General features: G+C 35.9%; 7 protein-coding genes across 8 annotated transcripts; 1 reads left to right on the top strand and 6 right to left on the bottom strand.

Annotated features, from left to right (window-relative positions):
* Positions 1–13,824: 13,824 nt before the first annotated feature.
* On the bottom strand, positions 13,825–38,487 carry LOC121731174 (protein PF14_0175-like). The gene is given in 19 exon segments (XM_042120529.1): positions 13,825–14,170; positions 14,282–14,301; positions 14,704–14,820; positions 15,515–16,418; positions 17,036–17,208; positions 17,900–18,049; positions 20,228–20,307; positions 20,363–21,129; positions 21,230–21,402; positions 21,624–21,761; positions 23,571–23,631; positions 24,848–25,014; positions 25,424–25,663; positions 36,179–36,353; positions 37,100–37,266; positions 37,510–37,725; positions 38,074–38,130; positions 38,132–38,189; positions 38,456–38,487. Coding segments are annotated over 19 exon segments (4,041 nt in total).
* A 7,735-nt stretch (positions 38,488–46,222) lies between these two features.
* LOC121731173 (cuticle protein LPCP-23-like) lies at positions 46,223–50,980 on the bottom strand. Its single transcript, XM_042120528.1, has 4 exons — positions 50,969–50,980; positions 49,801–50,718; positions 49,286–49,452; positions 46,223–46,289 (listed from the first exon to the last, which is right to left on the bottom strand). Exons 1-4 carry the CDS (start codon positions 50,978–50,980, stop codon positions 46,223–46,225), a joined length of 1,164 nt encoding a protein of 387 aa, XP_041976462.1.
* Positions 50,981–52,597: 1,617 nt separating this feature from the next.
* On the top strand, positions 52,598–53,634 carry LOC121731172 (cuticle protein 8-like). Its single transcript, XM_042120527.1, has 3 exons — positions 52,598–52,609; positions 52,939–53,127; positions 53,464–53,634. The coding sequence occupies exons 1-3, from the start codon at positions 52,598–52,600 to the stop codon at positions 53,632–53,634; spliced, it is 372 nt and encodes a 123-aa protein (XP_041976461.1).
* A 1,493-nt stretch (positions 53,635–55,127) lies between these two features.
* Positions 55,128–61,873, bottom strand: LOC121731171 (cuticle protein 18.6-like). Its single transcript, XM_042120526.1, has 6 exons — positions 61,862–61,873; positions 61,126–61,508; positions 60,964–61,033; positions 56,450–56,665; positions 55,561–55,727; positions 55,128–55,218 (listed from the first exon to the last, which is right to left on the bottom strand). Exons 1-6 carry the CDS (start codon positions 61,871–61,873, stop codon positions 55,149–55,151), a joined length of 918 nt encoding a protein of 305 aa, XP_041976460.1. The 3' UTR covers positions 55,128–55,148.
* Positions 61,874–64,412: 2,539 nt separating this feature from the next.
* LOC121731421 (cuticle protein 8-like) lies at positions 64,413–74,871 on the bottom strand. 2 transcript variants are annotated; one of them, XM_042120833.1, is made up of 3 exons: positions 74,802–74,871; positions 64,614–65,032; positions 64,413–64,524 (listed from the first exon to the last, which is right to left on the bottom strand). In XM_042120833.1, the coding sequence occupies exons 1-3, from the start codon at positions 74,811–74,813 to the stop codon at positions 64,452–64,454; spliced, it is 504 nt and encodes a 167-aa protein (XP_041976767.1). In that variant the 5' UTR covers positions 74,814–74,871; the 3' UTR covers positions 64,413–64,451. The 2 variants fall into 2 exon arrangements, with proteins under 2 accessions (XP_041976767.1, XP_041976768.1); XM_042120834.1 differs by lacking the exon at positions 74,802–74,871 and adding an exon at positions 65,308–65,327.
* On the bottom strand, positions 68,075–113,183 carry LOC121731423. Its single transcript, XM_042120839.1, has 12 exons — positions 113,151–113,183; positions 109,633–109,833; positions 109,516–109,599; positions 108,224–108,390; positions 105,002–105,155; positions 103,832–103,834; positions 97,908–98,051; positions 74,280–74,443; positions 74,139–74,187; positions 72,268–72,282; positions 68,251–68,669; positions 68,075–68,160 (listed from the first exon to the last, which is right to left on the bottom strand). The coding sequence occupies exons 1-12, from the start codon at positions 113,160–113,162 to the stop codon at positions 68,088–68,090; spliced, it is 1,485 nt and encodes a 494-aa protein (XP_041976773.1). The 5' UTR covers positions 113,163–113,183; the 3' UTR covers positions 68,075–68,087.
* A 4,092-nt stretch (positions 113,184–117,275) lies between these two features.
* On the bottom strand, positions 117,276–119,076 carry LOC121731417 (cuticle protein 19-like). The gene is made up of 4 exons (XM_042120830.1): positions 119,055–119,076; positions 118,288–118,596; positions 117,828–117,994; positions 117,276–117,364 (listed from the first exon to the last, which is right to left on the bottom strand). Exons 1-4 carry the CDS (start codon positions 119,064–119,066, stop codon positions 117,316–117,318), a joined length of 537 nt encoding a protein of 178 aa, XP_041976764.1. The 5' UTR covers positions 119,067–119,076; the 3' UTR covers positions 117,276–117,315.
* Between the last annotated feature and the right edge of the window lie 5,289 nt (positions 119,077–124,365).

Below are 124,365 nucleotides of genomic sequence, written 5' to 3'. Positions count from 1 at the left end.
ACCGCCTTAGGCCCACTTGCGCCAAAACTTTGAGTTAAATAAATAACCCGGGGCTTACTAACTCAGTGTTAACGTTTTTAATTTTTAACTCATACTACATATTGCACCAGAATAATTTATCCCAGAGTCAACTAACCCGGGCTTATGTCATGTTCATTCTTTTTACACCCAGCCAAATATGATAGAGCGAATGCTGAATAATTTAAGTGTACTGCTCTCTCTCGCTCCACAGTACTTTAAATAAGGCTATCTCCCTATGTCAGATTTGAAATGACACGTGGTTCTATGTCGCATTGTGTTGTGAATTGTGATATTTTGTGCAAATAAATTAAGCGGAAAATGATAAAAATTGGGAAGAAACACTTGTGTCCAATGTTTATCTAGTCTACCTATATATGAAGGAGTTCACTAAAGACGCACTTATCCAATGATATTATTATGAAACTTTGGTAGGGACTTACTTTTTATGCTCATTTGAATATTGCAATTATTTTCAATTTTATTTAATAAAAAGAGACAGTTTCTTTTTCTAGGCGAAATCTTCGATGGAAATCTTTGTCTCTTTGTGAGTAAATACGGGACCCTAAACAGATCGGTTCGTTCTACAATCCTTCTGTAATACGAGTCCGAACTAATGTATTCGATAATTTCTTCATCATCATCAGAATATAACAACCACTGATCATTTATCATGGTTAAACACAAAATAAAACCGGTACCTATGACTGAACACAACAAACTACATAAGTCATAACCGAAAAATCTCAGTTTTGATATTACTTACCCAGGGTTAGTTGATTTAACCCTCCGACATCGGTGGGTTAAAAATTTAAAAAATTAACTCGAGGTTAACTCCTAACTCTTGGTGGTGCAAGATATGATGTCAATTTAAATTCGAAGTATAATTTAAGTCAGAGTTAAGCGTGTTAACCCAGTCTGGCGCAAGTGGGCCTAAGTTAATCTTTTTAATCTTTGATTTGATCGTTGATTGAGGGCTTTAATAGGTTAATTTGCGCCAATCAAATGTTTATCATAAATCATGTGTTAATACCCTATGTCACTCATAAAAAAACTCGTACAAGTGGCCCTCAAACAATCAGTTGTTAAGAAGCTCTAGACTTCGTGCCGTTAATTGAATAGCGTTTAATGAAACGAGGCACATGATAGCCTGCATATATCACTCGGCTGTCAGTGGATTATGAAAACGTTATGCAGTCACAGTATGTGCCTGTATTGGGCAATTTCAGCCGCGGCCCGCGCCACGACATCCCACACTTCATCTTACCTGTCAATGGACTGATTATGTCTTTATACGATGAATGTGGTGATTTAGTTTGTTTGGGAAATATCCAACCTCTCGCTCTTCCTTTTTAAAACAATTAAAACATAATGCAGAGAGAATCTATATTATTAATGATGAAAACACAAATTTTACGAGATTGGGATTCTATCACATTCTACCAGAAATAATTTAAACAGTTTTTACTATGTAATTAACTGAAATCAATAATTGGTAGAGATTGGCAACGCTATTAAAAATTGTTATTTGTTTTCCAAGATCTGGAAAGAAAACTCATAGAGCATTGATAACATTTTGTAGAGCACATGTAAAGTAAGTTTACAAATCCAAAACACTAAAGGCCTGTTTCACCACTTTCTGATAAAGTGCCTAATAGGCTATTCACAACTTTTTTGACAGATTCTCCTTACTTGATCTGTCAAGTTAATTGGTGGATATCAAGATAATTGGTGGAAGTGGTGAAATAGGCCCTAAGTCTGTCTTTTATTGAACACTAATAAAACAATATTTGCGTGCACTTTTTCCACTATATTAAGAAATTATTAACAAAATTATTAACAAAATTAATATAGTGGAAAAAGTGTACGCAAATATTGTTTTATTAGTGTTCAACATGCATTTCCACCAAGAACCAACGGTACAACCAATTACATATACTGTCTTTTATTATCACTATCCAAAGGACTCGCATACAATAAGTTGTAATATATTGCTTCAGTTGCTCAGCACAAAAATACAGTAAAAAGATTAATGGGTTTAATTAATAACTGATGCAATTATTTATTGATGGTTGAAGTGTTTCAAGGTGTACCTATTGATTTATTACAATTAGGTGATTGTATATTTTATATAAGTGAGTAAACTTATTAGGCTAAGTTACTGCTATACTCAGAAACGACATTTAATTGCTTAATTGACATAGTCAAATTCTTCATTTAATAATTTCAATTATGTACTTAATTAATATTAGTCTCTGAGTTTGACAGTTTGAAAATTTGCAAAAAGGACCACAGCTGCAGTATTAAGTAAGTATAGAGTAATATTGATCGATATTAACGCTAACAATAGGTTTGAGATGTTTATTAATATAATTACAATGTTATACAAAGAGCTAATAACTTAATAGAAGCAGCTGGCTTGGGCGTGATATGGGCTGATTTTAACGCTGATAATAACATACAATCTAGCTTGATATAAGGTTGAGGGTTTTCATAGGCCTCAACAAAATCTGGGGGGTGAGCAAAGATCTTTTCTTTATCGCTTCGTCATAGAATCGCTAATCAAAATGTATGGAATTGACTTATAACGAGTCGAACTCGAACGTCACTGTCATATTGACGAACGCTTAATATGTCAATTCCATACATTTTGATCGGCAATTCTATAACGAAGCGATAACGAAAAAGTCTTGGCTACATGGCCTAGTCTATTTCATGATATGTTCGTTTAAAAAAAAAAAAACATTAAGGCATGGTGGTTAATGCTGCCTCACCACATTGGCCTGTGTAGTGTGTACTAGACAAGCGTATGTATGTGTATCTTATATAGATTTTGCTGTGAAAGTAGCAGCGCTGGAAAATATTTTTTTGTGTGATTTACATGGCCGTCTCAGCGTAATGACGCTGAGACGGCCATGTATGTTTTGTATGGTTAATTAGGCCATACAAAAGTAAGCCTTACTACTTTCACATTGAACTCTATATGACTCTAAATAACCAATGGTCGACATCGATTGATCATGCTTTAGACTTTATCATATGGTGGCAATCATATTCATCCAGAAGAAGACGACACTGCGCCTGAGGGTCGAGCGTCTGCAGTCTCGCCACAAGGTTAACTTAATTAGCTAGTCTTTGTGGTGAGAGTACTGACGATCTTCTGTCGACTTTCGAAGCGCCGGAGTTCTGGCTGATGGATGTAGTCTATGGAGGTTCCGGGGGAGACTCCGGAACGAAGCGAGTCACGTTGCCGGCAAAACGTGACAGTGTTATTTTTTAAGTATATATAAAATATGTATATTAGTTTTAAGGTATTTATTATATAATTGATACGTATGTTAGATTTAAGGTATTTGTTATATGGGCCTCTGATGCCCGAATTAAATGATTTCATATTTATTCATAGTAGTCTAAAGTCTAAAGATCATTTAAAGAGTTGAGAGAGCATACAATTGTACCCATATGATCTCATGTGAAATGAAACCTCCATATTTAGCAATCTCTACTATATAATTAAGTACAAGTTATGTTCGGAATATTGCAAACAAGATTTTGCATATATCTAACATATGAAGTAACGTAAGTTACGTTAATCCAATGATATACTTGTAATAATTTACTTATTTTAAAGGAGGTTACGGGTGGCGCCGTATTGCTAAGCTCTACTATTTACTAGTTTACTAGTTTGAAATTACGTAAGTATGTAGTTGTATACAAAATTCTAATTGCTCTAGATGTACTGATGTTATAAGTGTTAAGAACTTAAGATGTTATCATTAATCAAATACGACTCAAGTGTCAGTCTAAATTGCGTAAATGGTAAATGGTTTTGTTGACCTCTGCGATTTGTTAAATAATGTTATAATTAGATTGAACTGATAGTTTGAAAATGACCGTAATATTAAAACCGTTGACGCCTTCAGGAGGAAAATAGCATCAATTGCCGTTGCAAATATAACAAGCAGAAATTATAGTATTACTTTAGTTGAAAACATAGATGATGGTGTAGGGCTTCAGTAAAATAATCCCAATTCCCATCGGCAGGATCCATTTTGAATCGAAGCATCATGCTTAATGTTAGATTCAAATAGCGGAAACTGGTTACAGATTAAAAATATTATAAATAAAAATATTAATTAATAAAGTTAATAAATATAGTCGACTGCAATCAATTAAAAGTAAATCAATCAATGTCGGACATTATGTCACCGATGTAGCACGCTTTGTCGCCAGTAATTAATGAAATGTTATACAATTTATATTGTTATTATACCTGAGATAAAATAACATTTACACAGAACCTTTCATCTTTTTACATAGTTCACGTAATTTATGTACGTATAATATTTTTCACTGTTTATTGGAAAAATTAAACGTTTCAATAATTTGTGATTGAAGATGATGCAACTGAATAACTAACTCTTCACACTATTACTATGCAATAATTGAGCTTATGCTAACTTGATATGAAAGACTACAAACTATGAAATACTACCAACTAGCAAAGCTTACTTACTTAATTTATTTTTCTTTTTTTTTCCATATCATTTACCGTTTCCATATAAATGCATATGTATTGTATCTGTTGTCTGTTCCAGATATTTTAGTATAATAAGCTTTTGAGCTTTCATATGACGGATATAATAATCCAACTGTGACTTTAAGGTGAACGTAGACATAGCTGCAATGCACGCGCCGCATTTTCTGCACTACTTTGCTGTGTGTCAATTTCTTTTGTACAGTTTTACAGCAGTAATTTACAGCCTGGCCGTTATTAAGTTGATGCTTATTGCAAAGAACTTCATCCTTCAATCAGGATTCTTGGTAATGCTATTCTTTTATAATTTATATTGTTGTTGCGATCACCCTGTGCTCTTATGGGGCTTGAAGGATTAATTAAATATTATGTAATGTTCATAATATGTGTTTGGAAATTATACGTTTTATCATGATAGGATTCATAAGACTGGCACGGGCTTCTGCGGCTTAAGCATGAAGTGGGTATAAAAATGTAGTATGTATCATATATATGCATATTGCATAAGTACGTATGGATCCAAATTCTGCGATTGCGGCGCGTGCATCCAGATCTGCATTCACCTTTAGCCGCGGTTGTCAACGGAGGTATAATTAATCACTCTTGATGCCGTGATATTGTTCAGTGCTCTATTAAACTTACGTAACACCGTGAGATTGGCCATTAAGGCCACAAGGCCGAAAGAAGGAAAGGGCCAAAAACAATGATGCACTCAATGTATTTTATAATGCCTTTGTTAGCTATCTCTGTAAAGTGAAATGTAATCGTTTCGCAAGGTATGCATTATGCACTTCAGGGCTGTAACATTTCGAAATCAGTTTATTACTAGGTGCTGTCCGCAAGTTTTTGCGCTATTCGTTTATCAGGTTTCGCCGTTAAATTATTGTCCTTTCTCGGGATATAAAGTACCAACACTATAGTACACAAAATGCGACGCCACAGTATTGCAATATTATGGAATATTGTAATACTCTGGCGGCGCGTATGGTGCGGATGAATGAAAACTATTGTCCTTCCTGAGGATATAAAGTACCAACTACCAACACCCTTATTGGTTAAGCGATTTGAGCGTAAAGAGGTTACAGACAGCTAGACACACTTATAAGTACGGAAATATGAATAATATAGTTCTGTAATAGAATTTTTAAATATATATTATAGTTTTTCTATTCTTTACCCCCTAACATTGTAGTAGAATCATACAATTGAGGCAAAATAATTTGTTGTCCAACTTTATTTAAATGTCAAACTCACATTCAATATATTGTGTTAAAAGGCGAGTATTTCTCTACTGTAATAACAAAATGTGACTCCGGCAAAGTTTAAAGCTACGATAACGTTATTAATGGCAACTTAGTGTGGTAAATAAAGGCTAGCTCTGACGCTCTTACTATCACAATGTAAATATGTATAGTAGCGTTACTCAGCTGTGTTCTTGAAATCGAATTCACGCACTCATTTCGCACTCACAGACAAATTATGATCAGTGACGGATTAAGACTACTTGGCGCCCTAAGCAGTCTATGCCAGTGTCCCCACGCCCCCCCTCCCCCCTCCTATTCGTAGGTATGTCAACTAGAATCGGTCTTTAAGCTTTTACAACCTAAAAATATGAGAAATTTTTTTGGTGTGGTATTTGGTGACGTAAGAGTGAGACGTGATGCCCTAAGGTCCATCCTCAGACGTGATGCCCTAGGCAATTGCTTACGTTGATTAAGGGTTAATCCGTCACTGATTATTAATTAAGCTTCAATTTAATAGAGTTTGACAGATAATGTATGAAGCGTATGTCAAAATTTTTAATTAATTAATGTTCGACTCGATTTTAAGTAATCAACGTGCGGCAGTTAGAGACAATTGTTTCAGCGCTCGCAACGTGCAAAAGGATTCAGTATTTTGTTCTTTTTCATAAAGGTACAGCACATACCAGTTATACTAAGTTAGTAAGAAAACAGAGGTTGCGCGCGGCTCCGCCCGCGTATACCAATATTCAGCAGCAATCGTACATTTTTCCGCGATATAAAGTATTCTATGTCCTTTCCCGTAGTGTACCCTATGTAATAAAATTGGACATAATATACCCCAATTTTATCAAAATCGGCCTTGCAGTATTGAAGCTTATTGGATGTAAGCAAACGAGCAATTATCCTCTGGCAGTATAGATTGTATGAGCTGTATGCTGTATGCTTATGTGTATGAGTTGGATTAAGGTCTAGTATAAAGATGACCAACTGTATGTTATTTATGTTATGTAACTACTCCAGTCCGACTTATATGCAGCACCTTTATTGCAACAACATAAGGTGTACTCTCATTGAAACTTAGAGGCAAAATAACTGTGAATATACCATATGTTTCATACTCTTGTATGCTAAAGTGAAACATTCATTTTCTTGTCTTCAGCCTATTATTTTAAACGAGCTATACCGTCTTGTTTGAGGTTTTGCAATTATCTCTCTCGTTTCGTGTACGTCAAAAATGTATTACATGCGTTTGATACCTTATAATGATGGAGTCGACAGCATAATTTCAAAACAGAAAGCAAACTCGTTGTTGATATAAGCTTTCAGTCAAAGAACTTGCGATTTCAATAGATTCCTATAATTCAATCCAAAATACATATTATATAGGCCAGTAAATATGAAATAAAGTAGGTAATAGGTATATGTAGTTCATTGACTATCTTCCTTTACAAATCAGCTGTCATACAAAAGCGTGCGCTTACCACAGCGCTTTTGTATAAAACCGCTTTGCAATCGCATGCAGCATATAAATTTTGTACTTTCCTTTTGGTATTTTATTTAGTAACTCGCTTTAAAGACAAACCAATAATGCCATAATCGGTCATATTAATATAATATCAATTAATACTTAAATGATAATTAACCTTGTACGTAATTTAATTTTGACTTGGCAACATCAGCACTTTCACACTATTTTTAGTTTAAAATATATAAGGCTTTTACTTAAGAAAGGTCGTACAGCTCTCGAAAATAAGGCCGGCAACTATGGAGGCGCCAAAATTTGACCTCAAGGTACTTGTTGACTGTTGTAGTTGAGACCAAGATGTTATGACATGTGTGTTATAGTAACATCAGACAAATTGATTCATAAGGAGATGGCGGGCCAACGTAATTTTGTCGAACTATATCGTTTACTGCCACTATTTATGGTCAGTTTGTAAATTGTATTGTAAGTACTAAATGGTTCATATATATGTGTAGTTCAATATAAAAATAGATTTAGTCATACTATAAATAATTGCTTAATCCGGAGGCTATATTTACAATCCTAAAATCATACCATATGAAGTAGATATTTACCTACACTCTACTAAACAACATATAACGAGAAGGAAAATTAAGTTTTTACATTATTCAAACGACATATTTTAAAACTCACGTTGAACTAATGATTATTTGCCACGAAGATTTAGCTTAGTTGTTCTATGAAATATTTATGTATTCTGAGTTATTAATAAACAAGTGTTCATTTAAGGATAGGGTCGGTATTAGCGTAACTTTAATCTAGATATGTTTTGCATAACATAATCGGTATATCGAATATGTTAAGCGACCCGCTGGCCTAGTCTTATGTGTATCTAAGGCAAGTGTAAACGGGCCACCGTGTATAGCTGGCACTCATTTCTGCTATTGGTGGTTTAGTGGCTTAGAGCGTGGTTCCTGAGTCGGAGGTGGTGGGTTCGATTCCCGTGTTGGAAAACATTTTATTTCTAAGTTTGGTTACGTCAATGCAGGCTGATCACCTAATTGTCTGAAAAGTAAGATGAATCATGCGTCGGATGTGCATGTAAATAGTCGGCGCCAGTCGTGTCGGTCGTCCCTCCCACTAGTTTATGAGAATAGAGAAATAGAGAGTGCTTTTTATTTTGAGTCATTTCTGTTAGAAATCTTCTAGAAACAGCGTAGATTGCGCTTTACGTCGTAAACTACGATCGCAACTCTACCCAAAAACTCCAACAACATGTCGCGCGTCTGCGCCAACCCAAAATCATTTTGCAATCTCATCGGGCCATATCTAAGGTTATTGTTCAGATGTTATCGGCTAAGTCGCAGGTGATGGGAGGCGTATACTTTAAAGTATAATATACCGGTATACATAGTATGTATATTGTATAGTATACCGGATCTACATATCGCCTACGACATACAGATCAGTGGTATGGTATAAATTATGCGAAGGTTGCTGTTGTTTTCTATTGTTCTAAGCTTCCAATGTCAGTCTGCCAATATGAAGAATACATTTAATGTTACATGAAATTATAAAGTATTGCATTCGTACCATGAACGTATATTATTATTATAAGAATCAGAATATTTTTATTTTACAATGGCAGTCATTTTTGAATAAATATTTGAAAAATTATGTTGAACAATGAATTACTTACGAATACTTAATTCGCTTATAAATAATATGCTGCAAATTGTTCTTGTGACGAGTGTGCAGATTTAAATATTATGTAAAACAGTAGCAACTTTGAAATTTTGGGGTCATTTTTTCTGTAAAAACTTGTTTGTGAGTTTAAAGGCGATATTAATATTACCTATTACTCGTTATTTTGATAAAATGTAGTTACATTATTTTTTAACAAAAAATTAAAACCGACTTCCAAGGTAGAAACAAAAGTAATATTCTTAAAAATAATCTAAAAATAATCAAATACTTCTTATTCCTTAGAAGCATGAAGATTGAGTACAGAAATAGTTGAGGTTTAGGCGAAGTCTGAAGACGGCACTATAATAAGGAATAAGAATTATTTGATTAATTTTAGATTATTTTTAAGAATATTACTTTTGTTTCTTCCTTGGAAGTCGGTTTTAATTTTTTGTTAAAAAATAATAATTTTACCCTTTTTAGTTACCTATGAGACCACAAGGCTATATTACTTATAGCTTGTTGTCTTAGAGTTGTACATATTATTACTAGCGGTTACGGCTGCAAAAAGCCTACCCAGGAAAGACTCGGTCAGTTCACAGACACCACCACTGACATCGACGACGTGGACGTAGTCATTATCCGAAGGGATGCATATAGTGCACACTGCACAGAATATTGTCTTCCTCCCGCACGCGCGCCCCCGCTTGGTGACGCCCACTATCGTTATAATATGTATTTTCATTTCGCCATAATTTTAAAACTAAACGTCCAATTTTAATCATTCAAAGACCAAATTTATCTACATAAACTCTGCTTAGTGATGAAATAATTTATTTTCATAAGGATTAATAGCATAAGTAAAACAAACGCGTTTAAATGTAGTTAAAAAAAATCAAGATTTGTAAATAAAAAAATGGTAATTGTACCTTACTCGACATAGATAAGTATATTGTGTCGCGGACTTTTTTGTAGATATTTATAAGATCTACAATTACTCAGAACATTTTATGGTTCTATATTTTATAGTTTCGGCAGCGTACGCAAAATAAGTAACTTTTATGGTTGATTTTACACCTGGCGTCCGAAAAACCCAAATATCTTACGAAACCCAATTTTTTTCAAAATAAAATTTAGCCTATGTTCAGCAGAAATAATGTAGAATTCATTGGCTTTTGCTTGGAGTAGTATAAATAAACCAAAAATCCTCGAACTTGTATCTATAAGGATTCAAAAGTTCTGTTGGGTACCTTCGGAACCAGGGTACATCCTGGTACAAAAGCTTACTTTTTGGTAGTATATGCCTGAAACACTTCAGAAAAAATTGAAATCACTATATGTTTTGATACAAGTTTCAAGGAGTCCCCTCGATTCCTCATGGATCCCATCGTCAGATCACCATTTTTGAGAACATGGTACTAACCTCGGATTCAACCCTGTACAACAACAAAATAATCATGAAGATCGGTCCACGAACGGCGAAGTTATGATTGAACATACAAAAAAAAATATATAAACAGACGAAAGAAAAATATATAAACATATAACCTCCTCCTTTTTAGAAGTCGGTTAAAAAGGTGACAAAACTGTTACTTTTAGACTTTAGTTAACTCTTATGCTATTTATTTATATAGCCGAATTCTTTGCTCTAGTTTATCAACGAATGAAGAACAACGTAAACACTTTTAACCCACAATTCTTAGCCTGCAGCTAAATGTTACTACTAAACTAGATCTAACAATTTACGTAATATACAGGCTGCCCTGTATTTTGGCACGTAACCGTAAATATTATGAACTGGGAGAATGTACCATCAGAGAAATTTATTAATAGTACTTGGCAAGTACAATCAGTGAAATGGGGATTGTCCATTTTTTTTAATTTTGTTCATTACAAAAATATTTCGAGGAATAAGGTCAGTGATCGTTTTTCTGTATATAAACGAAAAAAATACCCATTAGTTACTTATATTTTTGAACAAATATGTTTAACCTTTGTTTGACCTTCAATGGCGTTAAATTAGCAATAAATTCGACCAACATTACGTTTCGAACTTTTGGTAAGATTCTTGTATCAGCTTTCACATAATGAGAACTTGCATTTGACGAACCAGCCATTATAAATAAGATTGAAAGGAAAAAACATACTGCAGAGGTCAATTACTGGCCGCCGATGATGACGTCAGAGCGAAACTTTAAAAATTTATTGAGAAAAAACTAGCCAATGAATTTCAAAATTATTTAATTTATATTCTTAAAATACCCTATTTTAACGAAAAAAATAAATAAAAAGTACATGTGATTTTTTTTGGACAATGCCCATTGTTTATTGGTCGCTAACCACGTCATGCCATATTATATCACCGAGACGCCATGGTGACGTGGCCAGCGACGTTACTATTGCTACGTCTGGCGTCCCTGCGTCGCCGCGAAGCGGTGTTTTTCTTCTATCAAAATTTAAGAAAATACAATGCGAAAATGTTCAATTATATTATGAGGATATCACTAAAATCAGCGACTGGTTGTAGACAGAGTGAGTGACGGAGCATACAGGTCACAGCACACATATCAACTCGGAAAGGGACCGGCACCGTATCCCCTCGAGCCGTTCAATATTGTTTGTATGAAACTCCCTACTGCAACGCACACTAAGCGAAACCGTAACGGAACAGGCTCCGAACCGGGATGCGACGCTTGGTCAACTAGCAGTCCCACCGCTTACGGCTCGTCGTCCCCGTGCTTACGTCTCTCCGTACTCAAGCTTACATTACTTCGTCCACCCTTGCCCCTTTCTCCTTTCCCGAGCCGTAAGCGAGGCGTCGCCTAGCCGTAGCCGACTGCCGAGTTGACGTGCAGGCGCTACCTACTGATACATTTTGGTTACGTGCATACATTAGGTTGACGCCTGGTTGACGGCGAGGCGAAAGGCGATACGGTGACGATCCCTTTCCGAGTTGATATGTGTGCTGTGAGGCCTGTGACCTTACAAAGACGTGCAAACAACTGGCAACGTTGCCAGTCGCCGCAAGCGGAGTGGTCGACTCTGGCTACGCTGGCTACTTGGCATCGTCGCCAGTCGGTCACCAAGTGAGTTAGTAATCATATATCTCAATAGAACTAGTCGCTGGCCACGTCGTGATGGCGTCTCGGTGGGGTATGGCCCTAAGGCTATCAATGCCATCTATTTAATATAGTTTTGCATGTGGACGAGATGAAAACAAACGCTGTGCTGTATTTAGTTTTCTTTGACTGCCTGCTTTACATCTAAGCCCCATGACATTGTCATCGACGCGACAAAATATCCTTGCAAAAAACAAAAAAGGGTTGCCTTTAAAGATGAAGAAGAAGACGGTGCGTATTGTATTACCTAAGGCCCTTTTCACATGCATACGGTTGCGGCACGGCAGCCGTGCCGTACAAAGTAGAAATGTATGAGCCACTAAGACAGATTTCACATGGCACGGCGACCGTGCCGTGACCGTGTGTCACCCGTGTTTACCCACTGCAAACGCGGAACCAGCGCCACGGTAGTCGTCTTTGCAGTCATGTATGGACAAGTATAGAACTGTTCACATGACACGAGTGCAACACGGCATGGTATTCCATTCAATCGCTCATCACAGGTGCCCGGACGATTTCCGCAGCATGAATACTGCCACCGCCACCCGCCGCGTGCGTAAGGCCCTTTTCACATGCATACGGTTGTCGTCTAAACGGCCCGGCACCGTGCCGTGCTAAGCCTTTCACATGTATACGGTTTTCGCACGGTCACCCGGCAACGCGGCGGGTGGCGGTGGCAGTATTCATGCTGCGGAAAACGTCCGGGCCTGTGATGTTACATGATCAATGAATCGAGGATTCATATGAAATGCTAAAAATTTTATGAAATTCTGTGCACCATAATTTTAATTTTACCTTAGTAATTAGTATATGGCAGTAAAACCATCAACGATAGGGTCAGTGAAGAAATCCATGGTCATCAATGGGCTGCAGCATTGATGGTTTGATTCATTGGTCCCCTGTCAGATTGCCAATCCGCGTGCTCCGCGTGGCAATTATGAGCAATTGCCTCTTATGAAACGCACCAGAAAAAGATGGCACCTAGTTCCCGGTAGCGGTACTATTCCTGGCCACGGTAGCGGCCATGGTAACGGCACTGCGAGGGGTGCTAAGAATCTCCGGGCTACGGATCGCTACCACCAACTGGACCTGGCGACGTACAACGGACGACGATCTCCGCTTAGTTGCAGGCCCATGTTGGATGCGAGTAGCAGGAGATCGGTCATCTCGGCGTTCATTGAGAGAGGCCTATGTCCAGCAGTGGACGACTATAGGCTGATATGATGATGATTAGTATATTATATGACAGGCTATTTATAAAAGTATCGTGACGAAAACCACACCTGGTAACGCCTATACAGTATACACCTTGAAATAGGCGCCTATTATGGATAATGTCCGGTGTGTTCAGCGCATCAGTTTCTCTTTTTAAGTAATTAAGTACAAGCGTTACGTTTCGATTGATCGGCTAATTGCTTTGTTTACGGCTGTTTACTATTCACTGCTTAAATAGTAAATGATTTCAGTGCTATGTTATTTAACTGAATAAACTTTATTTTTTAAATTCTTCTCGTATGAGAGAGTATACTTTTCTATATGCTGGATAAGCTTAAGAGTTTTCTTAAGCTTATCCATCATCAAAATTACAGGATGTCAGTAAAATGATTAAACATATATCTATCTAGTTTTTATGTGTTGTTAAAGATGATATAAAAAGCATTAAACAAATGCAACTGCTCAAAAATTTTATTTAATAAGACGAAGATCTTACAGAAGAAAATAATTATAGAAGGGAAAGTGGCATTCACAAATCATTTATCCACGGTGACCTTGTGTATACTGTTGCTGTTCATACTCGTAAGGTCCTTCCACTCTCTCGTAAAGTCCTGGAGTCGTGTCTAGGTGTTGCTCATATCCATTTTTGTGCTTACGATGATTTTCCAGCAAGATTTTGTTCAAATCTGCTTCACGTTTAAGCCTCAAATACTCTAGCAAACTGTCGTAGTCATTATGGGGTATTGGCACGCCGTTTCTTCTGGGCAAAATGAGGATTTGCCCACCGTCGCCCCTGGTGAATCTTCTACCACCGGTTTTCAGATATCGGTAGTCCAGAATTATGTTGGGCTCGTAGTAGTCAGGGCTGTATACATCTTGTACGATACTGTAAAACATATTTAAAGTTAAAAAGTTAATGTTGACGTTCTCATTAATAATAATGTTTGTCGTGCATTATGAATTAATTCATGTTAACGTTCTTTTGTTACAATCTTACCGACTCTCTTCAGATTCAACCTGAAACAAAGTAAAATATGGTCATTAAAATACTTTTATGCCCAATGCATGTGTACACTAATATACTACTTTATGAGCTTTAGATACTTAGTATGTAAGTTCATCTAATTGTTACACTATAAGGGTGTCATTTTCTGTTAGAAAAAACCCTTTAAAAATAAAGATAAAAAAAAACTTTGCTTTTGGTCGCTTTTCTAGACCTTAAGAGTACATCTAACACTATCACAATGGAGAAAGATCTACAAAATATTTCATTATAATCGGTTCATTTATAAACCAAGTACTAATGCCTTTTTCACACTTTTGATTGGCTGACAAAACACTTTACATACTACTTTAACAATTTGCGATTGAAAAGATAAACTTCTGTCAAAAATCTTAGAAACTGAGTATAAAACTTACATCTTCATGTCCACGCCGATCCTGAGCGTCTTCATACTCGTGTACCGAGCTTGAATCAGCGTCGGGCTCTTTGTTTGCACACACACACACTAACAAAAGTGACGCAAGCAATGTTTTCTAAAATAAAAATAAAAAACCGTAAAAAAAATAATAAGTTTAGATGCAGAAAATTTTCTGCATCAAACGTTATAAAACACTGTGGGGTGGAAGGTATTTGGTAAAATTGTTTTTAAATAAAAAAAAAAACCTAACAGGAATTAATTATATAAATTAATTGATAATGATTTAATCATCAATAAATGTTAATAATCTAAATTAAATAAAATACTTACATGCATGTTAAAGTCTCAGTGATTTTGAGTTAAATGTCTGATAAAGAACTATTTAATATCGGAATATAGTTTCCTGAAATTCGCATGTTGATAATAGTAGGATGTTAATAATAATACGTAATACGGTAATCGAAATAAGTATGAGGTTATAATATTCTTATAACTTGTACGATAACTATTTTTCAGTTGAAAAGAACTACTAAAAAGTTATATTAAGATATTTGGTAGTCAGAAAGGTCAACAAAAATAAACGTTTTTTAAATCACTTAAAAAAAGGAATAAGAAATAAGTGAACGCGTTATCTATTTCATATTTTGCCGTTTTATTCATGTTTTACTAATTATTGTCTCTTAGAAAACACTAATTTCGTTTGTAGTGAAATTATGACTAGATAAATAAAACTAACAAACACTTGATTAATATACTTAGTCATAATTTCAATCTTTCGATTTATGTGCTACATATTTTGGGTGGTAAACGATTATATGATGTTCGTACTTTTCTTCTTCCTTCTCATCATTTTTGAATTCAATATGTACATTACTTGAACTGCTCTTATGATTTTTAGGCTGCTTCCTTCCATTTTTAGAACCATTTTGTGGTGCTGCCCTTCTTTTATCACTTCCATTTTTTTGACTTTTGTGACCATTTTTATGGCAGTGTTTACTATGATTTTCGTTTTCGCCACTTTCATTGTTTTCTTCATTTTTAGCTTCCTCATCATTATTCGCTTCTTCGTTTTGCTCGTTTTCCTCATTTCCCTCATTTCCCTCTTCATCTTGATTATTTTCCACTTTATTCGTACCGTCATTATTTTGACCGTTATGTTTAGGTTTTTTATGCCACTCATTGTGTTTATTGTTTCCGTTTTGTTCAGAAATTCGGTTTATTTCTCTGTCTGCATTATTTGTTTCATCATTATTTTTCTGATCATTGTTATTTGTTGCCTTGTCATTATTTTGCTCTTCTGAATTGTTATTATCAATTTCTTCATTTTTATTTTTATTTTGTGTATGTTTTAACCAATTTTTGTGTTGGTCGCCTTGACTTTTTTCATTTCCGTTGCCGTTTCCATTGCCATTCCCCTTGCCATTGCCGTTACTTTTGCCGTTCCCATTGCCACTTCTTTTACCATTTCCGTTGCCATTACCGTTACCATTTCCGTGTTTATTAATTTTTCCATTGCCATTACCGTTGCTATTATTTGAATTATCGTCTTTCTGATTATTTTCACTTTCACCTTCATTTTCACCATTCGATTCTTGGTTTTCTTCAGATTTTTTCTTATAGTTTTCAATATGTTTGTGCCAACCATTTCCGTTGCCATTATTTTCTGCCTGTTGCTGATTGTTAGATCCAGTATAGCTGACGTGAGCTCTAAATCTGTAATTATAATATAATTTAGCTAAATACTAAATTGTAGCTGAAACACTAAAATTAAAATCACAATGTTTGATAGGCATAATATTGATGACTGAACATAAGCTGCCTTTATTTACTCGGGTGGATTCGGAAATATGTGGATGCTTTATAAAAACTAGTATTTATAGAGCAGAACAACAAATGCTAGGTCAACGACTTTAAGCATAATGGTTTAACATTATTATATTGTAGCAAGTAGCAACTATTCAAGTAATGTAATTCGTCTTAAACTATGCTAATCACTTGAATAGAAACATGAGTCGATGAAGTAGGTAAGTAACGTTTTACAGCATAAGAACAATGACTAATTTTTCCTTTATAATTTTAGCAAACCTATAACTTACTTACTTCATCATCTAACTTATAAACCTAGCTATGCAATATACATAGAATCCATTTTTTTCATTTCAAACAAAATTTCCCGGTCCTAAAGGCTCTAGTTTTCAAATTGTTATTTACCCACTTCACCCACTCATGAGTGGGTGAAGTGGGTAAATAACAATTTGCATCTTCAATGCGCACCTATCATTAATAATTTATATAGTGAGTATTTGTAAAATCAAATATTATATGCTTACCCCTTGTCCCCTTCGGATTTATATTTGACAGTACGTTTTTGTCCTAAAGGTTCGACGAGCCAATAGGTTCCCTTTACTTTATCCTTGTGACGAATTTCGTGCTGGCCTTTAAAATCCTTTGAATCAGGGTCCGATACTTTATACGAGAATTCATAAGAAGGATGCGCTGTAGCCTGAAAATAACATAGTTTTTTTGTTTATCTATATATATAAAACTCAAAGGACTGACTGACTGATTGACATAGTGATCTATCAACGCACAGCCCAAACCACTGGACGGATCGGGCTGAAATTTTGCATGCAGGTAGATGTTATAACGTAGGCAAAGGATTTTGATAAATTCCAACCCCAAGAGGTTCAAATAGGGGATGAAAGTTTGTATATAATAATACTTCTTAACGCGAGCGAAGCCGCGGGCAGAAGCTCGTGGATTTATATGATTATAAGTTATCTCAATCATTAAGAAAATCATCACGTTGATCAGCCTTAACTAAGTAATGGAATTACAGCAACGCCTGTTTAAACTTATTATCAATGTTCTGCTTGTCGCAAATAAATTGTGTATGCTATTCAATTTAAATAACTGCAGTCTTTAACTGCATAAACGTTTGCTTGTTTAGTTTAAAAAATCATTATATATATTTGATTAAATGCATTACTAATAGCAATTAGTAATGTTATTAACTTATTGCTTAAGTTAATAACATTACTAATTGTTGTGAGACTACATAATACCATTACTAACCATAAGCAAACATTGAATTGTCCTATTAAATAAACACTTTATTTTACTTAAGTTAATGAGAGAACATTACAGGCCTTTCAAAATCTAAAAGGTTCTACAAATAAAGTAATCAAACATACGTATTCTTCATGATACTCTTGCTTCTTCTGTCCATCGGCCGAGTTTTGGTCATCGTTTTCTATGATGTGGTGGATAGTAACTTTTTGTTCCGATATTGCTCCTGACGGATGACCGTGTACAGAAAATGTCACCCAAACCAGCAATACAATCTGTTGTATGAAAGTTGAAACGTAATAAGCACAATAAATAAAATAGCAACAACATGTTTGTTGTAAAAGGAAATGTTGCTACACCATATTAAATATTTTAAGGTGGATAATGTATACCACTTAACACTCATTTGTAAAACTCTTGACAATATTTTGTTAATTTTGAAAAGTATTAACATATCTTAACTAAGTATTAAATAAAACCGAATGACTAATTAACCGAAGTCTGTGTTTTTATCAACAAGGTGTTATTAAACAACATTAAGACACTGGTACTGATAAGGTATATATTATAATATTATTATTTTGTTTTTTTTCCCTTCATAGAAATTTACCTCCCAAATCATCGTTCACGTTTACACCAACAAAACAACACTACTATCAACTGATAGTACACTATCACTAGTATTTATACTGAAATGTAATAACTTTTTACTATTCACTGAAGCAATTACGTTGTTACAGGAGGGTGTGGCTAGTTCATGCTTTGATTGATAAATAAGTGAATGCTATATGACTTTACCCGACTGTACTTGTTTCCATATATGTAGTTAAATCCGGACTACAAACCAAGAAACAAATATAAGTGCCTGCTGACATTTTCACGTACATAAAAATATTTACCTCATCGCCTATACAATTGCTATTTATTATTTTCAAATGAGGCTGTCGCGGGTAGCCTTTTATAATTTCGTTTGATAAGAATGTAAGTACGATATATCATCAGACATCATAATACTAAGATTTCAAACTATATGTGTTACTTGAAAGTCTTGATCATCAAAAGAAACTTTTAAGTTTTTACGTCTTTTTTTAAATAAAGTTGGTATAAATATTTTAAAATGGTAATATAATATTTAATACATACCAACAGAATTCATTATGTTCATGTGTATATGGACTCGTGCACATAATAATTAATCCCTACACATTCACGCATTTCAAGAGCGTAGTAAGCGTAAAATGATTCCTTGTCTCAGCAACAACTACGTAATACTAAAAGTTTATAATACATACATGATTGTTGTAAATGTGACTGACTCGTTGTTAACTTGTAACATACTATTAAATGTTTAGAAAATATAGGTGTTGTGTGAATGTATCACACAACACCTAAACCACTGAACCAATTGAAAAAATTTGGGTCCATATGGGTCTAAAACGAGACTCAAAGTATCTCCTCAAGAGGACAATTATATAAATAAAGTGTACAGTGCTTGCGTCACAAATGAATTTCTTCAGAAATGAAGTTCTACAAAGAATCTAGAACAGTAATAAATTAATCATTATTACAGTTTATTATAATAATTAACTGAACTACTTTTGAGGCTTGAGGAACTCTACATTGCAAGTGCAAGTGAACTAAAACGCACTTGGCTGGTTTTTGTAAGGATTCAAGTGTGTTTCAATCATGTTTCGATAGATGTGTATAATTATTGCGTAGTAACAGATGCACTTGTATCTTAAAAGTATCTTTTAACATTTTTTATCATTTCAATTTGTGCCTTCTAATTATACTGAAAAAAGTTTAAATATAAATAATGCACAAGCTCTATAAAATGGTTCATTACTCATTAGGTAGCGTGTTGTTGTTTGTACCGTGATTCTGTTATCGGCTGTTGAAGAATTACTGGCATCGTAACATCGCACTGATGTAATAAATTAATACTAGAAGAAGTCAGACAAGAAAAGGAAATATTACGGAACAAAGGTAGGAAACTATGATAGTTAACTAATAGCACGTAAGATGTTTTAATTATCCGAACTTGCATTTAGGGTTCTGTTTTGCATTATTATAAGACACCTGTAAAAGTAAATTGGGAACATAAAAGCAAAAGAGCTAATTTTAAGATTTTAAAACTTTGTATTTCATTTATCATATCACATTTGGTTTACAAAGTTGTATTGCAGCCTCTAAAACAATATTAAAAATAATAATGATTTTTCACGATATCATATAAGCATGTTTAAAATAATAAAAATATTGTTAATCACTTTGCCGTTATCATTAGTAAACATTAACACAACTTACGAATAACTTAGTGTCTTTTGTATATTATTACATCACAAGTGCTGGTTAATGACGTTTTCCATATTTGTGTTTTGGATGGTGAACTTTAACGTGGTATTCGTATCGTTTGAAACTTTTTTTCTTGTTGCCTCCATTACCCCCATTACCTTGTCCTCCGTTACCATTTTCCTCTCCATTATTTCTTTCGTTTCCACCTTGACCGTTTTGCTCATGACCACGACCGGCTCTATTAATTTGGTGTTTATGTTTGATATGGTAATTGATGATCGTTTTCCTTATACCTTTTTTTGAATAATTCATCATCCGACGTCTATCTTCACCACTGTTATCCTCTTCTTCATTTTCATTACCCTCCTCATTATTTTCCCCTTCTTCGCCATTTTCACCTTCGTTGTTTTCGTTGCTGCCTGCACCCTCATTTTCGTTATTCTCCTCTTGTTCCCTATTATTTTCATTGCCACGTCTTCCTTGGTCTTCTTGACTACTACGCCAAGGCCCCCAGTTTTTCCACCAGGCAACAGGGCTTTTGTTTCCTCGTCGACCTTCATTTCTTTGTGCTTCACCACTTCCATTTTGATTTCCGCCATTTCCTCCCCCATTTTGCGATTGACCTCCTCTACCTTCTTTTCCCTTGTTGCCACCTTTTTTGTATTCCCAGCTCCATTTTTGATATTTCTTATTTTTTCCACGCTGTCTACCACCACTACTCTCATCTTCATTGTTTCCTTCACCATTGCCTCCTTCCTCATTATTTTCTTGATCTTCGTTGCCTTGTCCTGCTTCATTATTTTCTTCACCTTCATTTCCTTCTTCGTTTTCTCCTTCATTTTGTTCTTGACCCTCATCTTCGTTGCCGCCTTCATTTTCGCCTTCATTACCGCCTTCGTTTCCTCCCTCTTCACCACCTCCATTTCCACCTTCATTACCGCCCTCGTTTATTCCTTCTTCACGGTCGTTATTTCCATCGTTACCTTCACCACTTTGGTTATTTTCTTGACCTCCTTCTTGATTTTCATTTGGTTCTTTATATCCTACGTGGGCTTTGAATCTGAAATATGAAATAAATATTTATTTATTATCATTAAAGTATATATTCAAGATCAAATAAAAAAATAACGTCACATCTTCATAACATGTTGTGAACTTACCCGCTATCTTTATCAACGTGGTATTTAACGATGCGCTTGCGACCATTTGGTTCTGTTAACCAATAAACTCCTTTGAGTTCATCACCTTCTCGTTTTTCATACTGGCCTTTGAAGTCGTGAGTGTGAGGATCGGAGACTTTGTATGCGAACTCATATGAGGGATACGCCCATGCCTGAAAACATGTAAGTAAGCTTCATCACAATTTATAGAACTCAACAATTTTATTTTTCCAAAATCTAAATATTTTGATTTAAAATAATGTAAATAAATTGTTATATACTCAAAAGCTTTTTTAAAATTAAACTCTTTTGTTGAAAGTTTAATGACAATTCACTTTTCGCTTTAGCTTGTAGCTATCCTTTATTACGAAACAAGTATATGATGAATACTTACGTATTTCTCTCCATGTTCATTCGACTGGCCTCCCTTTTCGCTCAAACCGACATGGTGTACAATCTTCACCCTTTGCTCAGAGTAGGGCGGATGTGCATGGGCTACTGTCCAAAGCACAACTCCAAACGTTGTTACAACCTGCACCATAACGTTATACTTAAATCACAATTGAGAAATATTGTACCTAACAATATTATTTTTTTTGCACAAAACTTGTTTTACAAACTAATCGTAAAAATGGCCCCGCTATTTAAATAGTAACTATTTAAATAGTTAGCTCTAAATGTAATAACTTGATATTTTTACTATAAAATATCATAAAAATATTTATGGAAACTTTTCTCACTAAAACAATAATAAAATATAATAAAACACACCAAAACAATTTTTCGTTGAATTAAAAAAACCTTAAAAATTAGTTACCTTCCAAGTCATCGCCTATGCCTTGATCGATAGGAGATGATAAGTTTACTGATAACACGATAATATGTAACATATTTATATACGATATTGAAATTCAATTTTAATTTTCTGTTTCCTGCATAAAATCAATAGGAGCAATTATTTGGTTTCACGATGTAATTCATATTGGGTGTGGCAGCACGAGAATTGGGAGCAGTACATCGCAACATCAATTCGATCTCATGATTGAGTACCACTTAATAGCTTTAAGTGAATATGTATAAACGTGTTCCATTTTTAAATATTCTACAATATCGAAGCGCATTTGTTTGGTGAGTGTTATTGTAATGTTTAGCCAAGTTGCCATAGGATTTGATATATGATATAATCCCACACCCATTTCGGTAACGGTGGCAAGTTTAATTTAAACTAGGCCAGTTATACAGGAGCATTTTTATAGTGCCCAAGTGTGTACGCAGTAAACAAGAGCACACTTTATTCTTTTAATCTCACAACCCAGTGGGACGAACAACCGACACGATTGGCGAGAGATAAGGAGCAGGACCGACTTTTTCATGCCCATCCAACACATGGATCTTATTTGTCAGACAATCAGGTGATCAGCCCGCATTGTCCTAACCAAACTTGTTATTAACAAGTTTTCAACACGGGAATCGCACCCATGACCTCCGTGTTAAGAGCCATGCTCTAAACCACTAGACCTCTTATAGATACATTATATCGAAGGCATGGCAAGCGATATATTGTCTCTTTTCGATGCCTCGTGTCGAATAATTATATATTTTTTGTCAAACTTTGCTGTCGTGACAATAATATGACTTAAGACATTGTTAATATAGCTCTAATAAGTTGGATTAATATGATAACTTAATCATATTATATAGTATAAGTTGCACATTAGTGATAACTGATAGTATTATAATCAAAATTAAAAAAATATAATCAAAATCAAAATAAACATATTTACGCTTATTATTCGAAGGTATTTTTACTCTCTTTTAATTAACGTCTACTTAAATTGATAAATGTTTAACACTTGCTAATTGTACAACATAATCACTTCCTATACTATATTTTAATTAATCATTTTACATTGTGTTTAATTAGCTAGTAAAACAAGACTAAATTGATATCGCCCTACCGTTTCCCTAATAAATGAAAGAATTTAAAATAGAAGCAGTAGTAATATAATATTTTTTGGTAATTTTGTTCGTAATGTCATATTACGCAAACATATTGTACAGTAAATTATATGGTTATGATAGCATAATATTTGATATGAATCCATCACATCATTAATTTTAGTAATTACCAATCAGCAAACCAGATCTAGCATCTAGTTCCGCTTAAAATACTTTAAATACTTTCTACCTTAGGTCACCTTTCAGGGTTACAAGATCGTAAGGATGAAAAGAAAACAAAATACATAAAGGATAGCGCTATCTTATTGAGAATACAATTTCAGTGTCAGTCTTTATAACATTGGTACAGTTGCAGCGGGGTGAATGACACGTGTCAAGTTCAGATGTGGTGGGACAGGTGGACGTGATGATGAGGCGACGAGTGGTGGACGATGGCATTGAATCTGAAACAAAGTCATTAAAAAAAAGTTATTTACAGTTTTGGCGATTTTTATTGCATGTCTGTATGATTTAAATCAATTAATATTACATGAATAATGTTTATCAAGTATGTTTTAAGGCCTTAAACAAATTGATATAAAATGATGTTTTATTAATGATTACATCTGCTTGATGCAAAGGGCTTAATTCTCTTGACTTAAATTTTTTGTTGGTTTATTGATTAGCTTATTATCTTATAATGAGGGACTTTAGGCATAAGATTGGATTCCTATTATGCCGTGCTGCGACTGTCGCAATCTCTTCTATGACCGAACTGTGCAGTTCTATCTATACAAAACTCACCCCGAGTGGTCATCAGCCTTGGACTCCACCTTCCTCTTTCGGCCACCATCCACTACGTCGCCGTGTCGCACCTCGTACTGCGACTGTCGCAATCTCTTCTATGACCGAACTGTAGTTCTATCATAACACTTACCCCGAGTGGTCATCAGCCTTGGACTCCACCTTCCTCTTTCGGCCACCATCCACTACGTCGCCGTGTCGTACCTCGTACTGCGACTGTCGCAATCTCTTCTATGACCGAACTGTAGTTCTATCATAACACTTACCCCGAGTGGTCATCAGCCTTGGACTCCACCTTCCTCTTTCGGCCACCATCCACTACGTCGCCGTGTCGCACCTCGTACTGCGACTGTCGCAATCTCTTCTATGACCGAACTGTAGTTCTATCATAACACTTACCCCGAGTGGTCATCAGCCTTGTACTCCACCTTCCTCTGCCGGCCGTCGGACTCTATCAGCTCGTAGCCGCCGTGCACCACGTCACCGTGTCGCACCTCGTGCTGCGACAGTCGCAATCTCTTCTATGACCGAACTGTGCAGTTCTACTGTAACACTTACCCTGAGCGGTCATCAGCCTTGTACTCTACCTTCCTCTGCCGGCCGTCGGACTCTATCAGCTCGTACCCGCCGTGCACCATGTCACCGTGTCGCACCTCGTGCTGCGACAGTCGCAGTCTCTTCTATGACCGAACTGTGCAGTTCTGCTGTAACACTTACCCCGAGTGGTCATCGGCCTTGTACTCCATTTTCCTCTGCCGGCCGTGGGGCTCTATCAGCTCGTAGCCGCCGTGCACCACGTCACTGTGTCGCACCTCGTGCTGCGACAGTCGCAGTCTCTTCTATGACCGAACTGTGCAGTTCTACTGTAACACTTACCCCGAGTGGTCATCGGCCTTGTACTCCACTTTCCTCTGCCGGCCGTCGGGCTCTATCAGCTCGTAGCCACCATGCACCACGTCGCCGTGTCGCACCTCGTGCTGCGACTTCACGTCGCCCGTGTGATGGTCGTGGACAGAGTACGCGAATTTGTACTCGGGGAATGACTGGAAAATTATGAAAGATGAAGGTTTTTCTACCTATTTTATGTAGACGTATAGTGCTTTAAATGACTTGACTTTTAGACGCTACGTGTTTTATTCGGATTACTTAAACTCTAGCTGAGATATTACAATAATTGACTTTGACTTTACATTTAAAACAAGTTCGCCATTTGCCAATGACTCTGATAGTACCTTTCCAATATTTATGTTCATCTTATTTTCATACAATATGAAGTAAAATACTACGTTCTCCCACTTCTTATGCTTAAAACTCATCTAATTATTAAATTAACAAAAATAAACATTGTAAATTATATCATGTAAGTCCATAGATGATGTTTGGTAAATTTAAAAACTCCACCTTCAAGGATCACTAACTAGACAACACTATCGAAACAATCTTGACACTTACATAATGGTCATGATGCACTGGAATATGATGGGGTTCGTGTATGATCGGCTGATGATGAATCAGCGGCACGTGATGATGAATCGGCACGTGGTGATGAATCGGGACGTGATGAATCGGTATCGGGTGATGGGGTCCGTCGTGTTTGATCACCTCCTGGTGCGAGATAGCGGGGTGGTGGTGGTGATGATGAAACGGGAATAGCGCGTTACTGGCCGAAATTAACATAAATGCTACGATCAGCTGAAAAAAAATTTGCATATTAAAAATTCTGGTATCGATACGTATATAATTTAGGTTACTATTAATAATGTTACTACATAATAATGTTGCAACTATAACACAGAAATGTGGTTATCGCGTAAACATATCTTTGTGACAAAACTCTCCTACAGACATATTTTCATCTAAAGTGATTTCTCGGGTAAATTGTAAAAGATAAATAATAAACAAACAAATATACTTTCGCATTTATAATGTTATTATTAAATTGACGCAAAATCAAAAGCAAATTGGATTTCCAAAAGTCAAGACTTTACTTGACATTGGTAGCACTCGCGTTGATGTCTTTTGTATGGTGAAAAAAGTTTCATACTCTAGAAGTCTATAGCCCAATCCCCTACCCTATTCCATTCCCTACCCTCCCCTATTCCCTTCCCTTCCCACCCCTACCCACCCCTATTACCCTATCCCTCTTAAAAGGCCGGAAACGCACCTGCAGCTTTTCTGATGCTGCGAGTGTCCATGGGCGACGGAAGTTGCTTTCCATCAGGTGACCCGTTTGCCTGTTTGCCCCCTTATTTCATAAAAAAAGTCTGTATAAAAATCTCTCGCTATAAACTAAAAACTATAAAAAATATACAACTTTTTAACACTTTTACACATAAAAATGACTTACTCTATACATTTTGACTGATTTGAGAGACCCTATGAGTTATTGCTGAGTCCCTATAAGTAACTGCTGAGAGTCCTAAGTCTATAGCTTTATATATTGTGAATAATAATAGTGGGAACTATCGGAGCAAAAATCGAAGGAATTTCTCAGGGTTTGGTAACGTATCGTAATGGCGGTTGCATATGTCAGGTAATCGATTCGAACTAAATTTAACAAGATAAGATGAGTAGAGGCGTGATTCCGGTCTAAATATATTGCTTAAACGAGAAGTTTAGGATCATTAATTTTAGCCACAATATTTTAATGATACAAGGCATAACCATCACTTTTCTATGAACTCATAGAATGAGTTCATAGAAAATCTGTAGTTAACGAAAAACACAATCCTCTAATTGTTGACGACTTATAATAAGATTATATTAAGCCGTGTTCACACTGCACGATGCACATGATACGTGGGAGAGCCATGCTTCGGCACGAATGGGCCGGCTCGACCGGAGAAATACCACGTTCTCACAGAAAACCGGCGTGAAACAGCGCTTGTGCTGTGTTTCGCCGAGTGAGTGAGTTTACCGGAGGCCCAATCCCCTACCCTATTCCCTTCCCTACCCTCTCCAATTCCCTTCCCATCCCTACCCTTACCCTATTCCCTCTTAAAAGGCCGGCAACGCACCTGCAGCTCTTCTGATGCTGCGAGTGTCCATGGGCGACGGAAATTGCTTTCCATCAGGTGACCCGTTTGCTCGTTTGCCCCCTTATTTCATAAAAAAAAAATGCTTGAATTTTTGTCATAATACTCACTGGCATCACGAACATATAAATTATAACTTCAAAGAGATACCATAGTTATACTCGTAAAAGTCAAACTAAGCAAGATCTATTTATACGAAAATAACATTTAAATACATACATACATTAGATAGATTATCTTAAGTGCTATTTATTTAAAATATATCTCATGGATATAATCATGGTACAATACAAAAGCAACCGTTTATACGCCAGTCAAAACTTTGAAAACCTTACATTACATAAATCGTACTAATCTAAGGTAACATTTAGGTGATTTAGGCTACTATAAGTACAATTATTATAGTGTAAAACTGTAACGTGAGATACACGAATACTATAACAACTATGTAAGAAACACAACAATAAACATACGTTGGTTAACATAATGTTTCCATGTTTTGTTTATCATACCGTATGTGTAATGTCTACACGTACTTACTGCTTTATTATTGTTACCAATTCATACTATGTTTAGTATGCGACTTTAATTTTATAACATATTCATAACTAGCTTTTATCCACGTCTTCGTTTAACCTCGATAGAGAATTAATGAATAAATTTAGACATATTTTATCGATTCGTTTTTTTTTGTTAGCCTATGCTATCCTACTGCTGGGCAAAGGCCTCCGCCAAGGTCTTCCACTTTTCTCGCTCCAGCGCCACCGTTGGCCAGCCCGGCTGGTACGCCTCCAGCTCATCGCGCCATCTTTTGCTAGGCCGGCCACTGTTGCGTCTTTCGTCTCGATTCGTTTATAAAATGTTTATTAAAAAAAATTGATATTGTGTGTTTGTCAAACAAAATCAAGTGAGTATTTTACTATGTATAAAATATTCCAGTCAGTGTTTAGGATATCCAATTCCAGAAATGTACCATGCACATATGGCCCATCATATATGAATTACAATTTTTGCAATGCTGCAAAATTCTACGTTTTGGTTTTATATAACATAACAGCAAGATTTGAATGTTGGTAGCTTAAATATAATTATAACTATAGACTAGTTATTAGTAAGTAAGTGGGTAGTAATAAATCATTATCTTTTTTTAAAGAAACTTCCTTGGCTATGGATGTACAGGAGTCATTTCAGTCATCTAATGCCCATTTTCTGATTTTTTTGACAGGAGTTTATCTATCCCCTACAGTTTTTCATTGGCTAACGTCAAAAAGTTGACCAATGACCAATCAATGTGTGGTAGTGGAAAGATTAACTACTGTTAAAAATTTCACAAACCAGGCATAAATCGCTTCTGTTTATTTACAGGAGCTTTTTATGTGTATGTCGCAGCTGACTGGTTTAAATAGCCGTTTTATCAAACAGCTAGCCCTTTGACTGAAAAACGTCATTCAATCACACGTCTAGCTTTTATATTGAATATTTTAGTCGCTCAAAACGTTCAACACTACAGCTGATTCAAAAGCCGCCGTCTAATTGAAGTAGTTCAGCGCGCACCGCTGCGGCGCTAGGTGCGTTTTATTTACAATATGGCGTCAACTAGCAGGTGTTTGTTGGTGTTTGTGGTTGTTTTTCGGAAAGAAAGTAGTTAATAAAAGTTACAAGTGTTATTAAAGAGACAAAAATTGTGGAGGCACATACGAGTGAATTAAAATTTCAACAAATATTCGAGGAGAAATTACGGGATTATGAAATGGATGGACGCAGCCTCCCCCGAAAGTTGGGTTCGGGGGTACAGCCCCTCGTCAAAACAAAAACAAACACAATCCAGAAAGTCCAAAAGTTGGTTAGGTTAGGTTAGAACTTAGACATAACAACACAGAGGGAGCCGAGCGAGCGCAGCGAGCGTGCTACGGCAGCAGCCGACGACCGCCGCCAAATAAAAGGGGGGCTCGGGGGGCGCAGCCCCCCGCCAAAACAAAAACAAACCAGTTGGCTAAGCGTCGTCTAGCTGTAGTGTTGAACGTTGTAGTCAACAAGTCGGCTAAACGACGTATAGCCGTGTGATTGAATGGCGTTGTTCAGTCAAAGGGCTAGCTGTTGTATTGAACGGCTATTTAAACCAGTCGGCTGCGACTACTGATAACTCAATAATGTAATCCTTACTAATTTTATAAATGCGAAAGTTTTTTTTAATTTCCAAGTAGTTCCAAGTAGGAAGGATGTATGTAATAGTAAGCATATAGGATACTTTTTATCCCAAAAAAATACACGGTTTCGTTACGATATACGAATTTTGGCGCAACGGAGCGTGCGTCATCTAGTTTATTACAAAGGCAGTGACATAAACTATACAGGATGTTAAAAAACTAAGTGATAATACTTTAGGGTGTGTATGTGTCCTTTATATATGTATGTTCGCTGTGAAAGTAGCAGCGCTGGAAATCTATTTTTTTGTGATAGAGAATGATAATGTGATAGAGAAGAGTTCTATGAGCGAGCGCCCGAGCGTCATCAATTATCCTATACAAAAGTAAAAAAAGTTACTCTTTCAGCCTTTCTACTTTCATAGCGAACTTTATATAAGGACTTTATACAAGGGATACACACCCTAAAGTATTATCACTTAGTTATGTTAAACTCTGTACTAGTAACAATTTAATACCATACTAGTAGTGTAAGTTACAAGGCTATACCAGGTAAGGTATATCACAACTTTCACGTGTGAACAATGCTCTCACAACAACGCTCTGGTTTTTGCGGTCAATGTCTTAATTATTGGAGTAACAAATTGATTGATCGGAATGTTAAGGTGTTGCCTTTATGTAACGACATATTTAGCAACTGATAAAAAGTATGGTGAATTTGTTTGTCTGTATTGTGCACATTATTCTATAAGATATAGCGAGCAGGGGTTCCTAAGCTTATTTTGTCTACTGCCCACTTTGAGAAAAAATACGCCAAGCCACTACAAAACGCCACCTTTTTTTTTTGGGCCCCACACCTTCCTTCAGCGCCCACAAGGGGGGCGGAAAGGAGCTATGAGCCCGATTTTAATGCAAAATGAAACTGGATCATGTATAAAATAGACAAGTATTTGAGCTATAAATGAAGTTGCCAGTAACGTATTCTGATAAGTTTAAACGTATCATAAATTCTATATAGTATAATGTTTTAAAGTCATAAGTGAAAAGATTTTCTAATCTTATAATATTACGATAATATGTTGAGATAAAAATTATGAATCTTAAGCACGCTAAAGTGCACATAGATCGTTTTGATTTTTTATCGTACTTACTAATATAAACTTGTACTTTTGAACTTTATTGCAACGGTCATGTAAACTTTTAGCACACTAAAGGGCAAAATATACAGTGCCTTGTTAAATTTAAATAGAAATTATTTCTAGAGACAAAATCACTATATACCAACTTGTGTGTTGTAAAGTTAAAGGCGCTTTTATGCAGGTATAGTGCGAGTAATAGTATTTTTTATAACTTTATATATACGGTATTTTTGAAATAAGCAAAATCCCTATTATTTCTAATATACTATAACAAAAATATTGGTTGTGTTTTTGTGTAATCTTTAACTCCCACTTTGTTCCTTAATCTTATTAACTCTGATTTAAGTATTGTTAATGCTCAATAATTTATTTTTATCAGTAAAGATTTCTTTATTTATATCAAAACAAAAAAAAACAGCAAAACAAAATTTCGAAATTACTAGTATCAAGGACTCTATAATAACATACATAAAACATCAAACAGCCATGATCGAAAATAAATTGCGGTAGTCGACTCATAATAAGCACAATAAGTATTGTCTTAAAACTTTTCTATTATAGGTAACCTTCAAAATCGGTACCGGCTTATGAATAGACGGTGAGTAAAGTTAATTATAGACGCCAATCTCTCTGAGCTCCCACGCACGCTCGGGTTATAAAGGTATGATTACACGGTGGAAAATCTTTTTTTTTTATTCACTTCTTGTAATTTGTAAGTAGCTCAAATCAACAATATTAGCTTAGTTTTCTTAATGAAACGAATTACGAATATAACACTAGTCAACATCATTTTTGAGCCTCAATTGGATGTATTACACCTAATTAATTATAGAATCAGTGATTTTAACTCAAAAAGTTTGCTTTTATTTTACTGAGACCTTTTGAACTTTAAAATTTTGAAGAAAAGCTGAATTTTCTTCTTACAGTTACGTATGAAAATAATAAAATATATCATTAATATCGTTGCTTATATTCCCAAAATAAAATTTAAATAGTAAAAATGTATAATTTAGATTTAAAAATTAATATTTTTTTTATCTAGGTGAGCATATCCTAAATACAGTTTGCTGAGTGCTCCGGTCTAGATATGTGATGCTCCTATTTATTTTCTAGTATTGAATAGGAACTTTAGAATTATTTCATATGCTTGACAGAGTCTTTAATTTGCTAATCTTTTAACTCTAAGAATTTGCAAAAATCTTTTATTTTTATTAGTCTTCGCCTAGACTATAAAAGCAAACTTTTAATTTTGAAATTTGTGTTTCTGGTTAGTTTTCAATGCAAACAATCGGATAATAGTCATTAAGTAACAGGCACAAGAAAAAATATTTTTGTCGACCTATGTAATCAATATTATTATTTCACAAAGAAGCATATTTTATGTTACTGATACCATTATTAAAAATCTTTTTAACTCTCATTTAGTAAAATTTAATTTAAATATAGACTGTTAGAATGAAGGATAAAAGAAAATATAAGAGAAGAGATAAAGTCTATATGAACCCATGTAACGCGCTTCTGGTCTGCTGCAGTTAAGAGGAGTCCACACCGCCGTTTTTCCGTACAAACGCTGTCCACTGTTTTCTCCCTGGATAATGTTGGTAGAGTTAGGATTTTTTTCCTGAATGTCTATGGCCACTTAATAGTGGCCATAGATATTCAGGAATGCTAATGCATGTCCCTATGTTTTCTTTTTTTTAATAATTTTATTATTAAAAAAGATAAGAACGTCCAAAAACCCAAAAAATGGCCAGTTTTTCCTCTGTGTTCAAACACCCAAAAACAAAACTGGCTAGAATATACATAAAAAATAAAACATAGGAACATAGTTCAAGTCTTCTTAATGAAAAAAGTACTTAAATCAGTTAAGTTTTGGAGAAGGAATCAGCGGACAACGAATCGAAGATTTTCTGTTCTTTTATTAGAACTTTTGTCGTATTGTCTCTATCGCGCTCTGCGGTGGGAGACTTGAGATTGGTGAGACAGCAATACATTTTCAAATACCTATTTTCAATTTCTCTCGCCCCTGGTGTATCCTCTTAAGTCAAAATTAATAAAAAAGTCGCCCATATACGCAAAGACAGAATACGTAAAATCTCGCATCGCGTGTGAGCTATACGCAATATGGACATTAAATATGATATTTTGAAGTTGCTTATGAGTTTCTAGATGCAATTTTTTAATTAGCTACTTAGGAAGAGAAATGTGCGTCAAACGTAAAGTTAAATTGTTAAAAGCAATTCATACTTATATTTAAGCCTTAGTTAAAAAAAAAAGTATTTAAATAATATTGTAGTGTACACCCAGCTTTAAGATAAAATAAGTGTAACGGAATGGGTATTTTATTGTTATGGCGATTTTAACTGAAGGTCGGGCGTCCAGCCATTGTCTAGATTATCTGCTCCGATCGTATCTGTGACAGGACCTTTGACTTGTAACAACCAGGCTACAGCCACGATTGCTGTTTGTTTTCGCAGTGTTTTCTAACCTATTCGTGAATAGAGCTGTCCCTTAAATCCATACTTATATTATAAATGTCTGTCTATCTGTCTCTTACCTCTACACGCCCAAACGGCGATGCTGAGTTGATTTTTCTGAAATTCGGTATAAAGATACTTTGAGTCCTGGGTAGGAAAGGAGATAGGATACTTTTTATCCCAAATAAAAATGCGCGGATCCCGTGCGATAACCGAAATTTGTCGCAACAAAGTCGACGTCAAGTTATGCGAGTGCGGGCGTCAAGTTATGAATCTTTCTTGCATTTCTGTCCTTACCACTTTTATAAAGTTAGTAGTTATATATTTTCATAAAGTTTGGTAAGATAGTTGCTTAGTTTTTCTTTGGTTTTGACAGTTTGTTTGACAGTTCTCCAATTTACCAGTATTCATGTAAGGCCTTGGTGCACTATATATATGTTTTAAATTCTACGAATAATAAAACTAGGAATCGTAACTCCCATACTATTACCGTTTTAAATTTGGTTCCTTTTGATCGGTCATGTAACGTCAGCCTAGTACCGCTCAAGGTCACCTAAATATTGCAAATGTATTGAAATGTGTACCTAAGGTACACTTTTTTGACAAGTATTGTGGAGCATGTTTTTTGACGGAGTTAGTTTTCCTTAGTTTTTATTATTCGTAGTTTAAATTGTAATTTTCAATCTTTTTAGTAAAAGATGGCCTCGTGCGAGTTTCTTACGCCGGTTCTTCTCGCCGAATTAGGCACCCGAACCGGTGGTAGGCACCTTAGTATCGACGTTCGGAAATGTTTTTGTAAAAAAATTACTCTGAATAAAAATATTTTGATTCCTGGCAAGGACAACTACGACATCTACTTGCATGGAATTAGGTGCCAAATGAATAATTTAATTAATTAGGATGTAGTACCTATACTAGGTAAAATTAAATCACATTATAGTCTACTGTTTATTTAATGGATATCAGCATGCATCAAACCGCTTCAAGGTATTTCAAATAGCGAAGTGCTTATCAAATTAATAATATACGAACAAGGATCAAAAGCTCATAATTTCCTCTTTAACCTACTGGTTATTTGGGTTAGTTGACAATATGGTGACCAATACTTAATGTATGCTATTAGCGTTAAACAACGCATTATTTGTTGCACCATCTTTATCGATTCAGGCGATCGCCATTTGCCTAATATGATCTAGTACGAGCTATTGTGTCGTACGGCGTACCAAATCTTTATACAATTGTAGTCAGTAGTTATTATTTATCAAAAATACTAGCGCTTGTTTATCTTGACAATTTCATGGATGTATAAGAAGGGGCATGTACAATGTGTCCCAACATCTGTGTACGAGCCTTTAACGTTATGAAAAAAATCTAGTGTCAATTTGTCGATAAAATACGTCATACATCATGAGTATCTAATAAAGAATCTGAAACTAGTGTTGGGACACATTATATATTTAAGAAGAGATTTGTCGCTTAGCGATTACGTTTTCCTGGAAAATTGTCACATATATTTAAAAATTATTTAAAAGTTAAGAATTTGTTTACGGATAAATATTAAATAATGTCCTAATTCTTTGATAGAAAACGGGAGAGCTAGACATTTTCTATAGTTGTGACCCTTCAAAGTTCTCCATATAAAATTATTTAATTTAAAGAAACAATGAAGAATTGAGTTAATTATAAGTTATGTGGATAAAATCACGAAATGTTATTGAAAGTTCTGCTCCGGCCTTGTTCCAGAAGTTTCGATAGAGTTAATTTAGTACCGGACGACACTAATTATATTCTATAATATCCAATTTTATTGTCTATCAATATTCTATTAAGTGCATTAGGACACAACCATACTTAATCATATGTGTTTTTAATGTTTACAAAGCTTTAAGAGCCTTCTTTCCAAGCATCCTTTATTTTGATAACAATTTAATTATTGACCTAAATTCAATAACTTTAATTTAAAGGCTGTACTTTTTCCACAAAAGATTTTTCATTTGAATTTCCTATATTATAATAAAGTTTACAACAAATTGTTTCGAATGGATATTTGAAAAAAGATTTTGTATATAACAATGCTTGACAAAAGAAATTTACTTCTAGTAAAATGAAATAGTAATACTTTGGTTACGCTTAGATAATACTTACTGATGCACTCTGAGACGAATTTTAATTATTTAACTGTAATTAAATAAAGACTTTGACATAAGCCCCATACATTATCAGTCAAACTCTTCATTAAATTGAAGCTTAATTCATTTTATTTTAGTAGAAGTTTAATTAATAATTATTAAATGTCTCTGAGTGCGGTGGTTAGAGTTGTAAAGTAGCCGGAATGTAATCGGTGGTAATCGTGTAGTCAGACCGTGTTCGGAATTGTCTGCTGTCGACGGGTAATAATGATATTTCGGTCGTGATTGCTCACGGGTTTCTTAAACTGTGATAAAGGTCCCATAAAGTGGCATTTGGTGCTATTGTTGCTCATTATGACAAAACTCAATTGCAGAGTAAATCTCATAAATCATGTTTGTCAACGGTTGACTTATTTAATGACCATTTCGAAATATTATTTCCACTCGACGGAAATTGACGGTAATTTTGAATTTGTCTAATGCATGAAGATATGTTTATTTGTAGATTTACCACACAATGCACCTGCTTGCTGCTACAAATTATTATGTGGTATTGGCGATATACTTACAGCTATGGTAAATTTGACTGAGGAGTACTGTTTTATGTAAATACCCACATTCCAATCACCAAATCTTTTTCTTTTATAATGATCTGTGTTTTATTTTTATGTTATCAACATCTTTGATGGATTTCAGTACTATTATTAAGTACTTATGCTGATTACGCATCTATCAGTCCATTCATAAAATTATGTTTATAAATTACATAGACATAGAACTTATATCTCAAAAACCTTATTTTCTTGCTCCATAAACAAGAACAAATAAATATTTGTAGAAATTCTAAATAATTTTGTTTTGCTACGTCATGTTGTAGTAACCTTGCAATTGTGGTTGTTTAGAGTAGTCATATTATGTGTTTCTTACACTACATTTATACAATAATAAGAAACAATTAAATACTAATAAGCTTTTTAGGTCATTGCACAGTGTACGCAACATTTTTATAGTAGGCGTGTGCTGTAATTGCAGTCTGTATACCGAGCAGTGTACACGCGAGTACGCGTGCATAATGATACTAATTATTTTGTACTGTAACGTAACAATTCAAGGGTAAAATGAGAATAAAGCGCTCGTTACGACGAAATTAGTGTCGAAACAAAGGCGGGAATTTCAAAACGAAAAGTGCGTTTACTGATCAGCGTTGATTATTTATTTACATTATCACAATCATTATATACACATAAATATCACATTCATACATTCAGCTAGCGCGGTGATCAGTAATGGAGGCCGTGGTGTCCGTGGGAGAGCGCGAGGTGCGCTACGGGGGCGGCGTGGACGAGGTGCGCCACGGGAGCGGCGTGGATGGTGTGGATGGGGGCGGCGTGCACGATGGGCGCGTGGACGACCGGCGCGGGGTGGTGGCCGGGGGTCTTGTGGACAACGGCGTTGAAACTGAAAATGGACGTTGATATAAAAAAGCGTCAGTCTAGTATTAATGTGATATAACGTGGTCTTCTTCAAAAAGAAAATATAATAATTCTGTGTAAGTTGTAACTGTGTATAGTTTGTGCGTTCTAAGATGATATGGGTGACAGTTTTCATGTTCCTTGCTACGGGTTTTTTACAAGAAAACAAAAAAAATCAAATGTAATAAATTATATTCCATCTACAAAAACAATGTTTCCTATAATGTAAATGATTAAAAATGAAAAGATGCTAAATGCTAACTTATTAATAAAAATTATAAATATTAACTGTGAAATAGGAGTATAAAAACCCAATCGATAAAAAAGGGCGGCCATCTTAAATCGCCGGCACCACTGAAATGTCACTACGAAATCGATAATTTCGATTGCAATTCTTTTACGAAGTGATTCGATATTTTTAAACTATCGATTAAATTTTGTTAGGTAACTTCCCTACTATTGTCAATTATAATGTGTCACGCATATCATCATAAAACGCACAAACTATAATTAATGTGGATTTGTATTGGCAATTAACTGTGTTTGTCACATTGAGACCATGACCATGCCACGCCTGACGATTTTGACTATCTTTGGGTTGTTTTGTAACCAAATGCGTAATTCTTTCGTCGTCGCGTCAGTACAACATTATGAAGTTTTGTGCCTCGTCTCATATTTTTAAGTAAATCTAATATCTGAAGCTATGTATTTACAGTAAGGCTGGTAACTTACCCGTGGTGGTCGTCAGCGGTGTACTCTACTTTGCGGACGGAACCGTCGGGCTCGACCAGGGAGTAGCTGCCGTGGACGGCGCCACCGTCGCGGCTCTCGTGCTGGGACTTGTGGTCGCCGGTGTGGGGGTCAGCTACTGAGTACGAGTAGTCGTATTTGGGGTGAGACTGTAAAAAAAAAATGAATTTACTGTTTAATGGTCCACGTGTAATTATTGTTTTTAACACGACTTTTTAGCTTTTGAATCTTAATTTGTGTATTTCAAATTTTTTGTTAACCAGCTGCCTTGCTGAAAACAGCCATCCTATTAGTATTTTAAATGTTACGCGGAATTGAATATAAAATTTACGTGTCATAATCCATTTACGAGCCTAAACATCGCACGACGTTATATTTTTCAGCGTACTCACGTATTCATGTCCATGGGAGAGCGCGATGGGGGCGGCGTGTAAGACGGGCGCGTGGATTAGGGGTGCGGCGTGGATGGGGGCATGGAGCAGAGGCGCGGCGGCGGCGTAGTGGACGGGCGCGTCGTGGCGTATGATGCTCTGCGATGACACGGCTGAGCCGTGGTACGGGAGCAGGCCGGCGTTTGCCGCGGCGAACACCGCGCCGAGGACGATAATCTGCACAAAATACTAATTAGAAAAAGCTAAAAACTAGAGATAAAAGAGACCAGAATATCATTATTTTAAAGCTGGAAGATGAATGGTCTCTAAAATTGCACCACTATTTTTTGAGTAGGTACTTCAAAATTTTATCTAAAAGTTGTGGGAATTTAAAGTATGAGTTTTTGAATTCAATTCAGGACAATTTCTAAAATCCCTGATATTTTGCTCTGTATCCTTATTGTTCCTTTTTGCAAACTTTTTACGTTAACTTTATTTTATTTGTTTCGTAACAAACTTACTTTGGAGAACATTTTGTTGATGTCAATGTGTGTTGACTGATAACATTATAGGGCCGCGGTGGACTTTTATATGAAAAGCAAAACGGAGACACTATCCTGACTGGTGGGGCTTGCGGTCACTTCAGTTCCGTAACTTTGACACGACGAGGTCGCTCGCCTTTCCTAAATGAGACCCTGCAGCTACAAATTATTTCCAACGATGTTGCGATACTAATTGATTGGTGATTACTTACTTTTTAATAATAGACAATGTTTTCTTACACGCACTTAATTTGTTTTTATCTGACCTTTGTAAACTTTCTTGATATATGAAACATTTTCAGTGCAGTTATTTGGCGTAGAGCGCGTCTGAGTGATCCACAGGTTTTTCCTGAAAATCATTTACACAGATTTTTTATTATTATATTTTGATAGTCATGGATTTTGTAAAATATTTTAATACATACATACCATTTATCCAGTACACATCTAACGCCATAGCAGCATGTCCAATATCCAGTGGCTATGTAAACAGGTTCCTTTCCAGTATCCAGTAACTGGCGCCAGCTTAATCAACGCAAATCAGCACAGGCTTACTACTATCATAGAAATTGATTCATGGTGAACCTATGTAATTTGGTCGGGTTATGTAAAGCCCAGCTCACAGATGACAATAAGACTTGACATTTGACAAACTTGACCAAATAACGCCGGCAGATGATACTGATAGGCAGATGGGGGCTGCCTATCAGTTTCTCAAGATAAAGTCCCCTTATCTCGAAGCATCTGAATGGTCTTGTAGAATGTTTACTAATGGAAATGTTCGCACAATATCCGCTCCGGTTTTCTCTCATCCGGCAAACATGACTTAACACAGGGTAGTTCAAGATTAATTATGTGAAGGTTTCTAACACATAATTAATATTATGTATTTTAAAAAAAATACCTTCGTTAAACTTCCTTTAAATCTATACTCATTTATTATTATAAATGCGAAAGTGTGTCTATCTGTCTGTTACCTCTTCACGCTTAAGCCACTGAACAGATTTTGATGAAATTTGGATTGTAGATACTTTGAGGAACGAGAAAGGACATATAGCAGTTTTTTTTGCGGAAAAATTCATGGTTCCCGCGCAATAAATAAATTTCATCATCGTCATGTAGTGTTTTCTAATTTGGCTTAGATCCGGAACTATTTTATTCAATATCATCATTTAAAACAATGTTACAATTTTAATAGAACAAAGATTTATATTAAAAAAATAAGAAATACATTTCTTACATTATTAATGCTTATTTAATTTTTGTATTGTAGTTTGTAGTAAACATGATTTCACTATTTCATAGACCTAAATGCAATTTTATAATACTTTTAAACATTTAATTGTGTAGTATGTTAGTTACGAAATGTAGTATTTAATTAAATACAGGTTATTAATTTTTGCCAGCAAAATATTACGAAGTATATTATATCTACTGGTTTCTACGTGTAATATAATAATCGCTTCAATTATTACACCTACTGCGGCTAGGCAGTGCACACGAGCGACTTTATATCCCTACTAAAAGCAGATTTACATTTAGTCAGTAACTGACGTGCCAATGCTGACCTGACACTGCCATAGTGTAAAGACTTACATTGAGATGTGGTCTGTGCTGACTTGAAATTAATTAACACTATGGCAGTGCCAGGTCAGCATCGACACGGTAGTGGACTAACGTCAGTAACTGACTCAATGTAGGTCTGCCTTTTTTTATGAAATAAGGGGGCAAACGAGCAAACGGGTCACCTGATGGAAAGCAACTTCCGTCGCCCATGGACACTCGCAGCATCAGAAGAGCTGCAGGTGCGTTGCCGGCCTTTTAAGAGGGAATAATGTAATAGGGGAGGTAAGAAAGGGAAGGGAATAGGGGAGGGTAGGGAAGGGAATAAGGTAGGGGATTAGGCCTTCGGTAAACTCACTCACTCGGCGAAACACAGCGCAAGCGCTGTTTTACGCCAGTTTTCTGTGAGAACGTGGTATTTCTCCGGTCGAGCGTGTAAACTGCAAATTCGATAAAGTGTCTGGTTTTCTGTATGTCAGTTTTTAGTTTACGCTTTTAACGGTTTCGTCAAACCTTGGCATTGAAAATACTTTAAGCCCGTATAACAGACATTGTACAATTTTATATCCGTAAAACGTTTTGTAAATTGTAAGTAAAAAAAGTGAAAAGTCGTTTCAGTATAAATTTGCAGTTCTCTTGATATTTCTCTGGTCTTAGTAGATACCTAAGTATGAAAATTGAGTACTATGTACTATAGTCTAAACTCTAAATTGTAGTACATATAACAACCCGTAAGTATACTAATAGAAAAATAAAGAAAGTTACCAAAAATGCGATACCTATTTAGTCGCAAAAAGTTTGGTCTGCCAATTTTTGATTGATATTTGATTGATATTAATACATAGCCAGTGATACTTAAGTGCCATATTAACTTATATGGCCCTTGTTAAATTTTCGTTTCAATTAGTAAGTATTAACATCACTAGTAAATAATATGGCTAAAAATCATATGACAAAAATGAAACGTGTCTTTTAGAACTTATGTTTAAAGTTTTTAACTAAAATCGCCAGATACCCGGATTCTCTATATATTATTAATACAGTCCCGTCGCAGTCTCAGTAATACCAACGTCAAAAATGAAAACAATGCCATGCCTATAAAAATCAGTCATTTGACGTTTTTTTTTTATGAAATAAGGGGGCAAACGAGCAAACGGGTCACCTGATGGAAAGCAACTTCTGTCGCCCATGGACACTCGCAGCAGATGAGCTGCAGGTGCGTTGCCGGCCTTTTAAGAGAGAATAGGGTAGTAGGGGAGGGTAGGGAAGGGAAGGGAATAGGGGAGGGTAGGGAAGGGAATAGGGTAAGGGATCGGGCCTCCGGTAAACTACCTCACTCGGCGAAACACAGCGCAAGCGCTGTTTCACGCCGGTTTTCTGTGAGAACGTGGTATTTCTCCGGTCGAACCGGCCCATTCATGCCGAAGCATGGCTCTCCCACGTATAAACGTTTGATATAAACGTTTGACGTAAACTGTACTATTCTATATCATACTATTTGGTTTGATAGGATCCGGAGTAGATCAGAGCTGTATTGGTGATAGATTAAAACAATTCAGACAGCTTTAAGTACACGACGATAGTATTTCAATGAGATTAGGAAATCGAGAGATCAAATCGCCTGACCAGCGACCACAGAGCGGTTAAACGGAGACAACCAGAACATTATTGGGCGGTATTCAACCACATGACGTGATAGGACCACATCCATATTAATATTATAAAGACGATAGTTTGCATCTCATTCACGCAAAAAATCCCACATAGATTTTGGTAAAATCTGTCATTTTTGAGTATTCTATATTTTATGGTATAGAGTAATAACTTCTACCCTTCTTACTTCATTAATTTAAGTTGGAAGAAATTCCGTGTTTTCTTCTTTCGTGAACAAATGAAAATGGAAATCACAAAGATTATTATCAATGAAATTCTCATAAGTATTGGTCTATGAGACCATCAACAAATCTTGCTACTTTAAAATTCAAGTTTACAATAAATAACAGGCCAAGTGCGAGTTGGACTCGCGCACGTAGGGTTCCGTACTACTACTGAGCAAAACTAGACCGAAAATTGTGTTTTTTATGGGACCCTAATTTAATTTTATTATTAATTATTAAAGTACAGATCTAATTGAATATTTAATTGAGAATTTTAAGTGCCTACGTGTTACTATTATCGATTACGAGCAAAAAAAGGTAAAAAATCACGTTTATTGTATGGGAGCCCGCCTTAAATATTTATTTTAGTTTATTTTTAGTATTTGTTGTTATACTCGTATCGACAACAGATATACATAATCTGAAAATTTCACAAGTCTAGCTATACCGTTTCTTGAGATACAGCCTGGAGACAGACAGACGGACGGATGGGCAGATGGACAGACGGACAGACAACGAAGTCTTAGTAATATTTATTTATTTAAATCAGGCTACGTAGGCCCATACAAACCTTAATGTCTAACATACATAATATCAATTATAATCTTAATAACTACACTTTATCACGAATTAACGGCAACGTGACGCTCGTTTCATTCCGGAGTCTTCCCCGGAACCTTCGGTAAACCACATCAGTCGGCCAGAATTCCTCCGCTTCAAAGGTCGGGAGAAGATGCGTCGTTACTCTCACCACAAAGGAACTGAAGTTGACCTTGTGGCGAGACTGCAGACTGCAGACGTTTGACCCTCAGGCGGAGGGATGTCTTCTTACTGATTAGATACTTTGCATTGGTATCATTACATCCACCCATAATAAGCTTTTACACTCAGATCAAAAGGTTAAGGTAGGTTATGTAGGTATTAATTTATGATCACCCATTATTTTTTATGACTAACAATGGTATCGACAATAAAATATGATTGCTTGTTAGTTAGATCAAGGTGGAATGCAATGTCGGCTATGTTTATATCAAAATAATACGAATACGCTGACTATTCAACATGTGTAAAGGTTCATATTGCATCGTACTTAAAATTGTAATAGGCAGCCAAGTAGTGTAATAAATAAAGTTCAGTTTTGTTCCATGTCTCATTTAATCTCAAATGGCTCATTTATCAATGGCATCGCATAGCCTAACACGTTGCAATGTGTAAATTTACCCTTACAAACACGGTAGCAGTTGAGAAATCTTATAAATGAAAGAATGTTTTTGTGTAGGGAGTTCCTAGCACGCTCGGTCAAGGTTTCTAAAGTGTTTTTTATCTCATAGAACGCACGATTTAGATCATACATAGATTAATATGTTACATACTTTATTATCTTACTTCTAATGTTATTAGGTTAGACAATTTACGTATGCAAGAAAGAACAAGGAAATACTTTTTAGCCGTCTTCCAAAAAGGAGGAGGTTTCTCGACTTTGATTCGACCGCATATTATAATGTTACTTTTTTGTTTGATTATTTGTATACATTCAGGTTTCTACAAGATCGTTTAATAATAGTACGAGAGCCCTAGAACATTTTTTTTTACTAACAAGCAATTTTTTTGTGAGTAGCTTCATTTTGATAAGACGAACAACTTTTTTATTTGCGAAAAATCTCGAAAGTGGTAGCTAACAGAGATAGAAAGAATTTCATATTTTGACTTGATGGTCCTAAAATATGGAAATATTCTATTTGTAGGACAATGTTCTAGGGCTCCCGTACCATAAGGCTAGCTCTAGACACGAAAAAGAGCAGAGGCTTTTACTTCAGACAAAATGTACGTTTCCTACGGATTTTTTGCATACAGGTTGCATGCTAGTTCTGTAACATTAAGGGCCTGTTTCACCACTTCCTGATAAGTGACGTATGCGTCAATTGTTGGCTATCCACCAATTAACTTGACTGATCAAGTATGAAGAATCTATCAAAAAAGTTACGAATAGCCTATTCGGCACTTTATCAGGAAGTGGTGAAACTCGCTCTAAATATTATATTCTTGTAAACATAAGCTCTCGATAAAATAGCACAAACTAATTCTATAATATTCTAGAATATCTTTATTTTTGACAAGTATATTAGCAGTATACCAGCAGTAAATACCTTAATTCAAACTATTTTCGATCTAGATAGTTTTAATTTGGCAATACGAGAATAAATTCATTTGTAAGTGCAACCTTAAATCCGGTAGTTCATTAGTTCAATCGTGATTCGATATCAACAATCGTCACGGAATTCAGAACACGCCAGAAAATTCCCAGACAACCAATACAAAATCGATCTCCTTGAATTGTTTCACACAAAATGTTAACACTGATAAACAACAGCAGTTTCAATATGAATCACTTTTGGTGCAGGAAAATTAGCCAAGCTGGTCAAGTGAGGAAATAAAAAACTAAGTTCAGAGCTTCTGAATTTTAACAGAAATACTGGCTATGACAATGATAATATTGTAATGACGGATTTTAATAAGTTGATCATATTATTATGAACAAATCATCTTCTAAACTTTGTATCGAGTTTGTGTAGACATGTGTCGAGGAAATTGATTCCTAGGCAGTTGACGGACCTACGTAATGTGGTCGGCTTATGTTAATTCAATGTTAGCTGTGATCGGTTGGATGGGTTTGACTTAACGCGACCAAATTACTAGGTCCGCCATCTGCCTAGGAATCAACTTCTTTGATAATACAATTCAAAGTTCCCATAATAACAATTTGTAAAAGCGTAGACAATAAATATTTATCGCCAATGGTATTCTACTTATACTGATCTGTTACGTTCATACTACTTTCCGGCTTAAATCTCTTCCGAACAACATTGACAAATTTGACAGATAAGTGAAACAAAAGATACGAAATGCCATTTACATAAAAGAGACAGACTAAATAAAAGACGACCCAATTGGGCCGTATTTGAAGCTTCACAACGCGCGCGGTAGTAACATATCTGCTTTGAGTTTTTTATTATTATATCATTGCTTATCGCGAAATAAGTAATCCAGTTCTGTCTTTAATCTAGAACTGTCTACGGTTCGCAAGTGCACAGTACTTCCTCGTAAATATGACGTAGATATGCTCCGGCATTTGGGTCGCCGATGTAGGTTACCGGTAAGGGCAAAGCCACATTGCTCCGTTGTAATCCTCCGAAAATGTCGATATTGTACGTATACTGGGATTTTCAGAATCAAATCCCATGATTTTTGGGATTAACGAATTGTTTGCGAACTACTACATAATTATAACTTTTTTTTTTTATGAAATAAGGGGGCAAACGAGCAAACGGGTCACCTGATGAAAAGCAACTTCCGTCGCCCATGGACACTCGCAGCATCAGAAGAGCTGCAGGTGCGTTGACGGCCTTTTAAGAGGGAATAATGTAATAGGGGAGGGTAGGGATTGGAAGGGAAGGGAATAGGGGAGGGTAGGGAAGGTAATAGGCTAGGGGATTGGGCCTCCGGTAAACTCACTCACTCGGCGAAACACAGCGCAAGCGCTGTTTCACGCCGGTTTTCTGTGAGAACGTGGTAATTCTCCGGTCGAGCCAGCCCATTCGTGCCGAAGCATGGTCCTCCCACGTATATTGTTGCTTAAAAGATTACACACATATTATTGTGACGACAGTGTGATGCGCTGCCTTGTCAGAACCAAACGTATGTCACATAGCCGGAGTACTATTATATTATATTCTGTGACATAGCTGCGTTGCAACGCCAAACATCAACACAATAGGAGACGGTGGCAGTGCAACACGTTATTCACTCTTCACCAGTTTTTGTCCGTCGTTATGTCAAAACATTGCGTTGAACGATACCGTCGCAATTTACAGTCTGTCAAGAAAGTGAAGAAATTAAAAAGTGGCAACATCGTAGTGTCATCCCTTTTTTCTTAGATTGATTCGAAAGGGATGACACTACGTTCTTGCCACTTTTTAATTTCAGGCTTTATGTAGCATATTTATATGGTTTTAGTGTCTAAACACACTCAGCCGAAGTTACGCGGCGTAAATTCCGCGTGATTACGCCCGCAATGTATTTTAAATTACCAATGACACACTATTACGTTGCGTTCCGTCCATATTTTGTATGCGTTTGACATTTCGGTCGTAATCATGCGGAATTTACGCCGCGTAACTTCGGCCTAGTGTGTTTAGACACTTACTCTTATGCGGTAGTAACAGCGTTATTTAATGCGATTATGACTGTTATCTCACGACAGGGGCGGTGTAATAGGACAGAAAATATATTCAATTTCCCAGCACCAGCTACAGATAAATGCAATTCTGAATTGTTGAAACATAAACCAGATAATCGTTATATAAAACAAGCTAACAGTAGCAGTTTTGACCTATTAGTACAGTTTCATACGTAATCAAAATAACGAATTTCCAGGTACAACTACTAAAGTTGTAAGGCATAGCTACTATATTATTGCGATTTGCGACCAATGTCTTACGAGACATTAGAATTGGTAAAATGTACAACTTAGAATACAATGTATTATGACACGGTCACATTAACATGACGCACGGTTTGGTGTCGCCATTATGGAGCGGGCAGGTTACTGCATTCCAGCGATGCGTCAAGTTAATTTGACTGTGTTATAGTTACGATAAATTAAAAGAAAAAAAACTTTTTGTCAATTTATTACCTAAAATACAAATAATCAGTTACAATTGTAATAGGAAAATATTTACAGTTCGTTGGAGCTTAGTGATGATGATGTCTGGAGTAGATGTGGTGATTGGGGCCAGAGTTTTGCACCACGGCATGGAAACTAGAACAAAAACATTGTTTATGAGCTACGAACAATAATTCATTAAGATTTCAAAACGAGTTTGGAACAGGTTTGTTGACACTTGCTTGAAAATGGAGACAGAGGTCGATTCAGGTCGAGCCTACCGCCACAGTGTATGTAAAATAGTAGGCTATCTTCATACTAGACCACCGAAATTAAGCACACGCGCACATAAGCGTGATTTGAGACAACTTTAAAGAACAACAATGCCTTGCGCGTGTTAAACTTGTCATAGTGTTACCAAAATTTGAATTTAAGAACTCTACTGAGTTACGCTACTGTATAGTATAGTTGTATTATGTTACCGGTTAGTCCACCACGTGATGACGAGCCTCCATTAATAAATGTCAGCCGAGTTTATTAGCTTTAGAATGTTTTCATTGAATTTTATGTAGATTTTCATAGAGTAAATTAGTAAAGTATTGAATGAATTCTTGTTTTTGAGTTTCAAGCGTTTTTTGGCGTAATATTAACTGTATGCTTTTCCTTTTTTTTTGCAACTTATAGTAAACTAATGTTTTACAATCTTCATGCATGGAAAATCTATCGATACTAATATTATAAATGCGAAAGTGTGTCTGTCTGTTACCTCTTCACACCCAAACCGCTGACTCGATTTTTCTGAAAATTGGTATGGAGACACTTTGAGGGAAAGGACATAGGATACTTTTTATCCCGAAAAAATATGCGGTTTCCGCGCGATAGGCGAATTTTGGCGCAACGGAGTTGCGGGCGTCATCTAGTATGAAAATAAATTACTGTTTTGTGAACACCTTACTAATAAGAAGCGTATCAAGGATGTCATTCTCCTTTATCTACCAAAATATTTTTTCTAATGTGTAACAAAAACATAAGCAGACCTTGCATTTTCACAATGTAACCTTTTCAACTAGTAAAGGCATTAATACGAGTATATATGATAAAAAAATATTCATGGTTGTTTGGTAAGGACTTTGCGTAATTTAGGAAGTTACAACACAGTTAACTACGACACTTTGAAACCGAGTTACGACCGCGTTGACACTGATCAAGTTAACTGTTAAAAAGTCACGTATTTCCAAGTATTTTAGAAACGTTATAAAAAGTCTACATGCTTGGACTTTTGAATTATAAGTGTTAACATAACGTATTATCAAAATTCTACGGTTTCCAAATTTACATTACTTCATCTCGGCTATTACGTAGCAGCAACAATCAAAATTGGTCGCTGTTAAGCATTAGTGTCCTAACCCATATTTTTTTTGTTGTTAAATTTTGAATACAGTCTTGTTTTAAATCATCTAAAGAACATAACTGCATTCATAATTCATTACGTAATTTTTTGCGGGTTAGTACACGAATGCTTAACAGCGTCCTTACCCTAGCTTTTACTTCTAACACTTTTATTTTTGGCGAGTTTACATTATTTCCATTCGTCCATTGATCCAATCCTGAAAATCTGCTTTTTTATGCGAATTTGCATTTCATTGCAACAGTAATCCAAATTAAAAAATAATTTCAGCGTTGGATTGGATCACAATATCATTGTTCTCTAGCATCTAGCGTATGAAACGTATATTATATCAACAGATAAAAGGGCCTGTGATCAAGATGTATACGATATTAAAGGTTTAACTTAGGAATTACAAGCGTTATTTTAACCTACTTCAAAAAAAGGAGGTTATCAATTCGACGCGTATGTATGTAATATTTCCAGAACTGCCCAATTTTCGTATTTGATAGTCTATATCAGCGTCTGAACAAATGTGCCAAATTTCAAAATTGTATGTATGTTTTTATGTTTGTGTTCGCATATCTCTGGAACTACCATTCCGATTGTAGTTCTTTTTTTGTTGTATTAGGTATTGTTCAACTTAGGGAATAATGCAAGTTTCATCAAAATAGGTTCAGTAGTTTTGGAGATAGGGAATATATTTTTGAGTTCAAACTTTGGGGCGACTTAACTAAGAGTCCAAAAAGGACCTTTGAACTATTCAACTTCAGGTTTAGAACAGGATGAATAAATTCAAACGCACTTAAAACTTCATTAAGCTAATGTATGGTCTGTATGGCTTATTTTGTATGTCTTTAATCATAATTTTATGGACTGTATGAAGTGAATAATTCGATTTTAATGTAATTAGGTTCGATTTGAATATAAATAATATTAGAATTTAAACAAGTTTTACACGCCAAATTGTTTACTAGATGATGATTGTTCCTCTTTTATGCTTTTCAAATTAACACTCGTATGTGATTTTGAGTTGTAAGGCTTTTAAAGTCATTAATAACAAGATCAACATAACGGTACCTACTTGTAATTTACAAAACGCAGAAATAAACCCATTCAAAAGAATTTATGGCAAGATAAAATATATGATTTGATTGTAAGTCATGAATTGGACCAATATAGTTTTTAGTAATTTAGTAACAATTGCGGATTTGCCGAGCTTCGTAGGTAAATCTTCTTTTTATAACGAAATCCATATTGTGACGTTACATTTAAGAGATTTCTTCTCTATACAAGTTTGTAACTATAACGTCTAGAGGTTGACAGATAGGTAATGCTATAAAACCTTTGTACTTTCATGTGTATTAAATGTCTTAAATAATAACTAACTCATATACGTAGCAAAATCATTCTGTGGTCCGAATCAAAAGGTTCGGCTGGTACGCTTTCAGTCACACACTTTGCGCCTGCTATTTATAGTTTTTTGTTCGTCGTTTTTTATACATCAATTAAATTGAGTAAAAGAAACGAAACGCCCTTGATATATACTTTGTCTTTAATTCAGTGCAAAAATTAGCTGACAAATAATTTGAACGAAAGGAACGGAAAGAAGAGGTAACTTTGGGATTTTTTTCTATCGAGCGAAGTTCATGATATTGTATAATGGAATATAAATTCCAGTGTGTTAGATCCTTAACTAACACATATATTTTTTCGGAATTTAAATTACTATATTTTTGTGTCAACTTAAGTCTTGAGAACTCACCCGGTGTGATCGTCAGCGGCGTATGTGACCTTCCTGACGGAGCCGTCGGGCTGCACCAGGGAGTATTCTCCCTTCACCGCGTCACCATTGCGCACCTCGTGCTGGGACTTGTTGTCGCCGGTCAGAGGGTCAGCGACGGAGTAGCCGAACTTGTAGTGAGGGTGGGACTGAAAAGAAAAACAGCTTAAAATTGAGAAATCGGAAACAATAAAAATCTAGTATGCTTTGTAGTTTCAGTCAATAATATTTTTTATAATATCATAGCTTCCAGTACGTATGAAATGTTATACAACAAGCTGACAAACTTTGTTGGCACTAGAATCAAATAATCGAAATTACATTCTACTACCAGAGAAATAGTATAGATATATAAGCAGATGGCGGATCTACATAATTTGATTGAGTTATTTTAAGGTTCAAATTTGACATAAACTTAGCAGATAATGTAGGACCATCATCTGTCTATGAATCAATTTCTCTGATAGTAAATAGGTAATACTAATAAATATACTTACGTTGTAGTTGCCGGCGTAACGACCAGCATAGCCTCCATAAGCTCCGGCACCTTGGTACCCAGCCAGACCGAGACCGTTACCGTGAGACAGCAAGTTGGAGTGTGCTCCAGCCAGAGACGCGTGACCCAGGGGAACTCTAGGAATAGCTCCAGCTAAAGGAGCACCATGAGTTAAAGCGGAATGAGCATATGCAGCTTGAGGGGCAATCGACTGGGAGAGACCAGAGTGACCAAGTTGACCGAGGCCAAGACCGTGACCGAGACCGTGGCTAGAATGGGCATACGCAGAAGGAGGAGGATGGGCTACGACGTTAGTGTATGACACTTGAGGCCTGTGGCCTAGGAGACCACCATAAGCACCAGCGGAGTGTCCGAGTGCTGGGGACAAAGCGCCATTGACCAGTGGTGCATTAGCGGCGTACGAGGAAATCTGCGGGTATCCAGCACCATGGCTTAGAAGTCCAGAGTGACCTAAATGACCCGAAGCCAACGCTCCATGAGCGAAGGATCCAGCGTGAGCTAAGGGAGTCACTTGGGCATAATTTCCATGGGACAGAGGAGATCTGTGGCCCACAGCGGAGATGGAAGACAGTGGGTTGGCATTGGGCAGAGCAACACTAGCGTGATTGACAGCAGGAACTACTTTCTCAATGTAAGTATGAGATATGGCACCACCAGAAAATGAGTTGCCTAATCCAAGACCTGCGTTGGCTAAAGGAGAGCCATGGAGGCCATGACCAGACAATGGAGACCCATAGCCTGCGTATGAACCACCAAGTAACTGCTGAGAGTTATGTAGACCTCCATAGCCAGCTTGACCTAAATGTGAATTGGCTGAATTTAAGTAGGCACCCGCATTATGCGTGTCGTGGATGTAGCTGGTCTGTGCTAGCGCCAACACAGCACCAAATATAAATATCTGAAACAATCAATAAACATTTTTAACTCTTTTACACTTCAAACAAAAATAAGAGGCTTTTCGTTTTCTACTATTTATATTATGATAGTTTGAAAGCTATTTTTTTCATTTTTTTACTTGTACCTATTAAAATTTAATTTATTATAATATTATCATAAAACTAATAAATCATTTATCATAGTTTCCATTACGAAGTTAAATAAAGCATCTACACAATTTTTGATATAATAATCCAATTACAATAACTTACTTTAGTAAACATTTTTTTTGTTGGAATGCTAATTGCAACTGATGTTCTATTGTTGGGCAGTCGGTGGTTTTATAACAATTTAAAACCCCGGTGGGGTGCAAAGAGCGCGGCATCTTCAAAAGGTCATCGCACTACTTAATTAACGAATTACATTCATAATGTTGAAACGACACTTTAATCAAAGTTAACAATCGTTTACACACTTGATTTTATTTATTCCTTTGAAAATATTGCGAAATTTCGGTTTGGAGAAAGAAAAAACGTTTTTCTGATTTTTTTTTGTTTTGTTTATGTCGTGTCGCATAGGAAAAATATAACCAGTTAAATCATTTCAGCCCGTCCCCTTTACCCAAGTTTCATGAAAACCTTAAATGGAAGAATTTTATCAAAGAATTAATTTTATCTTGAACTTGTTTTTGTAAGTATGAGGAATAAAAAAATATTTTGTTTGTCGTTGAAATTATGTACTTAATTTATTGTTATAATTGATATAGAATCTTGACTATGTGAAGTGAGAATTTAGAGTATGCTTTAAAAGTTCAAATTATTGCATCCGTATACTTTAATTGCGTGATTGGTTTGGAATGCGGATTAACTTCAAAAGCTACTTTAAAAGCTTCAGTTTAAGTTCTTTAGAGCTTTTTTAAGTTTTTTGTTTTGCCTTAACATTTGAATTTTTTACAAATTTTGTTTATGAAATAGTTGTCAAAGATTTAAGTAATAACTTTTCACGTCATGAAAATAAGTAAACATTTTAAACTAAGCTGTACCAGACAAACCTTGCAGGTTTATGGTACACTCTCAATTAGACATAAGTTATAATTTGTATTACTTAAATAAATAAATAAATTTTAAATACACAATAATTTTGGTGATTAAGATCTTATCGAAACAATTTTTTAATTTAATTTTTTAATCATATTACAAGTAACAAGCACCTTTCAAAAACGTAAATTTCTACAAAGTACTCGTAAACAGAAAAATAATCTGAAATTATTGGGAAAATTGAAAACTTATCCTGCCGCATCTCCTTCCTTTGACCTTTTCCAGATTATTAATTTAATTACGACCTCTGTGGCTCAGTTGGTGGGCTGTTGGTAGCTCAAGTCAGGGGTCGCGGGTTCGAATCCCGCTGACGGAACAAAAAGTTTTCAAAGTTCCTGGGTCATGGATGTGTATTAAATATTATGTGTATCATATAATAGAAATCTTAAGTATATTATGTATGGTATAAAAGTATTAAATATATTTCCGTTGTCTGGTACACGTAACACAAGTCCTTCAGGTACTTAGCACGGGGCCAGACTGACGTGGTGTAAAGCGTCCATTATTATTATTATTATTTATTTTTTGCAAAACTCCTCAACCATTAACCTTAATTATCATAAATTAATGTATTTTCGTCACACTGTACAGACACCTAACTTTAATCTTGTCTATTTATCAACTAATATTTAGAACATCTGCGTCTGGGGTTCCTTAGCAATTAGTGGAGTAAATGATGAGTTTTGTAATTTGTATTTTTGCAAAAGATATCTCGTAATTTGATCATTTTGTACAGTTGTATAAATATACACGGTGAGTGCGTATTCATATCAATCATCGTTCATCATCAAACAAAACAATATTATGTTTGCCTCAGTAAGTAACTGCTTTTGTGCTTTACGGAGTTACAATACGGGGTTGTTAAAGGCTTAATTTTTAAACGAGTTCCAAAAAGGAGGAGATTATAATATGTCTGCCTGTGGATATTTTTTTATACATATATAAAATAGTAAGGTTAGGTTAGTTAGTTATAATTCTATTAAACTAAATTTTCAAATCACAAGAAACTAGAAAACTAGCACTTTTTATTATAAAAATCCCCTATTAATGGTTTCTAATTAAATTAACTACTGTTCATATACCAGTCAGCTGCAATGGATCGAAATGATTAAGACAATATTGTTAAATTTTTGTTATCTTTGCAGGTCTTAGCAATTGGAGCTCTATTGGGTGGAGCCACCGCTGGTCTTCTAGGCCAAGCCAACTATGGCGGCGCTGTAGGATTTGGTCAGCTGGGTGGCGCTTACGGCTACTCGTCGCCCCTGGCTTCCCAGCTCGCTTACTCGGGTCAGTTCGGATATGGTGGTCAATACACCGGGGCTATCGGTAACTATGTAGGTATTGTTTTATTTAAAAGAAAATTGTATGTTTTACTGTACGGGCAAATCTACAGAAGTTAGACCTAATTAGACTGCGCGTACACCAAACTGACTATTTGCCATCGAATATGAGTATAGTTTACCTGCTATATTTTAAAGGGCCGATCATATTATTTTCTTTGATCATAGTCTTTGACGTTTGATTATGACGTGAATGCATCCTTATTAGTTATTAATAATGGTGAAGGCTTCATCCGAATATGTAGAAATAATTTAACGTTTTGGCAAGATAAATTCTATGTTTTATACATCAACTAGTACAATAATATTTATATTTTTTATGCGATCCAGGCCCGTCCTCAATATGACTTCTCCTACTCCGTTTCGGACCCCCACACCGGCGACCACAAGTTGCAGCAAGAGACCAGAGACGGCGACGCCGTGCACGGCTCCTACTCGCTGCTGCAGCCCGACGGCTCCGTGCGCAGCGTGCACTACACCGCCGATGACCACCGCGGATAAGAGCGGATTCGTACTTTAATATCAGACCCTAATTCGAACTGAAAGTCTGAAGATTCTTGGGACCATGGGTGCAAAAACTGGCAAAAAGTAAATCTATGGTGAGGAAATATATACAAGACATACACGATGAGAGGACTGTTTAACACGATGCGTAATAAAGTGGATAATTGTGTTTGAAATTTACTTTAACATCAAAACTGCTCATCGCACTTGGGCTTAAGAGGTTTTTTTTTTGTAATTTATCATTAATTTATCTTTGTAAGGATAGAAATATTAGACAAATCGAAGCAAACGTTTTGCTTTTGTAGAAATTGATAATTACTATCGATTAAGGTGTTAATTTTTTAAATAATAATTGATTGTTATAGATTCAACGCAGTTGTCCAGAACTCCGGAGTGTCTGTGCATCCTCCTTCCTACAACCGCCACTACTAAGTCCGCCTGTGCTAATATTTTGTGCATTTAAATAAAATTTTGAAAAAAAAAACAATATTTTTTATTTTCGCATGGCACATTGGCATATTGTAACATCGTAACAATAATCTTATTATGCGTGTCCGTTTGCATTGAATAGGGGTTGAAACTACAAGATCTGTTTTGATCAAATTAAGCGATATGAAAATTAATAAAAATTAGATTTTTTTATGTCACGTTTGTACATTAAAAATTCAAATTTTGCAACTTTATACGTGGGAGAGCCATGCTTCGGCACGAATGGGCCGGCTCGACCGGAGAAATACCACGTTCTCACAGAAAACCGGCGTGAAACAGCGCTTGCGCTGTGTTTCGCCGAGTGAGTGAGTTTACCGGAGGCCCAATCCCCTACCCTATTCCCTTCCCTACCCTCCCCTATTTCCTTCCCGTCCCATCCTTACCCTCCCCTATTACCCTATTCCCTCTTAAAAGCACCTGCAGCTCTTCTGATGCTGCGAGTGTCCATGGGCGACGGAAGTTGCTTTCCATCAGGTGACCCGTTTGCTCGTTTGCCCCCTTATTTCATAAAAAAAAAACTTTTCTTGGAAAATATTTGATGGAAACTTATTGTCATGTTTTGAAATTCTACTGTTGACTATGAGAATTTGTCTCCTATTCTCATAATCTTTTAGGAACATCTTCTTAAGCTACTTAGCTTATTACACAAGGTGTTAAATGAAGACCGCAACTCTTTTAATCAAATAAAAGCGCTCGTGTTATAACATCGTTCTCACGGCTTGGTAACTAAATCAAGTCCTAATTAAATAACAATTTCAAATGTCATTAAGATAAATAGACGGTTGTAATATGTGTAAGTCTTATTATAAGTACAACTAAGTTAACGATAATACCAAATTTCTGTGATTAAAAAAAACATAACGTAATTTTGTATACTAATTGATAAAGCCAATTCAGAAGTAGCAGTTACAGTTGTTTGTTTACTGGTTTTAATAAAGCTAAGAATAATGTTGTTGTAACGGATTTTTCATTTTAAAAGCTTAAAGGTAAGTATATGAGTATTTTGATATTGTGATGATCAATTAATATCCGTATCCGTGATAGGGTTCGGGATGGATGGATGGCGCTGAGTTGTGGACTAACGCGTTGAATCTGAAAAAAAAGTTATTATTATGGTCTTTTCGTTTTAAAATAGTATTGGGCATCACAGATTTCCTGTTTCCACCACTGTTGATGGATCAGGATCGACAGCGGTATAATCAACCAAGAAAACTATATGATATAATCTCAGCCCGAAGGACATGCGAAAGTTGTGTTGGAATGTGCAATCATATTAAGTAGAATAAAATAGAAGGAGTTCTTCTAGAAAATAGACCTAGTTTCTCACCCCAAACGATTTGGGAGATAACAATTAGTAATAGTTAGTGATTTAAAGTCAAAGAGCTACAAGGATCCATCACGTTCTAACATTGCATTGTATAAATTAAAGCTTACCCATTATGATCATCAGCGGTGTAGTCGACAGTGCGCACGGAGCCGTCGGGCTGCAGCAGCGAGTAGGAGCCGTGCACGGCGTCGCCGTCTCTGGTCTCGTGCTGCGACTTGTGGTCGCCGGTGTGGGGGTCCGCCACGGAGTAAGCAAAGTCATATTTGGGGTAGGCCTTGAAATAGAAATTATACAAGATGAAGAGTATTTCAGTTAGGATTTGAAGATGAAACGGCTTTATTGGCCCTTCCACACGACGTTTTTTACGCTCTTTTGTATCGATACAATCGCAAGTTGAACGCTCAGCAAACGCAAGGAAGCCTAAAGTTTTAAACTTTATATCTGCCAAAACGCGATGAAAACGCGCAGAAGACGAGCGCATCAGAAACGCGTGTCATCAGTGCGCAAAAAATACGTCGTGTTAAAAGGCCCTAAAGTACTAAGGGGTAACTGTTAATTTTGAACTCTATCACAGAGTATATTATATTAATAGTGACTCTACTAAGCTTTTTTAATACAACGTTTTATGGTAACACAGTACCATATTGATATAAGGTGCACAAATTGTTTAAAACTTTGAATAAAATGAGCTAACAGAGTACTCATTGTATAAAATCATCGAGTTCATAAGCATGAGCTCCTGTTGACAGCAACAATATTATAATCGCAACGTAATCAGCTATACCAAATATATGAGATCAGACATATTGTACATTCTTCTGAGATAAAAAATAGCCTATATTCGTCATGTCCATCGTAGTGGGCGCCGTAAGCGAGTGCACAAGCGGCGCGGCGTAGTGGGCGGGGGCAGCGAAGTGACCCAGACCGGGGCCATCGTGGTGGAATATACTCTGCGATGACAGCGCAGCCCACAAGCACTAGAGCTAATCAACTTACATATTCGTCATGTCCATCGTAGTGGGCGCCGTAAGCGAGGGGTGCGGCGTAGTGAGCGAGGGGAGCGGCGTGAACGAGCGGCGCGGCGTAGTAGGCGGGGGCGGCGAAGTGGCCAAGCCCGTGGCCATCATGGTGGACTATACTCTGCGAAGACAGCGCCGGCCCGTGATAGTAGCCCGCGCTGGCCATAGACACTAGAGCACCGAGGATCACGATCTGCAATAGAGTACATAATACCGTAAGGAAATGAGCAAGCACTATTTTATAATATTTTTAAAACAATTTAGTTTAGAAGAAAAGTCACAAAACCACTCGCATCAGCCAAGAATCAAGATCAGTTGATGATTTTTGCCTACTTTTTAGAAATAAAACGAAAGAGGGAACAACAGGTATTAAATCCATGATTAAGTTCAACAAACACAAGCACAAGCTTACTAAAAGTTTGTTAGTAGACTTAATAATTATATCAAACTAAATCTGCTGATTTCAGTTTAAATACAGTCAAATTTTAACATAGTATTACTATTTAAATTATGTATGGCAAATAAATTATTCTTTATTATACTTTTGAGAGTACTAGTGTACATAAAAGGCATATAAGTACTAATTATAAAGTGGGTTAAAGAAACAATACTGTAACTATAACATTACGATATCGTCATTAAAAAGTAATAACATTTTTTATCGGCGAAGGCTATCTATAAGCCCAACACAATGTTATACTTTCACGACAAGAAAATATTGAATTTCGATTGGAGAACTTGAACATTTTTCCATGCTCCACTATTTTAAAACACTCGATGGAAATTAACGTTTTAAATCAAACACTAATAATTCAATTTTTGTTTTTAAAACTAATTCTCATTCCTATTTTCAAAAAGTCCATTTTCTTTGGAATAACAATATAAACACTGCTAGAACAATACTACATTTTCTTGAACACTTTTTTCACCAAAAATAAATTTTTTAAAAAGCAAAACCGAATTTAATTAAATTTTTGTATGTAACCACGGATTAGTAAAACTTCACTCACTTGGAACATTTTGCGGATAGATCTAATCGATGATTGATGTCAATACTGGCAGTTATCGGGTTTTTATATAATTTGTATAACCACTGGAGCATATTATACGACATAACTATTGTTGGAAGTTAAGGTCGCAACGAGACCACAAAAATAATGTGTGTCATGGTATTCGATATAAGAACACGCACATTTCAGCACGTAGCAGCCGTGACAGTTCATCATAATCATCAGAGCCTCTAGCCAAGTCGTTTTCTTGATTGCTTCTTTATAGAATCGCCGATCAAAATGTATGGAATTGACATTTGAGTTTAGACGAGTCGAACCTCAACTTCATATTATCGAACGGTTACATTTTGATCGGCAATTCTACAAAGAAGGGTTAAATAAAAGGTCTTGGGTATTTACCCATTTATACAGCTCAATAGCTTTGGCCAGATGCTTAAAGCTTAGTATTATTATTCTTATAGTTGACGCCTGCACCTCCCTTGCGCATAAACTTTTCCGGGATAAAAAGTATTTTAGGTCCTCGAGACTTAAAGTATCTTCATACAAAAATTTTTCAAATCCGTTCAGCGGTTTGTGAAGAAGTGTGAAGAGGCAACAGACAGATATAAAGACCAACAGATACACTTTCGCATTAATTATAATATTAGTATGGAAATGAATAAAGACGGTACTGTTTTTACTTGACTTGACTGCAATAATAATTTATCAAGTAATAATTAACACTTTTGCAATAAATGCTAAAGTCTAAAAATATTAACCCATCAATTTCGGTGTTGAATAGACAAACTGCTGTCAAAGATCCTCAGAAACCGAAGTCTCTCATCTCAACTCATAATTATTACTAGGTTTAGGCTGTTTTCCACCGAAGCTGAGCTAAGCAGCGTTGCGAGTACTGTATTGTTTTGCTACTTAAGATGCTACCCTACCGAGATGTCGTAATTTACCGATTTGGAGCCTTATTAACTCATAATTTGGAAGCTATAAAATTATAATAGAAATACAGCAATAATCTTCAGCATATGAACATTCCTTTGTTATTTTTTTTTATTATTAAAGCCGTTATTAATTTCCTATTTTGTTTATTATACTCATGATATCAGCTTCCAAAGTAATACCAATTTATTTAAATTCAAGCATACGTTCAGTATCTCCCTAGTATTTATGTATATATACTTAATATTACAAATAACGTTTATTTGAAACACACGCCAACAGATCGACAATTTCATTAACTACATACTCGTATTTGCCGTTTGAAATTTTTTAGGTCAATTTTGAACTAAGGTAATTAAAAAAATAAGAATTTGGTGCGATCTCGGCAATGCGGCAAATGTATGGTCAAGGCCGTTTGCTCAGGGGATGGCCTTAAAGTAATCTAAAACGATGTTGAAAAGTGCGCGTCGCAATGTATGTGTCGCAGCCAACTGGTTTAAATAGCCGTTCAATCAAACAGCTAGCCCTTTGACTGAACAACGCCATTCAATCATACGTCTAGCTTTTTAATTGAATATTTAAGTCGCACTAAACGTTCAACCCTACAGCTGATTCAAAAACCGCCGTTTGATTGAATTAGTTCAGCGCTCACCACCGTGGCGCTAGGTGCATTTTGTTTACAATATGGCGTCAACTAACCGGTGTTTTGTGGTTATATTAAGATATTTTTCTTAAATATACGTTACAAGTATTTTTAAAAATACTGAAATTATGGGGGCACATACGAGTGAATAAAAATTTAAACTAATATTCGAGGAGATATTACAGGATTACGAAATGCATCACCAAGGTATTTATTGCAATTGTGTCCAAAATGAGTTAGAATACAATCAATCTACTTGTTATCATTACACTTGTGTAATAATAGCACTAAACTAATGTTCACCTTAGTTAATTTACCATTTAACCAGTTAGCTAAGCGTCATCTAGCAGTAGTGTTGAACGTTGAAGTCAACAAGTCGGCTAAACGACGTATAGCCGTGTGATTGAATGGCGTTGTTCAGTCAAAGGGCTAGCTGTTTGATTGAATGGCTTTTTTAATCAGTCGACTGCGACATATGCAAGGCGATCTAGTTGAAAACGGTATATCACTTATACTGTGGTTTAAGCGGGCCCATAGACAGTCAAGTTTATTGAGCAATATCACGTATTAGGCAATATTATTGACTATCTAGGGTTAATATGGACCGCGTTCGCCTTTCAATATTATTGTCAAATAAATTGTTCAATGATAATATTGCACAATAACATTTTTCGTCTAGGGTCCCACTAAGTGAAGTTGTCTTTTACATTGTTTTAGTGACATTTGCCCGTTTCATTAACAATTAGTCGCACGTAGAAGTAATTTCATAGTTATCTAGTGAGATTTTATAGTACCATCGAAGAAATTGATTCCTAAACAGATGACCTACGTTGTTTGGTCGCATTGTGTCAATTCAACATTAAACGTGATGTGACAGCTGAGTTTGATACAAAGTGTCGAAATTACGTAGGTTGGCCATCCTTATATTATATGTATCAACTTCTCTGATAGATAGTACATAAGTGGTCCCATGTTTTGGTTACGCTTATTGCATTGACATGCCATGTCTATTAATCCTTTCTGCTACCATAGTTGATCAATTTCGATACAGCATTGTTTAAGCTTGTCCAGGGCGTTGTGTGCGCAGTACACAAGAGCACTCTCTATTCCTTTACTCTCATAACCCAGTGGGACGGAAGACCGACACGACTGGTGAGAGATCAGGCGCAGGACCGACTTTTTACATGCCCATCCGACGCATGGATCATCTAATTGTCAGACAATCATGTGATCAGCCTGCATCGTCCTTACCAAAATTGGAAATAACATGTTTCCAACGCGGGAATCGAACCCACGACCTCCGAGTCAAGAGCCGCGCTCTAGATCACTGGACCACGGTGGCGTCCGTGGCGTATTGTGTAATAATAACTAGAATATTATTATTAGATATGTTCAAACATACAGAGTACAGACACATAGACAGACAGACATACTTAGCATAGAAATACGGATATAAAAATGTAAAAATACTCGAAAATACTCTTGTTCTTTACGTATTTGATTATTATTTCTCAGTAATACTAACTGCCGCACATACAGACGAATATTAATTACATAATTGTAAATTAATGAAGATCGTCACATAGGACCCATACATTATATGTTAAAGTCTTCATTAAATCGAAGTTTCATCATGATTAAACGTCTCTGAGTGCGGTCGTAACTCGTAAGACAGTTTGTACTGTGACAAAAAGACGTATTGACTTTTTGTCACCGTACAAATGGTTATTATAATACTTTATGTACTTACTATGTAAGTACATAAAGTATTAATCGTAGCAAGTCATAGCATACAAGTCAATAATATCTTTGTTTCTGACATTCATTGTTTATTAACTAGCTTTTTATGTACAAAAGTTTAATAAATATTTACAGTCATTATAATTATCTGAAAATTAATAATTAATAATGATGGTAGGCAGGGGCGTGGTGAGGATGGACAGCGGGGGCGGAGTTCTCCACGACGGCGTTGAATCTGGAATGAACAGGTAATAATTATTACTTGGTTTAATATAAGAAAGCTTGTGGCATGGCTTAATCGTAATGTTCGAGAAAAAGTGGTCTTACCCGTGGTGGTCATCGGCGGTGTAGTGCACGCTGCGCACGGAGCCGTCGGGCTGCAGCAGCGAGTAGGAGCCGTGCACGGCGTCGCCGTCTCTGGTCTCGTGCTGCGACTTGTGGTCGCCGGTGTGGGGGTCCGCCACGGAGTACGAGTAGTCGTACTTGGGGTGAGCGTACTCATCGTGGGCGGCGTAGTGGGCAGAAGGGGCGTACGCCAGGGGGGCGGCGTGGGCGGCGTAGGCCAGCGGCACGGTGTGTGCGTCGTAGGCCAGCGGCGCGGCGTAGTGGCCGGCGTCGTGGCGGACGATGCTCTGTGAGGAGACGGCGTGGCCGTGCCCGCCTAGAAGCCCGGCGTTGGCTGCGGCCAACATAGCACCGAAAGTGAAGATCTGTATGATGAAAAAGATAATGTTAGAAAATTCAAAATTTATGAGTAATATACTTTAAAGTTTCAACAGATAAAAATGACAAAATTTATATCATTTTATACAAAAGACATCAACGCGTCGATTTTTCACTATATAATTTAATATAACGACTACTGCATAGCATATTAATAATTGTTTTCATTTTTAATAATAAAATATAAATTTTACGGCTTTTACATCATTCTCTGTCATTATAAAGTATGCATTGGAATTTTAACAGGCTCGATTCAGGCAGTGCTAATTGATTTACAACATAATACGCTTAATAAACTGAACTCGTAATTTTATCTGCAATAAAATTATCAATGACTCACTTTGCTGAGCATTTCGTTTGAGATAATTGTACAAGTGTAATATCGGTACGTTTGACGTGTGGTTTTATACAAGTCGACAGCTAGCTGAGTGGGGCGAATACACCTTGACTTTGCAACACGCTATGTGAAGGGCATTCGCCAATTAAAAAGTAAGTTTGGTGATAAAGCCTTCTTAATAATAACGAGCAGCTTATCTCAAATTAAAAATATCCTTGACTCGAATTGACGTATTGTCTTTATTCAATTGTTAAAAACGTAGCCTATGAAACGAACTTATTGTTCTTTAAGTATTATTATTAAAGCATGCACAACTAAAGAGCAAATAAATACAAAATATTTATTCTAAAAATTATTAAATAATTTAAAGGTTAAAACTATAACCATGTAGAACAAAATTTTGTACTAAAATGTCTTTATATTATATAGAGGAAATATTTCTTCCAAAGGTTTACGGCTAGGAAATATGAAATCGATTTGTGACGAATGCGGAAAACATGATCATACTATTTTATCCAAAAGGCTTCGTCAAAAAGTACATCCTAACCAGTCTTGCCTACATGCTCTTATACAAACATAATAATAATGTGATATAGTTTAATACACTTAATAGAGATCTTCATATTATGTTCTTAATGTATTCTAGAAATAAACATCAATCCAGGCATAAATTTAATAATATTTAGAGTTTACTTTGAATACAAATAATATTTTTATATGGATATTCCCAGTGGTGAACACCGAACAACTTGCGTTTGCTAAGCTTAGCTTAGCTGTAAGTGTGCGCGTAGTTGCAAAGACTGATAATCAATTTTGGAACACAAATAACAGGAAATTCGTAATACATTAAATATAGTCCATACTAATATTATAAATGCGAAATTGTGTCTATCTGTTTGTTACCTCTTCACGCCCAAACCACTGAACCGATATTTCTTTATTATGAAGATACTTTGAGACCCGGTAAAGGGTAAAAATACTTTTATCCCGAGTAAAATGTACTGTTCCGCTCGACAAATGAATTTTGACGCATCGGAGTTTCGGGGTCATCCAGTATAAAAGCAGTTTTCCACCGTGCGTTTCTCGCGTAACTTTCTGCCGCGCACTGTAAAACTCTGGAACAAACTGTCACCGGCAGTATTTCCAATACCTATATGATCTGTAAACCTTCAAGAAAAGAGCGTATTCCCTCTTAAAAGGCCTGCATCTTTTCTGATGATGCGAGTGTCCATGGGCGACGATAGTTGCTTTCCATCAGGCGACCCATTTGCTCGTTTGCCCCCTTATTTCATAAAAAAATAAATAATTCGTAACACAACAAGTGTGTGATTTTTTTTCTTTACAATTCGGAATGTGTATCGAATTACTTGTCATCTATCATTTTGCCCTTATCTCCAGTTCACGAGTCCACAAGTCACAAGTTAAAAATTTACTGGTGATTACCAGTTATTTAAGTTAAAAATGGGTCTGTGTAGCTTTCTCATAAGTTTAACCGTGAGCCAAACGGGCTTCCGTATTGATTAGATGAACAACAATTTCATCTGCGAAAATTCTCGAAAGTAGTAGCTAACAGAGTTAGGAAGAATTAAATAATATTTCTATTTGATGGTCCTAAAATATGGATTGCTCTATTTGGAGGCCAACGTTAACTGTTAAATTGTATAAATAATAACCAATAAATATACAAAAAAACAGCTGGTTAGGGTTTCGTTTTTGGTTTCTGTAATCATTGACTACGGAACCCTGGAACGTAACCTTAACCAGATGATTTTTTGTGTAATATAGGTTGGTTAATAGTTCTATAATTTAACAGTAACATTGTTAGCCACCACTTTCGAGAATTTTCATCATCATCATTCATCAAAATGACGCTAATCACGAAAAATGTGTTAAATAGTAATCAAGTCAAAAAAATGTTCTAGCGAACTTGTACTTTTAAGGGGAAAAAATCAAAAAATTTAAGAACACTTTACCACCTTATATTCGCTTCACACCACGTCAGTATGGCCCCGTGCTAAGTACCTGAAGGACTTGTGTTACAGGTACCAGACAACGGAAATATATTTAATACTTTTATACTATACATATATTTAAGATTTTTATTTTATGATACACATATTTAATACCCATCCATGACCCAGGAACATTGAAAAACTTTTTGTTCCGTCGGTGAGATTCGAACCCGCCCGGCTTGTGTTGCCACACACTTTAACCATTGAGCCACGGAGGTCGTTTTTTTTTCTTATGCTTTTTTATGTATCTTTTATTTATATTTTTTATGTATTATTATGTATATATGCATAAATAAATAAAAATAAATATTTGGTCTGGTTTCAATTCCTACAACGTAATTCTCTCAATTGCAAAAATCAGCAAAGTACTAGAACTATACATATTTTAATTGAGGATGGCATGATATTGTGTTATGTTCCTAATATAATCTTATTGTCTGTCATAAATACTTTTATAAAATATGATTCTTGAACTAAATAAAAGTAAAGAGATATTTGTGTGTAAAAATTTCATTTACATTTTCATTTTTGGCACAATATTTACAAAAGTATAAATAACTTAGTTAAAATTATATCTGGTATCAATAATGATGGTAGGCAGGGGCGTGGTGGGGATGGACAGCGGGGGCGGAGTTCTCCACGACGGCGTTGAATCTGGAATTAAAAAGTTACACGTTATTTTATATTGTTATGATAGGGTAATAATGATGTTTTCATCACGATGTGTAGGCGAGTGTTTTTACCCGTGGTGGTCATCGGCGGTGTAGTGCACGCTGCGCACGGAGCCGTCGGGCTGCAGCAGCGAGTAGGAGCCGTGGACGGCGTCGCCGTCTCTGGTCTCGTGCTGCGACTTGTGGTCGCCGGTGTGGGGGTCCGCCACGGAGTACGAGTAGTCGTACTTGGGGTGAGCGTACTCGTCGTGGGCGGCGTAGTGGGCAGCCGGGGCGTACGCCAGGGGGACGGCGTGGGCCACGGGAGCGGCGTAGGCTACGGGCGCGGCGTGGCCGGCGTAGGTTAGCGGTGCGGCGTGGGCGGCGTAGGCCAGCGGTGCGGCGTAGTGGCCGGCGTCGTGGCGGACGATGCTCTGTGAGGAGACGGCGTGGCCGTGTCCGCCCAGCAGACCGGCGTTGGCTGCGGCCAACATGGCGCCGAAAGCTAAAATCTGCGAATAATAAGTTAATATTACTTTCGGGTTTTCAGACTCACAAAATTGATGACGGGCGTAATTAGCATTCAACTTTAATTCTTGTAGTTTGGTAAATAATACGAAGACAGTGTTTGTAACTACTACTGCATTTAATTATCGATTGCATTAAATTAATGAAATTAAAAATGGATTACATGTATTTTATGCTTATTTAATTTGATTACTTTATAGTGCCTTATCTAACATATAAAACATCCAAATCAACATCAAATCCGATTATTAGCACTTACTTTGCTGAACATTTTGTGTGTAATTTAGCAATCAAGAGTAGATTGAAGTCAGTAGACCAGCGGTATGGTTTTATATAACGTGACTTGGCGGCGGCGCGCGGTGGGGAGAAATGCTTGCTCGGACCTTGACTCTGTCAGTTACGTCAAGGTCACGAGTTTATGAATGGCCGTAATGCCTTTGTCATTTTACTACGAGCTACGGTAAAAATGTAACTGATATGTGAGTTTTTTAAAGATTTCTTTTAATTTTTTTAGTGGGTATAATGATCAGAATTATTATAGAGTAGAAAAACATGAATAATTTTTAAAATAATATTGGAAATTACGATTAGTACGAGCTTAAAGAAAGGAAAACGGAAACCCGTTAACCCATCATCCCCAAGCGGCACCCGGCTGTCGGTTTTCGCATAACAGTTGAAAATCTATTGTTTCTGTGATTCCCACGATTGAGGTAAAATTGATAATGTTAAGCTTTGTTTTCTTAGAGTTCAGGACTTTCTGCGTAGGTAAGTACTATAGTTGAATTACGTTATGTTCGCCCGTCTGTTCGTCGACAAACATGCATCAGATTACCATTAACTATCCTTAAAAGTATTATGATACGTAATAATATAATTTTATTTTAAGTTTGTACAATAATTACACTTGTTAGATATAAAGTGTAAGATAAAAGCGGCACGGCGTGACTTTCCGCCCACGGCTCATATCCGCCCTATTTGCCCAATGCTTTTTTACTGCAATACGTTGTTATGAAAGCTTTGTTTTTAGATATAAATAGTTCAATAACTTTTTGTTCACTTACTACTTAACCTAACTCTACGGCAAAGACAAAAGATATGCCTGATATCAATAGCCTACCAAAATCATTATGGTTAATGCAGTCGACGTATGTATGAATAATATTATAGGACATATCGTTTACCGCATTACTGCAGCAACTTTGATTTGATTTTCATGAATGTGGGAAAATCAATTTCCCGTACTAAGTGGGAGCTGTGTCACAGTTTTAACTAGTACAGCTCCTAACGCTAAAATCACTGATCTTGTATTTAAATTAAATATGCCTTATTTACGAGTATAAGCTTTTCAATGTGTATGATTTGAAATAAATAAATAATAATTATTTGTATAATTTATAAGTAGTCGTACTTTTGGGTATTGCGCACACACTTGGGTACAAACAACTCCCGGTCTTAATCAGGGGGAGCGAAGCGGGAGCCATGCTTCGGCACGAATGGGCCGGCTCGACCGGAGAAATACCACGTTCTCACAGAAAACCGGCGTGAAACAGCGCTTGTGCTGTGTTTCGCTGAGTGAGTGAGTTTACCGGAGGCCCAATCCCTTACCCTATTCCCTTCCCTACCCTCCCCTATTCCCTTCCCTTTCCTACCCTCGACTATTACCCTGTTCCGTTTTAAAGGGCCAGCAACGCACCTGAAGCTCTTCTGATGCTGCGAGTGTCCATGGGCGACGGAAGTTGCTTTCCATCAGGTGACCCGTTTGCTCGTTTGCGCCCTATAAATGAAAATCACTATGTTAAAACACAAATCAATAGGCGTGATATTTTTCCGTAAAGTGTACCACAAAATGTTCAGGTTGTGGGATCTCGCTTTTTTTTATGTAATAAGGGCGCAAACGAGCAAACGGGTCACCTGATGGAAAGCAACTTCCGTCGCCCATGGACACTCGCAGCATCAGAAGAGCTTCAGGTGCGTTGCTGGCCCTTTAAAACGGAACAGGGTAATAGTCGAGGGTAGGAAAGGGAAGGGAATAGGGGAGGGTAGGGAAGGGAATAGGGTAAGGGATTGGGCCTCCGGTAAACTCACTCACTCGGCGAAACACAGCGCAAGCGCTGTTTCACGCCGGTTTTCTGTGAGAACGTGGTATTTCTTCGGTCGAGCCAGCCCATTCGTGCCGAAGCATGGCTCTCCCACGTCTTACACGTTTGTCAATAATACATTGCATTACATCGGACGCACGGATGCCGTCGCCGAGACCGGTCTAGAAAAAGATGGAGCGTGAGCTGGAAGCATGGTGTCGCAGAAAAAAGAAAGATAGAAGTATTTGAGCGAAGCCTTTGCCCAGCAGTGGCAGAGTTAAGGCTTATAATGATCATTAATTACATCAATACATTACACGTAGATCACCACAAGATCTCCACCAATTTGTGAAGTTTGCGGGAAGTTCCTATTCAGTATTGCTTCCATTTCTAATTCAATTCAAAGGCATTTTTCACATGATAAGGGTCCCCTCAGACAATAAAGGGTTTTGTGGTTAATACTACTGTATAACACTGTCTGTACAGAAATTGCAGAGAGGAGAATGTTGTATAGTGCTGGTAAAAATATATTTTGTGGCTATGTTTATACACTTTACTAAGCCAACAGAATCTCATGCAGCACTTTTAAGACAAAATTGGTTAACGTTAATAAATGACACAGCATTAACATCACAACAACAACTAAAACTTGGCAAAATTTTATTGCATTAGATATCTTAAAATGCAACTCATTAGACACATCTAGTGAGTTACAATTTAATATATCTATAGTCTTTAAAGTGTATAAAATTAAGTTTTACATTTTTTTAAATGTATTTTTTTTGTTCTTTATTTTTTATTCAGGCATCTTGGCATACTATATTTTGTGTATTGCAAAAGTAGCAAACACCATGAGATTTATTGTGAAGAGTAATAAAAATGTTTTATAGGTACTTCAATTATTTTTATTTACATAATATTTACAAAATTATAAATAGTAATACTTTTTGGTAATCAAGAATCAATAATGATGGTAGGCAGGGGCGTGGTGGGGATGGACAGCGGGGGCGGAGTTCTCCACGACGGCGTTGAATCTGGAATAAACATGTCGGAATGATTACTTAGAAACTTTAGAAACTTTGTGATAAGGCTTGCTCATAATGTTGAAGTAGGTGTAGTCTTACCCGTGGTGGTCATCGGCGGTGTAGTGCACGCTGCGCACGGAGCCGTCGGGCTGCAGCAGCGAGTAGGAGCCGTGCACGGCGTCGCCGTCTCTGGTCTCGTGCTGCGACTTGTGGTCGCCGGTGTGGGGGTCCGCCACGGAGTACGAGTAGTCGTACTTGGGGTGAGCGTACTCATCGTGGGCGGCGTAGTGGGCAGAAGGGGCGTACGCCAGGGGGGCGGCGTGGGCCACGGGAGCGGCATAGGCTACAGGCGCGGCGTAGCTGGCGTAGGCCAGCGGCGCAGCGTGGGCGGCGTAGGCCAGCGGCGCGGCGTAGTGGCCGGCGTCGTGGCGGACGATGCTCTGTGAGGAGACGGCGTGGCCGTGCCCGCCCAGCAGCCCGGCGTTGGCTGCGGCCAACATGGCTCCAAAAGTTAAGATCTATTCGAGATAAAAAAAAGTTTTAAAAATGATTGAAAAACAAAGACTTTTAAAGAATGACTGCTAAATCATTTATTTTGTTCTTCTATACAAAAGACATCAATGACCAACAGACGTCAGTTTTTTTAATCCCGAAATTTTTTAAAGTGCTAAATGTAAATATTTCACTTAGGTAAACACTATTTTGGTATTACAAAACGCGCTGGTAATAAACTTAAATAACAATCTTTCATCGATTTTAATTAAATTCGCAACTCACTTTGCTGAACATTTCGAATGGATTGCAATACAACAAGTACATTGTTATCGGGGCCGGGCTGTGGTTTTATAGAACTGTGGTGTGGCGCCGCGGTGGGGAGAAATGCGGACCTTGACTCCACGTATCATAACTATTGCAAGGTCGTTTATTGTGGTAGGTTTTGACAACTTTTGGATGTATGTATGTGAGAATGCAATGTAAATCTGGGAATAACAAGACCAGGATGTTGAGTGTCCTGGTCATTGTTATTACTTATATTATAAAGCTGAATAGCTAGTTTGTTTGAACACGCCAATCTCGCAACCTACTAAACCTATACTAATGTAATTTCGCACAAATATAGAGCAACTACGACGAAGGCCGTAGACTTTTTTTTGTTGTGAAAAATGGACGGTTCCTATAATATTCCTTAATTATACGCGGGAGTAGGCAAATGCATAATATAGTTATTCATAAATAGGTTAAACCGATAAAAATACTCGTATGGGTACAGTTTTAGCCAGAATGAAATTCAAACAATATCTTTGAATTGTTAGACAATTTTAAAGTTTTTTTTAGGTTCTCAAAAATAGGTCATGATAATAATATATTATGCAAACATTTATGTTTAGGGAGATGAAAAACGCACAGCTCCCCACTGCGTTTTTCATCTCCGTGGAAATATTCATTTATAATATGTATTATTATATTATTTAAAATATCCAAAATTATATTATTATAGTTAACGCTGACGTTTGATACAAAGTGATTTTTCTTTAAATTTTTTTTCTCCAAGTCTTTTGATTTACCACAAGTTTTTCTTACATTATAAAAAATGTATTACATGTAATGTTAAAATTATTTTTATAAATGTACTCAGAAGTTTAACGTTGAATTTATTGCAATACGTTTGTTGTCTGTTAAATGTTAACTAGCTATTTGACCGAGCTTTGCTCGGTATTCGATAAAACACGAATTAAATGACATTTTCGAAAAATGATTCCCAGCTAGATCGATTTATCGCCCCCGAAACCCCCTATATACTAAATTCCATGAAAATCGTTGGAGCCGATTCCGAGATTCCAATTATATATATACAAGAATTGCTCGTTTAAAGATATAAGATATTATTATTGAATACATCATATTTAAATCTTGCCATACTAGAGCCATCCGTCAACCTAAAGACCTGACTATTAGCAATCCAAAATCGCTATGTTATACTGTCGTTCATTTAATATAGAAACTTGTTTTAGTTGGAGTGCAGCTTATAAGGGTTAATTCAAATCGCAACGCGACGCGTAGATGCGTTTCCAAATTTGTATAGATTTGACAGATTCGCAAGACGTCTCACGCAATTGAAATCTGTCAATTTAGTACAAAAGAAACGCATATGCTCGTCGCTTTGCGGTTTGATTAAACCCTAAGTAACCGATTCATAAATTTCCGGGGGAGACTCCGGAATGTAGCGCGTGTCACGTCGCCGTTAATTCGTGATAAATTGATAATGTGTAGTTGTTAAGTTTATATAATTTTTATGTATGTTAGTCATTAAGGTATATATTGTATGGGCCTACGTAGCCTGATTTAAATAAATAAATAAAATAAATAAATAAGAAAAGTGCTCACTCGTATCATGGGAAACCGGACTAAGCACGGGATATGCAAAAAATATTCGCGTAAATCGTGAGTGTCTAACATTTAATTACAATTGCCTTGGTTTTGTCAATTCGCCTAGCACGTTTCTGGCTAACCTCGAATGACTCAACATGCGTAATTTTAATACTTAAAACGCTAAGTAAAAAACTCATGTATAGCACTGATATTTTTATGAATGAAAATATATCTGCTAACATATTATGTTAATATGTTTATTGCCAAAACTTTTTTACACATAATATACCGATTCCATATAATAATTTACTTAATAACCGGAATTTTATTAAAAAAAACAGTTTACAGCGGTCCTTGCAATAAGCACTGCGGGGCTAAAATGGTCGCTTTGGAGAATTATATTGTGAATCATAATATGATTATTTTTTTAAAATCGCAAAATGCAATTATTGTCTAGTAATTTGTACTAAATTGACATTTGTCAGTTTGACAGTTTTGACAATTTATTTGCTGAATTGATTGAGAGAAATTGCTAAATGTGACCATTATAGCCCTGTAGCTCGTATCGCAAAAACCAGAAATAAGATATGAAAGGTAAAGGTGACAGATCAATGCAATGATCAGGCTAAAATATGTTTCTAAGGTAGGTTATAATTTAGATGTCCAATAGCAAACTTTTTAAGAAATCCGACCCATGAGGCATTAAAAGTGTACAAGTGCAGTATTGAATGCAGATTGCAGTCAAAGTCACATAGAAAAAATATACTGATGGTTGAGCTTTTTTGTTATTTTTACATTAAAGTCTATTTTTCGCTTTGTGAAGACCTTATTTATAACAGTCGTCGTAACATGTAAATATATTTTTTATTACATTTCTATTAGTCGTCTATAAGCTATTCATCCTACGAATAATAAATAAGGAATCGAAACTCACATACTATTACCGTTTTAAATTTGGTTCCTTTTGATCTGTCATGTAACGTCAGCCTAGTACCGCTCAAGGTCACCTAAATATTGCAAATGTATTGAAATGTGTACCTAAGGTACACTTTTTTGACAAGTATTGTGGAGTATGTTTTTTGAGGGAATTACTTTTCCTTAGTTTTTATTATTCGTAGTATTCATCATATCCTTTTGTCTCGCTGTGCGCATTGCAATGCTCGTCTCTGTAATGTTACATTACAAGCGAATGCTCCCGGTGAGGGAGCACCTCTACAGGCACAAGTTCATGAGTATATTATTGTATCATCGAAAAAATTGATTCATAGGTAATTGACGGACCTACGCCATTTGGTCGGGCTATGTCAATTCAATATTAGTCTGATGGCTGGGCTTGACATATCGCGACCAAATTACGTAGGTCCGCCATCTGCCTATGAATCAACTTCTCGACCTACGTTTGTTACTTTTTCACTAAAAAACTACTTAACGCATTTTGATCAACTTTGATAGTAGATTAGGCTCAAATATAATATTGAAAATAAAAAAATCGGCCAAGTGCTAGTTGGACTCGACCATGAAGGGAACGAAGCAGCAATAAGGTTTATTTTTATGAAATTAAAAGGTTTTTGATTTACTTTTATATTTCAGTTCATTTAATGAAAGTTAAATTGAGGTTTTCCATTTATGACGTAAAAAAAAGACTACTAATTTGTTGGTAGTTTTTATAGTAATGTACATCATATATTTTTTTGACCTATCATGCACCTATTTTAGAAGTTGGGGGGGCGACACACATTTTACCACTTTGGAAAAGTGTCTCTCGCAAACTATACTAGGTTAGAAAAAATCCATACTATCCATTTTTGTATCAACATTTTAATACGGTTTGCAGACTACACCTACTTACCAAGTTTCAATAGTATATAATATGCTCTTATAGTTTTGGAGAGAAGTTGCTGTGACATACGGACGGACAGACAAACAGACATGACGAATCTATAAGGGTTCCGTTGTTGCCATTTGGCTACAGAACCCTAAAATATTAAATGATCCTGCTATTTACCTTCTACCTATACAGTACCTATACAGGCCTAAGCAGGCCCGCAAGTAAAAGGTAGAAAAAACTCCTGTTAAAACAAACAATGAACTAGGCAGTTCTGAAAATATAACATAAATACAGGTCGAATTGATTGAAGGAACTCCTCGAAATTTACGACAGCCAAAATGATTACCAATTCTAGCAAAGGTTGATCTTTTTTTTTTATGAAATAAGGGGGCAAACGAGCAAACGGGTCACCTGATGGAAAGCAACTTCCGTCGCCCATGGACACTCGCAGCATCAGAAGAGCTGCAAGTGCATTGCCGGCCATTTAAGAGGGAATAGGGTAATACGGGAGGGTAGGGAAGGCAAGGGAAGGGAATAGTTGAGGGTAGGGAAGGGAATAGGGTAGGGGTTAGGGGATTGGGCCTCCGGTAAACTCACTCACTCGGCGAAACACAGCGCAAGCGCTGTTTCACGCCGGTTTTCTGTGAGAACGTGGTATTTATCCGGTCGAGCCGGCCCATTCGTGCCGAAGCATGGCTCTCCCACGTCTAAATCTTTAAAACTTTTCCTAATATTCGTAAACGATTATCCAAACCCTGGATGGATATTGACCGCGTTGTGTATCTCAATTCGTTACCGGCCATGGAAATATTAAAGTCAAACTTTACGGATCTAAGTTTGCTAGCATCGGTCGGGCAGTGCCCGACGGGCACATAGGTAGAAATGGTAAAATATGTACGACCGAAGGCAGTATGTTTGAATAAACCTCTCATCATGTTCTCTGGGAGAGTTTTTTCTGCCAAGACGAAAGAACTACAATGCTAGACAACCTACAGTGTAAATATGATGTCGCATACTACGGTGATATCGTGGACAGCACTATAGGAACTTAATCCGTGCCTTCAAGCGTTTTTGTCACAATTATTATTGGCAACAGTCTAACACAACAAATTGCAATTTTTTTCCCTTCGAAGAAAGGATTTTTCAAAACGATAAGTATCTGAGGTTCAAGTTTCCTGGGTCTTTAATGTAAATTAAAAATTTCGTGTGTAATATAGATCCAAAAGTAGTAGATGGGTGTTTAATTTGCTAAATCTCGATTTTAATAACATACATTCACGCGGACGAAGTTGCGGGCAGCAGCTAGTAATATATATAATATTATTACTAGCTGTCCCGTCGCACAAAAAATGGTCGCTGTTAGTCTCGAGTTGTAATAATTTACTATTATTTATTCAACAAATGCACTTATCAATATAAATAGTACCCAGTAGCCGATTCTCAGACCCACTGAATATGCATATAAAATTTGCTAGGAATCAGTAAAGCCGTTTCGGAGGAGTACGGTAACTAACATTGTGACACGAGAATTTTATATACAAGATTTTTGTGATTTGTCCGACGTTAAATAGTAATGAAACTCAGTATAATTAATAGTGACTCGTGAACACACTAAAATATACTATTCAATAGTTTAAATTGTTATTTAGATTAAGGTGGTAATTTCATAAACATTATTTCATTCATGTTTTATTTAGTAGCCTCATATTTACAAAAGTACAATAAATATTTACAGTTATGTGGTTGAATTTTAAAATTAGGTTATTCAATAATGATGGTAGGCAGGGGCGTGGTGGGGATGGACAGCGGGGGCGGAGTTCTCCACGACGGCGTTGAATCTGTAATGAACAGGTAATCATTATTACTTGGTTTAATATAAGAAAGCTTGTGGCATGGCTTAATCGTAATGTTCGAGAATAGGTGGTCTTACCCGTGGTGGTCATCGGCGGTGTAGTGCACGCTGCGCACGGAGCCGTCGGGCTGCAGCAGCGAGTAGGAACCGTGCACGGCGTCGCCGTCTCTGGTCTCGTGCTGCGACTTGTGGTCGCCGGTGTGGGGGTCCGCCACGGAGTACGAGTACTCGTACTTGGGGTGAGCGTACTCGTCGTGGGCAGCGTAGTGGGCGGCCGGGGCGTACGCCAGGGGAGCGGCGTGGGCGGCGTAGGCCAGCGGCGCGGCGTGGGCGGCGTAGGCCAGCGGCGCGGTGTAGTGGCCGGCGTCGTGGCGGACGATGCTCTGTGAGGAGACGGCGTGGCCGTGCCCGTCTAGCAGCCCGGCGTTGGCTGCGGCCAACATGGCACCGAAAGCTAAGATCTAAAAACGAAAGTGATCCTTAGTAAGATCCTAAATATATTGAAAATTGTTAGTAATAAACACCTTTTTACTTTATCCACCATTCGATTATTTATAACAACTCTTTTAGATTTAAAGAACATTTTATTTTATTACTCACTTTGCTGAACATTTTGTGAGTACGTAAGACAAGATTGTGTTATTGGTATTCGTGAACAACAGTTTTATATAACGCGCCAACTTCTCGGTGGGGCAAAGAAATGGGACCTTGACACTGTAATCTGATTGTGTTTTCAAGGTCCAAGTGCGTGTAATACGATCGTATAATTGATAGACACATGGAAACATTGAGTGATTATAACAATGTGATAAAAGGTTGGATAATGTCTGGCCCAGGTATCATTATAGGCTATGAAATTATGATTAGCATTTTAATCATGGACAGTGAAACTTTTCATACTTCAATCAAGATTAACATTTACTTATTTTATTACTTAGTTAATTATGAAAATATATTTGAATTGAATTTGAACTGAACTGAATATAACGTGGGAGAGCCAACTTTGGTACGAATGGGCCGGCTCAATCGGAGAAATACCACTTTCTCACAGAAAACCGGCGTAAACAGCGCTAGCGCTGTGTTTTGCCGAGTGAATGAGTTTATCGGAGGCCCAATTCCCTTCCCTACCCTCTCCTATTTCCCTCCCATCCATTCCCTACCATCTCCTATTACCCTATTCCCTCTTAAAAGGCCGGCAAGGCACCTGCAGCTCTTCTGATGCTGCGAGTGTCCATGGGCGACGGAAGTTGCTTTCCATCAGGTGACCCGTTTGCTCGTTTGCCCCCTTATTTCATAAAAAAAATATATTCACCCAACGAAGTTGTAGGCAACCTAGTTTTAAAATTGTGTGTTTTTACGGTTATCCACGTAATGCGGAAAAAGCTAATTTTAGGTGTAAGTCACACCTTGAGATTTATAAACAGATGGTGTAATTTTAACCACTCCACTTACCTTGTTATAAATGTATATTTAGGTGGCGTAACAGGGGAAAGGCGCTATGTGAACACTGTCATATCATAGTGACATATACTGCGCCTAACACCTAATTTATATGTTAATAGTATAGGGGATATATTATTATAATGAATGTGAATATTATGTAGAATCTGTGGATAGGATGCAATTAATTATAATGACTATTAAAATTTATGTTTTATAAATTATTTGATTGTTAGAAAAATATCACCATTAACTTTATAATAACAATTAAAAATTAGCCTAATTATTTAAATTATAACTAAGCTGTAATAAATTAAGGTACAAGATTATTTAAATATTGTGGACGTTTGTAGACTGTTCTGGTCTATTCTTACAAATATTGGTGTCTACTTGATTTAAATAATTCCATTTGGACCAAAGTCGATGAGACTTATGCTAATACTACCTAGCTGATGCTACAAGCATATTTTTTATTTTTATACAAAAAATACTTTAAGTAATATGAATAGGAAGATAGGATACTTGAATATATTTTTGCTCATACCCATTTTAATCTTGCAACCTATCCATTTATTAGTACAATGTAGCGACATAAATAAACAATATTTCAAAATATTAACCTTTGATAGGGAGATAAAAGTAATTTAAATTAAATTCACAATTTAGTTGCGTATCTCAAAGTTTGATCTAATTAGTGATAATGTTCACCATTACGTATTTAACATTGAAAGATATCTTATCTAGAGGTTCACGCAGCTAAGTACAAGCGCAGAGCGCTAACCGATTAAGAAATACTTAAATGTTTCTTGTTACTAAAGTGATTGATGGTGGGAATTCTGAAATGTATACTGAAATTATTTCGGTATTGAGAACTGAAAATAACATTTATAATAATCTTTTGTATCTATAATATAATACAACTGATAATATTATATTATGTTATTTTCAGTTCTTTTCATAAGAATGTGGTTTTAATAATAATATAATAATAATATTCTTTATTTGCATAAATATGGTACAATAAGTTGTTACTATTCTAACAGTGTTTCACATATTTTGTCAATTTTCACGACGTGCAAATGTTGATTTAGGATACCTACATTCTTAAATATAATTTGTTATAATAATAATAATTAATAAATGCATGCCTAATAATTTCCATCCTACAATAATATGTCAAAATTATAAAATTAAAGAACAAACGACATGACAAAGGAGAAGAAGAAGAAAAAAGAAAATTAATGTCAGCGGATGTGGATGCGTAGTTCGTAAATAGTGTTCATAAAATCATAATAAACAACATTTGAACATAATATTTTTGGACATGAAAACGATTTAGGTAATTAATATAAAATCATTGAGCTATTCCATCCCATACAATGATTCGTTTATAGCTTGACTTAGAGGTGCGCGTGATAGGTAAGGTACTTACTACATATTTTTAATAAATAAATTTATATTTATGGTCCTTGGTGTTTCTCATCATTTACTATAATATTTTTAGCACCCAGACCATAGGAGAGCCATGTCATGCTCATCAAAAAACCTTTTGAGTGACTTTGCATGTGGTGCAGACAATACAGGTAACCCTTAGAATTATCTGTAATCAGTTGTTTGAAGTATCTACCTAGATTGATTTTAATGTTAAACTTTAGTTTTTATTTTTTATTTTTATTTTCAGCACACCAGATGTCATAAATGGTCTAACATTGGAAGCACCCTCAGTCAGTTAATCATTGTTTGCGAATTCAATCAATTATCATAAAGCATAATACTAAATACCAATACATTATAAATTGAATGATGTCAAAAGTACATATTAGGTCAGATGTCTAATAATAATTCTTATAAAACAAATAAATTAATATCTAATGTCCAAATAGTACATAGTCATGTCTTACCTATTCTCTTACCTATCTTATACGAAATAAGTCATAAATCATAATACTACATATCAATAAATTATAAATTAAATCATGTCAAAATTACATACTATGTCAGATATCTAATAATAATTCACATAAAACAAATACAATAATATCCAATGTCTAAATAGTGATCATGTCAAAGCAATATAAAACTTATCCCTGAATAATTGTAAGTGTCATAATATCAATTATTATTATAAAAATTCGTTTAAACAGTAGAAACACCTATCAATTAGCCAATTATAGAGTTTTCTCTTAAAAGTTAGAAGGGGAAGTTCCTTAATGTCTTTGGGCAACTTGTTGAAAATTTTAATTGACATATTGTAACACCCCCTGCCAGCAAAACTTGTTTTTGTCATCTGTAAGACTAATTGATTAGGATATCTTGTATTTCTTTCAAGAGCTTGATTTTTTTAATGTAAAGTTTGGACATAAATCTTTTGACAAATATGCTCATCTCATAAATGTACAGGCTTGGTAACGTGAGAATTTTATGTTTTTTAAACAAGGGACGACACGATTCCATCAGATGTGCTCCGCAAATAGCTCGGATACATTTTTTTTGTCCAATAAATAAATGTGCTATGTCCACGGAGTTTCCCCATATGATTAGTCCATATCGAAGAGTAGACATTATATATGCATGGTAGGCCATTAGCGCTGTTTCAGCCGTGGCTGTTTTATGTAGTTGTCTGAGGACATAGACATATTGATTTACTTTTCTGCAAGTTTTTTCAATGTGCGGTTGCCATGATAAATTATTATCTATTGTTACACCTAGAAAGTTAACAGTCTTGGCTTCTTTTAATAAATAATTTTCGTATTCTACACATAGTTCCCTACCTTTACCTTTTTTATTATAAAACTGCAAGTATGTTGTTTTTTTTAGATTTACATTTAGATCATTAGAGTTTAACCATTCTATTATGTCATTTAGTACTTTATTTATTTCGTCATTATATGTCAATATGTCCAAACAATTAATTACAATAGAAATGTCATCAGCAAATAGTCTACATAAATAAGAAGTAATTCTGGGCAGGTCATTAATATAAATAATGAACAGTAGGGGTCCTAGGATGCTCCCCTGAGGAACACCTTTTGTACTGCATCTCCTTTCGGAGTTAACATTGACTCATCATTCATGTTTATTGTTAACTGTGTTTATTTTGACATACTGTGTACGATTTGAAAGGTAGCTTCTCAGCCAATCCTTTGCTAGGCCTCGTATGCCGTAGAAGTCACATTTACTAAGTAGTTTTTCATGATTTACGTGATCAAAATCTTTGCTCATATCAAAAAATAATGCCGTATCAGGGTTTTTTTTATCTACGTGATCAATGATTTCTCTTACTAGTGAAAAGCAGGCTTGACTGGTAGATTTGCATTTCTGAAAACCATACTGTTCTTCCGTAATAATATTATATTTGTTTAGAAATGAGATAAGGCGTTTGTACATAACTTTTTCAAATATTTTTGATATAATGGAGACAAGAGTTATCGGTCTATAATTATTTATATTCTTTTTATCTCCACTCTTGAATATAGGAATAACTACAGAGGTTTTCAGGCTTTTTGGAAATTTACCCTGTTCGAGAGAAATATTTATAAGGTGCGTTAATATGGGAGCTAATTCAGTCGCACAGTTTTTTAATATCTTTGTAGAAATTTCATCATAACCTGTGGAGTTAGAGTTTTTTTTTAAGATTTTATTATAGATGTTACTTCTTTCTCATCGGTAGGTGCTAGGAAAATACTGTTATCATTTTGTTTTGGGTTGCTTGGAATTTTAAACTTATTTGTAGTACTTTGTAATTGATTTGTCGTTGAAGAGTTTATGAAATTTTTATGAAATATGTCAGCAATCTGAGTTGGATTAGTTATGTTATTATTATTAAAATTAATTTCATTAATTATTTTACTTTCGCCTACATGTTTATTACCCTTAATTATATCCCATGATGCTTTACATTTGTTATATGAGTTTAGGAGGAATCTTTTGTTACTTGTTCTCTTGGCCGTGTTGACATTTCTTTAAAATCTTTACTTAATTTTTGAAATTTGTTTTTATCTTCGGTATTTTTATTTTTATAATATTGGAATTGTAATTTTCGCTTCGTTACACATGACACTTTTAATCCTTTTGTTAACCATTTTATTTTAGATTCAGATTTTTTTATTTTAAATCTAACTGTGGGAAAGCATAGGTTGTAGATCAATACCACTATTTCATGAAATGAATTAAAAGCATCATCCAGATCCGAAATCTCATACACTGAAGACCAAGATAGATTCTTCATATAGTCTTTAAATTTTTAATAATCTGTTTTTTGAGAGTATTAATTTCATCAGATAATGTGATAATTTTTGAGTGAGCACTATCTAGTCCTAGTTTTAGACGTGTAATCTCATCCTGCATCTCATTCACCAGATCATTATTGGCTATTGTGGAAATATCCGGTAAACTTTTTGCACTTAAGTCAGAATTTAGGGAGTCTGAGGACTCATTAAGGCAGAATGATGCACACAGCCTATTCTGTTCTATGGACCTGAATGTAATACTGTCTCCATTATGTTCTATTTTGTATTACTATTTCGTTTAACAAAGAGTTTTCTGATGTCAGTACAGTTAAGTGAGAAATCCAGTCCAATATATTATACAGGTCGAGTAATTATTATTAAAAATGTCAACTATCTTGTTTCTGTAAATTATGTCCGTATTAATAAAGTCATAACATCATGTTTTAGCTTCAGAAAAAAAAACAAAAACAAAATGTTGGTGTCGAATCCTTAATCTGTGGTCGACCGTCAAATTCTTATCGCATCTGACCTCAAGTATGTAACTGGAATTTGGTACCTTTTTGGTTACAAAAATGACCTCACATATGTGTTTCAGCAGTATCCAATTGGTGTCTTCAGTTCTTCGGAGGTTAGTTTAAGTATTCACAGTGGTTTTATAATTTACGGTGACGATTTGCAAGTATATTCTCATAAAAAGTGAGGAGCGATCAAAACACAGTGTTTACATTAGGGTACACACACACCGACATCCATTAAGAATTGCTACGTTTGATAATGGGTGTTTATTGATTTGAATACATCATTTACTAATATATTTAAAAAAAAAACGGTTTACGCAGCGTATAGGTGTTAAAGATATATAATCTTCTGTTCATGTCTCTCAAGCGACTTTTCTAAAGATTTACTAAAGGACAATAACATTTTTAGTAAGGGGCAGGTTCAGTTTTATACACTAAAGCTGCGCGTCCACCGGGTCGGAATCGGAGCGTACGGTGCGGCGTCATTCATAATTTGTCAGGCACAGAAATGACATTCCAGAGCCTGAAACATTTTCTTTATCGCTTCTTTGTAGAATCGCCGATCAAAATGTATGGAATTGATTTAGACGAGCCGAATTTCGACGTCATATTAACGAACTCTTATGTTAATTCCATATAAATTCCGATCGACGATCGAAAGAAGCGATAAAGAAATGATCTTGGCTAAACTCACTAAAGGGTCAGTGTACGCAGTACCATAGAAATCAATACAAAGCAAAAAATCCGTCAGCTGCGTACGCTCCGATTCCGATCCGGTAGAAGCGTATCTGCCAGAAGGCTTAATGTGTAAAAGTGAATGTAACCCACCTATGGTTTACATTAAGTTTAATTAACATTATTCCAATAATATATTTTTATTAATAATTAACCTTATACCAATTGCAAACTTAATTATCAACAAACAAAATAATATATAAAATACAACATTTTGTACAACTTTAGCATTCAGACTAGTTATTTAAACAACTAACAAAGTTTCTTGACAGATGGCACAAGGATATAAGTTAAAGGAGAAACAGAGTTTTGTTGCAGTTTCGACTGAAGACACTTTAGGATGTCGCTGTAGGAAATGAATCCGTTATTGATAGGACTATCATTTGTACTTGAATCTGTTGTTGTAGTTTCGACGGTTTTGTCTGTAGTGGGTTCTGTAGTATCGGAGTCGAGTTCAGTGATTTTTGCACTCCTGCCGTCATCGCACGGTGAAGGTTTCCCATTGTCGGCATTGTCTGAGCTACTGTCTATACTGTCGACTATGTTTTTGACGACAGCGTTGAATCTGAAATGTTAAAGTATCAATAAAATATTAATTAGCTAGAAGCCGAACTTTGTGAGGGCTCACGTCATTTTTCTGCGTGGTAATAATCTGGTGGCAGTATTTTTATATTTTAATAGTAACCAAACCTTGACTAACCGATGATAACACATCTAGATAGATAGATAGATAGATAGATAGATAGATAGATAAACACTTTATTGCTCACATATAAATGGGTATACAAACAGACTTAAGGTACTTAAAGACATATATACATAAATAAAAAATATTATGTTAAAGCACACAAGTTTTTAATTTTTAAAGGTCACTTTGAATTACACTTCGCTGAATAACTAGTAAAAACAGACATTACGAATGTTGTTTCAGTCTTTGTCTTTTAATAACCTAGGAAGTAATAGTATACTTTTAAATCATGAGAGTTACGCAAAGTATGGGGCGAAAACTAATAAGTAATGACTGGAATTCAACCTTCAACGCCTAATACAGTTGCATTTTTGTACGTATTATGTTACGTAGCCATTTTTTTTAAATGTCTTACGTCAATAGTCAATATAGCTACATACCAATAATAACTGATAGAAAGATTCAAAAACTTTGCCTAGGCCATTTCAGCAAACGTTGGTATTTACCACAACAATAAAAAAGTCAGCACAACAATAATTGCAGAAGTGGTTGAACTTTTTGCTGTCGTTGTTTATGTGCGATCATATTCAATGGCGCTGTGAAATTATTATCTCAAATGCCTGCTCGGGCAGTCATTTTATGCATGGTTGATGGTACTATCAGAGAAGTTGATTCCTAGGCAGATGGGGGACCTACGTAGTTTGGTCTCGCTACGTCAAACCCACCCGACAGATCACAATTAACATTGAATTGACATGATCCGACCACGTCATGACGTTGGTCTGTCAACTAGGCCTCTGCCTAGGAATCAATTTCCTCGATGGTACATAATAGTAAGGTGTAGGCTGATATGTCTTTGAAATAAGAGAGTTGATCGATGAGGTTCATAGATATAAATACTTTAAAAGATTGTTACCCTTTCAAGTCATTGGCGGTGTAGCTAACTTCCCTCCTGATTCCGTCTGGTTGGACAAAGGAGTACTGTCCCTGGACTGTAGAACCATCGCCTACTTCACTCTGTGACTTTTTGTCTCCTGTGTTCTGGTCGAAAATTGTATAGGCGTATTGGTAGCCGGAGCCTTTTGGATCCTAAAAGGTTTTCATTATCTATGTTTATAAAAATGGATTTTCAATTGTGTTAGTAACGCTTTATGATAACTCGGTAACGGCTGGACCGATTTGGCTAATTTTAGTCTTAAAATGACACGATCATTTTAAGACTAAAATTAGCCAAATCGGTCCTAAATGATCGTGGAAGTCCAGGGAAGGTTTATAAGTGACACAAAGTTCACCGGGACATCTAGTTTATTATAAAACTAGACGATTCGCGCAGCTCAACCCTTGTAAATAAGAAATTTCGTGGGAACCGTAAAATTTGTCACAAAAAGTAACCTACGTCCTTTCCCGTCGTTACTTTCTTACTCTATACTGTAGTCTTTGTGCTAAATTACATAAAAAACGAGTAGTTCGTTAGATTAGCGTGTATAAACAAACTTTTCAGTTTGATCCATACTGACTTACTAATATTATAAATGCGAAAGTGTGTCTTTCTATCTGTCTGTTACCTCTTCACGCCCAACGCTGAACCGATTTTACTCAAAGGTATAGAGATACTTTGAGTCCCGGGAAAGGACATAAGGATACTTTTCATTACAGATAATACAGTTCCCGTGCGATAGTTGAATTTTGGAATTTTGGAGCAACAGAGTTGCGAGCATCAGATTTATAAAGATACAGACTGGGACATCCAATGACGATAAAGCACAAAGTTATTAGCTTCATGCTTCTATTCAAGTTGTTCGTTACTTGTCATAAAATTAAATATATAAATTAAGTAATTATTATTCACATGAGAAATACCCACATCCTTCTTAACCACTACAGGAACGTTGGTTACCAAACGCGCAGCCGGCGCCACGGGGACCGGCGGGATTACGCAAGGCGACACACACGGTGATACTATCTGTGGCAGCTGTGGTAGTTGTGACAGCTGTGACAGCTGGAGCTGGGACAGGTCCAGGCTGGTCAGAGGAGCTCCGTAGTTCAGGTAGTCCAGGGGTATGACGTCACCGCCGTTCTGGACTAGCACGCTCGAGAATGATGCTGCGAATATCAGCCGGCAGTAGACGATGATTGCGGCGACGTACTAAAAAAGAAATAATTTTATCATCTGTGTGTTTATAATATCTATAAAATATATCTCAATATTTTGTGACTATAACTTTATTTCTGTGTATGAAAGGAAAATATTGGTAACCAAAAGATGAAGTTATAGGTCTTACCGCCGTACTCAGAGACATTTAATTACGATTAAACTTGAATTTAATGAAGAGTTTGACGGATAATATAAGGGACTTATGTCAAAATTTTGAATTAATTACAATTTACTAAATAATGTTCCACTCTGAGTGCGGCAGTTAGAGCTTAGACTCTTAATATGCTAAGTACTCATATACGGTTTTGCTCGTTCGAACAATAACGTTTAGTATTGTAATAAAACTCAAGTGAAATTATCACTTACTTTGAGAGCCATCTTTCTGACCGATCCTTGGAAGATAACTGCCAAAATTCAGCAGAACTGTCCTCTTATATGATGAACCGTCTGCTTGTAAATGTGTCAATTGGCAACACCGAAACAAACCATCAATGTCGCTAAACTGGAGTTAACAATCGGTATGCTAATGAGAATCATAGAATTAGTTCTTTTTAGCGAATCCTGTATTCAGTGCACGAGAGACACAAAAACTACCAAATGCGGTGTGACAATTGACTTAGTTTCGAGGTCCGGTCGATTATAGCTATTACCAGAAATAATATACGAGGGCTGCTATTTATGTATCCGGAATTAAAAAAAGAAACAAACATATATCATTTAATATGGTTTTATTGCTTTTCAAAATATTCGCCGCGATGATCGACACACTTTTGCATACGCTGGAACCAATTTTCATAGCACTTTTTCCATTCTGATTGAGGTATCTCCAAAACGTGCATTTTGAACGCATCAACAGCCTCTTCGCGGCTCGAAAAACGTTGACCACGTAATTTGTTCTTCGCGTATGGAAATAAAAAGAAATCGTTAGGTGCCAAATCAGGGCTGTACGGCGGATGACCAGTCAATTCGATCTTTTGACCCTCCAAAAACTGAGTTGTTTCAGCTGAGGTGTGACAGCTAGCATTGTCGTGATGTAATATGATTCTGCGTTGTCGGTTGTCCTTTCTTATTTCTTCAAAGACTTCTGGTAAACAAATGGTCGTATACCATTCAGAATTAACCGTTTTACGATTCTCTAATGGCACTGTAGCCACATGTCCATTAATTCCAAAAAAACAGGCGACCATTTGCTTCAAAGTACTTTTTGCACGAGTAACTTTTGTTGGTTTCGGCTCATCTTGGAACACCCACACCGTTGACTGTTGTTTAGTTTCGGGGTCATATGCATAGATCCAAGATTCATCACCTGTGTAGATATTATAAACGGCTTTTGATGTACCACGGTTGTATTTTTTTATCATTTTTTTGCACCAATCGACACGAGCCCGTTTTTGATCGATTGTCAAGTTGTGCGGAATCCAACGCGAACATATTTTTTTTACAGCCAAATGTTCGTGTAATATCTTATGTATGCTCGTCATACTTATGCCTAAGGACGCCTCTATCTCGCGATATGTAACATGACGATCCCGCATTATTAGTTCCCGCACAGCATCTATATTTTGTGGGACAACAGCTGTTTTTGGGCGACCTTCTTTATTTTCATCCGTGAGCATAGACCGCCCACGATTAAACTCACTGTACTAGTGATAAACAGTGGTTTTTGATGGTGCTTCATCTCCAAAAGTTGCGGTGAGTTGAATAAAGCACTGTTGTTGATTTAGCCCACGCCGAAAATCGTAGTAAATCATTGCACGAAAATGTTCACGCGTTAAATTCATGGCAAATGAAGACACGCAATTTTCAAAATGACGCCACAATGGAAAAATAATTGACAGTCACATAAAACAAAATGTATTCTTCAACCAAAGAGTTCTATTTTCAAATGTTGTAATTACTTTTTAAATATTGTTCTTGTAAGTGGCCAGTTCCGGATACATAAATAGCAACCCTCATAACACATTCTACCTATGTATTTATAATTTATCTATCTAGTTTAGTACTAGAAATTATAATCTTTGCATTATTTATACGTAATTTATACGTGGGAGAGCCATGCTTCGGCACGAATGGGCCGGCTCGACCGGAGAAATACCACGTTCTCACAGAAAACCGGCGTGAAACAGCGCTTGCGCTGTGTTTCGCCGAGTGAGTGAGTTTACCGGAGGCCCAATCCCCTACCCTGTTTCCTTCCCTACCCGCCCCTATTCCCTTCCCTTCCCATCCCTACACTCCCCTATTCCCTCTTAAAAAGCCGGCAACGCACCTGCAGCTCTTCTGATGCTGCGAGTGTCTATGGGCGACGGAAGTTGCTTTCCATCAGGTGACCCGTTTGCTCGTTTGCCCCCTTATTTCATTAAAAAAAAAGTAAAAAAAAAATTACTAATTAATTAACTAATTGCGATGTCGGTATCCCGCCTGAAGTTCTGCCAATCAGGCGATAATTTTCTTTCATTCATATTTTTGTTTTCTTTCTGTTTTGATGATGAATACGATTTTATTGTAATTTAATATCTTAATAGTAATCTAATTTACCAACCATACTTATCATGTATTTATGAAAGTAACTAATATATAAACAAAAATTTAAATATATTGTACAGAAACACAGGAACTGTATAAATATCTATGTACGCTTCACACCACGTCAGTCTGGCCCTGCTAAGTACCTAAATGACTTGTGTTACGGGACAAGGGGAATACATTTAATACTTTTATACTATGATCATACATTTGAAATTTTGATTGCATTATCATACATATTATTTATCGGGATTCGGGATTGACCGATATCAGAATTCGAACCCACTACCCCCGGATCGGGCCGCCACACACTCAAACAAACTCACACAGAGGTTGTCAAACAAACTCTCGCCTATGTTCGGCTGACCTGTTAGCGAATAGGCATTTTTAGCAAAGAAAAGAAATCATCATAACAGTAAAGGCACAATTCCGTGCATCGCGACATTCGTAAGCCGCACGCGACAATAGTCATTGTATGAAAATGTATGGCACCGTTTTCGCGCCAGACGCGCGCGGCCTACGACTGTCGACGGCCGCGCGCGGCTAACAAGACATGTACTATGAACTTCAAGACACGGCCGCGCACGGCTTACGACAGTCGTTGGCCGCGCGCGTCTATCGCGGGCCTCGGAAACGGTGCCATACATTTTCATACAATGACTATTGTCGCGAGCGGCCGACGACAGTCGTAGGCCGCGCGCGGCTTACGACTTTAAGGAATTGTACCTTTAACAAAGTCAATATTCGTGACAGTTGAAGGGCTTCAGCAATTAGTTCTGGTATCTCAGACATGTCGAATTGCGGTCGTTATACTATCGAGGAAGATTTACGCATGCTTTGGGTATGTTCATTCTGCCTTATGACATCCATATCCATACTAATATTATAAATGCGAAAGTGTGTAGCTGTCTGTCTGTCTGTCTGTTACCTTTTCAACCGCTTTTTCTGAAATTTGGTATGGAGATACTTTGAGTCCCGGGACATAGGTATTTTTTATCCCGGAACAAGTTACGGTTCCCGGATAAATATTTCCCGGAATAATATAATTTTTGTGCAACAGTGTTGTGGGCATCATCTGGTTACCGTTCAAGCCCTACAAAACAAAGTGTGCATGCTAGAAGCAATATTATACTGATAGAGTAAAGTAAAAATAAAACATTTGATAATTTAATTTAACGTATAAATCTTGTATCGCGGTGTTTGTGTGCTTTTCAGGTAAGTATGATAACTACTAACATATACGTGGGAGAGCCATGCTTCGGCACAAATGGGCCGGCTCGACCGGAGAAATACCACGTTCTCACAGAAAACCGGCGTGAAACAGCGCTTGCGCTGTGTTTCGCCGAGTGAGTGAGTTTACCGGAGGTCCAATCCCCTACCCTATTCCCTTTTCTACCCTCCCCTATTCCCTTCCCTTCCCATTACTACCCTATTCCCTCTTCAAAGGCCGGCAACGCACCTGCAGCTCTTCTGATGCTGCGAGTGTCCATGGGCGACGGAAGTTGCTTTCCATCAGGTTACCCGTTTGCTTGTTTGCCCCCTTATTTCATAAAAAAAAAACTGGAATACTCGCAACGTACTATATTATGGCAAAAAAATTTTACCGCTATGCGTTTCCCGATCAGATAGTTCGACTATAAAATAAGGTCTTTGGTTATGAAGGTGAATGAAAAATCGTGTAGTGAAATTCACATTGCAACTTATTATTGATAAATTATATTTTAGTTACTAAATTCGAATAAAAATTTAAGTGTAGTTTTGAAATAAAATTTAGTTACTATAGGATTAAAATTTAAGTGTAAGGAATTTGCTCTTGTATATTTTAAGGCACTAAATGAATTATACCAACGAATGGACATTTCTCAGGCCTGTAATATCTCAGTTTCTGAGAGGAACCGGGAAAGACTGCATTTTTTTAAGTAAAGATTTGTAAGCACTTAAAGTTTTATAACATAAAAGATATGAATTAGTTCATTAATGGAACTTAATGGATAGTTATGTTTTGGTTATTTGTTTTGTTTACCATTTTCCTACATTTTCATACACGTGTTAATTATACCTATTCGCAATATCAATGAGATGAAATTGCTCCTTAAAATTATTAGGAAAAAGTAAAATAATCACGTATTGCTATATAATTTTGCTATAAATATGCGGTAGGCGCATAAACCTCATCGTGGAAATTATTATTAATTTATATTTATACAGGGTGTAACAAAAATAAGTGATAATACTTTAGGGTGTGTACGTGTTCCTTGTAGAGAGTTCACTGTGAAAGTAGCAGCGCTGAAAGACCAAAAAATTTTTTCACTTTTGTATGAGGAAACTCGTGATGCTCGTGCCCTTGCCCATACAAAAGTGAAAAAAAAAAGTCTTTCAGAGCTGCTACTTTCACAGTGAACTCTCTACAGGGAACACGTACACACGCTAAAGTATTATCACTTATTTTTGTTACACACTGTATAATATTTTTCAAAATGACAATATTTTATTTCCTTACATTTAAATCAAATTTTAAGTATAAAACAAAAAAATAGTCTAGCAAATAAAATTAATGATTATTGTTTTTCTGTTCCCAGTGGTTGCCAGTTTTTGAAATAAAAGTTTACGGTTGTTTGTGAGCATCATAATATTTGATATTCGAATAGAAAGACTTAGATTTATTACATAATTACCCCTTCCTAATTAAAAAATCAACTAAATGCATTTAAGCTGTATCATTTGTTTTAGGCGCATCACAGACGACAGACTATCCGTGACGCACTTTTTAGTCCGTGGAAATAAAACCTGTGTGCAGTAACGCACACGACGCGCAGCGCGGACGTGTGCGTTACTGCATATAATTGCATACGTTCTATTTCCACGGACTAAAAAGTGCGTCACGGATAGTCTGTCGTCTGTGCTTCGCCTTAACAACACACTTTGTCTTTCGAGTGACTGCCACCTCAGCCCAATAAATAACTAGGGTAGGGTAAATAACTATTGCCCAAGGTAGGTTTGGGCAATTCAGGGGCTTTAAAATATTAAATTAGTAAGATATTAATTCAAATAACTGTTGTACTCGAAGTAAAAAAAAATTAAATAGAACTCGTGCGCGTTGAAGTCTTTTGAACGAAAATAAGATATGCCGTATTAAGGCATGTAATTTTTTTAATATGGTTGTACCTAAAGGGCCGCTAATGGAACTCTTTTTCTTGTTTAGATGTCAGTTTGTCTGTCTGTCAGCTTCTCCGTACGTGTTTGTAATAAAGTCTTGTAAGTTAAAAGTTTCAGAGACGATTTAAAGTTAATGTCAAAATAAAGCGGGTTTTACAGAATAGGTAGAAGCGTTTTTAGCCATTTTAAATGGAACCCTTAGCACCTCTTTTTTTCCATTTAGCCATGTTTATTTTAAACTAGAAATCCAACCAGTCTCACAAAACTAATCTTTTGTTTCATTATTGTAATCATTAATTCATCAAGCCCCATACGGTCACCGGTGAACGAGACACAATAGAATATCTATTGTATCTCGTTTTCCCACGATCGAACGCTCACATACGGCACAAATGGGCCGGCTCGACCGGAGAAATATCACGTCCTCACAGAAAACCGGCGTGAAACAGCGCTTCCGCTGTGTTTCGCCGAGTAAGTGAGTTTACCGGAGGCCCAATCCCCTACCCCTTTTCCTTTCCCTACCCTCCCCTATTTCCTTCTGTACCCTCCCCTATTCCCTTCCCTACCCTCCCCTATTATCCCTTAGAAGGCCGGCAACGCACCTGCAGCTCTTCTGATGCTGCGAGTGTCCATGGGCGACGGAAGTTGCTTTCCATCAGGTGACCCGTTTGCTCGTTTGCCCCCTTATTTCATAAAAAAAATTTAAATAATAATATATTGATGGATGTGAGCGCGTTGAAGTCTTTTCTATATAAATTACTTCATACATTAAATGCTCTTTACATTGTTATAGCTTATTAAAATCCAAGTGAAGTAATAATGTTATTACCATATTGTTACATTACTATTCTTAATGGAAGTTATGTAGTTGTGGTGATATAAGCTAAGCTATTGCGGCATGTTTATTTTATTATTGTAATTGCTAGGTAAATTATTGTTTGTTCCATATTATTATAATATAGCATTAGGTCATAATATATTGTAATGATATGTATAATACGTTTCATTATTGGTATATTCAGTAAAGTTCTTAGCAATGTCTACTCGTAAAACTTTGCATGGCCAATTGTTTACAAATCATCATTTGTAATTTACTCGGTTTTGGACCAAAAAAATTAAAATCACCAGGATACTAAATGTGTAGTACAACCCAAGTATTTTTTATTTTCTTTTCAATAAATATTTTGTATTATTTTTTGATCCCAACAGTCTTTACTAATGACATTTCTAGTGTGACTATAATAATTATTATAATAAGTGTCTCATCTTACTATTCATAATAATTCAAATCTTTTAAGCGGAATACCTATTGCCTTTGTGAGTAGTTCAATATCTAGATAAAAATTCTACGGACAAAAATTCTTTAAATATGGTACAACTATCCCTTCCTACTGTTTATATACCTACTTTTCTTCACATTTGTATATTTTGCATGAGGGTTATGGAAAGGCAAAAGGGTTATGAAAAGTCAAATAAGGTTTTCGAAAAGTTTATTTTCGCCGCAGTCTTATAAGGTAGGTCGACTAAAGACTATTTACATAAGTAGTAAGGTACAATAATATCACATGAAGGTGGCCGAGGCCGCTAACTCTAGTGGTGGTAGTCGTGGATCACGGGCGCCGTGTTGTGGACAATCGCGTTGAATCTGAAATGGAATGATTATGATTAGTAAATTTAATATATAAAATTCTCGTGTCACAATGTTACATAGCGTACTCCTCCGAAACGGCTTTACTGATTTTAACCAAATTTTATATGCAAATTCAGTGGGTCTGAGAATCGGCCACTGAGTACTTTTTATATTGATAAGTGCATTTGTTGAATAAATAATAGTAAATTATTACAACTCGAGACTGACGGCGACCATTGTTTGTGCGACGGGATAGCGATGGACGTTGCCATGGTGACAGACTTATTTAGTCACTTCAATAAAATAATACGGGCGAAATACTTTATATAGCAAAGAAACGTTTGCCGGGACAGCTAGTAAATAAATAAAAATAATAAAGTTTAAGTCTCATCTTCGCGTATTCATTGCCATTATGTCAGGGCCGAATTTACATTTTTTATGAGTATAGGCCACGTTCATTTTGCCGCCCCTATGTACGAACTCTGCCGCCATCCTAGGACGCTGCCACCCATAGGCCATGGCCTTTACTGCCTATACATTAATCCAGAGCTGCGTTATGTTTAGATGACTGTAATTGGCGACGATCATAGTCTCTTAACGTTGGCAATGTTAGCTATAGATATCCATGATTACCAATGTGTCTATAGTGACACAATCAACATCCATTATAGGCATTTTAGGTGAAAATGCCCTACATCTTCGTTAAACTATTGGTTCATGACTTAATGGAGTGGCAAGCGCTGTTGTATTTTGGCATTTAAATGATTTTTTAAATAATGGCATCAAAAGTAAGAGAGGAAGAAATCAAAAGTAAGAGAGGAAGAAACGGCGTAATAAAATGCCGGTAAAAGAAAATGTTTAATTACCTACCGAATAATTTATTGATTTTTTAAGATGATTGATGCAGTTTAATGCTTTTTACTAACTTATTATTATAATAAACGCATGTTTTGTTGTAATTAATTTTTACACTTTCTTACGCCTGTCTTTCAACGTATTATAAGTTAATCATGAATCAATATAAAATTAATTAATTGCATTTATAATAAGGTGCTCCCTCACCGGGAGTATTCGTTTGTAATGTAACGAGCATTACAATGCGCAACTTGTAATGATACAGTGTGTATCTTGATACAACTTGTAACATCAACTAGCTATGGAATGCTCCAAGTCGAATGTTACATTACACGTGAAAATTACACGTGAATGCTCATCAATCTGGGAGATAGTATTGTAATGTAATGCTTAAAGTTAAATCTTTAATTTTACATTACGCGTGTAATTTAATGCTCAAAAACGAATCTACAATGTTATGACAAGTGAATGCTCGCGGCGAGGGAGCACCTTTAGAGATCCATAATACTGGAGTATGGGTAAGGAATGCGTAATTTTATCGTTCAGTGGTTTACTGTGCGAAGGTAATTAACATATGTGATTAAGTCCGATTTGCATAATTTCGTTGTTGAGCAATTTACGCAAGTTGATATAGTAGCGACTATTAATTTTCTTTGTAAATATTAAAAACTAGCTGTCTCGGCAAACACTTTTTTGTCATAAAATGATTTTCCCTGTTTTTCTGCTTTTCTCTTGAAGTTTTTTCTGATTTTTTTTCTATAGACCTCACGGAGTCCGAGACCTTTCCAATGAATGCAAAACCGTGGAAATCAGTTCGTGCGTTCTGGAGTTATATCGAAGGAAAACCCGACTTATTTTTATATATTAGATAAGTTGATATTAAATAACGCGACAATAATATTATACTGAATTGTAACAGAAACAATGCACTGGATATAATGGTAATAATTCATATGCTAGATAATAAATAGTAATAGATCATTGTTTTGTGTTCTATAATGTTTACTACATGAAACCATTATATCGAGAATCTAAAGATTTTGTATTCGAATTAGCTGACGAGCGATCTAGAATCAACATGAAGCACAATTTACATATTTAAGGTGAAACCGCACTACGCGACCGCTACGCGACAATACGCTATCATCGCTCCAATCATCGCACCAATGAGCGCTATTTCACATTGTACCATCTAATATTGTCATTACCATTTTATGCGAATAAACGTTCTTATCCTTATTATTCTTAAGCATCGCTCCGCTGCAGTGTAGTTACGTCTCGTGTGGTCTCAAAATTATTGTTCCAGCTGCAAGGCCGCTGTTTTTTTTACTTTTTACGCGCGGCAACCGAATCAAGAAATTCCGTAACGAAAACCACCTATACATTCGCCTAACGTCGTTTTAGTCCGGCAGACTTCGGCTCTGTGTGGCTCGGGATGTGGTGTGACGTTGCCAGACTTCGGCACGGTGTTTGCTTGCGTGCGACTAGACGTATGCGAATTATAATTGCATAAGTTGATAAAAAATGCTAAGCTTTACCGCGGAAGTCCCCGATTGCCACACGTATTTTCTTGTTTGACTTTTTCATTCACGTTTAGTTTACGTGGGAGAGCCATGCTTCGGCACGAATGGGCCGGCTCGACCGGAGAAATACCACGGGCTCACAGAAAACCGACGTGAAACAGCGCTTGCGCTGTGCCGAGTGAGTTGCCGAGTGAGTGAGTTTACCGGAAGCCCAATCCCCTACCCTTTTCCCTTCCCTACCTTCCCCTATTACCCTATTCCCTCTTAAAAGGCCGGCAACGCACTTGCAGCTCTTCTGATGCTGCGAGTGTCCATGGGCGACGGAAGTTGCTCTCCATCAGGTGACCCGTTTGCTCGTTTGTCCCCTTATTTCACCAAAAAAAAAATCACCTATTTATTTACTGTGACTGAACTATGCATTGTTTCTCGAAGCTTACCCATTGTGATCGTCAGCGGTGTAGGTGACCTTGCGGAAAGAGCCATCGGGCTGCAGGAGCGAGTACTCTCCCTTCACTACGTCACCGTCGCGGGCTTCATGCTGGGTCTTGTGGTCTCCGGTGTGGGGGTCTGACACGGAGTACGAGTAGTCGTATTTGGGGTGGGCCTGTGAACAATATTAGGTTAAATGTATGCTTCTTAAAAAAATCTTTTTAATGGACCAGGAAGGGATTAAGCGAATGGCATGATGCAAAACGATTGCCGCCCTCCATAGATTCTCGAAAATCTGAGTAGTTACAATTTTAAGTCTTTTGCTGCTGTGGAGCCTGGATTTTTTACTCCCAAATTATATGTTTCTTAATATATGTTTCCTAACCAAATGAAAACTACTTGTTTCTGGTGTTCGTAAGGATATCTAAGAATAGTCTGGTGTAATGCTGCTTAAGATAAATACAGTTTATGTTTGTATCATTCATCATGTTAGAGCCGTAAGCTAATAGCCGTAAAAGCTAATGTGACTAAGTACACACGCCATAGTTATATCATGGAAACAATGACGAAACATGACAAAATAGCAAAATACAGTTAATCATGTAATGTTTGCGCAATCGAATTCGGGTCGGCAATCCACATCTGTGAAGCGAAGCGTGAGAACACACAGTCATGTATCATGACAGTCATTATGTCCTACAGTTTCAAAACGTCCTGGGAAATTGCTAGCCCTTCAGTCACGACAAGGATCGTTATGTAATACCTTGTTTGATATGACGAAACCGCGAAATTATAGATTAACGAGCTTTTGCCCGCGGCTTCGCTCGCGTTAAGAAGTATTATTATATACAAACTTTCATCCCCTATTTGAACCCCTTGGGGTTGGAATTTATCAAAATCCTTTCTTAGCGGATGCCTACGTTATAACATCTACCCGCATGCCAAATTTCAGCCCGATCCGTCCAGTGCTTTCTATTATAGATATATAGAATATAGATATATATGATCATTAATGTAATATTGTAATAAAATGTCAACTACACAGTTTTACTTTAAATGCGTTGAGGGAAAAAATATGGTAAACTTTTAAGCTATTAATATAGTTTTTGTAGCAATCAAATAATATATTACGATATTACTTGAAATACCTTTATTTTCTATATGCAAATAATTAACAAAGTAACTCTTTCTGCAAAGTCTATTATGCCTAGCTACAACTTTAATATTTTTAAGTTGATAAATCAGATTAAGTAAATTAAACATAAAGTGAAACTTACACTAGCGACGACTAAATTATCGAAATGGCACGTAAATGCAAATTTTTGTTTTACATAATACAGTTACTTAATGTAGATTTTCTGACAAGTAACGCTGTTTAAGTATAAGCTTTAAAAATATATTTATTAAATAATAATAATAGATCCCCACTTAATATTATAAATGTGAAAGTATGACTGTCTGTCTGTCTATCTGTTACCTCTTCATGCCCAAACCGCTGAATCAATTTTCTAAAATTTGGCATGAAGATACCTGAGGTTTTGATTGAGTCCCGGGAAAGGACATAGGATACTTTTTATCCCGGAAAAAGGTAAGGACGGTTAACGGCAACGGAGTTGCGGGCGTCATTTAATTAAATATAATAATTTGACCTACAGCAGGCCGTAGCTAGGGGGGGCATTGTGGGGCAATGCCCTACCTAAAAAATACCAAAACCGAAGAAAATCAATCAATTATGATTTTTTTTACTTCCGCCCTACCTGTAACCAATGCTGCCCTACCTCAAATCTGACTCTAGCTACAGCCCTGACCTACAGTAGGTCCTGCTCTAATTTAATAAGTAGGTATTTAATTTTAGCAATGAAAATTTTATGAGTAAGATATATTTTATCCATATTATGTTCAGTTATCATCCAGCTTAAATTAAGGACGTATTTAAAAAGCTAATAGATAAACTAGTTGGGCAACATTGTAACATCCTATTAAGCGAAAATCGAGCGTGTTATAATTACTGATACGGTAACAATTCGCGTGGTTATGTATTGAATGTAGATAATACACTTTGAGGGTGACTTAGCGTGAAATATGATGTAATTTACTTGGTTAGGCGATAGGGTTGTCAGGAATTGTTTATGAATAGGTAAGATTATATGCAAGTAAGGGATATATTGGTACTTCTCTATCTTTCTGTTAATGCAAATCTGATTCACCCATGTGCTTTTTGCCCATTAAGGTTGGAGTTTTGCAAAAATATTTGTACGAAGGAGTTTTATTTCTGTTTTATTTCTACTCATACTCTACACAAAATATTTGAGTTTTCTCTCTTTTGCAAAATTATTTGTACAGAGGAATTTTAATTCTAGTTAATCTATTAAGCTTCAGAACAGGATATTTTCCCTTACTCTTCATAAAAATATTGAATATAAATAAACAAGGACTTTACTCGTAGTGCCTTGCTACAAACAGAAAACTCTGTGGAGAAATTTTTGAGTTTTGCTATGGTTTCTATCAACAACCATAACTTTGGCATAATGAGGTCAAAGTATGCAACCGGGTTTATTGGCGACTGTATCAGCCTTAGCCCCGACTTGACCAACGTTTGTTAGTGTTAACAGCTTGTTAAAATGTTATACCTTTTCTTTCATTCATAAGTAAAACGAAAGAGGTAACGTGATTATAATTCGAGCGTTTACTTTAACAGTTGTTGGTGAAATTGGGGCTTGAGATCATAATAAGGTCAAATTGTGCCACTAGGGTTATCGGTGACTGTATCAGGTGTCAGCCCTGTTCGTTATCCCGGAAACGCGGCAGGCGATGTTATGCAAGCGATCAATTAAATAGTATTGTGTTACGCCACCATGGGAGCAGGCGCCATGGATATGGTAATAGCTGTTCGTTTGTGTAACAGGCTCTTAAGCATTTATATTGACAGTCATTAAATATGTGAGTGAATGAATCCAAGCTAAAATTTCTAACGAATGAAATTTGTATTTTAAATTTCCTTTGTGTTTTTGGAAGCTAAGTAAGAAAATCTCGCTCTTCTTTTCTTTTTGAGTTTTTGATATTTAGTGTCGATTTGAGTAAATTTTTGATACGGTTTCCTTTTTGTTAATTCCTCGAATGCTATCGGGAAATGCTTTAATCATCATAAGTATTGATTTGATAAATTTAATGAAAACAAAGTTTATTCACGATTGGAATTTGAATTTATATCTCTTCCTATTTTCAAAACTAGGTTAAATAGAAATTGACCATAAATATCTGTCTCTAGATGTGATTCCGCATAATCAAAAATGATTATGCGGAATCACATCTAGAGACACATAGAGAGACAGTTTAGTGATCATTTGATCTATAAAATATCATCAATATAAAGATCTAGGTTTAATGACTTTCTTATCATTGGACCATTTTATTAATTGTAATTAGTTAAAACATAATAAATATCTTGTAACGGCTATGACCATGCTTTACTGGTGTATCAGGAATCAATATTCTCAAATTGATTGAAGAATTTAATTAAGGAGTAGCTAAATATGTGGTAAAATTATTATAGAGATGATAATCATTCTTGTGCTTCAAAAATCATCTTCTGAAAATACCCTGGTATGCTTATTACGCCCCTTAATATCCTTCGAAGATTGGCTAGAGTTAGATCAAATCCTTACGTGATCGTAGCGAAGGAAGGAGGCACCGGTTGGTTTTAGTGGGTAAACCCGGGTGTTCCCCCTTACCGCAGCACCTGGGGAGTCCCACATATCCCGGCGGTCTTTCTCCAGGGTTGCCGGGAGTGCGTAGTGCATTTCACACCGATAAAAAAAGGATCCTTACGTGATAGTCGACATGTTCATCGTGGCCTCCGTAGCTGGCGATGGGCGCGTACGCGACCGCCTCGTGCCCGTAGCCCTCGCCGCCGCCGTACCCGATCAGGCCAGCGGTTGCCATGGCTACCACGGAGAGAATGACTGCGGCCTGTCAAAAAAACACCAGTTAGTAACCACTGCTACAACTTCGCAAAATCCTGCATCCTCTGGAACAAAGACTCGGCGCACTCCAGACCGTTCGTTGTTGCGTAGGATCCTTTCACTCGCAAACGGGACACTTACTTTAGCGATCATTGCGTTAGAATAAGTTTGCTTCGTCCGAACAACCACACACGACTGATAGAAGTCGGTGGTGCCGCGGACTTTTATATGACTGATCGGGTGAGATGCGACGCTCCGGGCCGGGGTGCCTACGCAAGAAACGGTAGTTGATAATAATACAGTAATTACTGCAAATTATGCGGCGTGGACCAGTTCAAGGTGAATCAAATCTTAAAACAATCGGCCCAAGAATTTGGCGCGAAAAATAATTGGGCGCAATTTTCATTTGTGTCGAAATAATGGATTGTCACCGCATCGTGGACGGGCTGGCGATCATTGTGTGGAGGCAATTGTATTTTACTACGCCGATAAAGTATACGAGATTCTGCTCCAGTAAAATATTTATGGTTTTAATGTAACGAAAGGTTTCGTGAAAGACAAGTAAAGAGTATAATAGTAACTTACAGGTTTTTAGATCTACATAAAATTGAGTATATTTGATGCTTATTCTTGTCTTGACATTTTGAAGATCTATAATACCATGCTGCACATCTGTCAGATTGGCAAATGTGCTTTTACCAGGTTGATGGATAATCTGGAATAATTTGATGACGATTGATAGAGTATGTCAGTATTATTGTCGGGATATTTCTTTCGTAATAATTTTGCTTTATTTAAAAAAAAATCTAACCGTCAGATAACTTTATCAGACGAATCAATCTATTATTTTAACAGTATTTCTACAAAAAAGTCAGTCAGTTTCGTTTTAGTTCAAAAGGTATACTTAATGTTATGTTTTGAATACAATTTTGAATGATACTTAACCTTATCAAGATTTTTTAAAAGGTATTTTAGGCACGGTTGAGACATAACTTACCTGAACTTCAATTGCAGACCTTTTCTAATATATTGCCTACTTATTGTAAGTAGTCACCTTATGATGCAAATTACAAAATTACGAGCGATTTTCCAAATGCGAAGATTTATGACATTAGGAACCATTTCGAAATCGAACGCCTGCGGACAAGTTACAGAGTTAAAGTCAACTACACCATAGTTTAGTCCGTCTTAAGTTTCCGTGGTCCAGTGGCTTAGAGCGTGGCTTCTAACCCTCAGTTAGCGACCTGTCAAAATTCTGCAATACCTGGAGTCACCCGGATTCAGGACGCGTGTCTGCGAGAGTTTGACAGCTCAGTTTTTTAGCTACATTATAATTTTTCCCAGATTCTATGTGAAATTATGTTAATTCATAATAAAAATCACATAGTTTATAAAATCTTTATTTTCTTCTAACTTTATTTCTTTCTTCTAACTTTATGTCTGGTCACTTGTCATAGTTAATTTCACTGACTTTCATGTTTTTAATTTTTTTAAAACCGAACGAGGTAAAGACATACTTAAGTAGTTCCTTCCATCTTCTTTTCAATTGCAATGTATTTTTTTAGGATTTAATATATTTGAATACGCCGTTTTGAGCAGGAAGGAGGACCTGTCCATGGGGTCCGGATTCCGGACCCTCGACTGCGGAATGTGTAATTAATCGCGTCTGGAATCAGGGCCCTCGACACGATAAGGGATAAGGGTGAATTTCCCAAATGCATTTTTACGTAACTGGAATGGAAATGGCAATGCAAAAATTTATCGAATAGTTTGGGTTATGATTTATAAGAGGCAAAAGTCACATTTTTATTTCGATCGCTATAAATGTGAATAAAAATTCTAAAGGTGGAATTTTTACCTTCAGTGACTGTCCCCAAACTTTTTTTAATCCTAATTTCGTCAGCAAGGGAAAAACTACAAGTAGTAATACACAGTGATTATATTATTCGATTCTTAAAGAATTGAGTATAAATAATACAAAATTTATAATCTCGATCGTTATTTTTTCAATACAGTGAGACAAATACATATTTTGTCCCAAAAATTTGTTTTCGATGATTTAAAACGAAACATGAATTGTCGAAAACAGAAGGACTCTTGGCTACATTCTTGCTTTTCAAACTCAAGTCCTAGTCACGCACAAGCATTCGGAGCAAAATATGGTGTGCTGTGTCGCTGCGTTTTGTCGCTAAAGAAGTAAGTATTTTACTTCGGTGACTCCCGACAATTTTCCTTACATTTCCTTGGCTGAATTTATCTTATGATTGAACTACATAGAACTGTTGATTTTATTTTCGCACAAACACTTTTATTAATATGTATCATAATATATTGCATTGTAAAAGTATAGATAGATTGCATTGTAAAAACTAGAAAAAATATATCACCAAAATGAAAAGAAAATGGGCAAATTCACCCTAAATCAGGAAAGGATCGATTCGTTATAATAAGTCACTCGTCACTTGCATCATTCGTACGTTGCACTGGGATATAAAGTGAAGTGAAGTGAAGAAAGAAAGCCCTTGTAAGTTGCGCACACACTCAGGCACTACAAAAAATCACTAACTTGTAAATGGCCTGATTTTAATGAAACCTACCACTGTCATTGAAACCGTTTTGGCCGCATATAAATTTAGTCCAGGATCATAAAACTTTCCGTGTTATGCAGTGCTCTTGTCACTGCTGATCTTGGACACGTTTCGTTTTCTCCGAATTAACGTTAGATCATAAAACGCACGCAAATTTAGGCCGAGGCAATATAGTATGGCCATTTCAGTATATGACATTGTCAGGAAATATCTAGACCTGACATAATGTTACCTTTAGGTCATTTGTTATACATGATTAATTGTGTAGACTAGATTCATGGATAGTTCATCAATTTATATTTCTTAAACTCATCTAATCATATAGATGATGTTTACATTAAATTTTGATTACAAGATATAATTAGCTAAATGAATACAAGAAATTTCAAATGTCTGTTGCAGAAAAATACTGTTCATTACTTATTGTAGATGTACTTTGTGTATTTCTTTTATTCTGACAAAATTTTAAAAACCTTCGTGAATTTTTACGTGAGAAATGTACGTTGTAATTGTTTCAAATGTACCCAGCACAGGAAATATTAAATTAATTAAAGCAAAATAAAGTATTCTAGTCACTATTTGCCACTTTTACTTAAAAAAAATTATTAATATGACGTGTTACATAATAGGCACAACAAAAAATCAGTTACAAGTAGAAAGTTCTTGATAGCAAAAATCTATTGAGATAAAGTTGACTCATTTCCTTTGCTAATACGATCGTATCTTTGTTTTGTCAACGTTCGTCTATTTAATTATATAACACATCCTCAGGAAGTTATACATAAAGTTATATAAAAACTGGAAAGCGCCTAAATCAATGATTTATTCGGACTCGTTATGATTGTTATAATTGGTGTTGAAGTTGCTAATCAATATAAATAATAAACAATAATTTACTCGATAAATAAATAACGTAACGCCCTTTAGACAATTTTATTAATCAAATATTACAAAAAAAATAAGTTTATATCAAAGTTGTCGAGTTGATAATGTAATATTTCAAACCACATACTTTTTTTGGAACAAAACTTGTCCTATGCCCTTTTTCGGGACCAAGTATCACGAAAAAGTTAAAGGTAAACTTGCAGACAGACATATTTTTTATGTTTTTCTATTTTATAACAAGGGACTAGCTCATGACCTCCACTTGACTATTTCTCGGGAACCCTATATTTTTAAACGATAAAAAGCCATTTGGACGCTGTTAAGCATTCGTGTACTAACCCACAAAAAAATTACGTATTGAGTTACTAATGCAGTTATGTTCTTTAGATGATTTAGAACAAGACTACATTCAAAATTTAACAACAAAAAAATTTGTGGGTTAGGACACTAATGCTTAAAAGCGACCGTATATGAGTTGAACCAAAACTCGATTTAATTGTATTTGGGTTCGTGTTAGGTATTTACAAAGAAATACGTGCGACAAATAAACACAAAATTACCTAAGCCTTTAATTCTTTATAGGCCAACAGAAACTTACGAAAATAGGAACTACTGGTAATTGCCCTGAATTAACGATTAGGAGGCTGATAGCAAACACGAAAATGCAAAGTTTTCAGGTTAATTATTTTAGATCGAGTAACCTAAATTGTATATTTAGTGACTAAGTGTAAAATCTCGGTGAAAATTGAACTGCGATAGTATAATGGCGTCTACAGCTCTTTATATTAGTGCAAATGATAAAAACAGCTTGGGCGCTATACTTAACTTATTCTTTAAACAAAGACTGTACTTTGTTGTCAAATTAACTAAAAAGAAACTAACGGCCCTTAAGCAGTAATCCAATGAACCAATAGTAGGCCATTTTGACATTTGAACAGATCACTCACTTAAAACTTATTGCTAATAAACATATCAGTCTAATGGGTCCATATTATCTCCATAAGTCTCAAAGATGACACTACATAATATTAAACTGCCGAGTAGGCCGTACTATTCTAGTTTATAAAACACGAAATGATTTCACTCAGTGTTATAAATATATAACAGACAGCTATGCGGAGATATTTGCATAATTCTCTATTATATAATGTTCAAATTATAACAGTTGTAGCCTTGCCTTAATTGTTCACTGTTTTAAAGATAAGCGCTACTTTATGTTTGTTTTTTAGTGCGGTTGTAGTAATATTAACAGGCGATAGCTGTAGTTATTAACATAATATTTTTAAGACGACTTTTGTGGCTCAATTGGTTGAGTGTGTGGCAGCTCAAGCCGGGAGTAGTACGGAATAAGTAATATATAGCCGCAAGTAAGGAATAAAAAGTTTTCAATGTTCCCGGGTCTGGATATGTATTAAATATTTGTATTATATAATAAAAATCTTAAATATATGTATAATTGTATAGTATAAAAGTATTAAATATATTTCCGTTGTCTTGTACCTGTAACACAAGTCCTTCAGGTACTTGACACGGGGCCAGACTGACGTAGTGTGAAGCGTCCATCGATATTATTATTATTATTAAGTACTACTTTCAACACCTTTTTAGAATGATAATAATAAATGGTATAAAAACTGTTGATACTTAACATATTATTTAGTGTTCAAATTGTAACTACTTTTTGGTACTAAGCTTTGCTTAGTTATTTTAGCAATTAAAACTTTCAAAATGTCTGCCTGTTAGGATCCCCGCAGATATACAATTTTAAGTTGGCCGACTATCGTACAAACCACAGAAATAGATCAAGATAGAAGTAGGTATGAAAAAAGTGACACGCTCGTGTTCATACAAATTGGAGCGACATTGCGCTTCTATCTTGATCTATTTATGTATGTGGTTTGTACGATAGTCGGCCAACTTGAAATTGTAAGTCTGCGGGGACCCTTAGAGTTCATAAAAGTAATATTAACAGCACGCTTAGAATTACCACCATACAAAGGGTTTTTTCAACCGAAGACGGAAGAATATACAAAGATGAAATCTGACATTTTTCCTCAAAATAAGATGGATTTTTAAATTTCTTATTACTTTTACTGCAATCATGTGTACAGAAAAATCGAAGTGAAGATTTCATTTTTAGTGCATGTAAATAAACCATTATACGCTTTTGTTAGACAAAACAATGTGTAAGTGTGCGAGATATACAAGATAAATGTTGCATTCTACATTATGTAAAGTGTTTTAATAGCGAATATAATACCGCAAATTAGCATTTTTTCTCTATTATAAATCGAGATAAGAGGTGGCGAAGAACCAGCTTAGTGTGAGCCAGTATGGGAAAAAGTAGAGTTCTTTTATTACGCCCGAAAAGTTTATAAGTAATTTGTTTTATTTAACATGCATATTATAGTATAGTACAAACAGTAAAATAATCTGTATTATAAGTGAGGTTAAAAATTTAATATTTTTTTATAATTTTGCCCTGGCAACTTAATTTTGAATTTTTCTGGTTGAAAAGTGTTTTTTTGTCTCTGTCACCCGAGGGTTGAGTAGTAGAAAGAACCCAAAGGAATTGATGAAGCTAATATGTTCAAAAGTGTTAAGTGCATAAGTATTTTACAATAATAAGTTAGTAAAAGCAAAACTCAATTGCACGGATGTGCCCGTTTCATTATACGTTACAATTTGCGAACAATGTTTTTAAGTTAATTGCATTTGGCACTTTTTCATTACATTTAAACAGTCTCGTTTATAACATTTACGTTAAGTGTGTGCTAATTAGTAATTGTTACTTAACTTCCTGAAACAAACATACAGCGTAACGGCTTACGTATCTTAATTGTATTCTTTTCTGACGATTATGATATTGTCTTTACACTTTTTTGTTTACTTAGTTACTCGTCAGTTTCGACGTGGGAGAGCCATGCTTCGGCACAAATGGGCTGGCTCGACCGGAGAAATACCACGGGCTCATAGATAGCCGGCGTGAAACAGCGCCTGCGCTGTGTTTCACCGAGTGAGTGAGTTTACTGGAGGCCCAATCCCCTACCCTTTTCCCTTCCCTACCCTCTCCTATTCCCTTCCCTACCCTACCCTATTCCCTTCCCTACCCTCTCCTATCACCCTATTCCCTCTTAAAAGGCCGGCAACTCACCTGCAGCTCTTCTGATGCTGCGAGTGTCCATGGGCGACGGAAGTTGCTTTCCATCAGGTGACCCGTTTGCTCATTTGCCCCCTTTTTTCGTAAAATAGTAGAATGATTTAAAACGCTTCCATTTGGACTATAAGTAGTCTGCAAGATATATTCAGAATAGAATATCCATAGGAAGGTTTTAAAAATACTCGTAAGTTGAAAATAAAATGCATACATTAAGGCATAACTAAAATATTTATTACTAAAATATCATTAGAGGATTATCGGTCTTAAGTCTTAATGATGAGCGAGGATGGGAGATGAATGGACCAGGGATGCGGTTTGGTATACGGGGGCGGAGTGGACGAGGGGGGCAGAGTGGACGAGGGGGGCAGAGTGAACAAGGGGGGCGGAGTGAACAGCCTGGTACACTGGAGCGGCGTGAGCGATTTGGGCGGGCGCGGCGTGAGCAGATGGGGCAGAGTTGTGGACGACAGCGTTGAAACTGGAAAAAAAAATCTCGCATAAGTTTTTCTGCCGTCTTTTTTTGCATACGGTATCTATGTATGTACCAAATTCTGGCCGCGCATATTTTTTTTAGACCAGAATGCCTAATGCCCTTTATAGCATTTACTTTTTAATTTGGAACTAAAAAGAAGAAATCAACATTAATTTTGTAATGTTAATAGGATTAACAGTGAGCTACTCGTCTTGACATTTAGCTGGTTAATTGAAGATCAAGTATCGTTGAACTTTAGTCTCTCGTTACAATCGAAGACGTAAGTGGATGAAGTAGGTAACTAATAATTTGAAAAAATGTTGTTTTTAGTATAAACGGAGTCTTTTGGAACGGGAAAACGGCTGAAATAAAAAAAATGTGGATTTTATGTGTAGCCAAATATATTATTAGCTGGACGATGAAGTAGGTCAATTACAAGGTTTGTTCAAATTATAAGCGAAAAAATTATTAATTGGCCTTATCTTCTAATATATAAAATTCCCGTGTCTTTGTGCGCGATCTCCTCCAAAACGGCTCAACCGATATTAATGAAATTTTATGTGTACATTCGTTAGGCCTCAGAATAGGATAGAATTTTATCTACTTTTATCTACTTTTTATATTGATACTAGAAATAATTTATATTGTGACAAAACAATGTTTGCCGTGTCAGATAGTTTTATATAGCGTTATTTATACACCTTAAGCATTTACGTCTTCAATCCCACAGCAAACGGTGCCGCTTGACTCACATGTTTAAGAAGCGTTAAGCTATTTTAGACGTTAATTGCGGCAAGGTTTATCTTAATGCTCGCATCGCAGGGTTAGGTTGAGCAAGACGCACGCATGCGCCAAGTTCACCGGTAATCATTTGTGCACATTTGTGTTAAGATCTTGTGAGGAAATAGCCATATAGGGCGTACTTTAAGTTACATATTGCCGCTTATGTATAACTGGTTGATGGCTGCAACTCCGTTGCGCCAAAATTCTTTTATGACGTCGCAACCGTACATTTTTCTGGGATAAAAGTATCCTATGTATTCCCGGGACTCTAAGTATCTCAAATTTTAGCTTGATAAGTTCAGCGGTTTGGGCATGAAGAGGTAACAGATAGACAAACACACTTTCGCATTTATGATATGGATAGAGACACAACTTAAGTTTAGTTCTTAAGGAAAAACGAAGTTTTGAATTTGACTTTTAAGTGAAAATGGTTTTAGTTGGACGTAAGGAGTAGTAGATATAGTTAAATTAATATCAAAATAGTTTTAGGGCCTGTTTCACCAGTTCCTGATAAGGCCATCCACCAATTAACTTGACAGATCAAGTATGGAGAATCCGTCAAAAAAGTTGTGAATAGCCTATTAGGCACTTTATCAGAAAGTGGTGAAACAGGCCCTAAGTCTATTTATATTAACATTTTATTTCTATTATTACTATTAAGTACTATATTATTAACTTTAAAAATTATGTTACACTAGACTTTACAGACAAATTAGTCCACAAATATAGCCTATGATCCTTCACGTGGTCTACTTCTTATCTGTGCCAAACAACATAAAAATTGCTCCAGTAGTTCATGAGATAAACTCTTTCAAATTATTTCCCCCGTTTTTTTCACATTTTCCTCTATTTCTTCGCTCCTATTAGTCTTAGCCTACTCTTTCACATCAAATGGGCTATCTAACACTGAAAGAATTTTTCAAATCGGACCAGTAGTTCCTGCGATTAGCGCGTTTAAACAAACAAACACACAAACTCTTCCGCTTTACAATATTAGTTTAGATAACATGTGAATAGCAAACAAAATTGTAATGTAAAATTATTATGCTATTCCACATTCTATGTTAATCTCAGGATAATTCGGTGTAACTTGAACAAAATATAATAGTGTCAAATACAGGTATTAAAATTACTTGCACTATCATGTTTGTCTACATTGCTTCAAAATTACCGTGATTTCAACGAATTAATTGACGCACTAGGCATAATTTTCTTGTAAAGCGAATGTTGCGCAAATTATTTAGATTCAGGTTCACGGATGATAAAGTTTTAGGCATTACATATACATGCAAAGGTCAACGTTCTGATTGGTATAAACTTTAAAAAATCTATCGTTTGACATTTGTTTGACGCAAATGTAATCGAAAATACAATCATTGTTCTGTTTGACAGCATCCGATTGTATTTGTCGAAAGTTTGTGATTCATATGCAGTCATTTAGTCACGTTATGTCAAACTCATCCGATATCACAGCAAACATTGAATTGACATAATCCGACCAATTGACGTAGGTCCGTCAACTGCCTTTGAATCAATTTCTTCGATGGTACACGTTGTTTGCGTCAGTCAATTAAAGCTCTGGTTTCCTCCAAGAGAGGCGCCGTCCTGTGACTGCCGTGATGCAGCGGTGTATGACGTCACTAGAACGTTGTCTATGCGGGTCAATTACCGTTCTATAGGAAACCGCGCTATATTGCTTACATTTTTATTTTTTTATTTATTTTATTTTATTCAGAAAACTTACAGCTTTTCAAAAATTTCACTATGACTACAATTATTATAGAAACATAAAGCCATTTATAAAGTTTTCACATATAAGTAACAAAAAAAAAGAAAAAATAAGCATTAATATTATGTAACATGCAACAGTTGTAACTCGAAAATGAGAATAAGCAAAATAAGCAACAACACTCAATAGTCATTAACAACAAATAACATAGCTAAATTTACATTCAAAGATCACTGACAAAACGCACTAATTACTCATTGTAACTACTCAGTACCATAAATGTAACAATATTCATTTTTCAGTTTTAAAATACTCATTTGATAAAAGCCTACAAATCTCGGGCGTTTTTATTTCAAAGATGTCTTCAATATTTCTACCTGAATAAAACCTATTAAAACTTGCAGTAGCTCTACACACAAATGCATTACGGCGGTAAAATGGACAACGTTCTAGTGACGTCATTTTCCGCTGTATTACGGCCGCTGTACGACGGCGCCGCTTTAGAGTTCTCATAGCATTTGACTGATTTGTAAGATATTGACAACAGCTACTGGATACATACCCGCTGTGAGCGTCAGCGCTGTACTCTACAGTGCGGACGGCGCCATCAGGCTGCAGCAGAGAGTACTGGCCGCGGACGACGTCACCTTCACGAGCCTCGTGCTGCGACTTCTGGTCGCCGGTGTGGGGGTCGTTCACGGAGTACGAGAACTCGTAGTGGGCGGGCGCCTGTGAATCAATAGATGGAAGGTCAATTTTCGTATATTCTATCAGAGAAGTTGATCCATAAGTAGGGTCAACCTTTAGTTGCGTTATGTCAATTCCAGCTCACATATCTCGGCTAACATTATTGACATTACTCAACTAAATGACGTAGTTCCGCCATCTCTTCGATGTTACTTAGTATTCAGACAAGCTTAAGAAAGTCGGTGGAAGAAGCTGTTGGTGTGATCATATTCTGAGAGTATGTCCTGTCATGGTTATCACCAGATTTAACGTAATTATTTTCATATTTAGGTGTCACAATCTTCGTCATCCGTAGACTACTATTACTACCAAGATAAAATAAGTTCAAGTATATTTTTAGGATATAGATTTTTTCATCTATGATAAAATTGACTATATTATTACATTCAACTTAAAGGAAATAATATGACACAGAACCGCCGATAGCGTCATGAATTAGTGCAGTTGCAAAACGTTTGCTCTTGTAATGACAAAGATCTTACGCAATATATTATACTAAGTTGGTATGTATTAACTGTACACATTTTAATCATACACTCCTATTGGCCTTTCACTTTTATTGTAAGCCGAATCGACTCTTAATTATACGATTGATTCGTTTCATGATTTAATTAGATGCAATCAACATAAGATATCGTAATAAATTATGATGCATTAACTGATTTCTTCGCAACATTACATACGTGGTAAGCAATATATTGTTTTGCATCTATGCGCTGCTTATTCATCTTATGCTGAGTAGTATCGATAGTTTGATTTAGTATATATTAAGTCTATGGATTTACTTAAGCACAGACTGCAAATAAATAAATAAAAACAAATAATGTCCACAGATGTAAGATAGTATCTAGGGACCTACTTTTGTAATATTGTTTAAAACACTAGCATAAATTGAGCAATAACTGTCAATACTTTCGTTCAGCCACTTCCCGATCCAACTTGAATATTATTATCGGATTGCGCGATGCAGAGTAATTATTAGGTTCCTTGGACCAATAAAATTTAAAATTAACTAAGCACGATTTCATTTAACAACGCTGTAAAAATCTATGATAGTGATAATTCATGTTTTTGCGACGTCAAATTAATTAATTAAAAAATACTCACGCTTTCTTCGATGTGTTGAGCGCGGGCGATGGCGATAGGAGCGGCATGGGCGACCTGCTGCACGAGGGGGGCAGAGTGGACGAGCTGAGCAGAGTGGACGAGGGGGGAAGAGTGGACCAGGGGAGCAGAGTGGACGAGTTGAGCAGAGTGGACGACAGGAGCGGCAGCAATGACGGGGCTAGCATGAGCAACTAGTCCACCGTATCCACCTCCGATATTCTGGTCGTGACGGATGATGCTCTGGGATGACACTGCATGACCAGCGTCGGGGATGACGCCGGCTTGGCAGATCGCTACGAGAGCGCTGACGACTGCGATCTGGAAACAGTTTATTTATTATGTTTAGGGTAAAACTTTGAGGAATTGTTTGCTGAGTCTAATCCAGGGGTTTTAGCCATGCTATAAAGTATTGCTCTAAAACACTTGCACTTTTATTTGATTTACAATAGTGCTAGGAGTATTTCATTAGCAACTGACTTTTGACTTTTAACCCCCGAAAATTTTGAGCTAATTAAAATTTATTTAAATTGTCGTCTTACTTTGAAGTACATGTTGATGGCTTACTAAATTTGACTGTATTGATATGGTCCTCAGAGCAAGTTGCAGTTTTTATACTCTGGAATAAGGCGTGTAAGTCTACCGGCGAGAAACCGGCTCCACATATGACACTGTTGCATTACGTTACATTGACAGATTTCATCGATCAAGGTTACTATAAAGCCCTTTCTAGATTCTTTTGAATTTCTTCGAAACGTTTGTTTGAACTTTAAGGAAAATTATGTCAGTTTTCCTTAAAGACTGAATAAAACGAACGTTTGGAAATTGAATACTCGTTAGATTAAAAAACCCCGTTAATTTTACAAAATTACATCATTTCCCATTCAAAACTTTGATCGCTTCTTCTAAGTCTACATTTTTGAAATAATACAGTATTATTGCTAGCTATACCTAGATTTATCCTGGAGTCCATGATTGTCCTTTATTGTAACGCTTAAAGTAAATAATGACTAGCGATCGGCATGTATTGCTAAATCGATCTATGCAATAGAAGAGTACCGAAGCTTTGTGGTATTGTAACACAAATGCACAATAAAATGCACAAATCAAGACGTGAGTGGAAGAATAAGGTAAGTAACATGAAAAAAATTCCGGTTTTTTTGCTTAAATGGAGGCTTTAGTCCCGGAAAATTATTTGAAATAAAAAAACATGGATTATATGTGTAGCCAGATATATTAGCTAGGTTATGTAGTAGATAACTTACAAGTTTTATTAAAATATTTAGGAAAAAAAATTAGTTATTGTCCGTATGTTACGAAATGTTACTTGTTCGATTCTTCCACTTACGTCTTCATTAATTTTCATGCGTGGAATAAATAATTTAACAACAATAAACACCACTCTGCCGGCCGCACTCATAAACCCAATGGGAATTATTTTAAAATCTTGTGTTACTTGTTAAACTCTTCATTTAATTACAGTAAAGTAATTAATATTCGTCTCTGAGAGCGGCGGTTGGTCTAAATATCTCATTCTATATTCAAAAGCAATAAATATTTATGGACCATACTTCACAAACATAAACATTTGTTTCAACCACATTAATCTGATTATGATCATTGCCTGCATCTACAACTTTCAGTCAAATCTGTTACACAAGTTGCCTTCATAAACAATTATCGAGTAATCGATAATAATAAACGTGGAGCAAATTTAAATGAGAAGTCGCTTTTAAAGTTTATCATAGAAGACGAATAGTTAAAAAAAATCATCCTCTTCTTCAGAAACATATCCAGGTTTAATCTTCTTTATACGTATGGTGTTCCTCGATTTCAATGGTGCCACGGATAGAAGCTAGAGAGTAATTTAAAAAAAGCATAACACCCACGACAGCAAAACACCTATTTATTTACTACAAAAACTCCTTGGCACATCTAGTATTTCAAGTAAAAATTTAATATGTTGCTAATAGGACGACTGCAAAGAATGGAGTAATGTGCTCTACATTATGATTACATTTATTTATTAATTCGAGCACATCATACTAAATTGGACGCTGTTAAGCATTCGTGTAATAACCCACAAAAAATAATGTATTGAGTTATGAAAACTACTATTTTCTTTAGATGATTTAGAACAAGACTGCATTAAAAATTTAATAACAAAAATATTGTGGGTTAGGACACTAATGCTTAACAGTGGCCAGTTAATGGTAATGTGATCGTGCCCTTAGTTTGTCCAACATTCGCAAGAAAGTAGCTCTCTGGGTTGCACACTGCACAGACTGCTCCAGTAATACGTTGCGTAACACAAGGTTTAGGGCACACGAGGCTTAATACTTCACTTTTTTACCTAAATACATACAATTATATAATTTTTGTGTATATTATTAACTAAGGTATACTGCAATAATTATTAAAAATGCATTGCGATTACTAACATTTCCTTAAATTCATTGCTTTTTAAACCTATTTAGGTTTTAGGTTTTAGTTTTTCTCATGGAACCAAAATTAAAGGTGGCATTAAAAGTCGTGATCACCAATTTGTATCTACATTTTACTTTTTTTGTTTTATCCACGTCATTAAAATAATGAGCATACGAAAATTTTTCACATCATATGGAGCATTACAGACACGGGACAACATATTCCGATATCTTAAAAAATTATGATTTTAACATCTTTGCCATTTGTATAGTGTGTCAATTTCATGAACACAAAAAAAATCACAAAAGATTGGCTAAGAAGAGCTACTACTTGGCATCACAAAAAGATGCAATATAATATTCTCATACTTTTATATTTTATCTGTCATATTTTGTAGCGCCCGGTGTGTCCACCGCGGTAATGTATTTATGGTCTCGTACACTTCCCCCTGCCGAGTGGACTGTGAACGCGCGTTAATCTTAACCGCTTTCTGCGAAGGTCACCGGTAAAACATGATATTGGCAAACCATTTTAACGAAAACCTTCATGGAATTTATACTCGATTTTAATCAGAATGCACCGAATTCAGAATTCGGGATTGCGACATAATCGAATCATCATAAATCTTGTTTCGAGGTACAATCGTCATTATCTGCGTACCAATTTGAGGAAAATTGAGTCGTATATTTTGTTATAATTTATAGACACTTAAAATTATAAAAAAATATAAATAAGTTTGTATCTTTGCATCATATCTAAGGTTGAAAATGACTGGGTCCATTTTGATAAAACTTTAAATTATATAATGTAGAGGATATAGAGCAAATATTATTTACTTCAGCATAACATACTTACTACTTGGGTTCCAGCGAAAATATTTTTTCATGCTTTAAAATTTAAATCATGAGATACATAATCATCCTAGAAAATTAAAATCACGAAGAAACAATAAATAAAACTGTTTTCGGAAATAAGTACTACGTACTTTGAAAACTTGAATAATAAGCGTCATATTTTGATCTAGATTAAATTATTCTCAAAAACCGAGTACCCTAGTTCAGAACGACTTTCACTCCAAATAGCGAGCCCACGGAATGAATATTCAAACGCGAAATTATTACCAATTAAATTGCGCATAATTGAGTCATCTGTTAATTTATTCGGCGTAATTTTAAGATTTATTACGTTGCGTAATACTTGTGCATACTTACGGTACTGCGCATGGCTTTTATTGTTACGGTCGAAGAATCGGGCTAAGGCCAGGCCGAAATTTTGAGATCTGCCGACTTTGCCGCCAATTTGTGGCGTATCGTGTTTCATGTGCCTGTTATGGCTTAATGGCTTATTGTAATTCGATAACTTGATTAATGATTTGCTGCCTAATTGATTGTAAAACATTTATTTTTCGCTTAATGTATATTTTATTTCAATTGGGTTTTACTTTTGTTGCCCGCAGGCTTGTTGCGCAGCAACACGTTTATTGGGTAGAGATAAAAATCGGCCAAGTGCGAGTCGGAGTCGCGTGCGAAGGGTTCCGTACCGTAATAGGGCAAAAATAACCCAAAAAATGTGTTTTTTGTATGGGAGTCCCCCTTAGATTTTTATTTTTGTTTAATATTATTATTAATAATTATTTTTAAAGTAAATATTTGGACGGATGAACGGACGGACAGACGGACAGACAACGAAGTCTTAGTAATAGGGTCCCGTTTTTACCCCTTGGGTAACGAACCCTAAAAAACTATTGTATTTTATATGCCTTTTGGGCAATATTAATTTTATTTGCATACTTTTGTACAATTTGGTTCTGCGGCTTAAACGTAGTAAATAGACAGAAATTAATTTATTTGGTATAGATAGAATTGTTATTCTCCAGCCTTCTAAACCGACGGAAACTAAGGCGTTTTGTATGGACGGGTCTCCTAATGATAGATGGACTAAGAACCACTATAAAAAAATGTTTTATTTCTGAGTAAATTTGAATCAAATCTTTTCAGAATGTCTACGTGATGGCCTGTCTATATGATAACTGAGCTCGATTTAACCTGTACTACCCCAACGTGGGACACTTGCCGTTTGCAACATCGGGTATTGATACCCCAAAATTGATACCCTAATAAAACGCAACCACAGGTGTTATTGTTTCTTGTTTGCATAAGAGCTGGTTGCGGTTTCCGCAGCGGAATGCAATTTGGTCAACGATTCCCACGCTCCATTGTCATGTTGCTAAAATACGGTTGCAAAATAAACCATATTTGTGTACGCACTATAATTTGCTGGCCCTACATAATGACTTCAAGGGCGACATGTGACAGTTGCGAGTTCCATATTGATGAAAATGCCCTGGACACTAACACCCTGTACTTATTATTTTATCATTCGATGGCGTTGATTGCTAATGATTTATGAGAAACGAATGATATACAAAAAAAAAACTTAAGGAAAACTTTTAATTCAAAAAGGGGTTTTTAAATCGTGACGCTACTTTTATCCGAGGAACATATTTTTTCATACAGAATCTGTCAAAATATATAATAATGAGCTTTTGCCCGCGGCTTCGCTCGCGTTAAGAAGTATTATTATATACAATCTTTCATATTTCATATTTTCACCCCTTCAGAATGACATATAGAAAAAATAGTACCTTTGAGAAGATCATCTTGTCAAAGGACACCGTCTTGTCTCATCCCATTATATTTTATGACGAGCTTTTGCCCGCGGCTTCGCTCGCGTTAAGTAGTATTATTATATACAATCTTTCATCCCCTATTTTCACCCCTTGGGGGTAGAATTGATCAAAATCCTTTCTTAGCGGATGCCTACGTTATAACAGCTACCTGCATGCCAAATTTCAGCCCGATCTGTCCAGTGCTTTGGGCTGAGCGTTGATAGATTACCATGTCAGTCAGCCACCTTTGAGTTTTATATAAGTAATATTTAGATTTAGATTTAGATTTGCTATGTTTTCGTGCAAGAAATATTGACATAAATATTTGGTGCTGGGTTTCCTAGTAAATTTTTATTTAGCTCGTCGACATTGTTTTCGTATGACAAAACGCACTTTTTTAAATCACCATTTTCTCAGGAAAGCCATAATTTGTTTAAAAATTACTCTTCAATTTTATACTTTTACATAATAAATAAATTATTTCAATACAAAAAATTAATTCAATTTTATTAAATTAAATTTATTAATTCAATTAAATTCAATTCAATTTAATTTAGCAAACCTATTCAATTTTATTGAAGACTAGCTGTTGCCCGCGACTTCGTCCGCGTCAGCAAAATATGATAACAAAGATAATAAAAAAGAGAAAAAAATACCCTTTTTAGGGTTCCTTTATAAAAAAAGTGAAATATATCCTCCTCCTTTTCGGAAGTCGGTTATAAAGTAGCCTAAGTTATTCCTTACTACATCAGATATGTGCCTAAAAAGTCCCGTCAAAATCGCTCCAGCCATTTCAGAGATTAGACAAAAATTGTAAAAATGTTGTTTTGGTGCCTGTGCATTAAGTAAAAAGCGGTTCTTTCAATATTACAAACAGACACTCCAATTTTATTTATATGTATGTATGTATAGATGTATAAATGTATAGATGTATATATAATACATAATTTTATTTTCCTAATGAGCCTTTCAAATTGCCGACTTCGGAAAACAATTTTCCAAAAGCTTAAAATTTTTCTATTTCAGTTAATTAAAATTGGAGTTTGAAACTCCTTTCAGATTTCACCGACAATATCAATTTAAAAATAAACTAGTCTGAAGATGAATGAATGTGTTGTTCCAAACCATTTATAACCTGATTCAATTTTTTGTACTAATATAACCCACTGGCAACTGCTACCGACTACGTCAGGGCATTCTGCGTGAGGTAAGTTACAATTAAAAGGCCCAGCGCAGACAACAGACTATCCGTGACGCACTTTTTAGTCTGTGGAAATAGAACCTATGCAATTATATGCAGTAGCGCACACGACGCGCAAAAAGTCAGGCGCATTACTGCATATAATTGCATAGTTTCTATTTCCACAGACTAAAAAGTGCGTCGAGGATGGTATGTTGTCTGCGCTGCGCCTAAATATAATCTAAGAAAATGCGGCTCAGTCCTCAGACTAGACAGTAATGATATACTTAGCAATCAAAAATACGTAGAGGAGGAGCTCTTTAATATTTTCTTCTAATATATTAAAGGCGAAAGTTTGTGAGCTTGTGTGTGTGTGTGTGTGTGTGTGTTTGTTACTTCTTCACGCTTAAAGAGCTGGAGCGATTTCGATAAAATTTGACAACGAGTTAGCTGACATCCTGGATTAACACATAGGCTACATTTTTTATCGACTTTCAAAACAGAGGAGGTGTTATGTTCGTTTTTTTCTTTTTTTATGTTCAACGATTATTCCGCCGACTGTGAACCGATTTTCAAAATTATATTTCTTTTAGTGTATTTCAATTTGGTACTCGGAGACAATGAGATCAATGAGTATCAGATAAGAATAAGACTTACTTGGTACGACACCAAGTAAGTCAAGTAACTATACCATCTGGGGCCCGTGACAAATTCATATTATGTTAGGTCCTTCCACACTTTTGTTACGCCACTGCAACATACGCGTTTAATAGTCTGTAATGCTGCTGCTGTCTATTTATAATTAATGTTATGTATTATAATATTTTATTCAATATCGATAGTAAACAGATTATATAAAGATTATCAGATTCGTTTTCTTCTAATACGGTAATTTATTTTTTAATGTTTTAAATATATTTTTTACTGTTAGTGTATAAACACACTAGGCCGAAAATACGTGGCTGAAGTTCGGCATGATTACGCTTTATAGGCGCTCATACAATATAACGCGACGTAATTTCGGCATAGTGTGTCATCAGCAATTTAAAATACATTACAGGCGTAATCATGCCGAACTTGGGCCGTGTTTTTTCGGCCTAGTGTGTAAACACTTACATTCATACTACGAGGGGGTATAAATTCAAAAGAAAATTATATTCACATATCATTTAATGTTATAAAAATATAAAATATATTACACGTAACGGTGAGATGTACGATATCATAATGAGAGATGATACATAAATATCTACATCTATGTTAAAATACTATAACGATCTATAAGTGAACACTGAAGGCACAATGTAGGTATAATACAGTAAAACTTCTTCATACCGGACCGCCAAAATTAAGCACACACACATTGACATGATTTCCGATAACTTTAAAGAGCAGAACAATGTATCATAATATATTATATAGCTTAGCTCTGTATTCGAATTGAGAATTCCACAGTATTGTACTAATGGCTTGTCGATGAACTAGATCTTAATCTAACTACACTAATATCACAGTCGAAGTTGATGTCCTAATGATGATGGATGACTGGCGGAGAGTTGTGAACGACGGCGTTGAAGCTGTTGAGAAAATAACATTTAATTCACAATGCAACTGCAATGATGCCGTATTATATGATCATCTATATGCAATTTATCATATTACATTGTATAGATGTCGAAACATACAAATAGATAGATTAATTGATCTATTAGGGTACGAATGCAATAAAAGATTTAGCTGTCGGTAATTTTGTGAATAGCTTAATTCCAATCAAGCAAATCTTTACTTATATGGCCTAATCTCTCTAATGAGATCATTTAGATCCTCTATCAATCTTTAGGCTCATCTACACCAGGGTGGGCTAAAGTTAATCGTATTTTAAATATCTTTCTATCTCTATCGTTAATCATGTTGATGAATTTTAAATATCTTTGTATAGCTGTTTTTAACATTTATGAAAGAGAAGAGACAATACTCTGCCAAACGATTAGCTATGACCCAGACTAAAGCAAGTAGGCTTTATTTACAAAGGTTTCTTACCCATTGTGGTGATCGGCGGTGTATGTGACCTTGCGGAAGGAGCCATCGGGCTGCAGGAGCGAGTACTCTCCCTTCACTACGTCACCGTCGCGGCTCTCGTGTTGGGTCTTGTGGTCTCCGGTGTGGGGGTCTCCGACGGAGTAGGAGTAGTCGTATTTGGGGTAGGCCTGTAAATGACCATAATATAATTAATGAATTTTATTCATCATTGGTCGCGTTGTTGACATATTTATTTTTTTCCCACAAATTATATTCTCTTTGAGTGCTGACGTCTTCTTTACTAAATATATTGAATTAATTTTAATACATTAGCTCCTCATTTGTTAAAATCATAATCGATGCCTTAAATAAGGTTAACTTCACAAATATCTAAAGAGAATAAAAGAGGTGTCGACAGGTAGTCTAAATCAAATCATAAGCAGGTGTAATGCTACTAAACGTTAAAAAAATTTGGGCTTACGTGTTCATCGACGTAGTGGTCCTCATGATGGGCGGGCGCAGCGTGGACGGCAACGGGGGCGGCGTGGACTACAGGGATGGCGTGGACTGGCGCGGAATGGATGGCAGCAGTGTGCAGGGGGGCTTGATGGCCCACCGAGTACTGAGCGGGTCCCTCATGGCCCACGGAATACTGAGCGGGTCCTTCGTGGCCCACCGAGTACTGTGTTGGCACCTCGTGGTGGATCACGTTATGCGAGGACGATACAGCAGGCGCGTGATGGATGTAGCCGGCGTTGCACACCGCCGCCACGGCGCATAAGATGAGGACCTTTAAATAATAATTGGATTAGAATTTTTGGGTTAAAATTTAGGTATTTTAGGGGTCATTTGGAGTTTCACTGCTTTGCCATCAAACTAGTGATGCGCAGAGTAGGCTATGGCGCTACCAATGTAATTTCTCTCTGCGTGTTGTCTGTGCAGATTTTGTTCAGAAGATTTTGGTTTAAGCTGAACTAATAAGTCCGTGTAAGTCACGTCACGTTTCCTGACCATTAATGGAGTTAAACGCTACAATCCGAAAATGACCTAGTTTTTCGATAATCTGACCATCACTATTACACCAAAATTATACTCATTCGAAATATTAAAAACGCTTACAAACACTATCACTTAATAAAGAAAAGCGAAAGTTTGAACCAGTTATTATCTGATTAGGCTATTGTCAGCCAACACCTGAATAATAGTGTTGGCTTAATCTTAATCTACTAATTACATAACTGTTCTTACTTTGGAGAACATTGTGCTTTGGTTAGCTAGGTCGTGTGACTGATAGACCCCCGTCGGTGCTCACTTTTATATAACTAACTAAATATATTTAGCGTAGTGGGGAGTCTATCCCGATGATATCCGATCGCTAGACCAATTACTCCATTGCCAATCTACGCACTTATCGAGTTACGACATTTGATACGGACATAGCACTAAGTAGGTTGAGATTGTTACTGTTCTTTTTATTAATCTTCAATTTTCTATTATTCCCGATCGCATTATAGTTTCGTTTTAAATGAATGTCTAGTTTTTTTAAATGAATGTTACTACAAACGATTTCTCTATTTGCATTACTTCTTAATGTCTTCTCAATGCTCATATTTGATGTCAAACTTTAAATATATTGCGATTATTTTTCCTAATCTCATCGATAAGGGGTTAACTGCTTATGGTAATTGCTGTTTGTATATTACTAGCGACCCGCCCCAGCTACGCACGGGTATAAAATATATTATAGCCTATGTCACTCACTGAAGAAATTATTAAAATCGATTCAGTCGTTTTTAATTATATTCATTACTACCCTTGGCCCGCATTGGTCGGTACCGCCGCAAAAGCTACATCCCGCAATTTTTAAATCTGTAATATCTTCGAAAATATTCATTTAAAACATATTCCGTAAAGGACCATATAGATCTATATTAAATCAATAATGTATTTAAAGTATTTAATTGAATAAGGATTATTGCCGTATTGGTTAAAATGGTTTCGAAAATTAGCCATTATTTGAAGTTAAAATTAAATTACAAAAAATAGTTATTATGGGATATCCATAAGATATAGACATAATATACCATCGTGGAGTTTTCTGTAGACCTTTTCATAGTGTACAATTCTTAGTAGATTATTTTGATAAATCTCTTAGGGTTCAGCCTGCGTTTGCAATGTGAGTGGAAAAAATGTAAAAAATGTACGATATCACATTAGAAACCCCAAAATTAACAGTATTTTTCCAGTATTTAATGAATATTATTATACTTACAAACCTTTCTCTTTAATCACTCTATCTATTAAAGGTAACCGCATCAAAATCCGTTGCGTAATTTTAAAGATTAAAGGTAACAAAGGGACATGAGGGAAAAAAGCGACTTTGTTTTATAATATGTAGTGATTATAAAATTAATCTAATAGTTCATGAGGTTTTGTAGAAATTGATCTGATTAAAAAAACTGATTTATTTATTTAATTGATTTTATTTTATCATTGGTTAATGTCTTGGTTTACATATTGGTATGAAAACAAAGGCTATTCTTGAAAGAAAATGTTTGAGGAATGTAGGTCATGCATTTATTGTGAGTACGAAATGAGGTAACGTCATTTTAATTAACTACCTTAATTGAAATACCGCAAGAATTTTATGTGACTTCAAATTTTACTTCAGACTTAACTTATAGCTGGTAAAAAATACTTCATTATTGGTAGTGGTATATAATATTTTTTTTTATTATTTTGTTATTATTATTTTAGGTATAAACATATTTATAATGAATTTCAATAACAATTGTAATTGAAATTCATTACAAATATGTGTAAAGAGATACACAATAATTGTAATTATAGTCCCATAGTCAAGTCTTGGCCCTCTAGTCAAGACTTCTTCTTTACAGAATCACCGATCAAAATGTATGCACTTGACATAAGCGTTCGACAAAGTCGAAATTCGGCTCATGGTTACGTTAATTGATACAATTTGATAGGCGATCTATCTTTATAGATAAGAAGCGATAAAGAAAACATCTTGGCTAGGGGCTTCGTAGTTTTGACGTTTAATTTTTTTTAATTTTAGAATGTCCGAAATACTTTTTACTTTTAAAATATAAACTGAATAATTTCATGTCTTTCACATTGAACCTAATTTTTTGCAGGTATGTAAATTACCAACAGACAACGTATGATTAAATAGTGAGCGGTGAAGTTATGAAATGGACTATTTTAGGTTAGTTAGTGTTGACACTTTGACTATTACTCTAGTGAGTTGGGTTTATGTTCTAATATATTATCAAAATTGTATAGGCACTGTAGTAAAACATCGGACAAAAGTAAGAGTTACAAGTTACTGAAGTATAACCTAACGATACTAAAAGAACTAAAGACTACACGATTGTATGTTACCCTCTTAAAATCGGAAATTTATATATAGGAACTGCGGTGCAAATAGATACACTATGTGCAATTTTTAGTTTGTATTGTTAATTTTGGTTAAAAAAAACTACCCAGTTTATTGTTTTCGCTGTACCTACAATATCTAGGTAAAATGTACATGTCTTTCTCGTGTAAATATTTTGCTCTTACTGCCGTACTCAGAGACGATTGACGAATATGTTTTAAGCCCGTCACAGACTTAAGCTATAATATTATATATTAATATATTTTTAGCTAGACATATTTTCTATACTAAATCCACATGCCACAGAAATATATATTATAGCTGAGTGTGTGGTCACGCGAAATTAGTATAGAAAATATATATTAATATGCCGAGCTATAAATATATTAATATATATTATAGCTAAGTCTGTGACGGGTTTTAGAATGATGTTTGAGACGAATATGACTAAACTTTTCTGTCAAACTCTTCATTAAATTGAAGTTTAATCATCATTAAATGTCTCTTGAGTGCGGCAGTGTTTTTACTTATACCAATTCGCTAAAAAGTAATTTTATTTTATTATTCTGTCATTTGTTGCACTGTAAAATTACACATATAATATGTAATAACATTGCAAGAACTTATTATAATTTTGTAACGTGTTGTAATAGATGCTCACAATTAATTTTGTATTATGCATTTATTTCATGCTTTGAAAACTAAACTAGGTGCTTCAGTAGTAATAATTGGGACTCGACAATTATTAATTTTTAAGTTACACACTATTATTTTCGTAGTAATTATAAAGGTGCTCCCTCATCGCGAGCATTTACGTGTAATGTAACATTATAGATTCGTTTTTGAGCATTACATTACAAAAATACCTGCCTGACCGACGAAAATTCACGTGAAACGTAACATCAACTCATCGATTGATCCATTATACTAGCTGCTGATCAAGTTTTATCAAGATATTACACACTGTATCATTACAAGGTGCGCATTGTAATGCTCGGCTCTCCTCCCTCACTGAGGTAATTCTCGACTTTGTAACGTTACATTACAAGCGAATACTCCCGATGAAGGAGCACCTTTTAAAGTTGATAAAGTTCACAAAAAATAATATATAACCTTTTATGACACTTTTTGGTAGCGTCTTTAATGGAATCCAAAAAATCAAGGGAATACCAAATGCTTGGGAAATACCTTTTTGACCTTTATCCTTAAATTATGTCATTATGAAGTATCATTACTAAACGCCTCTGGCGATTGTCTGATGATAACGTCAATGATCATCAAGCATATTATTATTATAACAGAATTATCATGTTATAATGTATTTTATTAAATTTATGAATATTATTATATTAAGGGCCTATTTCACCACTGTCTATAAAGTGCCGAATAGGCTATTCACAGCTGTTTTGACAGATTCTCCATACTTCATATCTGTCAAGTTAAGTGGTAGATAGCCTATTCGGCACTTATCAGGAAGTGGTGAAACAGGCCCTAAGTCACTTTCAAGCAACAGAAGATGTAATATTATGTTAAATAATTCTTATTCTCTAGTTGTTCGGGAAATTCGAAAAACTAATAACTACTGTGAAGTTGCTACACTCTACAGATCAACATCTACTGATGCTACTGACACTGGTTTGCATGAAACCGAGAACACCAGCACTAGAATTATTTTAATAGATTGTGGATACATTAGTTTTCCCGTACGTAAGCTAAAAAAAAAACTGTTTCAGACCCCTTGGAATTACGCCGAGATAGCTTCACTCTGAATCCTCAATCGGTTGTATCACGGGGAGTGCTCTGAGATATTGTTCGGAATCATACCTCCTGCAACTTTTCGCCATCTTCAAAATATACTATCCTCATCACCTTGATGAGTGGCAGTCTTCCACCGTGCGTTTTTCACGTAACTTTCGGCCGCGTACTGTAAAACTTTGGAACGAGCTATCACCAGCAGTATTTCCGGACCTATTACGATTTGCAAACCTTCAAGAAGAGAGCTTATTCTCTCTTAAAAGGCCGGCAACGCACCTGCAGCTCTTCTTATGTTGCGAGTGTCCATGGGCGACGATGGTTGCTTTCCAACAGGTGACCCATTTGCTCGTTTGCCCCCTTATTAAAAAAAAACTCTAACGCAGCTAGTGCTAGTATATGCACACTAGCACTTTCATGGAATATAAAAAACATAATACCAAGTCGATTCCTTTATAAATTTTATGACCGCCGAGTCAAAAACCCAGCATGTTCAAACCGTTAAACCACAAAGACTTGAAAACAAAAAACAAGCAAACAAACTAATACTGGGTGTATTTAATTAGAAGGAATTCGATTTTCAAATGAGAGACTTCTGAATATTATTTTAACAAATATCAACAACAGCTAATTCTGTTATGTCACCTGACTTATAATTTTAGACTAAGAATGTTGTCCCTTACGTAAAACTTTGTCCCTATTGGCATATTAAAAGTGAAATATTGGCGATAGTTTGTTATTCAATCATGTTGCAAGAGTTTTGCATGTAGTGGTGGATTTTGAAAATATTTTGGAATAATAAAGAATAACGTCAGTTCTAATATCTTTAAATATAAAACTCAAAGGTGACTGACTGACATGGTGATCTATCTACGCACAGCCCAAACCACTGGACCGATCGGGCTGAAATTTTGCATGCAGGTAGATATTATGACGTAGGCATCCGCTAAGAAAGGATTTTGATCAATTCCACTTCCAAGGGGTTAAAATAGAGGATGAAAGTTTGTATATAATAATACTTCTTAACGCGAGCGAAGCCGCGGGCAAAAGCTCGTCATAAAATATAATGGGATGAGACAAGACGGTGTCCTTTGACAAGATGATCTTCTCACAGGTACTATTTTTTCTATATGTCATTCTGAAGTTTTTTATTAAATATATTATTTTTTTATTTTCATCTCGTTGATTTATAATGAAAAACATATTTTTGGATACTTAAAGTTCTTTTATAACTAACGTCTGGAATGGACGCCGGAAGAAGTATTTTTGGAGTGTAATTAAGAAATAGTCAAGTTTTTGGTACCTATATTCTAGGACCTAGAATATAGGACCTAGAATCTAGGTCAATCTTCGGCCTACACTGTGAATGTACCTATCAAAATAACATTTGAAGTTAAGATGTGTCTTTAG

This window comes from Aricia agestis, chromosome 10 (genome assembly GCF_905147365.1).
Source record: "Aricia agestis chromosome 10, ilAriAges1.1, whole genome shotgun sequence".
Classification (NCBI taxonomy): Eukaryota; Metazoa; Arthropoda; class Insecta; order Lepidoptera; family Lycaenidae; genus Aricia; species Aricia agestis.
The sequence above is the reverse complement of the archived record's forward strand: the minus strand, read 5'-3'. Positions and strand labels throughout refer to the sequence as shown.

Excerpts from the sequence above, each read along its gene's own strand:
- LOC121731173 (XM_042120528.1), bottom strand. Across the intron at positions 49,453-49,800 it reads GTTACGCCGGCAACTACAAC|TCCCACCCTCACTACAAGTT; the intron begins GTAAGTATATTT and ends TTTTCTTTTCAG. Across the intron at positions 46,290-49,285 it reads GCCGCTGACGATCACACCGG|TTTCCATGCCGTGGTGCAAA; the intron begins GTGAGTTCTCAA and ends TTTTTGTTCTAG.
- LOC121731172 (XM_042120527.1), top strand. Across the intron at positions 53,128-53,463 it reads CCGGGGCTATCGGTAACTAT|GCCCGTCCTCAATATGACTT; the intron begins GTAGGTATTGTT and ends TATGCGATCCAG.
- LOC121731171 (XM_042120526.1), bottom strand. Across the intron at positions 61,034-61,125 it reads ACCGCCGATGACCACCACGG|ATTCAACGCCGTCGTGGAGA; the intron begins GTAAGACCACTT and ends TGTTCATTCCAG. Across the intron at positions 55,728-56,449 it reads ACGATGGACATGACGAATAT|GCCTACCCCAAATATGACTT; the intron begins GTAAGTTGATTA and ends TTCTATTTCAAG.
- LOC121731421 (XM_042120833.1), bottom strand. Across the intron at positions 64,525-64,613 it reads ACCGCCGATGACCACCACGG|ATTCAACGCCGTCGTGGAGA; the intron begins GTAAAAACACTC and ends TTTTAATTCCAG.
- LOC121731423 (XM_042120839.1), bottom strand. Across the intron at positions 74,444-97,907 it reads AACATGTCGACTATCACGTA|CACCCCAAGTACGAGTACTC; the intron begins AGGATCCTTTTT and ends GACGAGTACGCT. Across the intron at positions 68,161-68,250 it reads ACCGCCGATGACCACCACGG|ATTCAACGCCGTCGTGGAGA; the intron begins GTAAGACTACAC and ends TGTTTATTCCAG.
- LOC121731417 (XM_042120830.1), bottom strand. Across the intron at positions 117,995-118,287 it reads ACCACTACGTCGATGAACAC|GCCTACCCCAAATACGACTA; the intron begins GTAAGCCCAAAT and ends GGTCATTTACAG. Across the intron at positions 117,365-117,827 it reads ACCGCCGATCACCACAATGG|CTTCAACGCCGTCGTTCACA; the intron begins GTAAGAAACCTT and ends TTTTCTCAACAG.